Raw genomic sequence first — 144,179 nt, forward strand, 5'->3', positions numbered from 1 at the left:
AATATTAAAACTTTCAGCAAGCGCAGGAAAAAAAAAAAAAGTTGAGGACATGATAAAAAAGTATGTGCATATGTGTCCAAAACAAGCACAGGGTATAAAATATGTGAACTACTCTTTCTACAAAGTAGAGTAAGTTTAACAGGTGCTGCAATACCCACAACAGGACTACTTTTTCTTTCCTCATGAATCCGAAACTCACCTCTGGAAAAAAAAAAAAAAAGAAAAAAAAAAAGAAAATAAGAAGACACAAAGACTAGAAAACTCAAGGAGGAAGAGGGATTAAGATGAAGAAAGGACGGGCCGTGGGGAAGGAGAGAGTGAGGGAAAAAAGGGATAGAGGGAGCGAGAGAGTGGGAGGGAAACAGGAAGAGGGAGATCATAGCAAGGGAAAAGAAGAAGACCGAAAGATCATACGAGATGCATCTGCATTTGCACACGAGAGAGAGAGAGAGAGAGAGAGAGAGAGAGAGAGAGAGAGAGAGAGAGAGAGAGAGAGAGAGAGAGAGAAAAGAGGGGGAGAGGGAGCAGGAGACCGTAGGGGACTGTCCCCATTCCTGCACCCCACGCTGAGAGCTCCTCTCCTCGACCGTGCCACTTCCGATCAGCCACGCAGACGAGCCTCAGCCCCCATGACAGAGCTGCTGAGACTGGCGGTGCCAGCTAAAGGCTGGATCCCCACTGAATATACTGACGGGAGAGCAAGAAGTTTGGGCTCTCAGTAGGCATGTTCCTCCCCCTCTTATTCATTTCAATTATAAGGGGCTTGTATTCCTGCAGGGCAAGGCCGTGTCGTGTGATCCACTGTAATGCAGCGAGGGCGACATGGAGAAGACACACTGATGCACCATTATCTGCATATTATATGGAGCTGGTTACATCCGTGGCTACAGCGTGAGGGGGAAACGGGCTGCTGAGAGGTGACAGAGGCTGAAGTGATGTAAACACATAAACAGCAGATAAAAAATAAAAAAAAAGAATTTGTTTAATACATCTTGAGCACTGATGGGGGGAAAAGAAATGCCTCATTTATGTTTTGCTGCAATCGATACACCTTGTTCTGGATTCAAGCACTGCCCAGTCCACCTACTTGAAATATAATGGGAAAGTGGTCTCAGACTTTATGTATGAGATCAACAAACATTTTCATTTAATTATATCACGGTCGTGAACCGCTTGAGATGCAAATTCTTTGGAAAAATCACACACATGCATGAACTTGTGCGCGCGCGCACACACGCACACGCACACGCACACACACACACACACACACACACACACACACTGCCATCAGAGTGAAGAATTGTTGAACTTCTATTGTTCACGTGCAAAAAAATAAAAAATAAACACAGAAACTGTGTCTTTATGAATCATATATTATACTGATTAATCACCAACTCAGACATGCTGTGGAGGAGAAAAATATATTCAAACAGTCTTCTACCTGAAGTCTTTTGCTTCCTATAATCTTTAGTTAAATTTCAGAGGAATATGGGTATTTTGTAGTACGACTTCCTTTTCAGTAAAGGCTCTCTTTGTGCAGGCAGAGAATGTGTTTTATTTGTATTTATGCATATGAATAGCATACGCTGAATGCCAATGATTAGATGGCTTAAGTTCCCCTTCAGAGTTCATATCCTCCATAAAACTGTCCAATTATCTGTTCATGAGCTGAGGGGAGGATATGTATGCACGTGTCTGAAAGCATGCCCAACAGTGCCACCTAGCCCTTGAGAGCAGGGTGGGAAACAGTCTTTTAATATCTTCCTCCGTTTCTCCATTTCATTTTTTATGATCCATGAGCAAATTGCCATGAAGTCAGCATTATTCTGTGCTTTCATTCAAACTCTTGCCCGAAATTTCATTTCTTCCACCTGGTAGTTGTTTTGGAAAATATGCTACGCAATTCAAAGTCATTACATTTTGGGTTTTTTAATGATCGGGGTGATACTAATAATTTCCTTTCCGTACAAAACAGGAAACCACAACAGTCTATTGTGAAAATTCTAGTGAAATTCCAACACAGCATATAATATGCATACCTTGTCAGTGGTGCAATATAATACCTCACTGTGAGCGAGTGAGTAATTTTTCGCTGTGTGAGTCTGAGTCTGAGCAGGGGAGTTATTCTCTGCCTGATAACTGCCAAAATAACAGCAGATAATTAGGCCCTTTAGAGCGCTGGGTGTCTCTTAACAAAGGCACCTGCGTTTCCTGTGGTGATTGCCGTGCACCCCGAGTGATTGTCATTTTTAATCTAGCACTCCCGCTGAGACTTCTTCGGCAGCAGCCTAGTCTGCAGGGTGCCAAAAGGTACCTGCATGGGAAGCATGCGGGTGTTCGTGTGGATGTGCACGCTGCATGCATGTGTATCCGGTTAGCCAAGCATGTGTCAGTGCATGCACATGAAAGCAGACATGCGTTAAGAAACACCCCGGTGCAAGACACATTCATACCTTTGTGGATGCATGTGTGCACCTGCGTGTGTTTGCATGTGTATAAAGGTGTTTATGTATATGCAATGTATATACTGTTGTAGGGTGTTCTGCCATTCTCCTCATGACTACGCCATGATTCATGACTGCCAAAAGTTCAGATGGTTGACATTAAAATTGACATCACACCAGAGGTGAATGTTATCAGTCAGCCTCTGCAAAAGGAAATTAGTTTCTCTACACTCAGGTTTGTGTGTTCATAAATGTGGCTTATACTACTGGCAACCAGCAAATGTTTGCAAATGTACAGGAATGATTTTCAGTTCATCTGAATGAAATAATTTGTTCTGAACATCCTCCCTCATCTGACTGCTCTGACAAGAAACAGACACCCTCCTCCTCTCCCCTCCCTCCCTCTCTCTCTCTCTCTCTCCTCCCAATAAAGAAACAAACAGAGAGCCAAATAAACCCGTTGCAATTCCTCTCCAGTGCAGCCATCCACATCCTGGACTGTGCCAGGTTGGGGAAATCATTGGAATTGTTTACCCCCCCCCCCCACCACACCCACCCAACCAACCACCCACCACCACCACCCTCACTCCACCCCCCCAATACCACTACCACCACACACATGCACACCTCCCATCTTCATCTCCCTCTCCTCCTCCTCCTCCTCCAACCCCCCACCCCCACCACCACCCCTCCTTCCCCTTCTCCTCTACAAAATGAGATGCCCGTGTCTGATCGCCTGAGCCAATTTGCAGACCCATGTGGCACCCTTCCCTTCAGACCTGGGCATTGTGCCTCTCGCTCCCTGGCAAAGAGGCGAGGAATTATTTTTATCCCCCAAACACGCGGATATGCACCGATGATTTCAAATGCCTGCCTCGCACATTGTCAGGGATGATTTTGGCCAGGTGCCAAACCTATTATATTGATCTCTCTTTCTCTGTATTTCAATAGCCACAGACAATGCAGATTTACTGCAGAACATATTAGGGAAATAAAAATCAGTCTCAGGCACTAAACTCGCTGAAACTGATGGTATGCGTGTGAGTGTTTGTGTGTGTGTGTGTGTGTGTGTGTGTGTGTGTGTGTGGTGTGTGTGTGTGTGTGTGTGTGTATCTGTGCGTGATTGTGCTAAAGGCTTTTCCCTAAATTTTCTTAACAATATTCTCAGGTTTGGGTCTATCACCATGGTAGCCTAAGATCCTGTGTTTTCACTATTCAAATTGATATGCAGCGCCTGCTAATCAAATGTCTAATTATATTCTGACATATTCTCATCATATCATTTAGTATCATAACATTTGAGCCATTATTTTTTTCTACCTCAGCTTATTGCTTTGGCATCTAGATCTTTCTCCTTGGAGTGCGTTGCTGGCATGTCGACTCTGGCTTTGGTTGGAAACGATGAGACCTCCGATGTTTGCCGAGGTACACACGGGAATATTCAAATGTTGAAACTGGCAGGGAACGGTGCTGTCAGCTAATGAGCGTGTCTATGAGAAAATGATTTGGTTGTTTCCTGAGAGGGAAATCACAGAGAATGGCTAAATGGGAGCTCTCCGAAGAGACTCTGCAGAGGCTCGGTGTACGGCGATGAGACCGTGTTGGGAGGCCGGCGGATTGGATGAACACTGTCTGTCTGCTTCAGTGCCAATGTCATTAGTGCTGAGGACTGAGAACGACCACCATGTCCCCTTTGATTGCCATTAGAGCCTGGAGCCAAACAAAGAACCAAACAAAAGGCCCTGAATAGACTTGGAGTGGAGGTCATGCCAGCCACAGAGAGACTTCAATAGCAGAGCTTTTGGTGTCCTTTAGACCAGCAATTTTCAGCTTGTTTGGCACTGTGGCACACTTTAACAAGACAAAACATACTGTATCAATCATGCACAGTAAATGGATTGATCACACACGGTTCAGCATCTCATATAAAACCCCTCTGGCTGATCCTATAAAGAGAGAATATCAAATGTAAACAGCTACTAAACAAAGCTCTTTTATGTGGAGAAGCAATGTGTGATCATGACATAATTTCACTCCTACAGGGATAATATTTTTTCATTTGTTCAACCCTTCAGCCAAATTTTCCATTAGCATGTTAAAGGTATCCTGCACCGATTTTGACCACTGGGGGTGCTGTAGAGCTGTGATGTTGTCATGAGCAGGTGCCCATATTATTATTATCTCATGCACAGACTCACAGAAGTGAGGAGAAACCCCAGCTGCAGAAAACAATTCATGGTTGGTGTTGGTTCCTAAGACGGTTAGGAAAATGTATTGAAAATGTTTGTCACGATACACAAAATGATTCATTTATTTAGAGAAATGTTAAATTAAACAAAACTCCTCAAGGTACCTTTAAAGACCCCGACAATGTATTTTCTTTTTTTTCATCAGCTTCATATTAGGAGCAATGCTTTACATGATCACTTTATTGTCTGTTAAAGTTATAACTGTGTTGCTCATTTCACATGAGACATTGTGTTATTTGTGTCATTGTCTTTGCTTTTTTAATTGATTTAAAGTTGGCAGGTCTCGGGTGGAAAAAGGAGATGCCACAAAATCTGATGACAGTTGTGGGGTTTGTGCTTATGCTGCCAGCCACTGTCAATCAGATGTGATCAAACCACTTCCACATAGTCCTGATGAAGCAGATCATTTGACTTTTTGACTGTTAGACCCCTAATAAATAATCACTCAGGATGTTTTTTTCTGCAACTTTGATAGTTGCTTATTCAGTCATGTATATTTAATGCTCAGATTTGATACCAAGTTTTCAGAGGCTTTAAAATAATTATGCACAGACTTAACAGCATGCAAGAAATGCAGCATTTTGAAGCACCACCCCAACGTCAGAATCCAAATCAATTGCGACTCTGTACGTATCCCACTAACCTGACACACTAGCCATGCATGGTCAGCCATGACGTTAAACAAATGTCTACATTATTGCCGTTGGTTTCACCTAATTTGCTGTGTAAATGTACTCTACTGCCGCTGTGAAGTAAATTACAAAAACTCAATGAGCTACAAGTTGACAGCTTCAGCAAACTCTAATGGAGTAAAATAACCGTCCCCTAAGCAAAACTGTACAATTCATTACAGAGATGAAAGCAGAGGATTTTGCAGTCGAATGCAGCATCCTCTACTTCAAGTATAAACTAAGTATTCAGAATGTATGTTGTTTTATTTTCTTGCCAAATCCTCTGTATTTAAATATTGTACGTATTGAACATATATTTAAATACATTACATAATTAGCTATTTGGTCATTTTGAGGTGGGCTTTTCTTTCTTTCTTTGCTTTGTGTGTGTGTGTGTGTGTGTGTGTGTGTGCGTGTTTATTTAGCGCCTCCTCTATGTGACACAGAGTTTCACTGCTACAGTTAGATTAGAGGGGTCATCTTCATCTCGTTGCTGCAATGTTTTAAATGAAAAACATTTACAGCCCAGAATAAAGAAACAGTTAATGAGGGTTTTTAGTGACCTCTGAGCCTCTTTGACAAGAGTAGCACCTCATTGTTTGGCCTTGAGTTTTCCCTCGCTTGTTTAGACAGACATCCTGTTGTAATTGAGGTCAAAATGTCTCCGCAACGATAGACGACGCACAATGCAATGATTTTGTGTTGATATTTCCTTCTCTCTTAAAGATGACCAGGTGCAATAATAGCCTTTTAGAGTGGGAACGTAATTTGTAAGAGGTTGTTTTTGCTTTTGCCCGGGTCCTGCCCAGGCATTCCTAGAATGAAAGTGGCTGCCATACACTGATACAGCATCGAAAAACCTCTCTGTTTAGTTAGTTATAGTTCAATGACAAGAGGAAGATGAAGTAAAAGTTTTGTTGCCATATTAATTTTGTCCTAAACACCATGGAGTACTTACAACTATACTAAGAGAGGGTACGGTGACAACATCCTGAGCTACATGGCATTTAAAGATCTTTACATTTTTGATTATTATCAATCAAATACACTGTTCGATATGTTGATTTTCGGGACTGTAAAATATTTGTGTTTGTGTGCGATTCCTTGCATCTGCTCTCGTGCAGGATCTCCTTGCAGATCCCATAAGACTCCTTTGGCTGGCGTCCCATCAGAACTCGTCTCTTGAATGAGAGACGGCTCGATGGTGCTCAGATGGAGAGAGAATTGTCAGAGGAGCGGCATGTGACTAATCAGGACTGCGCTCGGCTCCCTGCCTCCCAAACCATATTCTGCTGATTCAAAAGACCACTGAGACTCCATTGTAATGGAAAAGCATGATGGGGCCATCAGAGAAAGTCAAGAAAATATTGTGCTTGATATTGCTTTGGTTGATGTCCAACACAATATGTGGTAATGTATCAGCAGAGCTGTTGAAATGGGATTCATTACATGATGTGGATAAACAACTGATTGACCCACCCTGGTGCCAATAATCAGCAACAAACCAAGTTGTGGATCAAACATATGGGTAACTCATATCTAACCAGCGGTCTGTGTTGCTGTTGTTTATGCCCTCTGCCTTATGCCACCCATCTACCCTGTCTCTATCTTTTTTCCCACTCCCTTTTTATCTCTTCCTTTCTCTCTCTGGTCATTCTCCGGCTTGCTCCGTGCCTCCACACACATAAAATGGAGAGCAGCGGTGAGGTTCCAATTCAGAACAAATTTGTGGTGCTGCCGGCCCCCTACCCGCTCAGCAGTTGCCGAGGGGACCCAGGGGAGCCCTATCACAGCTCTATATGCAAATGTCCCCGCACCTGGGCAACAGCGTGGGCATGCTGGGACTGGGAGCTTATTTATGCAAATCTCAGGGAGACAGTCACAGCACAACACAGAGCCGGCCACAGACACTGGTGGCCATATCTCCCCGCCAGCACAACAACTAGTTGGAAAAACGTGGAAAACATGAAAGATGTGGACCGAGTGGCAAAAGGAGAGAGGAGTGACAGAGTATGAGGAGATTGGGGAAATGTAGAGCTCATGGTAAATAAAATGTATGGATGTTGCAGATGGATGTACGGTATGCAGGGATTTGGCTGTTTTTCCCTGTATTTCAAGGACATTCAGCATTAGAATTATTGACTGAATATGTAGAAGTGACTGCGCAGGTATGTGCGATATGACGATCAATGAGTAAGACAATTAATGATGAAAAGCTTGATTTTCACTCCGTTTTCATATAAGACAGCACAGACGCAAAATGTGCACACGCATGCACAAGTACCACAAAGGTGTTTGTTTACCATCACAACACCACTGACAAGAGGCAATAACGCTGAATGTGTTAAAGCGCTCCGTGGCGAAAGGAGAACAAAACCAATCTTTGTGTCTCAGCTGGCCCTGCCTCCCGACTGGGCCGCACCACTGTGTGAGACATCACACAGGAAAACGCTCCCTCTCCGGCACACAACAGGCCACATTAATGTGCAAATGTATGCAAGAAAATTTCAGAAAAGCCGAAATTACTGAGCCAAATGAGGTAGCTGCACTCAAATTGTTGGGATTATGAATAATTACCGCACGATTTTCTGGAACTTTCCTCAGTTTCCTGGGAAACAATGACTTCAGTGGTTTAATTGAAGAAAATCCAAATGCGGGGTGAAGTTATTGTTTTCCAGTGGCTGGAGGTAGGAGCTACCGTTCTCATGCGCCGAATCAGTGGACGTGGAAAAAGTAGAAAGTAGCAATCATCCCCCCTTGATTCTCTCCAAACTTTGTGCATGAGCTATCATCTCAATATCTGCCAGCTCAAAAGAAGTCAGTAGAGCGGCTTGTACATTTTGTTTGGCGCAGGTGACAATGTGTCTTAGAACTAATTTTTCCTAACAATCTGCACCTCCATACTTAGTTAAACGAACAATGCTGGGCCATTTACTCAATAGCAAATTACAGAAATGTTTGGAGTAACAAGTAGCACAAGGGATAACAATCCAGTTACTAATCCCTTATAGCTGTGGACATGCAGGAAGGGGGTCTCATAGCGCTGTATTTCACCCGGAGAATGATGCACCAGCCTGGGGACTGACTGGCAGCTTTGATGCTCTGATCACCAAAATGCTGCCTCTCACCTTCTAGTTCAAAACCAGGAGAGGAGGAAAAAAAACGAGATGAGACGAGAGACAAGGTGGTTAAGAATGATGGCTTGTGAATCTTTGTGGTTTGATTGAGAGCAGCAATAAACTTGGATATGACGTAAAGTGCTTTAAAAATGTAGATGAGTCCATCATGAAAAGCAGATGAAAGGAGTCTTTGGTGATGTGGACCAAGAAAGAAAAATGTCGGAGAAGAAAATGACTTAAAGAAAGAGGTAGAAAAGGGAGGGGAGGGGATGAAGGTGGGCTAGGACGGCTGTTGTTATTGTGTTTGATGTAGTGCTTGACAAGAGAGAGAGTTTAGAAATCCTTGTGTAGTACGAGGCAGAGGAAGAGAGGGTTCATTTAAATGCATGCTCACTCAGGGCCCATACGGAGTGGGTGTCTGCTGAGAATTCATCATGGCCTCGCTGATAAAGCCTCAGCCTCTTAGCGAGGGGAAAGGAGAGACAGATCACTCTCTTGAGGTGAGATTGCCTCGTGGATGGACACTTGTTATGTAGAAATACACAACACTGACGGATATTACTGTGGCACTTTTGGACCAGTTAGTCATCCCTCCATCCTCCATCCATCCTTCCATCCATTTCCCCAGGTTGAAGTTGAAGTACTCTCTGGGGACAATAAGCTGCAGACTGCATCAGTGATTAAAGCTTCACAACAATTAGGAGGAAAGTTTTCACAGAAATGTATCCATCTTTTCTTTACAAAGCTTTCAAGTAGTGATTTTTCATTTTCAGACATAAGGATTATTTAAATCTACATCAACTAATTATTTGGCCATTTGGGGGCAGCACAACAAACTGTAAAGAAAATATTATTGCATTATTTCCTTATAATGTTAATATGGGTTAAAGGTGGGCAAAAGTGTTAGCAAGCAGTTGCTTTTTACACATACAGCAGACACACAGCAACATCAGCATGAAGTCTGGAGTTGCATCTCTGGTCACTAGTTCCAACCTCTTTTTTGGTCTCCACAAACTCCTCAAGGAAATATCTGTCTATTTAGCTGCTAAAAGATTCACTGTGTTCAGAAACTAGTCACTAACTTTGTCTGTCTGTGGTTTGGTGCTGGACAGGTAGTGTACAAGCACCAACCTCCGGGGCAGAAAAATGAAGCCAACACAGAAGTGACAACAAATGCAGTTCCTTGAATGACCACTTGATGCTAGCTCCAAAACCAAGCGTGTGCTTGCCACAAAGCAGCATGGAGCAAAGTCTTGGCCCTACACACGGCTCACCTCTTTGCCCATTTATGGATTAGTCAGAAGATAGGTGGAGTCAGGCACTGCCAAGATGGCAACAGGAGAGCAGCCCACTCTGAGCTTCAAAACTGTCTGGCAGAAACCTATCACACATCCATCTTTGTATAGTCTATGGTAGTGTATGATTAATTTTTAGAGGTTTTGTTAAAAGCACCTGCAGGATTGACAAAAATGGTGAATTTGAACCAAAACAGTAAAGTTGTGGGGCATAACACCAAAACAATGAGCTAAAAGACGCTAAAGTGGAGAACTGGGATGATTTTTCTTTGTGGGTTCATCACTGTGACCCACATTTCATTGCACATGGTAATTTGATCCATTGTTTATATGATATAAAAGTGAAAACAGCTTTAAACAAACTAAACTATTAGCAAGAAGACTAGCATAATCTATTGTCTTTAATTGACACAATGTTTTATAATGTGTGCCAACAGCTTTTGTGGGAAATGTTTTATTACTTTAATGCACAAAAGGAGATCGGTTTATGGCACCAAACAGATGTTTGCCAGCTCAGCTGGGGCGATATTTGTAGAGCTTCTGACAATATCAGATGCAAATGTTAGAGCAAAGAAAGGATGAAGGATAGGATAAAACTAAATAATAATAAAGATTTCTCATCACAGTGTTTTATTCTTGACAATAATCATATCAAGTTTATTTGACAGTGATGAAGTGATGATGTATATAGATTAACAGGCATATTTAAAGAAGCTCTTTTGTTATACTGGATTGTGTTCACAATGTTGCACATAACATATGTACATAAACATACGTATGTAGACACAGAGAGTTATCTGTTCTCAATTTAACTCAGGGAACATTCATGTGGACCAACATAATTTAATGACACGTCATTCAGCTTTGAGGAGCAATTAGCACAGATCTGCAAATACAGACAGGAGAACAATGGCCTTAGGTGGTAAGTGCTGAGTATGTGTGTGTATGTGTGTGTGTGTGTATGTATATGTGTATGTGTGTGTGTGTGTGTGTGTGTGTGTGTGTGTGTGTGTGTCAGTTTTTCATTTGCATGCTTCAGGAGGACTGTACAGTAGTTAAACAATGATTTGAAATTCCAGTTTTGAATTTTAAATGTCCAACGTTTTTTTTCTGATGACATCTCTTCAACATTTTAACGCATGGCATGCTACAAAATACAGAAAAAATAACAATTTATATTCAAATTTAGGTTGCAGCATCAGAGACACATAAATTATCTACCTGAATTACATTGTTGGTTCTAACCACACCAATTCATTTTCTATTGCGGCTATTTACTTTACACAGGTTCCTATGTGTGGATTTTCTTTTGCTGTTTTTTATTCTTTGTGCACATAATTCTAAGTAAATATACTTAATATTTGGCTCTGGTGGTTGCAGTTTGAGAGTACAAGTCTTTGCAAGACTGGACTGAAGTACAAATATGCCTGTGACACAGTGGTTACATAACACAGGTGCAGGTGAGGTTGTGTTTAAGCTGAATCAGCAAGCACGCTGTGTTTTTTCCTGTTTGCTTGTTCTGGCAATTAGCTTTTGAACCTGCATCATGTCCTTGGACAGAACTGTCCTACCTACACGCATCTGCCCCTCTGCAGAGGGCTTCTATTGCTCATCACAGTGAAACTTCACAAGCAAAACAGGTTTCTCTCTCTCTTTCCTGTTTCTCTCTCCCTCCACACAATCTTCCATCTGCTTCCTCTCCAATCTCCTGAAAAAGTTAAAGATTTTTATGCTTATTTTCATCTCAAATGTGACAGACGGGAAAACTTTTTGGGAGTGCAGGGGGGTTTCGGGGGGCTGGCATGGCTGCGGTGGTGGTGGTGGTGGTGAAGTAGGCAGCAATTAGCGTGGCGCTAATGAACTCCCTCTCATTATCAGTGAATCAACAGGCCTGTGCTAATTACGGTTAGCAGGACAGACTCCTCTCTCCCACTGCGACGGGCTTCAAGGTCCCTCCGGAGCTGCAACACACGGGATGGTCTGCCAGCAGCCACAGGTGCAAAGAACTCACTGCCAATGTTAAAAACAGAACATAACACATGCGCACACAGACACACGCACACACACGCACGTGCACATACACAAACATGGGGCCCAGCAAACACACACATGCGGACACCACTGCTCTCTGTCATGTTGTGGTCATCTCATGCAGATGGCCCCACTGCACAGCCGTTTCTGACATATTTGTTAGAAATTAAATTCCTGTTAGCCCTTTATCATCAAGCACATGAGAGAGAGGTATGATGCAAACACTTGGCTGGTGGTTTCACCTGTGCTTTGTTACATGCACACATTTTTCAGTATGCAGCATTTCTTTCAATGTTAAAGTTTATTACAGTTCATTTTCATAATTTTAGCTGTCATTCCAATGGTAATATTAACATTTATTCACCAATTTAAAGCTGAGATACGGCAAGCCAAATATGACAAGATCATTCAAGAAGTTGTACAGCTACATTAATCAATATCATTTGTTGTATGAAATCTGTCACCTTAATCCTGACCTTATCACATTACTCTGCACTTTCCCCCCTCAGCGCTTTTTGACCAACACATTTACGATTTAGTTTCCCTTTCACCTCTCTCATTAACCAGGTTTTAAGCAAAAAGCTCAGATAAACCAACTGTGCGTTACCAGGCCAGAAACAAACAGCAAACAGAGAAAGTTAAGGACAAGATGGTGAATGTGGTGAAGTGTTATGCAACTGAAGAGCCAGATTTGTCATTCAGGAGGTGGTGAAGACCAAAACAGAGTTAGACGAAGACTGTAAATGTGACTTATGTATGTCACGACTCAAAATGATTTCTCTTTCTTCATGTCTTCTGGATGAGACAACTGTTTGCTAACACTTTTGCCATACCTTGCTTAAGGTGATAATATGTCAGTGCTGTGTTTGCACCATCAGTGTCGACCAGTCGGCAACCAAAAAAAACGTTTAATACTGCTTTAAAAAAAACTCCAGCTTAGCCTAAGGTGAAAGGTAAAATTTCATTCACAACAGTTTACAGACCAACCTCTTGGTTCATCGTGACCTACCACATTCGTTGGTAGCTGAGTGAGTACATAGTCTCCCTGTGCGACATTTCATGTGAGCCCACTTTCGGTACAACAGCAAAAAAATACAATCTATCTTAACTAGTTTGTTCACAACCTGTGCTACAGTCTGATTGCTTGAGTTTTTTGCCCTGTTACACATCTCTATAGGGATGCTGCCATGTCACTAGATCTCAACAATTGCTTGGGCATGTGCTGTGTAATCATAACTGATCGAAATTATGTCCAAAACTACAAAAATAAGATTCAAGTCTTGATAAACTGGCTGTGCGGGTCCCGCTCTGAGTTGTGTACCTTTTAACTGGCATGTTACCACAAAACCTGTCATCTATCTCACAGCAACATTCCCCTGCTCTGCAAACAAGTGTTTTACAATAGACACAGCAAGTTCCATTAATCAAATCCCACTTGTTAACCAGCAGTGGCCCTCACCCTATCAAACACTCTAAATACTTATTGAAAAGCACAAGTTCTAACTCCATTGATAAAGGGACTAAAGGCTTTTCAGTGAGTCACTGAGGCGAGCAAACACCAAAAAGATTCTCCATGTCAGCCCACAGCATGAGCCATAAGATGGGACCTGGGCATGTAAAATAGACCCCCCCTTTCCTCCTTTTCCATCCATAACTTAAGCAGAGATCAGTGGCTAACACTCTTAATCCCAAGGGGGTGCTTTCTGAGCTGTAATTTAAAAATAGCGTTTTAATAACACACCACTGCTACAGTACATTAATCTCAGAATTAATTATCTACCCCACCCCCAGCCTATTTGCTTGAAAGAGGCTCTTTGCTGCATTTCTTGTGTTTTAGTTCTATTTATTCCATGAGTGAGCAGATAAAGAGATGCATGTGGAGTGTCTTGTGTCGAGTGCAGTAATTATGCAGTTGCTAGTATATTAGCACTATGTATATGAAAACCCAGCGAATGAATTAGAGCTGCGGGGTGTCATCGGCATAAGCGGTCAGTAAGGTGAGATGTTCGTAAACGGCGCACGCAATCTAACGCAGGCTGTGCAATATAAACAAGAAACAATTCAATTAAGGAGTGCACTGAATAAAAATACTGCATGAGCGTAATCTAAAGATATTGTAGCAAACAGCTGCAGTGTGGAGAATAACTTCAGGTTCGTTTACATTTTTATGCAAGAAAATGTTTTTAATCAAACGTCACTCCTAGCAATGGAGAATCAATTCCGAAGAGAAATTAAAGAGCATAACGTGACTGGAAGCCAGGCCTAAAGGTACCGCAAATATTCAAAAACAATATTAAACTGCGATAAATAAAATATGAACCTTCTTTGGTAATATAGCATTCAAGCGTCAAGGGACGTGGGCACTTAATGCAAGTTAATGAAACACAAGAATCATGTTTAAAGGCACGGCAATCACTGAGTATTTGTCGAAAGGTGATGATCGTGTTGCTGAGCCCTCTGGCAGAAGTTGCAGGCTGACAAGAGATCAAGTTGAACACTGACAGTGATTATTAGTATATGAGCCCGGGATGTTAGTAAAAAAAAAAAAAGAAGACAAATCCTCCTTGTTCTCTTTCCCCCTCGCTTCCTGTTTCCCTGATTGACTGACTGACTGACCTCTATTGTCATAGCTCCACAGCTGACAGTGATCTCCATACATACATCACTTTGTATGTTCTCGGCTGAACAGCGGCAACGTGCGTGAACTCTGCATGAGGCAGGTGCCCCCGGGTCTGTGTATCACAGATAACCTTTACAAGGAGGTGTAGTTCACGCCTCCCGGCCCCCGCACCTTCCCGCTATCACATCAAAGGATCTGGATGTGGTTAAATTCAGGCTGGGGAGACAGTCGGGGCTTGGCATGCATGACTGATGTCGAGTTTGTAACATTAGGTATCATAAGGTGTAATATAGGAGATAGCATGAAGTGTAAGATTGCATTTGAGCGTGTTGAAGGAAATAGGAAACTGTTTGATAGCGCTTGGTATTTTATGGTTTACTGCTGGTCTTTTTCTGCTCTGGATATCTGACCATGGCTACAAAAACAAAGACCTGCTATTAATTTGTGTTATGCAATGTGTTAACTCAGTCCTCCACTGTATTTCTGCCTTACTTTTTGTCTGTGCTTCGTCTTTGCTGCACTTTAAGTTATCCTCTCTGTCACACACACACACACTCACTCACACACACAGAATCCCTCGCAGACTTTCATGTTTCAATTGAGGTTTGATTGAGTTATTAAATATACAAGTCTTGGAACCAAACCATGACAAAATGACATACATTTCTGTTGTTTGTGACATGACTCTACTCAAATTTCTGTGTCTCCTACATGACATCCTATTAATTTTGTTTATATCAAGGCAGGTGGTTGTCAGTAAAAGTCATTTCGTCAATCAGTTTTTTTCGGACTGACTATTTTTCAAATGAAAAAATAAGTTGCTAATTTTGTCAGTGCTCTTTCTAGACACTGCAGGTTTAATTGCTAATTGTTAACTGGGAATGAATGCATTTGCATATTAATTAGTTAGCCCATTTGCATTTTTAATTTGCTGCCTTCAAAGGGGGTGAGATAAAAGGTCGCACAATTCTGAATAATTTAAATAATTTATGCTCCATTGGTGAAAAGAAGCTGAACAGAAGTGTTCTGCGGATATTAACCCCTGAGAGCTTTTACCGAATAAAGCACTCCAAAAATTGTTTTAACAAATCTAATTAAACGGAAAAAGGTCTGAACACACAACCACCCAGAGCACTAGGAGCTAGAGTGTGTCCTCGGGAACAAAAAACGCTCAGGAGAGAGTGATGGAGGGTATATGGATATGGAGGACGAGACTTCCAGCCCTCCATCCGGATATGAAGGCCTCTCGTAGTCTTTTCATCATTCAGATTGATCAAATACCCCTACAGGAATGCTGATGGAGTCAGTGCTTGGTAATAGTAATTCTCTCTGAAGTTAAGCTGCTTTTTGCAATGTGTCGTACTCCATAAGCAATCAAACAGATACATGTACTGTGCTGGATCCTTGAAAGTTAGCTGTAACTAATTTCAACTGCGTGTCCAAGTTGTCATTTTAATGAATGGACATTAGCAGCGCAAGTAATTTCATCAGATCATCACAAGGAAGGAATGAGAGAGTCTTTATTTGTATTTGTAACCATGTGTTCTTCACTTTAACTTTCTCCTTCTCTTCTAACAACTCAAGTGTCCATTTAAAAAAATAAAAAATAACTTTCCATTTTTGGGTGCAAGGAGCTGATATTTTTGCTCCCTCTTCTTCAACCAGGTCCCGATTGCATTGTGAGACTGTCTCATCGCCTTTGTCCCAGTGATCTTAATTACAGGCCCTGGGCCCTGAGCAGAGAAGCCCATTTAAATCAGAACACATCCAGCTTCCATTATGGGCTTGGCATTTGGTCTTTGTGCCCATGCTCTTAAATTACATGCTGCCAATCCTAGTGGGCACAGGCAAGATGAGGAGCGGAGGATGGGTGAGAGATGAGGTGAAAGCGGGATGAGAGAAAAGAGAGAGGGGGCCAAGAGTAAGAGTGGAGGGGGGCCACAGGCTGCACTTGTCGACAGAAGCCCCCCCCCATCTCTCTCTTCTTCTGCCCTCTTTATCACCAGATAACTTATGTAAAGTAGCAGATGAAACCCATTCCCATTCACGTCGGCCTGATTGTCAGAATAAGCTTGCATTCCTTTGAAAAGTGATTGACCGCCTGAAAGGGTACAAATTAGGGGCCTGTTCGTCTTTTCTTCTCCGGTCGTGGGGTTTATTTGCGGCAGATTCACCCAGGCCCAAAATTAAGTGAACTCAGGCAGGGATGAATGGGAAAGCTCTGATTGAATAATTGATTTCCTTTGTGCGGCCTGTGTTTAAGAGGGATAACTAGACATCCTTTGGAGTGTAATGATTGTAATTACTGCGATGACTGGTCATGTCAAATATGACACAGGAAAGGACTGTTATTAACCTTTATTCTCCGCATAGGAAAAAAAAAAAATAACCCAATATCCTCTTGTCTCTCTCGTCTGCATATGGGTTTCACCTCTGGTGGAGGCATGGCTGCCGTAGGTTGAATGCATGGATGAACTCATTCCCTGTCTTCTACACCTGGCCCATGAAAGGTAGATGGGTAATTGACTGTGCAGTCGGAGTCACTGGTGTGCCAATGACTCACACGGCTAGTGAGCCTTGGGGTAACTCTCAAAGTACAATGCATTATGGCTGCAGAATTGAAGTGTAAAAGATAGGAGTTATAGCCGTGTTCATGATATCTGTCAGATTCCCATATGCCTTGACCTCTCAAGCAGCGCAGCCCGAATTGGGCTTTAATGCACTTGACGCATTGAGGGCCTCAGTGAAACAGACATTCATCACATTGTGATCAGACACAGTCTGCTGAAGTTACTGGACATGTGGTCCATATGAATCACAGACCCCGCCACTGATCTACTGATCTACTGACTTGTCCAAACAGTGAGGTCTAAAGCCACAGCTTTTAAGCTGCATATGCAGACACGACTCTTTGTATGACAGTTCTCAGCTCCAAGCTAACCCCAAACACTCTCTGCATTTGTCCCCTGCAAAGTTCAAAGTTGTATACCGAGGCTGTTTTCATAATTTTCAAGAAAATTTGACTGAGCACACCTGCGAATTTAAAGCAGAACTAATTGATGTTTTTGGCCGCTTGCAGACCGAGGAACAAGCTATAAACATGAAACTGACATATTATCACCTTATTAAGTGGATCCATCTAATGTGCTAGCAAACTGTTTACCTATTTCCCCAATCAGCAGACATGGAACAGTATTTCAGCTGGAGTCAGTTGGAGATGTTTCTGGCAACCTAACAAATTCCCGAATTAACTCTTCTTTTAGCTCCTCTGTTTTTCCTCCACCAACCCCCAATAAAAGAAAATATCTGCCTTTATACCTCCTAAATGCTGAACTACATCCACCAGCTAATTGCTAACTTTGTCAGCCTGCCATTTGGTGCTGAGCAGTTTGCATACAGCAGGTTTATCAGTGCTTTTTTTGCTGAAAAACAGCTGCTTCCTGAATCTGGAAACAAGATAAATGAGCTGAAAGACACGAAAACGCTCCATAGACCTAAAGAGTAGGATGATAATTTTCTGTGGATTCATCACTACAAGCAACCCCTTTCACATTACAAATAGTTCCTTGATCCACTGTTAATATAAAAAATATTGACTAGTGCAGCTTTAAATAGTTTCTCTGCTGATAGAGTGGGGAGTTAAAGGGAAACCCCACTTAAAAATATGAATTGCATGTGCTATTTCAATAATATGGTCCAGCTCAGGATTCATTTGTAAATATAAACACGTCTCTCCTTAAGAACAGAACAGTAAAAAGTAGAGGCGTCAGTTATGATGTCAAACTGGGGCCAATCCTGGAGCTGCTCCATCGACGGTGAATCATTGAACAACTGCAAGGCCACAGTGACATCCCCAAGGTGGTTTCACTTGGATATGTAGACATTTGATGATTCACAGCTGTAAGGCCTACAGTCAAATAAAACTAATTTGGATGTGAAATCTCAAACATCAGTCCTTAATACAGTGTCAGAGGACCAACCCCTTGAAGTCTCGTACAATTTTCAATTCAACACTTGATTTCCAGTAGTTTTTGCCCTTTTCTTCTTCAATTCCCTGAAACAATGTGCACTTATTTATCCCATCCACCACACCATTAACAGAGCCATCCAGCTCCAGGCATAAATTTTAGAGACATTAGAAACTCGTCTTCCTAACCTGTCACCGTAAAGCCCAGGCCTTGTTGCCCTTCAGTTGAACCTCTGGAGTCAGGGCTGCCAGCCTTGCCAGCTGTGGAGACAACTGAAAAACTTCATTTGCAACTCCATTTGAAGGCTTTAATTAGGTACCACAAGCTCTTGTGCAGGGGGAGTGTGACCAGTGAGCACCAGACAGATGGCACCAGGGAAACAGTAGTACATTTTCCACATGACCCGAGCGAGGCATATGTCAATATCTATTTCAGATAGTTCATTTCAAAGTCCTGGAAGCATTATTTTTTTCTAGGGACGGCAATGTCAGGGTGACCATCTGTCAGTCTGTCGGTTCAGACCAGAGGTTTTCAAACCACAAGGAGCATGGGAGAGCTGAAGGCAGGGCATGGAGGGACAGGCATGGGCCAAAGATTCTATGTGGCATGAAAGAGATAGACATATACTGGTGTCCTGAAAACAACGGGAAGTCAGATGTTGTAGTTTGTTTTTGTAGTCTGCTGATTGTGCAGTAGCAGCAGAAGTGTCTCACAGAGGCAATTAATGTACTTAAAGTAGCAAGATAAAGCGGATTTTTTGAAAGCAAAAGCAGCGCGTCCTCGAACAACAGGAGCTAAACCAAAACATCAGAAATGTGATGAACTGGGTTTACTTAAACTGGCTCAAGTGACTCAAGTGCAGGGTGGAGAGAGAGTGTCAGAATCTGAGGGTCCAAGGCATCATACTGACATGCACTGTGCAGTTCGAAGGCAGGAAAGACCCATACCACTGTGGTAACCTCCACGCAGACATTCATGGAGTACTACTTAAGATATAGTAAAGATGGTAACAGTACAGTGGAAGTAGTGTGTGTTTGTGTGCGTGTGTGTGTGTGTGTGTGTGTGTATCTACAGCTATTGGACTGATGGCCACGACATGTAGTTCTGACATTCATGTTCCCTACAGCAGTGGTTCTCAAGGTTGGGTCCCCCAGGGGTCCTTGAGGGGGTCCCCAGTAAAAAGGGGAATCATTTATTTTCACTACAATTCCATCCATAAGTAATGGAATGACAGAAGATATAAATATTTTGGTCATGGGTTTCAAACACTTTCTGTAATAAAACATCTAAAAGCTAAATCTTATTGGATAGGGCTCCATGGTCTCATTTGTGTCAGTTTAGGGGTCCACGGACCTACAGGATAACTAGCAATCACTTTGGTCCTCCACTGACTTTTCATCTCATGCTAAAATTTCAATTTGTCCAGTATTTTGGTTAATGACTAAATACTTACAACCCAAATTCATTAGGCTACTATCAGCCTCAGCTGTACTTTGTGTTCAGCGCTAATAGGCAAAGATGCCAGACTAAACAAAAAGGTGAACATGGTACAGATTGTCATTGTAAGCATGTTGGTACTGACATTAGCATTTAGCTCTAAGCAGTGCTTCACAGAGCTGTATGGGTCCAGACTGTCTATCTTGCTGCGTGCGTCAAGCTGAAACTCTTTTCAAGCAGCTATCTGTTAACATGTTATTTTGCAAACCAGTAGGCACAGGAGAATCATTCTGTCGTGAAAATTTTTTCTTGGCATCTGTTGTAATCAGCATGAATCCAAGCTGACTTTTTAATGAACAAACAAAACAAAAACTAAATTTGATTTTAACTTCTTCTTTTTATCATTATTTGCACTGAAGAGAATAATCTCAAAGGTGAAATTTAATGACAGAAAATACTAACCTAAAGAGAAAATCAAAATTAGAAATGTAAATATAATCATAAATGAGGTTTTTAAAAATTACGTTTTTTTCCCCATGAGTCTATAAATGAAGACACAAATTTAGTCTGGAGTTGGTTGCGACTGTGCCATCCTGCTATTTGTGTTCCTTAATGACTTTCTAATTCCTCATCAGTGGGTAGCTAGCCTCCGCAGCAGGCAGACAGAGAGCAGTGGCAGGGTGCCATCCAGGAGCAGGTGCTCTCCCATGTTGGGCTTATGGTGTCCGTAGGCCTCAATTACATCCTTTAGGTTGCTCTTAAATTGGGAGCATTTCAGTGGGTTCAGCGCTTCACTCTGAGCTTAACTTTTTCTGCTCACACACTTGAGTGATAGATACGGAGTCAATTGCTCCTTACTTGGCTGGGCTTGTTTTTAGTGTGCTGGCAAAATGTAGCTGGTTGCAACAAAAAGAGCAGGAAAGAAACAGACTATAGACCAGTTGATGGAGATGTTATATTTGACTTTTACCTTTGGCCAAGATCAGGTTTGAAATTTCATGAAGACTTTCTAGATATTTTCTTGCTTTCACAAGATACACTTGTTTTGCTGGGCCAGTTATTAAAACTACATTACATCATCTACATTACATCTCACCTAGTTACAGGTGACAACATCACCTCATGTTGCTGGGTGTTTTATTGTGTGAGCTGTGATAGAGTAAAGCACAGAATTTTAAATAGGTTGTTAAAGGCCCACATGATAGCGTTAAGGTTAAATGAAGTAATATTCTACATGTGTTTGTGTTTTGTGTCAGAAAACACAAACGACAAACAATGACAGTGATGGCAATCAAAACAACATTTAAAAGTCTTATCAAGTTCTAGAAATTCACATCTGACTATCAGCCCACGCTGTTTTGTTAGGGAGGAAATATAAAATATTTTTACCATGCAAATAAACAATAATTAAAAATGTATTTGAATGGAGCTTTGCAGTAGAATACACATCAGTAACTGTACTGTTTTCATTTTTAAATGTATGCATTTTTCTGGCTATTTGTTGATTTTGAATGTTGATTGACTGAGGCTACTTTGGGAAATCTTCACTGATCCAGACACCTGCACATCAGCACACCAGCGCACTGTGCTGTACAACAGACATCACATTCATAAAACTGATTTCAAGGAGGTTTGGAAAATTCCTTAAATAGAGTTGTACATATTTTGTATAAGTTTGTATTACCATAAAACTATTTGTTTGGACAACTTACTCCACCACAACTGTTAATGTACAGTACCTCCATTTTGGGCTATTACTACCACCCTTGTCTTGATTTGTGATCTTAAAACATGAAGCATGAAAACAGATGAATGTATGTTTTTAAGTCATACTATATAGTAGTAGTATTTCTATGACAGTAACAACCAACTGTCAAAATCGCTAAGCTAATATTTTACTGTTATGCTCATTAACTTAGAAAAAACACTAAGCTTTTAGAAATCTTCTACTCTCCAATAATCTTGTGTTTCTATGTTTTTTCCATCACTCTTCTTTGATGCTTCACATTCATCAATATTGACAGATTGGCAAGAGAGACACTGTGGTTAAAACCTGTACTGCTGGTAAGATACTAATCATGTTTGCATACAAGATTAACTTGAGAAAAAAAAGTATTTGTTTACCAAGATCACGTGTTGGAGATGCAGATTTAGTCCAAACTACCTTTTTCTTTTTGTATTTATACTGTTTTTGTTTTTTGTTTTTTGTTTTGCCTTGCTGTCATAAAGTGTCCTGAGGTTATTGACTGAATATCACATGCAGTGCTGATGTGGCATTGAAAGTACCAATGTTTTGTTGAATGACACCAAAATAACTGACAAGATTACCAAGGTTCCATCAAATATGCGGCATCTGGTTTTACCTTAATGTAAATCTGGCAACACTTATTCAAAACTGCCAGGATGAAGTATCATGTTTTTTAAGCTATATTTTAAAATGAGAAACTTTGTCAAGTTTTCTATCAGAGATGATAACACCCCTCTCAAATATTGCAACACAAGGACCAGGAAGTCCAAGAAGTTCACGGAAAAGCATGTAACACCACTTCGCTCATTAAAACAGCTTGTAAACAGGGATCAGCTACCGCATAGTCATTTCCAGTAAAATTGATTAAGAGACACATACTTTACTTATGGCATTTTCAGTCTGTTATGTACATAAATGAACCTGTTTGATTGAAAATTCAAGTACAGACAAAAAAAAAACCCTTGCAGTTTTGCATTATACCAAATTCCTGCACGAGAGAACTGACACAGACACACATCCCAGAAAGTCTGTCCGCCATGACACTTCTCCTGCACCACACTGGTCAGACCACTCAGAGCTACATAACAGTACACATCTACCAGGCCTCCTCTGATCTCAGCCGGGAAGGAGACAACACTTTCATATCAATACCCTGTCATCTCACAATGTGGCATCTTCCCCTTTGAAGGTACAGTAGCATTGTTGCAGTTGCTCAGATGTGAAACTCTAGCTTTTATCATCCTGTTTTAGGCAAGGAGGAGAGGAGTGGGAGATGAAGGAAGCGATTTCTTTTTAACTTGGACCCACCAAAGTGGAAAGAAACAGCGTGTTGACAGGTGTGTGAAAGGAGCACTGCTGGGGCAACTGGGGAACATCAGAGACCAGTTTAGAAGGCTTCATAAAGTCTCTCCGAAGAGAGGGTGCAATAGGCTCACTGGCAGCAAAGCAACTATAAACTCACGTGCAAATCAGAAGTTAGCAATGAAGGTTAGTTTCTATGGATGCCTGCACATGCTTTTACCATAGATTATTGTTCTTTCACATACTTTAAGGCTTGCTAACGTGCACCGGTGCAGTTCTCCACAAAAGAGTCTTAAGACACCAACCAGAGAGACTTGATCCTTGTCCTGAATTACCAGCCAGCTGTAAACTACAAGTCCCATTCCACAGCAGGAGCATCACTCCTCCCATTAGCCTTGGCATAGTGCCGACGACAAATGTGAGATCAGTGGTCGTCAGGAGGCCCAGTTGGGACGAGACCCTCTGTCACTCACGGCGACACATGTCATAAACTCATTGTCTTGCCATTAATCTGGGGACCTAACCACCTCAACAGCAGATGGAGGCCCAGCAGGAAGACAGGGGGCCATGCCCTGAGCCTTTGCCCCACACAGAGTGCATGCAGCGGGAGTAAGAGGGGCCACAACTATAGGGGAGCCTCACACCCTAGCTTGGACCTCCTGTGGATACACCTCTGGATGAAGTCCTAATGTTGTCCATGATTAATTAGAGACAAATGTAAGTATGCCATCATTGCTGTGTAGGAAAATAGGCTTGCTTTTGATATGAACATTTGTCCCATTAATAATTATTTCAAAAGTTTCAAATCCTGTAAATTTCAGCCTCTGTTTTATGTCAGCAATCACTTTTACATCACCACTGCATCTCTCAGTAAATATATAAAGGTCTAAAACCACAATGAGCATAAACATCCTGCCCAAATTTAGGAGTGAAAATAGCGATAAAGATGGTCTGCAAGGGATAAAGATGTCTTGCCACCCCTGAATGGGGACATGTAATGATATTCATAAAGAGACCACCTACTGGGGGCACAGGAAAAACGGTTCCTTAGCAACAACATACACGCTCTTACAAGCTATATCTTGGGAAATTTTGACCAGATTGGGATGCAAACAACAGAAAACCTTTAACTAGGCCATGTTATGAGTCTGCTCCCTATGGCTGAGTATCTGGGTGTCTCGTCTGGCGCAATACCCACCCCCCCACAAACTAATACATTCTGCACATCAACAAAACACAATAAAGAGAATACAAGCAAGTTTGTGGTATGTTTCTCAGCCAAATCTCAGCCCTTTTTAGTTCTGTTCAAAATGTTACATGAATGATCACAAGTCATATAATTAACATCTGAAAATCCATCAAGGCTAAAGGCCAAGTCTTACTTTTCACACAAAAGTACCTTTCAAGCTCTTTTTAAGAGAATTGACATGACTATCGTCCAAGTTACTGTACAGTGTACTTCAAAGGTCACAAAATGGTCAACCCTGTTATCTAACTCTTGTTCTCCCTACAGCACTCACACTATCAGTTGATGAGATATCTCTGATAGCTCAGGTGTATTAATAAAGTCTCATATCCATTTAATGTAATTAACTGGGGAGTCCTGTTCATGACTCTGTATCGTGGGATTACTGAGTGTCAGAAATGTTACGTTTAGTGAAGAAGAAAAAAAATCAAAAAGCGAACAAACAGTGAAGGTGGAAATATATTCAAAATGAAACTACCTTATAAGGAGATGTAGCATTTTCTTATACTTTCTTCTCAGGATGTTATTTACATCTGCTATGAGGGACTGTAGAATGCCAAACCACACTTTAATGCATGAGGTCCATCTTGCAGTCAGCACAATAGTGTGTGCAGTTAGTCAGTCTAATGGTGTTAGATGGAGTGTGATTTTTGTGGTACTCAAATCTTAAGCATACTTGCTATTATCCTCTTCATCCAAAAAAGCCTAAAAACAATTAGCGTTCAATAATGAGTTATGTTTGTTTCTCCCTGTCATTAATTACAGTTAAAGACAGCAGATGACTTAAAAGCATCCCTCTGCAAAGAGCTCACAGAGGTCAACTGACAAAACGTTATCTTCTGGTTACAGCACTTTCAGGGAAATGATCAACAACAACAAAATATATTTATATTTTAAAGTGCATCATAATAAATCATCCTCACAAATACATCAGAAAATTATTCACAGAACCTCACTGATATTATCTGCTCTCCAAATCAACACATTTAGGTGAAAAATGTAAGCATTCAAACTCCTTATTTTCTTCCGTTAAAGACTGAGACATTTGTAGAGATTACCGAAGGTAAAGATAACTCTAATCTGCAGCAGGGTTTGCTGTCACCAACTGACTGGTCTTTGAACAGTGTGTCTGTGTACTCATGGCTGTGCTGTGGTCTGTGGAGAGGCCAGCAGAAAGGCTTCACTGCCCTCTTGTGGTAAAAAGGTAAAACACTAATCCAGCTCTGTCAGTCTACCTTGCAAAAGGCCTGCTATGGATCTCAGCACGTGTGCTGTAAGCGTCATATGGAGTGCATGACAGGGTAGAAGAGAGTAGACTTAGCAGCCAGAGGGAACCAAGGGGAGGTTTCTATCCATAATTCTGTGTTGTACCTGATGAGTTGCAGTTTGATGGTAGTTTCATGAAAGTCACAGGCTTGGTGGGTCCAGGAAGCAGGTCAGGTAGCTCGACAGTGGGCTGATTCTGACAGCAAAAGAATGGACAGTGAGTTAAGTCGCAACAACATATGAATATCTGAGGTGAAATAGGTTTGCTGGGTCTGGACACGTGCACAAATGAACCCTTTGTCACAGACACTGCTTCCTGTAGAGAACAAGGATTTCATTATATTTATTTTATTGTAACATTCTCAGCAAGGCCTCAGTTATTGCAATTAGTGTAATATATACTACAGTACGTGCGGTGACTTTTACAGAAAGGCAAACAGAGCTAAGCGACCGATCCCCCCACCCCAAAAAAAAACACTTGGTGTGCAATTTAACTGTTAACTACACCAATGTCAAAAATATGGACCGGACTGAAACGTTCCTTTTCATAACAGTAGTAGCAGCAAATATCTCTTAAATTCTGGGACTGTTCTGTCTCATGATTTTGCGCTGCCTGTCTTTCCTGTGCTGAAAGTCTCTCACCTGCATCTTACTGCTCCCTGCCTATATCTTTACTTTCCTGGCTTGATTATTCTTCTGAACTGACGGTAAACATATCAAATATGCAGTATAGAGGAAAAATATCACTTATATGGTAATCTTCAAATTACTTACCATTACTTGAGAATGATACTCAAGTGACAATGTAAGATCCTGCATTTTCCTCCTCCTTGTTGACCTTTCCTGGCTCACATCATCAGGACTGTAGTTGGAAACCACAGGGGAGACGCGGGAACTTGGGTCTTGATGAGTCGTAGCATTTATTTACCAGCAAAAAGCCTGAAGTGCACATATATTCACTGCTACGTTCTGCTAACTGCTAACTAGCTAACGCTCTGTTCAGATCTCAAGGCTCTCTCTCTCTCTCTCTCTCTCGCCCGCTACGCAGACAAAATACGTACTGAGCTATTCCTGAAAGGAGCTGCGGTACTTGTGCAACAATATTATATCTCAAACTTTTCAAACTTACAGCACGGAGATGATAAATCAGTGTGATTTGCTCGTTTACTTGATACAACCGCCTCTCAATGCTTAAAGCGGAAGTGTAGTTCCCACGCACGTCTGCGCATGCCGATAATGCGTACAATATCTTAACTGATCTCAGAACGGTTGACGCCGACTCAAGGACAGCTTGACAAGCACACTTTGGCAATAGTACTGTCTCTGAGCAAGTCACCCGTCAGATCCTAGGACTATCCTCCATGCGCATGCGCAGACCTCCAAAAAAAGGCTGCTGTCCAATCTGTTTGACAAGGCCCAGCGTTTGTCAATGGGACACCGTCACGCCCACGAAAATGAGACGATAGATATAACGGCTGGACGTCAAGCTAGCTTGCAGGGACAAAACCTTCCTGCTGCCACAAGTGGGCAGTAAACTACATGACGAATGCAAATAAGCACACAACTGACATACTAATTATATGTCAGGTACTAAGAATGCTCAAGAATTATGCTTTCATTCCCCAAATTGAGAGTAAATATATAAGCTTACAAAAAATATATCAATAATATATAACTATAAAATAACATCCTTAGCCTATTTGTTATTGGCCTTCCTGGGTCCAGGGAACGGCTGTAGATGAACATGAGTCAGGGAAACGTGCACATTTCTCTCCAGAACTCCCACCAGGAGTCTGATTTTAGACTCAACCAGACCAACCCTCATGGAGTGAACAAAACATAATTTTCAGAAAGAGGAAAGAACCAGTAGCTGGAAATAAAATATTAACTATTAAAACAGTTTTCTCTCTCAAAGAGCAGCACAGACATGAATAAGAAGCGGTTTCACCCAAAAATATAAGATTGTCTGCAGAAATGTCTACATTCATTCCAGTTTTACTTAAACTCGCCTTCTCATTTTGTTTGTTGTGCTTACTCACCATTCAAAATGCTGCTTCTCTGTAGCACAATTTTTCAATGCCTTGAAACATAAGAGACAGAACAATGGCATCACAGCATTTATGTCTTTGTACACAGGCTGAGCTCTCACTACATGAATAATAATTTGTCTTTTACCAACAAATACAGTTGTGAGTTCATTTCTGATCAATATATTTAAAACAGGTCAAGTTACACTATACAAAGATCACATCACTATAAAAAGATGGATACTAATCTTCATTATATCCCTTATAAACTTTAAACATAACAAATCTAACTATTTTAAAGGATATTAAAAGTATTTAATGCCAAAACTCAACAACTTTAACAATTCTAAAAATTAAAAAAGTTACATTAATCAAAAGCTGTAAACAACTGGTCACTGTCCATGAGTTCTTCCACAAGATAATAACTTGAATCATTAGCCACATCAAGGCACGGCCTGTTCTGACCTTCCAGTTGCCAAATAATTGTGTAATCCAAGAAAAATAGATAATGAGGAGTTTCAAGTCAAGTAAAAAAGTGAGATCAAAACACAGGAGATTTATTTAAACAAGACATTATACTGACCGCAATGGAAAAGATACAAACGAAGTTCAGACACAACAGTAAAGTTAAGTCAGGCAGTGCATATTTAGAGCTTAAAAACCGATTCAAAACCCCAACAGTTCACGTAGCAATAAAGCCATGATCACATTTTTCAAATAATTTTTAACAGGCTTCAGTCCGTATTTTGAATTACAAACAGAAACCACCAAAACCAGGTCTGCAAATCCATCAAAACAAGTATTCAGTAAACAAGTATTGAACGATTAAAATTAAGTGCACATTTAAGTCTGAAACAGCACATTAAGAGCTTATAAATTACTTTTAAACTGTCATAAATCCACAGAGAAACAAACAGATGATCAACTTCCGCTGAAATGACTTGAACAGACTTCAGTCACCATTTTCAATTAATAACAGCAAGCAGCAAAAACTTGTCTGCATATTCATTAAAAAAACTGGCACAAATGTAAGGCTGTCGCAGTAACCAACAAAAGATGATGCACCTTTTAAATAACTTGAACAGGTTTCAGTCTGTATTTTCAGTTAATAAAACAAACAAAAAATTGTTCTGGAGACACACCCACGCACACTACAATGAGCCCACCTTAAGGACCTTAGTTTGAGAGAAAAAAAAATCACAAAATGCAAAACACAAGTACAACTTCAATTCAATGTCACACCCAATAAAGCAGAATGTGTAAAGCCAGCTCAGTCAGCAGAGCAGTAGAGTGCTGGGTCTGTGCTAAAGAAGGTTAAACAATGTGGTAATTTCATACGAACACACAAATCTATAATTCATGTGTGTGTCCTGTGTCTATGCTTCTGGTGTTTCTTTGAACGTACAAGTTGTTACACTGTTCATTATAAAGCCAGTCTGAGTTCTGGTCATTAGTGGAGATATTCCAAACATCAGACCTAAATGTCAAATGCTTCAGCTTTGCAAAAGACTTGTGAAGATGTCTGACCAGAGACTACAAAGATATTTAATTAGGACACTTCACACAGCCTTACCTGCGCTAATGAGTTAAAATCCTTATCTTATATGAAGGATTTGTCATTTATTTTTCATAACAGGTGACTCTGTGATATTCAGGAGACCAGGAGTAAAATGTTTCTCATGTTTAGAGAAAAATGGTCTGTTGATATATGGTCAAAACAAAAATTACGAATTTTATTGCCTCATGAAGAAAAGCTACAGTGCAGAACCTTGTGTGAAGTATAATTTAAACAAAAGACAAAGATCACTGTGCGCACAGTTACGTTCGGGAACACAAACATTAGCCCTGATGACCGGCAGGTTTAATGCCACTTCAGAGGAGGACAGACTTTGCTTGCTGCGTGCACTGCGTGAAATTGAGAATGAGGTTCATTTTTGTTCTTCTGTCCTGCCTGTGAGGACATAAGGGATGTCCATTTGAGTAAAATGTTGTGAAATGTTTAACCAAGGCTCAGATCTTACCACAGTGGCCTGGGTTCGAAATCCAGCCTGGGCCCTTTGCTGCATGTCATCCCCTCTCTCTCCCCCCATCTTTCCTGTCACTCTCTCACTGTTCCTATCAAATTAAAGGCAAAAAACTGACTTCAAAAAATCCTGCTGAGACCTGGGATCCCAAAAGGGAAGGTTGTAGCAGTCCTCTACTATCCCCAAGCAAATTGAGAATGACCACACCCTGACACATAACACAGTCAGGATTTTCAAATCAACTGATCCTGATCTACAACTTTTACACAACATTAACATGCAGCTATGCTTTCAGAGTGATACTCACAATTTATAAAGCTCTACACTACTCTTCTAGTTGCCTTTCAAAAACTTAGAAAGGCTCACTTTAGGCAAAAAGCACCAAGTGACCAATCACACAAAAGGTAAATGTTTCCAATACAAAAACAACAACAACAACAACAACAACAACAACAACAACAACAACAACAACAACAACAACAACAACAACACACAGAGCTTTAGAAATTGGTTAAGTGCTAAAGTTAAATAATATTGGCGTCTGTCCATAGAGAGCAAGACACAGGCTCTGATGGGCAGTTTGTTTTTAATAGAAACAAGACCAGATCCAATAATGGTCACCTACAGCGTTCCTGACTGCAGTTGATCTCAGTGTCTAAGTGACTTTTAGTAAACCCAGTTTGAGGTTTCATCAGCTCCAGACAGCTCACTACATGGAGTAGACCTTGAACAATGTGATCACCAGAGCAGACGCTGTAGCATTTGGGTAGAGCTGACAAATTCTGGCCACCAGTGTGGCACATGATCAGCCATCCAAAAAAGTCCAGCATGTTGGAGTACATGTTACCCCCTGAGGGAAAATAAGAAGATGAGAAAACGGATTAACACCTCTAGTGCACAGTTTAACCCAACAATGGCCTGCTCTAACTTGCTATGCATCCCTCAGCCAAGTTAAATATCAAATACCCCTGTATCCCTGCTTTATTTTACATTAGAATAACTTCCAACTGTTATTACAAAAAATTCAATTCTTTCTCTAAAATGATGTAAAATTGGATAAAAGATACAAATACTGTGACAGCTATATAGTGAATTGTTCATTGTTTATTTCTGCAGTATAGAGGTTGGGCTATGGTTGCCTGGTAGCAAATGTAGACATACCAAACAAAATATCAATGGCAACATGAGACAATGAAAAACATGAGCCCTGGTACAGAAAAGAAAACAATGACTTTGTCCAAAATGAATTCCTTGTACTGTAAGACTCAACATTTAACTTAATAGTGAACAACAAACTGAGACTGAAGTTATTATTTTGCACCACTGACTAGAAAATGATTTTTAAAACAGTCAATGATGTGTAATCCTGTTTTGAATGAAGGCCAACACAGGAGTTGTCCCATTATCATGTAAGGGGACAACCCCATCTATATTCACAGTCTCTTGAGGGACTAGCAAGCTTAACTAGTTCTGTGTGTTAAACTCACCTTTGACCCACAGCTTGCGGCTCTCAAAGTGATCCGAAGTTATAAATGTTAGGCACAAGAGTCAGGATTTCCTCTAAAACTATCTAGCCTATAGAAATAGAATGAAAACAAAGATTAATATAGAAACAATCACAGGGAAAAAAGGCAATCCACAAATAAACACACTGGCACAGTCGTACATCAAGGAAAGATAGCTACAGCTGTCAGGTAAAACTGCTGGGTTTCTGAGCAGTTGTTTACTTTAATCTGATGCTTATCATTGAGACACCTGATGCAGAGGTTATCTTTGTTTTGTGACATCTCGTCATCAAGAAGGTAAAACTTTAATTGAGGATACAGCAGACTGTAGAGTTTTTATTTATTTCTCTTGACAAATTACTTCATTTCCATCATAGAACAGTTTGATGACAGGGATAAATGCCTCTTCAATGGCCTAAGGAAAACTCTTACTAGGGAGAAAAATGTCCATTGACTTGTACACAATAAATCACTTATTACTAACCTGTATGTCTCTGACCTCCCCCTGAGCTTTCAGTCTCTCATAGAAGGAGGTGAAGAAGTCCTCTCTCTCGCGAAATCCAGGTACAATACAAAGAGCATCAATATCAGCACCTGTCAAAGTAACACAGTTTCATATGAGAGGAAAGTCTATATTTAAACAGACCATTATCTTCACCATCTACTCTCTAGGTGGTAACCTGCCACTGAAAGAACTGTGTTTCCCTGAATAGAAAGTCACTTGTGAAACTGTTCGCTGGAAGATTTATCACACAGCACCTTCACATATGTGTGAATCAATACTCACATTACATGAATCACATGAGCCAGTGTAAAATTCAAATTGCCACAGTTCTAACATGTTTCCAGTATCATATTTGGCGGTACCTTTGAAACATATAGATAAAAAAGATTTAACCAGCAATTTCTTACTGTTTCTTCACATATTGTTTTGAGCCACTCATTTTAGAGTGACTCAGTTTTTTCCCCCAATTTTCTCTCTGTAAATAAAACATAAAGTGCGCATGATCAAATATCATAATTTCTCTGAAGCAAAGGAAACTTGCAAACTTGCCATGATTAATCAAGATAAAGAATAACAATTAAAAACATTAGTCCACCTCATTTGAAAACTTAAGTTATATTGCTGCGTTAAAAGCCTGAGTAAACTTTACTTGAAATTGCAGTTGGTATATATATAGTTGAAGTTATTTTCCTTGAAATTTTGAGTTGAAATAGTGTTTGAATGGATAATGAAACAGTTTTTTGTTTTTTTGTTTTTAATTCAAGCAACAAATTAGCATTAGCCTAGTTAAACAACTTGTGTAACTTAACTTTCTGAGCGGAAATAAAGTGTATCTTCAAGTTGAGTTTACTCACATTTTCAATTGCTTGGAATTAGACTTCTATTCTCAAGAAAATAATGTTTCGTTTTCGTTTTCAAAATGATTAAGCCACAATGTTGTTCTGAGATGATGAGATTGTTTGTGATATGACACATGATTCAAAAAAGTAACCAACCATTTCAATATTGCAAGCAGAAAAAACTCTTTTACTATTAACTTTTTTCTCCCAGTGAATACATGAGCAAATTTGTGGAGGAAATAATACTGAATGAACAACATTATGTGGCCTTTCTCTGGATCAGCTGCACTAGATGGATCTTAAAGCTGCTCTGATCAATAATTGTATATGAACAATTGATCAGATGATTATATGTAATGTGAAAGGCACTGTTTGTGATGAACCTACAGAAAATTATCATCCGACTCTGCTGTTCCCCTCTGCTCTATAAAGAGTTTTAGCATCTTTCAGTTCATTATTTTGCTTTTACAGCGCGTTTTCACTTCTGCTGCTTTCACTATCACCGCTCTTATCAGTGTCACCTTCATTTTCGGCCACACAGAATGCAGCTCTAAGAGAAAAACTTCTAAAAAGCCACTCTATGCTACTTGCTCAGCACCAAATGACAGACAAAGCTAGATACTGGTTGGGAAACACTGTGGACCATTCAGCAGCCAAGGAGACAGATATTTTCCTCAGGGGAGGGTTGAAAACAAAACAGAACAAAAAGGAAAGTAAATATTAGATTTACGTTTGCCAAGTGACCAGAAAATCAATCATTACAGGTTTAAGTAAGGTTAAAGACTTAACCTTTTTAATTTATTAATTTCTAAGTTAACATCTAAGTGCCTATAATAGGTGTCACATCTGCCTTAGTTCATATTTCTATGATAGTTTCTATGATTTCTAGATAGTTAGTTCTTGGGATCATCTCCATTCAACCAATTAAGTTTTATTATGCAATACTATCACAAATTGGTTTTCTTAGACTTTGGAATAAATAATATCCTGAATAGTGTTCTTTACCAAAGTCTTTTCAGGTTTAGTACACTCTCTCAAACTCTTTTCTGGTTACTCTGAGTACATAACCCTGTCCTGACCACAGGATGAAATAGTATTGTTGGTGAGTTTAATATTTTGTTGCTGGAGTTTGTTTTTTGATTTTTAGTTTAACTTTTTTTTTTTACATTTATCTTTTCTTGCTCATGTACATTTTTTTCCGTAATATTTGTGTATTTAGCACTGAATAGCCACCATAAAGAGTCGTCGTATTGTTATAAGAACAATGTTGGTCAGTTGATTAGTATAAGATTGGAGTGTATGAATATATTTATAGTCCTTATTATCTCTGAATGCTAATATCGGATAATTACTTCTCCACTTTGTTCTAATACCACAATTATTGCCCTGTCGGTGCCCGTCCATAATAACAAACGTCCTACCACTTGTTACTGCTCGGATTAGAGACGAGGAAATTTCCAGGCATCTTTCATTTCTACAGGGAAACCTGAACGCAGCAGAGAGACCAATGAATTGAGGGTGAAGAAGGAAGGACGGTGAAAACAAAAATGGACATCGGTCGAAAATAACCTAGTAAGACTGAAAATTAATTGTCTCGTGTTAAAACATTGGTGCAGCTAAAATGCTGTGACAATGTTGCGACGAAAAAATGCACATTCAGTAAAAAAAAGACGTTTCGTTTTCACCGACTGCTAGTTCGGTAGCTAAGTTAGCCTCAGTAGCTTAGAAACGTATGCTAGCATTATTAGCTGTAACATTAACGGTACAGTATTGGCCGCTAAGTCTAGCATGGTAGTAACCGTTAGCTAGCATTTTCTCATTTAAATAGCGTTAAATGAGAGCATTTTGTGAACCGAGTGTAACGCTTGCAGCCGAGACTTCACACCCCCTTTATTGTGTGCTAGATGTCTCGGTCAGCTGTTGTTGTTATTACTCTGTTACTGAAACCAAACAGCAGCCATTATTGTATCCCTCTGAACAGAGGTGTAGTCATGTTCTCATAAGTGATGGACAACCATGCATCGGTTTATCTGCGCCAGTGGTACAGTGATTACGGGGGTCTAGCTAACACTGGAGTGCCAATGAAGATAATATTGCATATAGTTTGACCATGGTTGTAGTTTCTCTATGGTCCTCAGGTTGTCGCTGTTATGTGTTGACTTCATATGCTGTATATAAATGCTTGATTTGCATATAAGCGAGTAAAAATGTTTAATCGACATGATATCTCTAATTACAAGTAAGACTGAGTTACCGAGTTACTTTTGCTTGGTGCCTCCATTTAAAGATATATGAAGTTCAGTTTTGACTATCGAAATGTGAACTCCAGATATCTCCATAGTTATAAGTGAGTCATAATGTCAATTATAGATATATTTAATTTCCTCACTGGATTGTCTTTTAGGTAGACAAAACAAAGATATTACTACCAAGACTAAGCTGTTACAAGCAACTGCAATTTTTAAACATGTAGAATTAGTGTCATGGCTTGTCAGTACTAGAGTGGAGATATTTTGAATATGACTGAATGAGACCAGCCACTGTGCCTTTTAAGTGGCATGCATGCTGTTTGGGTGTCATAAAAGGTGAAAATGAATTAACTGTATGATGACACCTTTTTTTTTGGAGCTGACAGGTAAGCAGGAAATTTGTTGTTTGAGGTCAGGTATATAGTAAGCACTTTGGTCATTGCTGAGACAAACAGTCAGTAATTGTGTGTTTATAAGCACATCAGTTTACTTAGACATGTGTGAGTTGCAAAATGGGCCTAGAACTGAGAAATATTTTTTCCTATAGCCCAGAATACTGTAGCTGTGCCACTGTGTCATTCCAATACAGGTTGCTTCATGTAAGACTAAAGGGCTGTCTGAGTTTTTGGATCCATTTATCACTCTTGTTTCAACTCATTTTGCCAGAAATGACAGCACAAGCATCCCTACATTTTTTCTTTCTTTATATTTTTTGTGAGTGTAAATGTGTTTTTGTTTTTCTGATTTCATAACAGACTGTCTATGTCAGACCTCTGACTGGCTCATCACAAAGAACCTGAGGGGAGAAAAGTCAAAGAGGCCAGAGTTCAGAACCATGGAGGCTCGGTTTGGTAATATTGTGTTCAGCTCCAAGTTTGACTCAGGAAACCTCGCACGTGTGGAGAAGGTGGAGAAGGGCAGCTCCAGCCCTTCCTCTGATACAGCTTCCAGTGGGAGTGCCCCCTCAGGGTCTACTATTACCCCTGACTATGAGTTCAATGTGTGGACTCAGCCAGACTGTGCTGGTACTGAGCATGAGAACGGAAACAGGTAAAAAAAACTTCTGCTTTTGTAGAAGGTATTTTGTTGTTTACATGAGAGGACAAAAGGCACGAACAATGCTTCTTTGTAGATAAATATCTTTACTTTCTGCACTGTTTTTGTGTTTCAGATCATGGTTTTACTTCAGTGTGCGGGGTGCAGCACCTGGGAAGATACTTAAGATCAATGTGATGAACATGAATAACCAGAGGAAGCTGTATAGCCAGGGTATGGCTCCTCTTGTACGCACTTTACCTGGCAAGAACCGATGGGAAAGGATCCGAGACAGACCCACATCTGAGGTATATACACACACTCAGAGGCTGTCAGGCAGAGGATGTGGGCAACAGGAACCAATGAGGCAGAGTGCTGTCAGTCTGGCTTCCTGACAACTATAATTATCTTTCTAATAATATGTCTCTTCTTCCTTTATTCTATCGCTTTCCAGATTGTAGAAAACCAGTTCATTCTCTCATTCACTCACCGGCTGTTGGAGGTGCGGGGGGCTACCACCTACTTCTCCTTCTGCTACCCATTCTCATACAGTGAGTGCCAGGAGATGCTGCAGCAGTTGGATGAGAGCTACCCCAATGCTGCTAAACTCAGTCCAATCAGGTAAAACATACACAATACAACCCCCCACAACACATGCAATACATGTCAATTGACATGTATTTGTAAGTAAAATGCCTCTCTCTTTTCAACTCTCACTCTCTGAAATCTCTGTCCTCGCCTGTGCCCTCTGCCAGTGCACCGGGCAGTGTGTATTATCATCGCGAGTTGCTGTGCCACTCTCTGGATGGCAATAGGGTGGACCTGCTCACTGTGACCAACTGCAACGGGATGCACGAAGAGAGAGAACCCCGGCTGCCTAAGCTGTTTCCCGACAACAACACTCCAAGACCACATCGCTTTTCCAGCAAAAGGGTATGACTCAGTTGTGCATAAACACAATCAGTATTGTCGTTTGTAATGTTACACTTTTAGTGGCTTTTAATGACAACATTTAAGGCTGAGGCTGATGTGGAATTACCTAATAATCTCAAAGAGATGAAGCTGACCCTTGTTGGTGTGTCTGTTTGCAGGTGTTTTTCCTCAGCAGTCGGGTACACCCAGGGGAGACGCCCTCATCCTTTGTGTTTAATGGTTTCCTAAACTTTATCCTAAGAAGAGATGACCCACGTGCTCATGCACTTCGAAACATGTTTGTGTTCAAGCTCATTCCTATGCTCAATCCAGACGGGGTTGTACGTGGACATTACAGGTAAGAATTTCACATACATATATGGTTTGCATTAAACTCATCATTCATTACATTTCTCATAAATGTTTTGTGTTATTTATGTCATGATGTGACTTACCTTGTAAAAGGGTTAAATTACAGTTACAGGTAGTTACAACAGGTAACAGTGGCTCATATGAGTTACTTGGCAGGATTTTTGACTTGCAAATAGATCCCATAAAATGTATAACAGGAGTCTTGTTTACTAAACCAACAGTGAAATCGAGTAACACAGGAAACTGTTGAACATGTTTACATGCACTATAATAACCTGATTACTGTAAGTCTACATATAAACATGCCACAAGTCAGTAATCAGATTTCTCTCCTACCACAGACCTTATTTTGGAAGCATTATTTACTTATTTTAACCATATAACTAAATAGTGATATACTGGTAATTGTTCCTGGTGGTTTTTCTCTGTACAGCTCTGTGCATCACAAATCTGGAATGATGTGTACCTTAAAATAGCATCTGAACCATCTTCTCTTTAAACAAACACTGCTTGTAATTAGTATGCTAGAAAAAGCCCTTCGGTTATACAGAAGATTATTACAGTTTTTTAATTACTAGCAATCTGTCTCTGTTTTGAAGGACTGATTCCAGAGGAGTGAACTTGAACAGACAATACCTGAACCCCAGCCCCGAGCTGCACCCATCCATCTATGGAGCCAAAACACTGTTGCTCTACCACCACATGCACAACCGCTTGCACATTACACAATCCGGCACTCACTTTAACAGCCCTTCACACACGCAGACCACGCCCCTGAACATCAAACCCGCCAATCAGCATCAAGCCCCTCCCCTCACCGCCCTTGACGTCAGCGTGAACCAACAAACGGTAGAGAAGGAAGAAAATCCTGCACAGCCCGAAGTTCCCATGGTGATGGAAGAAAATGTCTGGGTTACCACAGAGACAGGGAAAGGAGACCAGAACAGTTCATCAATCTCTTCAGAGACTGTAGCCCCTGTTACTGTAGAGGTAACAGTCCCACAGGTGGAGGAACAGGAATCAATTCCACCCCAGGAGGGAGGCGTGGCATATTATGTGGACTTACATGGCCACGCCTCCAAACGTGGATGTTTCATGTATGGAAACAGCCTTCCCAATGAGAGCCAGCAGGTAAAAGATTGTCTGTGTATTCCAACCCTTACCTTGGTATATTTCTGGAACAATGTCAGATGATATTTTGTATTATTGTCAAAGTTTTTCTTAGCTTCACTCCACTCCCTTTCCTCTGTCTTCAGGTAGAAAACATGCTGTACCCAAGGCTGATCGCTGTGAACTCTGCCCACTTTGATTTCCTTGGCTGTAACTTCTCAGAGAAAAACATGTATGCACGAGACAAGAGAGATGGGCAGTCCAAAGAAGGCAGCGGGCGAGTGGCCATTCACAAGGCCATAGGGCTGCTTCACAGGTCAGATTTCAATGAATACACACCACTTCAATAGGTGATGTTCAGTGGTCAGTTCAAATAGCACATTGCAACTTTTTAATCTATTTTCAATACTCCTTTGGGTTTTGAATTGAGTCAATTGTAAGGTTATCAGAAATTCAAGGATGTGTAATTATCCCACTGTTAATCGTGCATCTTTAATGTTTGTTCATTTGATCAAAATACAGTTTACATAATAGTACGAATTAGGGCTGTCCCAAACGATTATTCTTTAAACGATTAATCTAGCGATTATTCTTTTCGATTATTCGACTAATCTAACGATTATTTTTTTTATTAACCTAACAGTAATTTTATTGCAATTATTTTCCAGTTAGTCATTTAATATAACAATTTGCCCCGTCCAACACACACACACACTGCACCAGGGTGTTTCCTCTTTATGTGCTCGTGCATGACTGTCGTGCTAGAGTGATATGCCAGATGCACTTTGCAGAGTCTGCAGACTACCGCACTGTTGGTGTCAAGATTAAAGTATTCCAAAACTTTGGAGGACCGTGTGCAAGCCTTTTTTGCCGTGTGTTGCTCCACACGCTCCGTCGTACTGCTGGTAGACGCCGCCATTTTGTTCAAATAGATTACACAGACGCAAATCATTCATGTAGTAAATGACTTCAATTACGTCACCGCGTTGTCCCAGCCCTTGCGCTGCGCTTGTATCCGGGTAAACCAAAGACGATGGATATAAACGGTCCCATTAGAAAGTTCCGGTTTTGTTCTATGAACATTTACCCTGTGTGGTTTTACACGACGCGTCGACACTAAAATTCCACATCGAATAATTTTTATAATCGACAACGTCGATTACGTCGGATAATCGTCCCAGCCCTAGTACGAAACAGTAGCTGTAGGAATAGTTGGTCATGTTTCTGTTATTCTCCCCGACAGCTACACTCTGGAGTGCAACTACAACACAGGAAAAAGCATGAACACCATTCCACCTGCCTGCCATGACAACGGACGGGCAACCCCTCCTCCACCTCCATCATTCCCTCCAAAATACACTCCAGAAATATTTGAACAGGTAGGAGGAAAAGAGTGGTTTGTTTTACAGGTATTTCATCTCATTCAATTCATTCAATTTATTTCACTGTGTCAGGATTGTAGTTTTTTGGGAACATGAATGAAATCCTTTCAACTCATATCATCCCAAGCTATTGACTCACTGTCAGCAGCTGATAATTCCAACTGGAACACATGTTTATTGAAATGTGGTGAAAATGTTTGTGAAATGAACTACAGAATCTATCTGCAAACAAAATTTACCTAACAAGACAAGGCAGTTCTGAAGTAAACTCAAGTGATGCTGTGCATCAGGTGGGGCGTGCCGTGGCTGTCTCAGCCCTGGATATGGCAGAGTGTAACCCCTGGCCAAGACTGGTTCTGTCGGAGCACAGCTGCCTGACAAATCTCCGAGCCTGGATCCTCAAACACGTACGCAACACTAAAGGCCTGAACACACACATCCACTCTCACCCTCCACCAAGAATACACCACAATGGCAGCAAGGCTTCACCGCCAAAGAATTTCAACAAGTGAGTTCAAACAAAGAAGCCAAACAACTTACACAAAAATGTGTACTAAAGTATGTTGAGTTTTCATGTGGAACAAACCGTTTGATTGGCTCTGTGTTGAGGTTTTTTTTTTTTTTTTTCTGTGATTTATTTTTTTTCCCATGCAGCTGTCTGTCTGGTTCAGCTTCGGAGAACACCCTCAGCCGCATTCGCTGCAACAGCCACAGTAGCAGCAGCCAGACACCCTCCCCAAAGATGCACAGCTCTCCGAGCTTTACTTTTGGCTGCCCCCCACCCAGAACTCACACGCAGCACAACAGCACACACACAAGTGGACGTGGAGGCAACAAGACACTCGGGCCAGTCAGGGGTAAGCTGACCTCTCAACAATCTGCCTGTCATACTGGTTGCTGGTTTCCTCTTCCTGGGTGTTTCTCCACTCTTCTCTTTTCCTCTCTCAACGTTACACGTTCTGTCTCTTAGTGGCTCTTGTGGCTGCCGTCCTCTGTTTTTACTGATGCTGATGAACGGTTGATGGCTGGTAGTGGGCTCTTTTAGGTAGTGTGGTTCTTTTAGGATGCCAGATTGGTGTGTCAATGTCTGTAATAGTCAGCTTCAGGTTTACTGTTACAGTGATGTGAACTGGGCCCCAGGCTTGGGAGGATTTCTATTTTACAGACATCAACAAATGGATTCTTGTCCTGGATGTCTCTGGCCTGTAATATGAGCATGACCCCTGCATGACCTGAGCATGACTCCACCCGCTGCTGTTGTCTGTGCATGCATTTTGTCACCTTCAACTGTAGTCCTGCTCAGAATGAGGATGAGACTGCATGACTTTTGTGTTTTAATGAGCCCTGTTCCTAGGCACCACAACCAAATTGATTGTTTGGGTGGAAAAATTAGCATATTTTTCCATTATTCAGATTGATTATGACTACAGGCCATCAATTAGCTTACCTGGAGGATTTTAACATCTGCTGTGCCTCAGTACATGGCTCTTGTGAACGGCAGTTTCCACAGGTACCCACTTTGTGTTGCACACAATCCCCGCATGTCTCTGAGTTGGTGTGCGTATGTGTCTTCCTCTCTGTAGACCCTAAGCCTCAGGAGAAGAGACGTCCCCCCCACCACCGCTCCATCCTACGGTCCCCCAGCAACAGCCACACACCCTTACGTCCCCCACTCTCACCCCCTTCCTCCTCCTCCTCCTCGTCTTCCTCAGTGTGTGCTGCGGGCTCCTGTCCCCTCCCGGCCTCCGTCAGTATGACAGGTCTGTACTCCCTCCAGCCCCCCAGCCTCTCCACCTTGCTCCCCTCCCTGCAGGCTCTGCCCCGCCCCGGGCTGCTCTCCAAACTGAGCCCCCTTCTCCTTCAGAGCCTACCACCGGCCACCAACACTCCAACTGGGCCCACCCAGGACTGAATCTAACCTAACCTGTGAGGGCCTCTGTGTGCGTGCGTGCGTGCGTGCGTGCGTGCGTGCGTGCGTGTGCGTGTGTGTGTGGGTGGACAGAGTGAGTGTAAGTGCAAATTGCTATCTGGTGTATGTCTGTGAGTGTGTGATTGAAACATTACTGGTGCTAGCTCTTCTAACTTTTCCTCAAATATTTGTTTTTGTTTTTCCTTCTGCACATATCTGCATAATTACATGTATCTACAGTATTAGCACCTTAGGATAAATGATACACTTGAGAGTGCAAATGTTCCTCAAATCTCAATTATGACTGAAATGTGTTGAGAAACGTTTTTCCTTTCATTACCAACGTTAAATCAAGCATTGTGTAACACACAACCTTCTGACATAGTTCTTGTGGATTCTCTTTACTAACCAAAGCAGACCAGTTAGTGTGTGAATGTGTTTAGCAATGTGCGGCAGTTGCTTAGCTACATAATCTCCATTGTGTCCTTGAACTTGCAGAATATACAGTAGATATTAGCAGTATACATTGATATTAGAAATATTATACGAATGGATTAAATTCAATTCAGTTTTATTTATATAAGTAGCGCCAAATCATAACATACATTATCTCAAGGCACTTTACAGGGTCACAACCTTATAATATTACAGAGAGAAACAGTTCTCACTATGAGCAGCACTTGGCAACAGTGAAGAGGAAAAACTCCCTTCTAACAGCAAGAAACCTCCCTCGACCGGTTGGGGTGAGAGGAGAAAGAGGGAGGTGAGTGGGAGAGAGAAGAAGTGCTCAGTGCGTCATGGAAGTTCCCCTAGCAGTCTAGGCCTATAGCAGTATAACTATGGGATGGTTCACCTGAGCCAGCCCTAACTATAATCTTTATGAAAGAGGGAAGTTTTAAGCCTTTATCTTAAATGTAGAGAAGTGTCTGCCTCCCAAACCCAAACTAGGTGCTGGTTCCACAGGAGAGGAGCCTGATAGCTGAAGTTTCTGCCTCACATTCTACTCTTGGTAACTCTAGGAACCACAAGTCGACCTGCATTTTGAGAGCGGAGAGCACTGTTGGGATAATGGAGTACTTTGAGCTCTTTAAGATTGGTGTAGTTCGGTCATTAAGGGCTTTATATGTAAGGAGGAGGATTTTACATTCTATTCTGGATTTTATAGGGAGTCAGTGCAGTGAAGCTAACACAGGAGAAATATGAGCTCTTTTTCTAGTTCCTGTCAGTACTCATTCTGCAGCATTTGAAGGCTTTTCACTGAGTTATTGGGACACCCTGATAATATGGAATTACAGTAGTCCAATCTGGAGGAAACAAATGCATGGATTAGTTTTTTAGCATCCTTTGAGACAGTATGTTAATTTTAATTTTCACAGTATTGGGCAGGTGGAAGAAGGCTGTCCTAGAGACGGGGTAAAGGTTCCTTACAGTAGAACTTGTAAGTGGCTTTTTCAGTCCGTATACAAGTAACAAATTAATAGAATTTCCATACTGTGTTGATATTTGGGAAATACTGTTACTCTTACTCTTAAGCTACAATGTGATTTACTTTTGCGATTTTGCACTTTAATTTTTGAAATATTTATTTTATTTAATTTTTGAGAGATTGGGTTTGCAGAATTAGACTGAACATGTGGCTTCTGTTTCTGTAAAATCTTTTAAAGCACTTTCTGATCTTTTGTTCCTTTCCCCAGTGTATTTGGATTTCACTTTGTAATGGTAATATGTAAAACAGTGCAGGTCGCAGACTGATCACACCGTCCCATTATAGTCATATATGGAGTTAGCTCGGTGTAGGACTTAGCGTTCTGTAGTCTACATTTAAATCCTTGTGATCAAAAATCACATGTAAAAGGTCTGTTGTTTAATTTTTGTGTGTAAGTCTGTGATAATAATGAAACCTGTATCATTCCAGTGTCAGTCCAGTCTTGGTGCTGACATTATGATATTCACAGAGTAGCCTATTGCCAGAAACCTCATGCGGACCATCACTGGCTTAAATCCTCAAGGATGATGGAGTTAAAAAAAAAAAGGGTTGTGTCATAGAGCTGCCAACAAGCAATATCATATAAAATTATTTGTTTTTCCAACAGTGTGACCAAGTCAAAGTTGGCAAGTGTTAATAATTTTCTAATGAGATTCCAGAATTGGTTTTGGTGTATATAAAGTGTGAGTTTTTTTTTAAATTAAATTATTTGTCATCAAGCCGGTGAAGAAATCATTGATCATTATTTATTCAAGCACATTTGTGTGTTTCGTTGTGTAAATTGAATTTGACAGGTGTGTAGTTGATGGTCAAAGTTTATATATTTTGTGATTTGCAGAGGTGAGAAATTATCTCATCGTCTTGGTCTATATGTATAAGCCTCATAGAGGAATTGTGGAATTATAGTAATTTGTCTGTAATTCAGTTTTGTGTGCTGTCATCCAAGTACTTGATGATGGTCTGAGTTTTAGACCAGCCATTTTAGACGGACTGAAGATGCTGAGGTTGAATGTCTATGATCTGGAAAGGTTTTATGAGCAGCCGATAAACCAGACCTTTGATCGATTGGATCAAAATAGCTTTCTGAATATCTGGCCTTGCTGTAACTATCGTCTGTTTAAGTGCTGTGCAACATTGTAGTTATGGTGTGCCTTGCTCTGTTGTAAGCAGTAGGTCTAGGTGGCTCTGCTCAACCTTTTTTATCAGAACACCTGGATTATATTGTGATCTGATAGGTCATCCATCTTGCCTCTACATCTGCATTGTCCTCTATTTGGAGAAACTTACCCTTGCAAGATGCAATGAAGAAGGAAAAATAGGAGAAATGTATTCATAATTTAGTGGCTTTTTTAATATACAGGCCTAAAACACTGTACCATTTAAAAAATATATATATAAATAACTACAGATGAGTTAAAGGGGCATATTTAAGACTTTTGTTGACCTTTTCATGAAAGGAAAAAGGAGTTAATTAGAGCAGATGTCAAACAAAATCCATCCTCTTTTACTTAGATGTAAAGTTTTCCAAAAAAGGAGCATAGACCTGATAGAGAAATCTTTCAAATTAATGTTAGTGTGTGTGAAACTGTCAACCTCTGAACATTTGATTGTCATTTTGTGTTACAGAGACATAAAAGTCTTACTAAATGCTCCTTTAATGTCACTATGATGATGAGTTTCATGTAGCCTATGCCCACTCCATTCAGGCCAGTGGGGAACGATGTATCATGAGCTTTCACTTTAGACCAGTGCCCTGAAAAAGAAAAACTGTAGTTTTATTCTGCTTTCTCACTGTGAACTTTGATGTCCTGTTTCCCAGTTGTTTCAACCCTAAAGCTTAAATATCTTCATCCAGAATAACAAAGAAAAAGCTTTAGGTGGAAACACACTGTATGCATAGTCACATTCTCATTAGGTCGTTCTGCTTTATCCTCCTTATGAGAATGTTTCCTTCAATGTGGTGCTAACCTTCTATACCAGACTACGGTTAAGTGTTTGTCTGTGTAACATCTTTAAGAATGTCACCTTCTTAAATGTGCTGCTGTCCTTTACCGCCTCTCTGTTTAACCTCTGGAATAAAAACTATCCTTTTGTGAAGCAACTTCTGTGTGTGAGTCCTCTGCTCTCTATTCACTCTGTTGCATGTAATCTTTATTTATCAGCGTCCATGTAGAGTGCAGTTGCTGCCAAACAGTTAAAGGTGCTTGAAAGTCAAACCTCAAGACAATCATTCAACCCAACATGTGAGATCTTGTGAAAACATGTCCTCTTGACCACTGATACATCAACATTCAGCAATTCATGTGTGTTACATTTGTAATTTTTTAAATACTTTAATTTCCTAATAGTTTTTTGTCCTGGAAAAGATCTCTGTCTTTGAATGTTGTGTTGCCGATTTGCCACCTGCTGTTCTCCTTCCCTCTGTTTTTTTTTTTTTTTTTTTTTTTTTTTTTTTTTTTTTTGTATTCATGTCCCTTCATCTGGTTAACAGGCCTCAGCTGTCCAGACTTTCAGGCTGGTGGACACAGTTCAGAGGGCTGGTCCAGAATGCCTTTCCCCACGCGTCCTGGACGTGTGGGGAGAGGGTGCCGAACTCATCACTCCACAGAGACCCGTACAGAGGTTAGCTGACTTTGCTGGCTCACTCACAGAGAGCAAATTCTCCTCATTTCTTGTATTACCCATTTTTTAATTATATATCTTATATATTTTATATACATTTGTTTAACAAAGTCTTGCTATAATATCTCCATCTGTCGCAGACTGCTAAAGGGTTGGCGCCTGAACACATCCTTTCCTCCATCAAATTTAGCAAGTGAGTCCAATCTTGTATACCGAAGAAGAAAATGAAAATACACATCTGCATTGCAACAGTGGGGCATTGTATATTATGGAGATTTGCCTTCTCCATGCTTTGATTTCTCCATGAATGGTGAAAATATTAACCTCTTCGTTGCCTGCCCAGGTGTGAACTACAGCCTCATATAAGCCGCATCCCCATCCGGAGGTTGGGATCAACTGACACCTCTTCCACACGCGACAGTAAAACGACCCCTGTTAGCAATAATCCAGAGGAGTCACCCTCCATGAAGGTGTGGAAGCTGCTCAAACCAGGCCTCCACAGACACCTGTCACTCTCAGGTATGTACTGTATATGCACACATACACACGTATTGCTGTTGTATTAGCTCTGTTTGGCCTAGAGGGAGTCACCTGACTAATAATGGGATCAATTAAGATAGGGCCAGGGCCAGTGACAGGGTTTTGCAGTGGGTCATCTCATAAAAGTTTGATTCCACATGACCTTAAAGCTGCACTAATCAATATTTATTTATTTAGAGTGATCCCACTCTGTAGTTCCCCTCAGTCATACATAGCATTCTATTGTCTTTAACCTCATTGCTTTGGTTTTATGGCCTGAAACTGTTTTGGTTCGTCCCCAGTGTAGGAATTTCTGAACTGCTACTATTTTTACCATTAAATTTGGCTTCAATATGTGTTGATTCAGCATTACGGAGGATATTTTCCCTTGTTCCATCATTTTCAAATGCTCCATGGCATTATTGTTTTGAGTTAACGTCTTTACCGTTTATGTCACTCTGCAGGTGTGTCGGGGAAAGACGGTGCCATGCAGCTGGCCTCTAAGGCACTAATGAAGAAGGGCACTGACAGGAGTTTACACTATAAAGGAAATGCTATCATAGAAACTTCACCAGAGATGGATGAAACACTGCAACAGGTGAAAATAGACACTTGTGTCAAGTGGAATTAACATTACAGTAAGACATAATAAATGACTTAACCAGGCTGTACCTTGTTGTCTTTAAAGGTTGAGGAAACTCCGGCGATGCCGCTGCCTGAGCCTGTGAACATGCGTGAGACAGTGACCCTGTGTGGAGAAGCTTAGGAACTGCACAGTAGAGGAGACACTTCGTATATCTGTATTTCTTAATGTGAGCCTAAATCACAATGTTGTGATCACAGCCAGGTAGATCTTGATAACAAGGAGGGCATTGTCATCACAGGAGGATTATTTGGGGCATCCTAATGTGCAATATATCATTTTTATCTTTATTTATTCAGTTTCCAGAGCATGCATGATGTATTCAACCATGCTGTTCGACATAGTTATAACTGCCCAGTACAAACATTGAGTAGCTTTACTGGAGCAGCTGGGGGTTCAGTGCCTTGCTCAATGACACCACAGCAGTGGTTGAGGTAGGGGAGAGGCACACACTTTCCCCATCCCAGTTTTACAACTCATCAAAATCCAGTGACTTGAAATATCTTTAAACATTTCAGCTTCTATCACTGTACCTCACATTTGTGTTTTTATAATTTTAGTTCTGTCTTCTGCCGCTTGTTCCCACAAAAAGGCAGTAGGTGCACTCTGACCAATACTGTTATGCACTGATAGATATACTATATGTTTTCAGTCAGCCACTTGTACTCTTACAGCAAAGGTTGACTTTTATTCCAGCTGACACGCACAACAGCACCTTTAGCGCCCCCTTTATTTCCTTTTGTGTGTTTAGAAACAAATGTGTGAGAAGTGTGTATTTAATGTAATTATTCCAGAAGTTGTTTGTGCTTTGCCTATAATGCCCATAAAAGGGAGTCAACCCCTGTTGGACCTTTTCATGGTTTGTTTTTACCACACTGCTCAACAGAAAAGAAACTCAAATGTGAAATTGTAAAATCATACTTATTTAAGTAAAAATGTAAAACATTAGTTAGTGTTGTGTATCTATAAGTTAGTAATTCATGTGTAGCAACTGATTTTAGGATAAATGCAGTTGTATCTGGAAAGCCCAAACAATTGTTGGGAGAGGACAATATCAAACTAATCCATGAAGTTAATGAAAAGTACCAAATAGGAGAAAGTAACAAAAAAATCAAAGCATAGCTGTAAATCTACCTTTACCAGGCCAGAATACAGAGAAATGCTAGAGGAAAACCTTCTGTATTCTGCAAAAGAACTGTAACTTGGGGAGTTTAATTTCCAAATATACATAAAGCCAAAGTTGCACAAGTGGCTTAAAAACAAGTTTGAGTCCAAAGTTGATACAGACCTAAACATATGACTAATGGATGTAAATTTTGTTACCTCACTTCACATTGAATTGGAAGGGGATGAATACTAATACATGATAAGGTCCAAACGGGGGGTTGATACCATTTATGGGTAATACATATTTGTATTGAATATACTTTTTCTGTCACATTCCTATAGAGCTTTTTGCTCCACAGCACACCAATATGGGAACAAATCATATATATAAATAAGACAATACTATGTTGGAATTGTGAAAAAAACTTGAAGTATAATTAAATTAACTTGAAATAAAGTTTGTGTACTTTAAATTTTGCACAATAACTTAATAACAATTTATTTAATGTATGTGTAGAAAACCTCGAGGAATTTACTGAAAAATCAATGCAGATGGACTTCACATATTTTTATTAGAAAAAAACACTACTGTGCAATCATAACAACATAGAAATTCTTCTCTAGGAATAAGGATGGGAAGACAGGGAATGTTGTTGGTGTTGGCTTAGATTCCCATCTCACCTGTGGGAAAAAGACAAACTGGGTTCACATGTGTTAAATGCTAGACAAAATAGTCCTGTTTGAAGTTGAATGTGCTACAGTTATTAAACCAGACTATAAATGAACATTTAAATATGGTTTCTCCACATTTTTACTGATAACCAATGATAAATTATAAACACGCCAGCCATGTACTGAACTGGTATGACTCAGGTACTTCTCCATGTGCCATGATGCCTTTAATTCTGTGCATTCTACACAAACACTACTTTTCTTGCTTTCAATCATTAGTATATCACACCTTTTTGTTAAAGGGACCTATTCAACAAATTCAGTGATGTAGTATGGTGTTAAACATGTGTTTTTTTGAGGGCACAATGGACCATGACTAACAGTTGTAACCATACACACAATAAAAAAAACAAGGTATGGGAGTGATGAACCATCTTAGGCAAACATAGATTACACTTACCTCTCCAATCATATTGGGAAACTCTATTCCTGCTTCTTGGGGTTATTGACAGCGACGTAGTGATATAACACCACCAGCAGGAACAATGACACGCCAAGCATGTTGGCAAATATAGCCAGCTGCACGTCTGTCACCATTCTGCCAAGGATAAAGAGACACAATGGAGCATTGGAAGAAAAAGATTGTTTGGCAAATGGATGATGGAGGTATAGATATTTTAGCAAGTCAATTTACTATAAACTCATGTTTAGTTTGTATCATCTTGATTTACTGACGTGTAATGCAGGTTTATCACCTTTTAGCCATTTGTACACGTTGATTTCATTATGGTGTGAAGTTAAGTTATAACTAACTAATGTTCACAATAATAAGAGGAATGATTTCCCCCTGATAAACTGCCTATATCCCTATGTTTAAGATCTCTGCAAGTCATTTTTAGTTGTTGTAATTCACCGAGAAAAGGAAAAAGAAAAGGTACTCCTTATATAATTAGTGGTTAGCGATATTATGTTAATTTGATAGTATAGTATTTATTTTTAATATAGTGATTTGAAGTAACTTTAGATTAAAGCATCCCAAACCACAGGCATACACCTGTATTTTTGAAAACATAATCATATATTTCATACCGGTAACTCAACATGCAGAGACAACAGTGCCTTCCTGACCACAATACGCCGACACTTACTTAATATTTGTAAATTTAATCAATTTATATACATGGTGGTTAATCACTCTGCCAAATCATGGTCAGTTTTCTGAGTGGACTATCAATCTGTGTAACGTCAACCCAGCTAGCTAGCTAGCTAACTGGTAGAACCAGCACCTACACTGGTAAAACTAACCGATACGATGGATGCTACATATGAAGCTTCGACATAATTACAAAAATAAACCCATTGCAACGCAGTTTAGCTACTGATACTACTTACGTTATCCCTTGGCTTAGGTTTTTACTGTCAGTTCGAGCGTTTCTTCAGCTGCTCAGCAGCAAACAAGCAAACGTATCTTACTTCCGGCTGGAGGGAAAGCCACGTCACTTTTAGGAGCACCATAGAAATACTTTTAATAGAGCAGACCTCAGTGATCAAAGAACGAAAATAAAACACTTCAGCAATCATAACCCTTATTCATTTTTTCAAGTGACACCATGAAAAATTGTAACGGTATAATTTGGAGCCAGTCGAGAGATTGTCATTATGTTTTTCGTCATTCTTTTATCATTGTCATCCAAGCCGGGGGCGGCGGTAGTAAGCTACGGTTAGCTTGAGTGTTTGCACTCTGTAGGAGTGGTCCAAATGTTTCGACATCACCTCACCCGGCGTGAACGAAAGCGGCTAAGATAGATGGTACTTCGACTCGGCAGCTAACGTTGGGAATTTGCACTTCCACAGGAAGAGATATTCATCTATACCACCATGGCTCTTTACGAATATGTCACTCAGGATCAACTTGCGGGCTTTGACAAATACAAGGTATGATTAATAGACTGTAATACCATGTTAGCAGTTAGCCATTGAGCCGTGTGTGTGTGTGTGTGTGTGTGTGTGTGTGTGTGTGTGTGTGTGTGTGTGTGTGTGTGTGTGTGTGTGTGTGTGTGTGTGTGTGTGTGTGTGTGTGTGTGTGTGTGTGTGAGTGAGTGAGTGTGAGCGCGCGCATGTGCGTGTGTGTGTTTCACAGCTAGCTGTCACGATCTGCAGGGTGCTCGCCTCCCAAAGAGTGTGTGAAGGTAGCCAGAATTAGCTAAAATCATACCGGATGCTGATAACGTTTACCCTAAAAAATAAAAGTGTTAATGGCCTGTCTTAGATGTTGTTAGTAACTGTAAATCTTCTATGCTGTTGTCACAATAATTTTGTTGTTCATGGGGTTAGTTTCAGTAACCATTGATTGAATAGTGTTCAAATTTGGGGTCAGCAATCTAAGAGAACCGTTAGAGTTGGAAAAGAGTTTTTGATCATCAGTTCAGCAGTCACGCGTGTGCCCGAACATATAAGCACTATACACACTACTTAAAGTCTGCTGAATAAACCAACCCTTTAGTATTTCACATATATGTGTGTAGTGTCCGTTTGAGAGGTCTGTGCGGGGGACAATGTTGATGAGTATTATTTATTTTGAAAGTGGTGGCCGGAAGTGTAATTGTTTACTTGGCTGTACTTGACATAGGCGCAGATGTGCTAATAGTTAGCTAACGGCTCCCTCTCTTTGCCTGTTTGACTATTAAATAAGGCTTTACCAAAATGTTTTAACACATTTCAAAGATCTACTGACTGTCTCCTTTTTGTGTAGAATGATAGGTCTTTAATGTGATATTGTTATGCTATTATCACAGCCACAAAAGAGTAAGAAGCTAAGTAGCTACTGTAATGGTGAAGTGAGGGGAAACCACTCAACATGAACCAGTGGACTGATGGGGAACAGAGACGGGGCCTGACAAGTGAAATCACTCTTAGAGGCAGTTCAGTGACCCTACAGTTGTGTTTTTAAAAGGTTTCTTTGAACAGTACCATCTTCCTCTGTTTGTCACACCAACATTTTAGTGTTAACTTAATTGCCATAAAGCTGAGCATCAGTGTGGTAATACACGAAGGCAATGCAGGACTGAAAGAGGAGTGACAGTTATTTAAAGGATCTCAAAAGACAATTCAGTATTGATAAGGGGACATAATTTGACATGGTAATTGTACATGTATTGGTTTATCAGTATCCCTGAAGTTTACAGACAAAGAATCCAAGTTATATGATATAAGCTATGTATTCTGATATACAAATGTTTTGATGTGTGATGTGTCTATATTTATTCATTTTCCTGGTCATGTTCTTTATCCTTAAACGACTCAAACAAAGGTCACTCAGTTTCTCTTTAACACCTTCTCCTTTGATTACTGTGGGAATCTAATCCCTTGGGTTTTTTATCATGAAAGGCCTTTTTCCAATAATTGCTTTTTAATTGGCTCAATCTAAGTGTTGGCTACTGTGCCCCAAGCATTAGTTCCTGGAGGAGAGCGGAGGATGACAAATGACAGTGAATGAAAGGATTGTGGCTCTCTATGACATGGTGCTTGTTTTTTTCAAACGGTGCACAAATGTGCCCTGACACAAGCATGCAAGTGGAAAGCACATGAGAGCAGAGGACTGTTCTACTGATTTTCTTGCTCTTTTTTTCATGCAATCATTCATCTTTCTGCTTCTCACTTACTTTGTCACACTTAACACTTAGTGCAGTGCCACCTTCCTTGGTGTGAGAGCAACTTGTGTCTCTGTCAATGTGCTTCTGTGCTTTTCATTTGTATAGTCATGTTTGTACTACACTGTCTGTCTTTGCGTATGCAGTGATGAGTGATCACATTGTTTATTTTTGTTGAGTTGTGGAAAACATTTTTTTGATATTACATAACATCATGACTTAATTCACAATGGACATTGTAAAGGAGGTGTTCTAGTTTTGTCAACTTTAAAGTAATCTGTGATTATTTATTGTGAAAATTAAAATCATCTGTACGCACCTCTTAAATTGTATGAACTCTAGTGCAGATAAATTACACTGTAGCACGCACACTTGTTCATCATGCCTGGATAAAGTTACAAAGACTGGCATCAGGTTAGTTTTGATCTGCATGAGGACAGGCTACTAAAATTATCCAGTGAACAAGTTACATGTGAGGCCATATGGTCTTTGTTTATAAACGCTGATTTATTTGCAATCAAATATAAAAAATGGGTGAATGATTATCATTGACAAATCATGTGTCTCTTTGCAGTACAGCGCAGTGGACTCCAATCCCCTGTCTATCTATGTCATGCACCCTTTCTGGAACTTTGTCGTGAAGGTAAGACAGACCTGTTCAACTCGATCTGTGTGTGTGTGTCTGTGTGTGTGTGTGTGTGTGTGTGTGTGTGCGCGCGCTGCATCATTAATGAGGTTTCAAACTGTCCACTGTGATACAGTAACAACACAGCCTTACACAACCCCTCCTTCTTCTTTGTGTCTGTGTCAGAACACATCAGTCTCTGATTGTAAAGGTCTGTTCTGGACTGTGGAGATAGTGTGTTGTTTTGAAACCAGTCTTGTACCTTGTAACACACACAAGCTGTTCGTCTTTTAGATAAATGGGCCCTTTTCTTTTTTAAACAGCTTGTTTAAGCACTGATATATTTATTTACTTATATGCACCAAGCCTTTATTATTTATTATTATATATTTACAAATCTGACACTCATTTTAAGAAATTCATGTTCCATAAAATCCTCACTGCCTAACAGATATGTAACTGCCCATAATGTGTGACAAAAATAATTACTGTCTCATTATGTAATCAGTGTTATTATTAGGGCGAGAAGACTGTATTTAAGAGCTGTGACATGTTAATTAAATGTTTTTCATTATCTTTTTGTCTTTGTCCAGTTTCTACCGACATGGTTGGCTCCAAACCTCATTACATTCACAGGTTTCATGTTCCTCGTGTTGAACTTCCTTATGTTGGCCTTCTACGACTTTGACTTCACTGCCTCTGGTAGGTCCTCTGTACCACTTGTCACTTGTCATTTCCTTCTTTCCTTTCCTTTTTCAGAGGCTTGTAACTTTGTTTATGAAAGGCAAAGTCCATCACTTACTGAAACATGAGCGCCTGTGATGGGGCAGGGTGATCACTAACCCATGACACCCTACGCAAACACACACACACTAAACTACCACTGTTGTGTATGTATGTACAACAGAATCTCTAGAACATCAACAAAGACTGACGCATAACTCTTAAAGATACTGTACTTTATCATGCCTTTGTCTCTACTTACGTTTTGCACAGATAGGTGAACATAAACACATAAAGTAAACACACACAGACATGACTCTACAGTCAATATGACCTCTGGTCAAAATGACACACAACATATTTGTGCAATATCACTGAAATGTTAACTCATTCAAAACTGTGTCATCTTACAGTAACTGTATTATTTCTAGGTTGAAGTGTAGTCTATTTTGTTATAATTAAAAACAAACGGGTTAGATGGACTGCATTGAAGACACAGACCCCAAAGTACAACCTTAACACAACAAAAGTCAGTTTACCTCTTATCACTGTAACAGAAGGGAGTTTTCCTGTGACTTCCAGTTGAGGCTAAGAGCATGAAAAAGGATATAAAATAATCAGTGAACACCACAGATTCCTCAGATTTGGTCTGGGTTGTGAGTCATGCAATATGGCTCCACAATGGAAGAAAATACCTGACAGAAACTTCACAAATATGCACGAGTAGGCGACTGAACACAAGCTGGAACACAGTTGTTGCAGTAGTTAGGAGGTACAGGAGGAGCCATACTGCCAATAAAAAAAGGCACTGTGGCACCACACACAATTTGATATTTATGAAACCTTGCATTGAACCACAAATGATAAGAGCGTCTGACTTGGCACAAGGCTTATCTCTAGAAACCGGTGCTTCAGTGGCTGATCAGACAGTGAGAAGGACACTGTATGAAGTCAACCTTCTATAGGTGGCGTTCAAAGAAGAAAACCACCAAAAGAGGCCTGATGACTTCTGGCGGCACTTTGTTTAGATCAGATGGAGTCCAGCGTGTTCAGCTGGAGTACCACAGTGACTGCATAGTGTCATGTTTCAGACTGTGAAACATGGAGGTGGGAATGTGCTGATATGGAGCTGCATTAGTGAAAGAGGAGATGACATTTATAAATGGCACAATGAATGCAAGTTTGTACCCAAATACTGAATGAAAGAATGACTCCCAGTCTCAAGAAGCTTGGAGATGAACTTTCCAAGATGACAGTATCCCAAACACAGTGCAAAAATCACACAAGAGTTTGTAAAGAAGGAAAAAAAGTGAGAACTAGTGGACTATTTTTAAGCAGAAGGTAGAGCAACAAAACCCCTCCAGCACAGAGCCGCTGAGAAGAATCATCCATGACAAAAGGCAGAACATCTCTCCGCAGATTTGTGCAAGACTGGTATCATCCATGCCCAGGAGGATTGGATCTGCCAACAAAAATAAAAGACAGACATACAAAACATTAAATGAACAACAGACTTCAATAATGAAGGGTGTATTGACTAGTTTATTCTTACATATGGACCTTTCATTATAGTTTAATTTAAAGTCAAACATTTCTGTTTTTCAAATTAATTGGCTTCCTTCTTCTTAACTGTATTAAATGGAGATGATTTGTGATTTCTACACATTTTAGCGATGACCAGTGACCAGAGGTGTACTCAGTTTTGTTTTGTGGTATACTGTGCCTTTCCATTTTCCTCTGTGTGGTATGATGAATATTTACATTATTTATGTCTCAGCTGCAGGACATGAACACGTGCCCAGTTGGGTCTGGGTCGCTGCAGGGATCTTCAACTTCTTGGCCTATACACTCGGTGAGTCCTAAACCCCCGTGACCCTCCATGTGTTAGTGTTTCTCTCTCTGACTTTTTGAGAGGCTCAAGGGGAATTCTTCCAGTGCAGTGGCTCTCAAGAGCATAAAGCTATCAAACTATATTCATAACTGGTAAAAGGGGGAGGATATTGTGGTCTGCGTGTAACATCCTGGAGACATGGATATATTTCATTTGTTCAGTGATTATTTTTCCTCAGATAAACTAATGCCTGTTAAAATGTAGTTGCTGTGTTAATGAAGGAGATACGGTCATATAGTTCTTGCATCAGGTAAATCCAGATACCAATATCAACAGAATGCCACATTATCAGTCAGCAGAGTCATCATTGACAGTATGGGTGTGCATGGAGCTTTTGTTGTCAAGGTACTAAAATGAATACATGGGTGGAGAGTTTCCAAGTGGATAAATCTGCGAGTGTGGAATTTGATCTGCTTCATTCATACTGTAGCATCCTGAGACACCTTCAGCTGACTGTACACAATCAATATTAAGTTGAATGTTTTGCATTTAGTTTGATCAACCGAGCTTAAACGGAGCAATAAGCCTGATTTGGACGTCATCAGGAGGTTGTTGTTTTTAGCAGGACTTCACAAAGACTGAAGTTTTTAAGCTTGTTGTAATTACATTGGAAGTGCAATGCATACACATAACACGCTCACTGACAGAGCCAAATTCACCTAGTTCATAGACTGTTAGTCAGTGAATCTAACTACAGTCATATCCATACAGATTTATTTGACTGCGAAATTCCGTCTCTGTTTGTTTGTGTGTAGACGTGTACTCTGTGAACCGGACTGAGGTCCGTTTAAAATCCCGCCGAACATTTTATGATCCATTGAAATAAAACAACTTTCCATACAGTGGTTTTTTATTTATTTATTTTATTTTATTTTTTTTTATGAGGATGTGTTTTCAGAACACTTCTATGTGTGGATGAAATGAGTGCGGCTCAGATCAGAGGTTGTGACAGAGACTTCAGTGGTGGGAAGAAGGAATGTGGCTCTTTTCAAAGACTTTGTGCAGTTATGTGAGTGTGGGCAGCAGCTTTGGCTCAAGTGTGAAACATGTAAAAAAAGAAAGCAAAAGAACATCTTTAGCACTTTGTATGTTTGTGTCTTTGTATAAATACTCACATAAACATGTTGTGTATGTAATGATCAGTGCCTCTTTGTTGCGTTTAGATGGTGTTGATGGTAAACAGGCGCGTCGCACCAACTCCTCCACACCACTGGGGGAGCTTTTTGACCACGGCCTGGACAGCTGGGCCTGCATCTTCTTCGTGGCCACCGTATACTCCATATTTGGGCGTGGCGAGAGCGGTGTGGGTGTGGCCACGTTGTATTACATCCTGTGGGTGGTGCTGTTCTCCTTCATCCTGTCTCACTGGGAGAAATATAACACTGGCATCTTGTTTCTGCCCTGGGGATACGACATCAGCCAAGTGGTAATGATGTACACAAACACTTACATTCATTCACATTAACATAAACATACCAGCCTTCTAATGACTGGACGTCTGCTGTCTCATCTCCTTCCAGACCATCTCCCTTGTTTACTTGGTCACTGCTGTGGTCGGTGTGGAAACTTGGTACCAGCCGATCCTGTTTCACTTCCTCTATAGAGACCTTTTCACTTTCATGATCATCGGTGAGCTGTGATTGGTCAATCTGAAAACGCTCTTTCACTTTGCTGAAGCAGCTGCATTAATTCATGTTTGTTGCTTTCCAGCTTGTTCCTTCACTGTGACCTTACCCATGAGCCTCTACAACGTCCTGAAGTAAGTTCCATTTTCATCAGCGTTTTATTTATAGTCGTCGTATTATTTTCGCCCAGTGCGCTGAACTTTTCTCTCCGTGTGGTATGGCAGGGCTTACCGCGGCAACACTCTGAAACACAGCAGCCTGTACGAAGCTTTCCTGCCCTTCCTCTCTCCCGTCCTCCTCTTCGTCTTGTCCACCATTTGGGTGGTGTACTCTCCATCTAACATCATCGAGCTGCAGCCCAGGATCTTCTACCTCATGGTGGGGACAGCATTCGCTAATGTCACGGTGAGAGTCTGCTGATTGTTTACACACACACACACACACACACACACACACACACACACACACACACACACACACACACACACACACACACACACACACACACACACACACACACACACACACACACACACACACACACACACACACACACACACACACACACACACACACACACACACACAAACCGCAACTTGTTGCCATAACATATTTATGTTTGTGTTTATCCTGCAGTGTAAACTGATCGTGTGTCAGATGAGTAACACACGATGCCAGGCGCTGAGCTGGTTGTTGCTCCCCATGTTGGTGGTGGTGTTGGTAGCGGTCACAGGGGTGGCCGGCAACGAGACGCTGCTGCTGTATCTGTGGACAGCCGCTGTCATACTAGCACACATACACTACGGCGTATCAGTGGTAAGGTCACACATGCGGATTATTAACTTTTTGGATTTCCCTTATAAGTGTTTTTAATGAGCCTGGAGTCCAGAACGAAAGGCAGAATTCCTTGTTTTAGTTTGGTGCTGATAAATGTTTGAAATTACAATGAGATATAAAATAATGTTGTGCTTTTCCATTGGTAGGTACAACAGCTCAGCAGCCACTTCAACATCTTCGCCTTCTCCCTGAAGAAGCCCAACAGTGACTGACAGGAGGAGGAACGAATCGGCTTGAAAGGAGCGGAGGTTTAAGCTCCTCCCCTCCTCTACTCTACCGACACTTCACTCTCATCACGACGGAAACTTCATCCCCTCCCCTCCATCCATGAGGATGCCGCAAATGGAATGGACTATGGCCCTCTTTTCCACTGTCTCCAAACACACAAAAGATACAACACGCACACCCATCCCTAAACCAACCAACCAAACTCCGGTCTCGGCGATGGGGCGGGCCCAGGGGCTCTGGCTTCCGTCATTGGTGATTGGCTAACTTGGTTGAGCCAATGAGGTGCAATTGTTTCCTACGGAAATGTGCTTCAGTCGTGAGGACAGGAGCCCAGACGAGCCATGCAAACATACACACACACATGAACACACATATTCTGCTTCCTGCAGATAATTTATATCTTGTGGCAAGTACAATAGAAACAGAGCCACACACACACACAGTTGCACTCACATAGTATTATGAATGTATAATATGCCTTGGGGAAGCGCCATTTCAGTTTATTGCATTAACAGGAATGCCTAAAGTAGTGCTGTTTCAACTTAACCAAACCTCTGAACTCTGGCCACATGTGGCTAAAACATCCACAGCTGTGTCCAAAGTTTAAAGGTTCATTCACCTGTTTGTCATCGGATGATTTTCAGTTGGAAATCTCAGTGATATATGTTAATAACTATATATATACTGTATATGTTAAGGGGTTTGGGGCATTTTATTTTCAAGGAAATGAAACTTAAAAAAAAACAAAACAATGATTGGTCCTGTAAAACATTGTATAAACTTCCCTCTAATTAATTCCACATTCAGCTCTGTAATGACCGAGCTGAATATTGACCAACTAGGGCAAGAATTGACCAGGGTAACCTCTGACTTTTTGAACTCTACTAACCTTTGACCTCTGTCTGAGCACTGGCCTCCCAGCTCTCCCTACCCTCTGAGGTGTCGTGTCTTCATGCTGATTCGCTCTGTTTTTGTTTTGTTTTTTTACATTTCTTTTTTATATACATTCAGTGGAATTATTTGTTGGTCTGTTGCCATGGCAATGGTGTGTGTGGTTTAGTTGCGCAGCGCTTGAATGAAGAGTGTGTCCAAAAACCATAAATGGAGCGGACTCACTCTGAAGGAACAAGCTGTTGCACAGGACACCGCAAACGCCACAACACCACCTGGTGTCAAACCCTCCTGCTATCTCACACACACACACACACACACACACACACATACACACACATACATATACACATATACACACACACACATACATTTATACACACACACACATACACATATACACACACACACACACACACATACGGTTTTCACACCTTTGATACTGTCTGTAGAAAAAACTTGTGTATTATTGTTTGTTTTTTCAATCTGTTAAACACTGTTACTCTGTGTGATTCATGTTTCCATGGTGAGGATGGATAGTCAGTAGTGACTGCAACCGTGACTTGGCTTCTCATCAAGCTGGTTTTCACTGCACAGCCAAATAAGATGAGAAATTCTGTTTTTGTTTTTTGTTTTTTTCATATTACAACATAGACAGTTTGTCAGTGTTCTTGCAGTTTGGGGAAATGCGCTTAAGTGGTTCTGGCCTTGTTGTTGAAAAGTCAAGAGTCATGTCTATCTGTCAGGACATTTACCAAGAAAAGATAAGAAAAGTCCCAGCTCCACTCAAGAGTTTGACAATTCAAGCTTGGCCTGATTGAAACCTAAATGAGCAATGTGGAGGGGACACTTGGGTTTCCAGTTACATTTTCAAACCCTGATGCTCAACCAAACTGGAGAAACTAGTCCACAGAGGCTGGTGGGGCTCTGGTTTACATGTCTCGCCTCACTTTCACTGGAAAAAAAAAAACAAAACAGGTGGATCAGATGTACTGCGGTTTCACTGTTCATAAAGTAAACATCTTAAAATAAACCTGAATAACAACTGTTAGTAAAACCTTGTGCTTGCCTTGTGAATGGCAAGTTCATTTTTGAGTTAACTGACTGAACATGAAGTCTGAATGTGAATGTTCAGTCACAGAAAAAAAAAAAAGGTTCAAAGGAAACATCAGATACACTGGGGCAAAATGTAAAAATATCTTTAATTTTAGATTTGCTTATGCGTTTTTTTTATCACATGCAGAACTTTTGTACATAAACTGTTATTGAGCAACAGTGAACATGTCTGGGAGGAACAAAAAAAAAAAAATCCAACTCTACTGCCATAATACCCAGCAAAGTAGTCCATGTTGATTTCCAGTATCTCTGCACTGCAACTGGGTAAAGCTTGTACGCAGCCATAAGCACATTATTATAGTTGAGATTTGATTTGATTTGATTTGATTTGATGAGCCCTTTTTAGGGAACCCCCCCCCCACATATGTGACTGTGGAGACCATAGATTGTAGTGACGTGACAACAACTGACTGTGAGATTTTACCACCAAAACTTGTTTTTCTGGTGGGTAAATGCACTGTCTGGGTATGTGCAGACATTGTGTACTGTTAATGTATGGATGTATACTCTGTATGTGTGGATATCTGTGTAAATACATACATTATTTCTTCATTTTTATTTTATTATGGTTTTTTGTTTTTGTTTTTGTTTTTTTTTTAAATGGGGTTTTGTTATTCTGGTAGGCCGATTTCTCCAAACACTTAACAGGTGAACTGGTGGACCAGGAGACGATGCCCATCAGCAGTGCTCTTACTGTCAGATCCAAACCCTGTGAGGCTGCAAAACTGTCCAGGTAGCACTTCCTACATCTGACAACGGTTTTTTGAACAATTTTCGTCTCTGCTGCTCTGCTTGCTGATTGGATCGTCCTTCAGGTCGAAACTCTGGGATAGTTTGGAGGCTGTCAACACTACAAACAATGCTAAATGCAACGAGGCATTTCATATCATTATTAGAAAAATAATCTGTCAGCAGGGTGAGACAAACTGTGCCATTTAAAGAAACAAGCTCTAGGCAGAACATTGAGAAAAAACGTTAAAAGAAACAAGTCTCTCTTCTCTTCCAGCTGGCAGATAAAGTCCTTAGTTCCTTTTTAAAATCAGACTTTCATTTTCACAGCTACTTTTCTGGGCATTTTTTGTAGTGTGCTCCTCAGCGTTACTCACCACTTTCTAGAACAAACTTTCTTAATTCTCCCCCTGGATCAATGAACCAAGCTGTTGAAATTGTGACTAAGTTGTTGTATAATGCTGCTCTGGCAAACACTCCAGGGCTTCAGTGTGGCTACTTGTGATGTTGTATTTAACCAGTGAAAGAAAGGACTGTCCAGAAAAAAAATAAAAGTGAATTTTTCGTTAACCACGTTACTGTGTCAGAAGCAGAAACTTCTGTGATAGTTTTTAAAAGGTGGAATAAAGCTTAAGTTCCTTTAATATCCACTAGGAGCCAGCACAGAGCAGCTATGAGCTTTACGTACTCTGTGTTTTGACCGCTTGAGTCATTTATTTCTTCACTGTAAACATCACCTGTGCCATGGTAAGAGTGTTCTTCAATCGGGTACCATGAAGTTTCTAACACACGCCTTATAAAAAGCCTTAAGCTTGCAGCTACATTAACATTAACTACCACACACCTATCCAACAAAACCTCACACTTTCCCACCAAAATGAGGCGCTGGTATCAACACACACCTCCCACAAACTTAAAGTGCTCATTCCAAAATCAAAAGCATCTATCTCACCTCCGGTTTGAAGCATATGTAGCAACACATGCTCCAACAGCATAAAAACTCAATAATTCACAAATATGTATGTGAATACCCATTCAAAGTACAAATGGAAGCATAATAGAAACCTGTAAAAAAAAAAGCAAACATTTCAATACTTATCAAACTGTTAAAAACTGAAAGATGGTGTGTATTTACTCAGTTGGCAGATTTCATCAAGTGAGGGACAGCACTTCAGTTTCGGTGCAGTAGGAGACCTAGGTGTTATTACGAAGTACATCTATTCAATAAGTTCAAGGAGTCGCTATCATATAAGCACTTACTGTGTTCTTAAGCTTCAGGGAGGGAAAGGTGTTTCAATGTCAAAATTGAATTGAGTTGAGTTTGGAGAAATAATTTGGTTTTATAGGTAAAAACAAACCACTATGCTTACATCAAACCAGCTGTCCAGTCATGTAGAAGTATGAGGACAATTCAACAAATTAACATGCACTACATATAGCCTCCAGCAGATGGAGCTGTAGATCAATACATGTTGTAGCCTGCGTGGTTTTCTACTGGTTGCTATAGCTGAGGACTACAGGGTGGAGAATCACTAACATAGTGTATCTGCACACATTTCCCTCTGAAGTGACGTTCCCAGGTAACACCACAGTTGCCATTTCATAGTCTTCTCCACAGTGTAAACAACAAACTGTATGTGCTGAACTCAACACCTCTGACTCATGTGGCTCTGCTCTCTGTTACAGACTTCATTAGTAATTGATTGTCTCCTCGCCTGCAAGTTTGTCTGGCAGGAAAAGCTTGTGTGTGTCTGTGTGCGCGTGTGTTTGTTTTTATCATCTTTGCACTCACAGCAACTCTTAAAACCTTCTGGGCATCATATGCGAGACATTTGGGATGGAGTGTTGACTCAGAGTGAGTGAAAACTTTCAAACAGAGAAAAATCTGAAATCCTTGAATAGTCGTTAAGAGAAAGTGCCAGAAAACATCAAAGGCGGACGCTGTATGGTGGGTTTGTCTTTAATAACGGCTTGTATATCACGGAGTCAGTATGTTGAGAGTGGAGGCCCAGCATGTCTGTCTTGGATCGGCCTTCTATTGTGAATGTGTAGGTGGTGAGTTCTGCCTGTCAAAACAGCTGGCAGCACGTCATGACGGCCGCTTATCTTGACGGGATCTTTTTCATCCAGAAATATGACTCTCATCGAGCAATGATTCATCCAAACAATGTCCTGTGAGCAAGCCAGAGGGTTGCTCGTCCATTAAATATGTGATCCACCTCTTTGTCTGGGAACAGCCTAATGCAGCTTTGGAGTGGTGTAAAATGTTTGTGTGACTTAAGGCCCGCTGTGCAATTATTCGGCAGCACTTTGGGGGATAAATGTCAATGGATATTCTGTACATTTCAGTTTCACTGTTTTTTGTCTAATTCACATGTCCTCTATATATCCACACTAGGGAAATTTTATTTGTTTTGAGTCCAAAATTTTTTTGTCCTTAATGGAGTAAACCACCAAAACTCTGTATTCTGTATTAAACAGTTATAGTCTTCAGCTTTGAAATACCTCTAAAAAGTCTGAAACTTTCACTGAGGACGACAGCTGTAGTGGATTCACAAAAGTTACAATGGATTCAAACAGTGACCAAGTTTAACTGTGAAAAGAAGAAAAGAAAAGAAAAGAAAAGAAAAGAAAAGAAAAGAAAAGAAAAGAAAAAGAAATTAACCTCTTTGAAGGATTTATAAATTGCACTAGGTTATTAAATCATTTACTAAGTTATTAGTTTTTTCTTATAAACTCTCCTTTATAAGAAAGTATTACATCATACATAGAAAAAACTTCCAAATTATCTACCTCTTGGCTAACTGGACTAAGATTTGTTCTTAAAAGACATATTTGTAAGTTTTGCTATTGCTATGTAGCCAAAAGTAGCATTAAAAGCTGTTTCAGGTCAGCATCTTCAGCATCAAACTTCATTCCCTTACTCACCAAGAGCTGTCTCCAGCACTGGAAAGCAACACCAGTGTTAACTCTTGTCTCTATCACGTCTTTTCTTCTTCTGAAGTTAGCGCGCTAACCAGCTAGCCCTGGCCCACACATGACATAACATGTGACATGACGCTGCTCAGAGAACATATTATTATCTCTTGTCTGTAAATGCAACGATGTCTGAAGCTTTTGTCAAGTGACAATCACCACCACCCGCTCCCAGCAAGAAACCACATTCGATGGTAGAGAAAATGTACAAATAGCCCCTTTAAAGCCACACTACAACATGAAAATGTCTGACTTTGGTGGCCTCAGTGGTAAAAATCAAAATATAATATCTATTTTTAATATTTTGTCTCAGCAGTTAGGGCACACCCACTAAACTGACATTTTATGCAAAACATCATGAATAAACTTGGCAGAGTTTGACAGGAAAACCAGATCTAACTACCAAGATAAAGGTCCCTGTTTTGTAATAACCTGACTTCTTTTTACATGTCAGCCTGCTGTGAAGGTTAAGCTCCTATGTGTTGATGTTAAAGTGACACAGTGTCCCTCTGGTCAAGGCGTCTTTTAGTGAATTGGCTGGTGTTGATCTTGAACTGACAGTTAATCAGATGTGGCATCAATTAAACAGTGTTCGGCTCGGGTTGCTGCCCTGCGGTACTGGACGTTTTGTGCGCTGCTGACCCCCGTGACTCGTATACAGACACACACTGGGATGGCGAGCAGCCGGAGACGAGTTAACCACCGCGCCACCCTGGACCGATCCCCCTGCGAGATGATGCTCAATTATGAATGACCATCATTAGAAACCAGACACGCCAGAACACAGACTTGCCCAGACTGACAAACACACACACACACACACACACACACACACACACACACACACACACACACACACACACACACACACACACACACACACACACACACACACACACACACACAGTGATGGACACAGCGATTATTCTCAGAGACACCCAAGACTATTGAAGTGCTAATGGGGTAACACCATCCATTTCAATCCATAACCAGTGCACCTGTAACCCCTGTGGCCTCAGGGTGACCATCAGTATACATTTTCCATATCAGTGTGATTATTATCAAATTAAAATCAGTGTCAAATTATGATATTAATCCAAACTTATTATGTTTCATGGCAAAATCATTTAATTTGAGGAAACTGAATTGTGGTTTATCAGACAGTAACAATATGGCATTCCTGTGTACTGTGTCTGGAAGTTGATGTTGGGGTCAGGTGCACATTCATTCCTTTGTCTCGGCTCTTGATCCTGCATTTGTTCTATGAAAGCACAAACACAAAGGACATATCTCTCATCAGTCATTAGAATAGGGATTAAGCGACTATACATCAAAATGATGGCATAGACAGTCATTCATCCACAAGCAGCGTTTCAGCTTTCAGAGTGGAATCTGGGTATGTCAGTTTTCAGTGTGTTTCACTTCTGCCACATCTCTATTGTCTCTGTTCACTTTCTCTTCCCTTTTTTTTTAAACATGATAGCAGCACCTGGCTCTATGACAATGTGTCATGGTAATGTTTGGTCTGCGACTTTGGTCCAGACTTGAAATATCTTGAAATCTATTGGATTGATGGTACAAACATATGTCTCCCTCAGAATTAACCATCATCAAGTCAAACTCTCAATCTGTCCTATACCTAGTTTGGATTGTAGAATACTCACAAAACTAGCTGTACTTTGTATATAGTGCTAACTGGCAAATGCTAGCATGCTAACATGCTAAACTACAATAATGGACATGATTGGCTTTTGTACCGATTTAGCATCAGTATATTGGTATTGTCTGAACTAAATACCAACACACAGACACACTCCCATAGACACGGTTGGTGCATCTCTTGGTAGTAAGCTTACAGCTAACATCCGTACAGTCATTACATAAACACAACACAAAGGGTCCCGTGGTCAAATTCAAACGACTGAAAACTCTGGAGTGGTTCAGCTTAAAATTTTTTTTTTTGAGGCTTTACAAACTCACAGGCCTCTAGCAAGGTGAAATATGACAATGACAAAGATCCTTTAGGACCTGGTTTAAATCTTCTTCTGTCCTGAGGCTTCTCTAATAAGTAACTAGCTCAACCCTAAAATAACAACCGTCAGAAAGCATCAACTGACTTGACCAAGTCCAGGCATGTTGTGTCTTTAGTAATGCTAACACACCCACATGAACACACAGATGACTAACTCCCAGTGACCATCAGTGAACGTCTCTATAGCATCTTACCTAATGGTGTGTGACAGCGTCTGAATCTTTAAGGCAACTTAACCTACACTCTGCTGTAGAGTACAAATACAGTATAATGAGGGAAACCAGTACAGTGCAGGTGCATGCTTTAGTGAACTAAAGTGTCTTTACAGTATCTGGCTTGTTTAACCAAAGATGTCAAATAAATGTAGTGGAGTAGAAAGTACAATATTTACCTCTGAAATGTAGGAGTGGAAGTATAAAGTACCATAAAATAGAAATACTCAAGTGAAGTACAAGTACCTCAAAACTGTACTTGTACAGACTGAGCTGCTGATATTAGAGAACACTGCTGTTCCATTTGCAAATAGTCCTCCTGTCCTCAGGAATCTGAACTTCTGAGTTGAACGTGTGAAGTTTGAACTAGCAAGTAATGAACTCCAAACTTTGCGCACTCTTTATTGAGAGGCGGTTCTGGTCTCTGCTATCTAAAAGGTCACAATGTCTTATTGGGAAAAAATAAGTCTTAAGCTTTCACCTCTGAACTCCTCTCTGCTCTAACCCTGCTGGGGAAGTATATTTCTTCCTCTTTGTAAAAGAACAGCTTCCATGAACTGCTGCACACTATTGCAAGACTGACGCAGGTACTCACACGTCAGCTTTGAGCTGACTTCCATTTTGCTTTTGTTTTGATTTTGTCATGGCTGTCATTGGTCAAGACACTGAGTGAAACAGCACAACAGTGAATGCGTCACCAGTTGTGATCACATGAAACACGTCTTAAGTCACCCTTTGATTCAGACAGAACAATGTTCACTGTAGAATGCATATTTACGCAATGTTCCAATGCCCTGGATACATCCTTTCGTGCAACATGCATTATTAATCTGTTTTCCGTTCCTGGTTTGTCCACTTCTTACGTACATGCACCATTCAGATTCAGTCCTATCAAGTTCAGACCAACAAACATGTCTGGCATCCAAAGCAAGTTTTCTTATTTTATTGATTGGATAACAATGTGATTTTTAGCTGAAAAATTGTTTTCACGGATGCACAACAACACACGTCTGTATTACTTTCACTTGGAGCGCTCTTTTCATCCACTTAAATGGCGGAAACCAAAACAAAAGTGCGTTATTGTGCACCCTTCAAAACAAATTCTTCAGCTATGTGTTGCTGCTCACACTGGTGTTGTTTTCTGGTCTATATCTAAATTTGTTCATTTCCGAGGCAGTTGCCTACACTCCCAATGAAGCTCTTGTTCGGCTCATGACAGGGAGGGAGTTAATGGACCAAATTTGGTGGATGTATTGCGCTAGAATGGACCAGCAAATACCACCATAAAACTGAATCATAAATTAACATTCAAAATTCAACAGCATAAGTAACTGACATGGCTATTAATGGTTTTATAGCATGAAAACATATCCTACTGGCCAATATTCAACAAACATCCATATGCCTTTAATAAACTAGCATTTAGTTTAGTATCAATCTGCATGAACTCTGATAAATGATGAATGAAGCTGAATATTTTTTTGTTTGGTGAGTTGGAACGTATTCATCTATCAACAGGAAACGTGTCCTCATGGCTTCAACTGTATTGTACCTAAGGTGGTTGATATTGCTCAAGAGAAATCCCCACTGTCCCAGCTCTACCTGAGAATCTACCAGGCACTGATTCAATGTTATTGCCCACACCACAGTGTTTCCAGGTCCTAAGTCTTTAAATGTCTTCCATCCATACTGCACTTCAATTGACAAGGTGTTAATATCAGCAAAATCACCTTACCAATTAAATTCAGCATTAATTATTCAAGTTTTGTACCAGATTCAGAATCAAGTGAACCCAATAAGAGCCTTTCTGCAAACATGGGCGATAACAGCCTAAACATTCATAACAAAAAATGGCAAGAGCCTTAACGACTATTTCTGTCCATGTCCCCAATTAGGCTTGATTTTACTCTGAAAGATGCAATTAACACTCACACAACATGCACAGCACCTGCAGGACCAGTCAGTGAGACGTCCTATGTCAACACCCTACTAACCCTCTTGAGGTATGTTTGAGGAATCCATATTTTAACAACGACCTCAAGAACCACTGCTTCTCCACCTCAATGATGTTCCCATTTATTATCATATCATTGATCCTTATTATTAATCTGTTATACATTTGTATGAATATATTTTATATTTTTTGTCTTTTTAAATTAAAGTTGGGGGGGGGGGTCAGTTTTATGTAATTGAATTCAATTTCCAACTTTGTATTTTTCATTCTTTATATGGAAGTGTTGTTCTCTGTGACATGGACCAGACAGAGAGAGATTTTTCCATTTATTTGTCGGCTGCCGTAAGTGATGGTGTCACATACCCTTGTAGTTCTTTAGGCTTACTTAACTTGGGAAGTTGACTGTGCTGCTCTTGTTTAGTGGATTGCCATTGTGCAGTGTGAATGTGTGTTTGTCTGATACAATATCAGAGCTTACTGGTACATATCACTGTTAAGTAGCCAGAAAGGTAACTGGAGTGGGGGATGTATCCACCTCAGTGGGTTCAATCTGTCTTCATTGGGCACACGCAGAACATGCACGCCACCAATCGACACACACACACACACACACACACAAACACACACACACACACAAATGCAAACAGAGTATCAGGTAACAAGCCCTGAATTATTTAGCAGCCACGAAGCAGCAACCAGATTCTTCCACATCTTTGCAGCACACCTGAATATTAATGATCCAGAGACGGTGGCATGAAGAAAGAAGAATGCAGAGACAGAGGGAGAATGAGGGAGAAGACACTTGACAGAGATTTGGGAGTAAGATTGTTGAAGCTTGAAGTACAACCACACCCATGTAAAAAAAAAAAATATGTCAAAATGGGTTTTTTTTTCTCCTAATTTTCATTTTTTCAAGTTTAGGTCAATGCCATGGTTTTACCACAGCCATTTGATGCTTGTCTATTCCACCAAACATTACAAATTGTAACTTGGGAAGAGTCAGCCCATCTGAACAAACAAATTAGATGTAGATGTATTTAGATCTCTGTTAGCCACTGTATTGTAAAAAACAAAATTGTTGTGGTAGCACTGACAAAATCCTGTGTAGTTACCAAACTAGTAAGGAACAAACAATAAACTAATTTGTAATTAATGAATACGTACCCAGCTCTAAAGACCATAACTTGAAGTTACAGAGAGAGAAGTGTCAGCTAGTTACCAGTATTTAATGATCTTACGGTCACAATGAATCATTCCTGTTTAAACTCAGCTGTTTATCAGTTTATTATGGTCATATTATTAACTATTGGTTTGTTGCTTTTTAGTGAAGTTGCGTCCAGGGGCAAACTGAAACAATAATTCAGGCTGGGAGTTTGACTTGATCCCAGGCCACCCTGTACATGCAAACCACCAGACCGCTAATTTTGTAAGCTAACCCTGTTTGTTGATGTAACAGGCTACCAGACTAGTTATAAATTTGGCCACTATGTTGATCCAGGAGGAAAGTTATCCAGATTACAAAATAAAAAAATAACTATTATTTCTTAACAATTTTAGCAATTGCATGTTATTAAAGGATGGTTGAGGCTTCATGTGTACTATATAATCATCGCAGAAATGTCAATAAGTTGACAGAACATAACGTGAAGGGCAGTAGTTTTCTGGTGCTCTCTCGCTCTCTCTCTCTCTCTGTCACTGGTTGCATCTCATACTGAGTTGCTCAACTGTATCTAAGAGGACATACAGTAAAAACAACAGGTAAAGCCACAGCAGTCCTGAGGTACTTCTTAGTTAGCCAACAGCCTAATGTAGAAAAGTAGCCCATCCTAATGCGAGTTTCTTCTCACTATGTAAGCTAGTGAACACAATGGCCTTCAGCAGGTGCACTATTTGATTAAGTCATTGGTTGAAGAAAATCCTGCCACATGACAACAGTTAAAAGTTACCCAACAGGTTCACAGTGGCACATTTACAGATGTTGATTTATGTGCATTGTCCCTAGAAAAAACGTGTAAATTTGGTATTTGTGTGTGAAAGGAAATCTTATTTTGTAGTGAAACACTGATACAGTGGCATAACTTTACTGGGAAGCCCAGAGCATTTAGCGCGAGCAGCCGTTTGGCAGAAAATTCCTATTTGGCCGTAAGTGGCGATATCACAGCTGAGCATGATAGTCTGAGAGTCAACTTACGTAAACACATATTAAAACATACCCCTATTTAAATATATATTAACAAATTCTTAATTGAAGACCCATAACAAGAAGTTAAGGCAGAATTGAGACTTGTTTTTACTTTGACTTTCAACGTTAGTACAAAAACGTATTCAACAACAGTAAATACAAACACAACCATGAGTCAGTGTGCGTCTTGCACTTCACATTGTGATGGGTGGAAATAAACACGTTGAAATCCAAGAGGAAAATGGTCAACGGTAAAAATCTTGAAGGCCATATTTGAATTGATGAGCTTAGTGAGAATTTAAAAGTTTGGCACTGCAGCATATAAATACACAGTGTGTGGTGTTTGGGTTGGAGTCTGCATGAATGGAAGAGAAAAAGTAAAAGTATCTTTTTGTAGCTGCTTTCTCAAAATGTCTGTGCACAGTTCTAATATCTCAGTCCTCCATGTTTTGTAGCTAGAACTACTGTAACAGAAAGTGATCATTTATAAGCCTTTTCTGTCTGCCACCTTTATGTTGTCCCTACTTCTGTTTCTGAGTCAGTTGTCATCTGTGTCGCTAACTCATTCCTAACTCCTCTCCTTCTTCATCCTCCTCCCCTCGTCATATCACTGCTGCTCTATCACGTCCTCCTATCCCTGTGTCAGTAGTCCATGCTGTGCAGCTGGCTCTTCTTGTCAGTTTTCCCCTGCAGGGCTGCAGGTAGCAGCGGCAGATTCAGGTCTGCCACCCGACGCTGGAGAGATGACCGTAACTGAACTGAGTTCCTCTTTGCTCCACTCATCACTCCCCCTGCCATCCCTCTCTCCCCTCCTCCTGCTGCCGACAGATCTCTCCTCTTCCCTCTCTCCTGCCTGAGGCTCTTGATGACCAAGGTATGTTGTCTCTGTGAGGGGAAGGCGGGAGGTTTAGACCCGTTGACCAGGAGTCCTGGGGGCCCAGGTCGAGTCAACCCCACCCACGTCATCTTCCTGCCTCGTCCGTCTTTTAGCCCCACATTGCGCAAGCGTGGCAGGGGGGCAGAGGGTGATGTCTGGGTTGTTTCCATGGAACCCAGGTGGACTCTGTCTGAGGAGTGTGTGGTGTGTGTGTCGGCCTCCAGGAGCATCCTGGGAGAGATGCCGCTCTTCTCTGAGGAGTAAAACGTCTGCAGCTTTTCCAGACGCTCGTTGATGCTCAGGTGATGAGAGTGGTCATCCTGGTGGCGGCTGTCATGGAAACAGTCTGACCCGGGGTCTGCTGCCCCGTCCGACTGAGTTGTCCTGAGCAGGTGCGTGTGTCGGATCGGTCTCACTGTGCTGCTGTCTCTGATTGGCTCAACGGGGACTTGGCAAGGGGCGGAGTCACAGAGTTGAGATGCAGAGCTCTTAGGAGGAGAAAGATGGACGAGTTCCCTGTCTCTAAACACAGACACTGGAACATAAAGGTACACAGATACTGTATGTCACACACTGTACTGTGGATGTGTGCAGCTTTGTTTCTGTGCAGTAAATCCTTACCCTCAGGAAACAACGTCTCTCTGGTGTCCAAGGTGATGGCGATCTCTTCATCAGTTGCCCCATCCTCTGCAGAGAGAGGGGCAGGGGAGGGGGAGGGAAGGCGAGGAGGTATTGAGGGGGAGGCAGAGTGAGGAAGTTGGGGAAGGGAGGGGGAAGGGGGACGGTTCTCATCGTCCTCTCTGTTGTCCTTTCTGTGAAGGTCCTCGGTCCTCCTCCTGTTGCTCTGACATTCAGTTGTCTGCTGGGCCCTCAGAGGCCTGCTGGACTGCTTAGAGCTTTTCTCATTGGTCGGTTCATTCTAAAGATCAAGCAATGATTAGATTGGACGACTTGAAAGTTTCATCTGATGGTGGCACTAAATGAAAAGTCAGGAGATCACCAAAGTCAGTAGGATTCATCCCATGGACACCATAATGATGTCTGCACATCATGCCAATCTATCCAATGGGTGCTGAGGTACTTCAGTGTGGACCAAAGTGAAAGACTGAGAAACCGCCCGACACATCACTAGCATGCTAATAAACAAATACAGCGCCCAGCTGTTTCTGCACATTTTTTAGCTATTTTGAAGTAGACAGACTAACATGCACTATGATGACAGTAAAAAAATATAGATTGATGTCTGCATTATAATGTATTAGAGGAATATTACTTTAACATCTCTGAGTGATTATCGTATTAATGTTTATTATATTATAGACAATGTCTGCATTACCTGTTGCTGAGTCTTGGATTCAGTGTTATTCCTCTCTCTCCATGTATTCTTACTGGGAAGACTCCAGTCATTGGTTTCCAGCTTCTGCAACTCAATCATTCAAACTTCAGGCAAACCATACATGCTTTTCATCATTTTTGAGATGCCAACAACTGACCCACTTGTGTATTACGGGCATCAGAAAAGCTGCGTTTATTTCAGCATGTGCAGGCCTGCGTGTGTGTGAAAATGAGGTGCGAACCTTGCTGGCCTTGGCTCCTTTCTGGCTCCTGTTGAGTTTGTTGAGCAGCAGGTGATAGGAGGCCATGATGGCGGAGGGTCGGTGGGTGGTGAGCGTGTGAATAATTTCAGAGAGGGCGTAGCCCAGTGTCTCTGTCATATAGGCCAACACAGACGAGTTCAGATCCTCCGGACACAGTCTGGGAAATCACAACAGAGAGGTAGGGAAAAACCATAACAAAGATAAAGCGTGAAAAGTGAAGCAGAGAGAAATCTAATGGCTCGTTCAGGATCTGTCGGTAAGGAATGGGTAGAAACTGGTTTCTACTCAGGGTTTTGGTTGTGAGCTGTCCAGGGCTGGAACAGTTCTTGCTTTATTCATGTGGATTTCAGAAAACACGTTATTGCCAGGAGGAGCCATACATGATTACATTTCCACACTGCATAAAGTGATAAAAGCCTTTTAGTCACGCTATAATACACAAAGCTGTTACTCTACTGACCACAAAAATGTTCATTTTGTCAGAAAACTTGCTGTGATTTCCCTCTTGGTGCTTTTGCCCACATTGTAATGTTTGCTGCAGAACTTTCCCAGAGGGCTCTTTGTATCTCATGGTATAATACACACTTATGTTACAAATATACTAGTGTCATTTATTAAGAAATCACAAGTGAATATACTGAAGGTATTTACATATTTTTGCACACATCACCTATTTTTCTTATTTTAAGATGTATTTAGAAAACATTTAATAGAACTTTTTACAGTACATAAAACTGGTGAATTCCGCAATATTTCAGTCGCCTTTGGGTGTGTGTGTGTAGACGGCATGTTAAAGTGTAGTCACACAGTAGATCTCGACCTGTTTTTATGAGAGAGCGTGTGTAGTGGTTTCTTGGCATATCCCTCGTTGATCCATCTTTCCTCCATCGCGGCTCTGACACTGGGTCTCTTGGCTGGGTCTGGCTCCAGGAGAGACAACACAAACGACACCGCACCTGCAACAGGAGCACAGATGTAACATTTGAACTTTTAAAGCAGAATAATAGATAAATAAATTAATAAGCAGTTATAAACAATAATGTATTGCAGTGTATGATGTGAAAGGTGTTGCTCATAGGGACAAACCCACACAGAATTACCTGACTCTGCAGTTCAGCTCTGTGTTTTTGGGTCTTTCAGCTCATTGTTTTGGTTTCCTTTCCTGTAACTTCACAGTTTTGGCTGAGTGTCATTTCTCACTGGTTTGTTAACAGCAGGCAGCTGTTTTCGGAGAGAAAAGCTCAAAAAGCCCAAAAAGCCCACTGTAGGCTAATGTGCCCAGCACCAATTAGTGGATGGACAAAGTTAGCGATTAGCTGGTGAACATAGTGGAGCGTTTGGCAGCTAGAGAGCCAGATATTTTTCTTGAAAGTTGGTGGAGACTGCACTCCACCCTCACCACCACCCACAAGTTAAATGCTAGCATTCAGCTTTGGTTGCAGACATGAACATTAGTCAAGACCGCACAGTCATAGTTGGTATTCTAAATGCAAGCAACTGCTGGTCAACAACCATCTTGTTGGTTACTCAAATTTGCTTGGAAGGGGTTGTGGTAAATGTACTTCAAAATGCTTCATATTCAGCTACAGTCACACAGATGGCCATGCAAGACTCCAGCCTGCTCATGGAAGCAGTTTTGGGTCAGTGTCTTGGGCAGGTGAAGGGAACTTTGGCATGTAGTTGGGCAACGCCAAGGTTCAGACCACCGACCAAGAAAATTAATGACTTCTCTCACTACTCATGCCTGGCCAAATAGACCAAACTAAAAAGAACCAATGTTACACAACCACTTCAGGCTGCCAGGCTGCTGTCATTCATTGTGACTTCGCTGAAACCGTATCAGAGACGACAGCATGGAGAGAAGCAGGATTTCCCTTGACGAGAACCAATTTAGCCTGTCAGCCTACGACACCCAAGCGTGGTTGATAGTTTGACTCCAGATGAGGATTCCTGATAAGCACCGCAGTCTGGAGGAGAAGGTAGCTTCAAAGAGGATGGCTGCCGCATTCTCAGACATACGCCAAGACTGCTGAATTCAGTTTGCTGCTATCAGCTGCCTTGCTTTCAGTGGTGAGGCAGCAGCTTGTCTCAGCAGGGTCAACTCAGTTTGTTTGTGACCAATAGACTATTTGAGGATTTTAATTGATCACCATCTGGGAAAAAAAATATTTTTGTAGACACTCACAGTAAAAAAATGTGGCGGTGGTGGTTGGGGTCTGGGTAAGTTAAAGTTGTGTATTGTGTTTGTTGAGAGTTTAAAGGGTTGATGAACGAAACAACCCTTTGCAAAAGCGGGATAAAGTGTAAAAGTTAATGAGGATGTCTCAGATGCCGATCTGTGGCAGTGATACAGCCACTAATCTGATCTTGTCACAGTTTCAGAGCATCAGGGCCGTGCTGGTTTTCCCCACAGTAACAGGAGCCGTGTTTGTTTGTGGTGACATGGCGCCATGACAGACTGTAATGGAGTGACTATGTGCGAGAACGAGACCAAAATAAAGCAGAGATAAACAGAGACACTAAAGCCAATGTAGACATGGTGCAGAACAAGTAAGAACTGAGGGGAAACTTTTCCCTCAGTTCTTTGTCTCGTGACAGATCTGTGGTCGGTAGAAATCCTAGGTTTTGTCTTCAATTAGCTATTTGTAATGTGCTGACCTGAGACTGAGGAAAACTTTCCCAAATGGAAATTGGGAAATCATCATGTTGATCTTCTATGGTTTACTTTATTTTTTTTTGTATTTTAAATCTTGGCCATTTTGTCTGGAGCTGGATAGCCAAGCATATAAGTGATATTTGAAATGATTAATACGAAGTGTGAGAGCCGTCTTGGTGCATTTTTTAGCATTAGCATTCATAACAGTTTCATACTATGAGCCTGTAGGTGTGCCTTTATATATTTTTAGCTACTTCAACCCATAGAGCAGTCTTTACTTTTCTTATTATTTCAAAGTACTTTTGTTCTCGCCATGTCACCTCTAGCAAATACCCGTGAAACCCCATCAAGACTCAAAGCAAGCTCTCTCAACTCCAGCTCTATGGAGGCGAGTGACAGTACATAAGGGGGCACAGTCTTTGTTTCAGTGAGGGGGGTGGAAGGTGGCGTTACCTTTGCTGACATCACTGGGGATGCTGCTGATCTCTCCGTTGACCATCTTCTGGTGCAGCTGTTTGATGTTGAATGGTTCAACAGTAAAGGGCAGAGTCCCTGTCAACATGGCGAACATGCTCACACCTCTGCACGCACGCACGCACACAGACACACACACACACACACACACACACACACACACACACACACACACACACACACACGCGCGCGCACACAGACACACACACAGAGGGAAAATGTGTACAAACACAAACACATTGACATTATCCATACACAGCACCACAGAGGAAAGAAATATCCAGGCAAAGCTATGATCGAACAGGCCTCAACAGACACAATGAGACTTTATCACTTACATGGACCAGACGTCCACTTTGGGTCCATACTTCCTGTGAGCGAGCAGCTCAGGGGCGGCGTAGGCTGGACTTCCACACTGGGTGTTGAGAAGCTCCAGGGACAACGACTCGGTCTTCAGAGTGTTACTCAGGCCAAAGTCTGTGTGAAACATCATCATTTTTCCAATGGGTTCGTGTTGCTGCACATTTACAGATGCACTCGATGGCTACGGTTCTGCAATATCCTGATGTGTCCAACATTTTGCATTAATACACCGGCAGGCAAATGTCACTGGAAAAAGCAGAAATGTCAACATACCTACGATCTTTATGTTGTTATGTTCGTCCAGCAGGAAGTTTTCAATCTTCAAATCTCTACAGGGGAAAAGAAGAGAGACAAAAAAACAAAGTGTGGTTCACCATGAGCTTTGTCCTTAATCCTACAGGAATTTCTTAAATTGCTTTTTCCCTACACATGAGTGTTTTGGAGTAATTTACTTGACAGACACTCCTGCAATGCGTGTTTGGCCTTACTAAGCTTTCCTGTGTATTTATGGACAACCAGATGAGATGGGACCAGACTATACCCACAAAAGCAAAGGAAAACCCAAGTTAAATTTGGGTTTGGGTAGAGCTCAAGCATTAAAAATACTGCTGAAAAATATTTGGGGGTACATTTAGTAGTAGTCATTTTGGGAATTAGTTTGCTTTGGACTGCTAAAACCTTCCACCCATCAAGATTTTCAAGTCAACTCAAACTGCTCCTCTTGACTTGTGATCCTCTACCAGAATAATATCACCTGGAAAAGTTGCCTCACTTCCCTGAAAGTACCCCTGCCTCACCACCAGCCACACGGCCTGCTCTAAAACTACCAAGCTAAATGAAAATCTGCGGTTAGGGGGAGAGAGATCCCCTATAAACTACAGCCTGGGAATCAGCCATTTTCCTTTCATCTGCCTTCATCTAACCAACAGACACTCCAGGTCCCAAAAATCCAAAGGACACCGCTCACACAACCCGAGGAAAGTTCAAAGACAGACGGAGCGAGACGGAGCGAGAGCAGACATTGTCATAAAGGAGAAAATGTATGCGGTAAACCTACTGAATGTGGGTGGCAGGAGGTGCGTTTAAGTGCAAATTTTCCATTTATTTCCAGTTTAATCATCTCTGTGTGGGACTGTGGTGGAGAGAGTGTGTGTGTGAGCGCCAGTGAGTGTATGTATGTGTGTGAGGACGTGGGTGTGTGTGTGTGTGACACTGAGAGAGGTGCTATTGAATGGTTGAGCGCTACATCGTTGAGGGACTTCATTAGAGAGGAAGTCCATGATGTTGTGATGATGTGTGAATCATGGCGCCGGCGCAGGATGATGAGGTCATTGCCTGGTAATCACATTCCCACCTTCAGAGGAGCCAAGGTCTTAAACCAAAGCCCAGAGCTGTGCATGTTGTGTGTGGTGTGTGTGTGTGTGTGTGTGTGTGTGTGTGTGTATGAGCATTAGGTCTCTAACGCCTACACATACTAAAATGCCACTAAAATAACACTCTCGACTCCCACACTGCACTGTGCCTTTCTTGCAGTATTTCCTCCTCTGAAAACTGTTAATGCCCTGCAAACTACTCTGTGTGCTGTGTGCTAACAAGTGTGTTTATATGCATGAATCTACAAGTCTAACCATAACATCCAGCATGCAACAAATAGCTACTGCTTGTGGGTGTTTGAAGGCCTCAGTTGTTTTCACAAAATCTCTACCAGGGCCAAACAGAAAAAGCATGACAAGCACTTTATCACACGTTCCAGTATACAGTTTTTTGTAATATGCATGCCAGAAGATGTCCGGACATCAAGGTTAAAACTGTACTAAATGGTAAGTGAGGTTACCATAGTTTTAACAGGATGTCAGCGCCTATGAATGTGTCTCAACTCAGGGGCTGCATCATTCGAGGGCTGCATTTAAAGACTGATTGCGTCACAGTGGTGCAACATCCACTTCCATTTTGAAGGCTCCCTCAAATGCAGCCAAGAAATGCGTCCTTCATTTCCTGGGCAATGAAGGACTCAGCGGGGGGGGGGGGGGGGGGGGGGGTGTTAATTACTTTGCAAATGTATAACAGCGGCTGAGGATGAATATGGAAATCCACCGTAGACCTGACCGTCTCATTTCGGTTTGCCCTTCGCAGCCTACACACAGCCTTCAAAGGATGTGGCCCCTGTATTGAGACACAGCTTTTATGTCAGTTTGGGGTTTTAAAAGATTACAAACTCTTAAGAGCACATCTCCTCCTTCTCCCTCATTAAAAAATACACAAAAGTATCCAGAGAAATATGCAAATATTTTTCAGTTCGAATGTTTACGACTAAGATGTCTCCTCCAGGACTTAACTGAAAAACAGTTCATTTTCATTAACTCAGTATGAGGCAGATGTCTCTAATACATGTAGAAGTACTGCACATTGTGTCCATGCTCGTCCTGTGTGTGTGTGTGTGTGTGTGTGTGTAGTCTCACCTGTGTACGATGCCGTGTTTGTGCAGGTGCTCCACTGCAGACAGGATCTGTCGGGTGTAGCGCCGCACCTCCCTCTCCTCCAGCCTCTTCCTCTCACAGATCCTGTCCATCAGGTCTCCTCCAGCACAGAGCTCCATGGCCATGTAGTAGCTGTTCTCTGTCTCCAGAGTCTGACACAAACAGGCGTTCATGCGCATACTAATGGGACAAGCTTATTCTAACCTCATTTTTACAATCTACAATTAACGTACTGTTAATGGATTCAAATACGAACAAATGTAATGTTGTTACATTGATGATGGTTTTTTTCATACCTCCAACAGGACAACGATGTGAGGATGTCGGACCATCTGATGAATACGAGGCTCTCTCTTCATGTTCTTAAGTACGTACGAGTCTTGACGCGCTTTTTTCTTGTCAATCACCTTAATAGCCACCTAAACACACACACACACACACACACACACACACACACACACACACACACACACACAAAAACAAATATGCACATAAATATACAATAGCTTTAATGTGGTTTTTAGAAAGTTGAATCAGCACCCTTTGCTCTTCTGTTAAAATGTAAAAGTCTTTTGGCAGTCCTGAGCTACATGGATGGATGTGTACCCACAGTTCTCTACAAATGATAGATGTGTAAGTAGTTGTGGCTTCAGAGCCTTGCCCAAGGGTACTTCCACTTTAATTGTTAAGGAAGTATTCCTTAATCACTTTCTCCACCTATATGTTTTGCTGGATCGCAACAGCGGGGCCAGTCCTATAAACAGACTATTGGTCGGCAGGCTGAGTGTTTCCCTATTGCTCATTGTTCCTACCAGATGATTTGGAACGAACGAGCAGTGTTGCCAACTTAGCACTTTGTTGCTAGATTGTTCAGACTTTTCAGACGCCTTTAGTGACTTTTTTTTAGACAGACCTCAGCTACCTTCCCTAAAAGAGTCAGTACAGTACAGTACAGCCCCGCGAGTGTGAGGTCAGGCTTTCCCTCCACAGGCACACCTCTCTGTGCTGACCGCACGGCAGCTTATGCTACTGAGCTTCTAACTTTCTCTCAGAGTGATCATTTAGCTGAAAATCACAGAACAGTCTTTGTCTTTAACTTATGTGTTTGGTGATTTTGTCACATGACGTCGTGGTTATAAAATCAGGATTTTAGCAGCAGCTAAGAAATGGCTTGGAAGGGACTGCGGGTTGACATGTATTCTGAATGAGTTTTCAGTTCTTATTCAAACTTGTTCCATTGTCTGACAACAGAAACAGAAAAACCTGTAAATGAGAACAGCTTAATTGGGAATTCGGCTGTATCGAAGTACTGTACATGTGAGCACAGAGAGAAGAAGAGAAGCGAACAGATACAGGACTGAAACTAGATGACACTAGGAAGAGTGCCAACAGTTTACGATGCAGCAGAGCCATACACTGAGTTTTGACTTTGACTCATCCAGTGACCTTCAGTTATGAGACCTCACCCACCTCTAGATCTATGTTTAACTTGTATCACTCATCATGTGTGGTAGAAAATAAGACTGAATGAATTCAAACAACAACAACAACAAAAAAAAACCTTCCCTTGGTTACACAAAAGTTGATACGAGCTATTTATGTTCTTACAACCATTTTCCCCTGAAATTAATGATTGTGACAAAAAAAATTACTTGGCCCAGGAAATGAAATTCCTAAAAGTGACATTTATTGAAAATGATTCAGCTTATAACTGAGAACTACAGTTAACGTATAAGGTAAACATTCGGGTGTGAATGATGGTAAAGTGTAAAGTGTTGGTAGAATCTAGAAGGCTCAGTTTATTTACATTTTATATTCCATTAATATTTTCCATAAAAAAAAAAAAAAGTTTGTCATTAATATATGGTGTGATGTCACTGTCGTTTCATTTAAAATTTAAAAATAAGAAGGTCCTATAGTATAAAACAGTGTGTGTGTGTGTGTCTGTGCGCACATTTGTAGACTTCACCTCCACAGGTCTCGTACCTGCAGAGGGTAACAGGGGTTAAGAGGTGCAAACACCCTTGGAGGTGAGTTTGGTCACTGCTATGGCAACCAGGTCAGGTACATATGAGCCGGGGCGATGAAAGAAAGTTACACATACATTTACTTACACACACACACACACACACACCACACACACACACACACACACACACACACACACACACACACACACACACACACACACACACACACACAACACACACACACACACACACACACACACACACACACACACACACACACACACACACACACACACACACACACACACACACGGCTTCCACTACACAATGATGTATATCTATAATCCCAGTTTATAGCCACAGTATCAGAAATAGGCAAAATATTACACACTTTCATATATTAGTGTGGGTTTTGTTACGACTATTTGAAAGAATATCACATTAAAAAGAAAGGATACGTTCAAGGGAACACCGTGTATACTTCCTCTCAACATGTAGTAGACATGTTTATTTTCATAATGTACATAAATCATAAATTAAACTTATGCTGCATCAATTTGCAATAACAAAAAAATCCCTTTAAGAGTCATGGAGAGGTACCCATTAAATGCAGGTAGTTCTGACTATGATGTTGTACACATAACAAGAATAATAACAGGTCGCTGCCTTATTCAAACTCAAGTGAGTATAACTCCCAGTTGCAAGTGTACAGGGCACAAGTTGTAACCATGTAATCATAATCTGGTGTGTGATCTTTCCCTCTGCCAGTGCGCCGTCTCTCCAGTCTGAGGCAGGTCACGTCACGTCTCCTCTCTCTAATTCTCACATCAGGGAGAAAGCACTGACCTTTTCCCCCGTGCCGATGTGCAGCCCCTCCATCACTTTGGCAAATGAGCCCTTATTGATCATCTTCCCCACCAGGTAGGATCCCACCCGTTTGGAGTGTGGGAAGCTCCGCAGCAGCTCCCTGGGGACCTTGAGAGAGGGGAGAGGCAGCCTCTCCCGGTCCAGCGTCGAGGCATCCCACTGGGACACTTCTTCACCCCCTCCCTCCGCCACCATGTCCTCTGGACTGGGCTTCACTGCAGCGGCTGGCATCCCGGACAGGCTCCGGGCCCCATGTGGCTGCCTCTTTACACTCACAATCAAATCCAAAACCAGGTCTGACCTTGTGAAGCACACATACTAACGCACCCAGATGCACATGAACACAACACAGGATCCAGATCCTTCTTCAGGAGGAAGAAGTGTCCTCGCCCACAGATTTCTGTTGTCCTCTCACTGTCAGATAAGTAATTCCTTCATTCCAGACTGTCTGACAGGTGATTCCTCTTTTCTTCTTTGTTTATTTTACCTGGTAGCGAGTACAGGTGCATTAAGTGTCTCTTTTTCAATCTAACTGTGCTTCCTCCCTCCTTCTCTCCCTCTGTCTCTCTCTGCTGGGTAGTGGATGATTAACCGTTGTGTTCTTAGGTCAGCTCCAGTGATGAGGAGGACATTCTACACCGTAATTACCCCCCTCCCCTCTGCACACACTAAAGTACACACTGATACCCACAGTTACTCAGTAACCATCCAAACTCTCTTACTTCGTTTCCTTGGCTGCCGTTTGAATTTCTATTTTATATTTCTGTCTCTTTCAGTTTCTCCATGACACCATCAGGTAGGCTAATTTAATTCTCCATGAGGACAGATCAGAGTTATGACACGCAGATGAGGACAGGTAAGTGGATGAGAATGAGACTTTGACTTTGAAAACCTACACAGCTTCAATCACCAGGAAAAAGTTATCTATTCTTCAGAAAGATCCCTGTACTTTTTTGCAAACTTTATTGTGTTGTAGATTGAATTTTAGATGGATAAAACTGCCTTTGTTGCCCATCAATCTACACTCAGTTACCCATAATGATTTTTTAGAAGATTATGCAATTTTAGATTTATTAAAAATCTAAAAGCTGAAATCTCTAATTTACAAAGTATTCAGATCCTTGAGATGTGTCTAGAACCTGATTGGCTAATTGAATTGATTGGACATAGTTTAGAAAGGCACACACCTGAGTATATAAGATCCCACAATTCACAGTGCAGGTTACAACAAAAACAAAGCCATGAAATCTACATCAGTCCAAGCGCTGAGTGTTCTCAGGGGCACAGTGGCCTTAATAATTGTATTGGTTATTAACTGTGTGTTATCAACTGTCACTCTAGTCCTCCGCAGAGACGGCAGAACCTGTCGAGAGGACGACCATTTCAGCAGCACTCCATCAGTCAGGCCTTTATGACGGAGCGGCTGGATGGACTTTGGGTAAAAGGGTTGAGTTGAGTTGAGTTTACCAAACAGTATTTAAAAGGACCGGAGAATGTGTGACCCAGCCAAAACCCAAATTTCTAAAAACATGTTTTCATTTTGTTATTATGACAATTTTATCCATTTAAACTACAACACAGTAAAGACTGCAAAAAAAGTTAAGCGGTCTGAATACTCTCTGAAGCCACTGTATGTCAAGGGAGGAGTTTGTCTGTTGAGTTTAGTCTGACAGCTTAGTTTAGCATAAAAACTGGAAATGGTGAAACTGCTAGCCTGACTCTGTCCCGAGGCAAAATCCAACCGAACAAAGCTCATTAATTAAAGATATATCTTGTTTGTTTAATATGTAAAAACAACGAACAACCTGTGTCTGAAAATGACAAGCTGTTTTGTACAAATTGAACAAATTGAGCTTAACATGTGCCAGTAGTATGTATATTGTTATATTTGGACGGTGCTAGTCTAGCAGATTGTCTTGTTGCCAGTCTTTATGATAACCTTAAGATAACCGTCCACTCGCTGTAACTTAATATTTACTGTACAAACATGAGAGTGGTATTGATCTCATCTAATGCTCAGCAAAAAGTGAAGAAGTATATTCCAAAAAATGTTGAAATATTCCTTTAAATCACGTCCATGGCTTTTCTGCTTATCAAGAATCTAGTGAAAATACTTTCTGCCTTTTATCAATATTTACAAATGATTACAGAATTAGTTTTGAATTGTTTTTAAAGCTAAAAGTTCTCTAATGTGATTACGATTACAACTACGACCTTCATTGTTGACCCCTGAAAGTTAATTATCTTTTGTTAGGTCCAGACAGGTCAGTGGTCAGGGTCAACGACAGATCAGCACCCCTGCAGCTGGTGGGGATTCAGTATCTTCCCTAACAAGCCTTCAGCGGGGCGGATTTCTTCTGGCTTCAGACCATGGAAGCCAATTATGGTTTTAACATTTTTACCCGAATGATGAGTTTACATGATAACACTCATCATTTCAAGTAAAAACCAAACTGGAGTTAGAGTTATATTGACTTACTGATATAATGCTGGCAAGAGGTATCAGAGCCGCAGAGGCATGTGTTATAACAGTGGTGATCAGTGGAAAGCAGCAGTGAGGTTTTGCACTGATGAGCGACGGCCGGCACTGAAGTATGTCTGCTTTTCTGCTACTGTGTGTATCAAAGTGTGTGTGTGTGCACGTCAGGGTCGGATTGCAGTGTGTTGCTGCTCGATTCTTCCTCACTCAGCTGATGAAAGGAGGGATAGAGCCTTATATCCGCCATGTAACCCAACACGCTCACACACTCTCAAACACACGCACAAACCTTACACAACCTTTAACTGAGCGGCTGTAGTGGCCAAGTGAAGCTTCTCCAGTTACCTTATTTTGTTTTAAACATGTTGATACTGTATAATTTGATTTAGCATTCAGAGCAAACGCACAGCTGCAGCAGCCATGACAGTCCGCTTCCCTCTCTGACACATTCAGGCGCCGTTAAACTTTGTGTAATCGCAATCAAAACACTTAGTCAACCGTTTTTTTCTCCCTTTGGATGACCATGCCAACTCTTTATGAGATGTGATCAGCGACATTGACCAACTCAAGTCCAAACTGTCTTAGCCATAATTAAAAAAGACACATAAAAATACAGAAAACACCCTTTCTATACACTGGTGTCAACAGTTTTTCCAGAATATTCTGAAATGAGCCGCAAAACAGAGAACCAGTCTACAATTAGTGGTTTCACATCAGTAGAATCCAAAGTGCTGTGAAAACACCAAGCAAAAACCCTTTAAAAAAATCATTAATTTTCCTACACAAGTTAAATCGCACGTCTTAATCTCTCTCTTCTTCTTCATGTGTGTATGTGTGTTCATACGCCAGGAGGCCTACACTTCATAAACGGGTCTTAAGGCCCTGGCGTGTGTGTGGGAGGAGGTGTTAACACACCCTCCCTAATGCCGGGGAAGGGTGTCAAGCTGTATCTGGCTCTGCACTGGACAGACGCAGAGGAAGAAAGAAGTAAGGAAAGAGAGGAGGAAAGTGTGACTGTGTCGCACTCCAGTCACAGGAAGCGAGAGAGAAAGAGAGAAAAACTAACAACTACACGGAGAGACAGGATGAGTGAGAAGGAGAGAAACCGAGCTTCACAACTGCAAAACAAATGTGAATTAATAAGACCTCAGGAGGCTTTTTATATAACCTCGGCACTGCCGTACTTAAATGTTTTGCAGAGGCTCTTCTGTGTGTGTATGTGTGCATGTGTGTGTTAATGTGTGTGCTTTCATGGTTCAGAAAAGGTCAATCTCCCTGCCAGAGACCACAGTCTATTTGTGTGTGTGTGTGTGTGTGTCTGTGTTTATGCATACACACATTTTGCAAGCTCTTTCTGAAAGCACTGTGTTTCTGAGATGACCAGTCCTTTGCATCTACACATATAATCATATTTAAGCTTCATTTACATGCCTTAATTATCTAATGGAGATTGTGTGCGTATACATAGGTGAGTGTGAGTGTGTGTGTGTGTGTGTGTGTGTGTGTGTGTGTGTGTGTGTGTTGCGTTGGTGCACTGGAATGCTGGCTTGCCTGTAGGACTTGGCGAGCTTCTCGGCGGTCACATTAAATGAGAAGAGAAACCCCCTTCTGCTTCCTGCCTGTAATAAATGGATCCCCAGCAACCATTAAGGCATATTTTAACACCAAATAACTCCCCAAAACCACACTAGAACAGACACAGTCGACCCCCACCCTCTCACCATCTCTCACTCTCTCTGTCTCCTGCTCTTTTCCTTTTATTTCTCCATCCACTCTCTTGCTTTTATACCCCCCCCCCCCCCCCCAAAAAAAAAAGAGCACGAAGCTAAATCTTAAAATAAGATCTTTGGTGCCACAGCATGATGTACCTCCCAGTCATACTCTGTAGTCTGTTAGAAAGTTTAATGGGAGTTGTAACTCTTGAGCAACACTGACCCTCTAAAGTTGGCTTTTTCTTCACCCTCATTTAAATGTTTTAATGTATACATCTGGGGTTTGTCATAAGAAAAATGGTAATACATATTTTCAAAATATGTATCCAACTAACTACGTTTACAAGCAGACTCCTTTAACACAGGGCTTCCCCACTGTTTCCCAACCATTTCTATATTGACGGTGTCGTTCCAGGATTTGATCTGTGTTCCATTGTGGTTAATTATGGAATTTAAAAAAAGTGATAAAACGACTGGTTATATCCATAGCACTGATGACCTATTTCATTTAAAAATCAACATTATATAGTTGGGGGCATGACAAGGACTAATGATGAGTAGTGGACCAGGTTCAAGGTAACTCCTGCAAAAACAGTGTATAATAAATGTGTAAAGTTATTTAATCTTTACCCTTTTTTTTCATAGTTTTCTTGGGGTTTGTTAGCGTATGTTCAGTGACCCAGTATAACTCCATGGCCCAAGGAGTCAGGGACCCCTGCTTTAATGGGATTAACTGAATATCACTTTAGCCCCATTCAGACACACACCCCTTTATGTTAATCTGACAGCACTCTAACACATCGATGTCATGTCTGAATGAGCACCCTGCTCATGTTTATGTAAGAGTCATGATGGCTACGGGCTGGATCTGCTGACATTATGATGTACTGTGTGTATGAGTGAAGACACAAAACTGTTGCAAAGAATAAACCTGTTGACATCAAGTTACAGGACGGCCTCTTCTGTCTTAACGACATCCTGCCTGCAAACGAGGCAGTGAAGTGACATATATGTGTGCAATATGGCAAATTAGAAAACTGTTGCTATATTCACAGGAGGGGAATATGCAGTAGACATTTATTGAAAATATCAATTAAATGGTTGTATTTATAATTTAAATATTACAATATTTGGTCTTAAATTATTTTTCTGCAACAGTTTCACAATTATTATTTCAAACGACTTGTATGAAATTCGTCTGTGCATTTGTTTGTGTAATTTTCAAATGATTATGATGATGATTATGTAATTCTGATTCATATTCTGATTTCTTGATTACGTCTAAGAAGCTGCAAATGTGTTGGAAAGCATCAAACTTCACTATTCTATTTCAGTTCTTGCAGGTATTGTCTGGAAACCTCATGTTGAAAACCACTTTACATGTTAAAAAAAGCAGTCTTATGCAGTCTTATCAGATGTAGCAAGGAGTGTTTCTTACTGTTGTCCACCTCTGTTGGAGTTTTCCAGAGCTGCTGTCCGTGTCTGCCCTCCAGTGGACATAACAGACTGATGCAAGGACACCACTCTTCAATCCAACAGCTCGGCTAGAGGAAAGAATTTCTCAGCAGATGAATAGAGAAGTGGCAGACTTTTTCCTGCAGTTATACAGGAAAAACATGAAGTTTGCATTTACACTAGACACAGTTGACAAGAACACAATGTTTTTGCAAACTGTCAAGCTTTACAAGACCTCACCCTCACCACCTGCACATATAACCCACAGCTGAGCGAAACAAGTGTGTAACATGTTAGCACTCATTGTGTAAGAGCTGTTGTCAAAAAGGGATTTGGGGAAAAGTAGGAAATGATTAGTTGAAGTCAACATTGCAGCTTGAGTAAGTCACGTCATCACAAAGTAACTCCTGCGGTGGAGTAAACAGCACAGATCAATGTTGTGTAACAGCATGAGAGGATGCAGGGATGGACTAGCTCGTAGGAGAATTACGAAGTGGAGAAAACAACAGATAATGACAAAGAACACTGACAAAGGTCAGAGCAGCGGGAAAGAAGTGCTGGTGCTCAGCTCGTATGTGTTTAATTAACTGATAATAAAAAAGGATGTTGCTGGTTTGTCTTCCCTGGATTGGACCTTGTTGTGATGATGTCACTGTCTGTTCTTGCATTATCACTCGTCTAGCTTTGTTATGAAGAAAAAGGGGGGGGGGGGGGGGGGGGGGCGACTGGCTGTCATCTCTGATGGCTTCATCCGTGGTCATGGCCTCCTTGTCGTGTCATCATCTGTCAGTGAAACCCGCCGTCACTTCACTGTGTCATCATCCGTCAGTGCAGCGTAGCATGTTTAGCGTGTCATCAGTCAGCGCCTGCATGTTGCTGTGGTTGAAACCTTTCATGTTCTGCGGTCTCTGCTTCAGTGATGCTGATTAGACTTGGTTCTCCATGGTTTCTAAACAGACAAACAACGAGCTGCGTTCTGTCAGACTTTAAGTCGTGCGTCTTCCACATCATATGCCATGAAAGCAGATTACAGACCAAACTCTTACTGCCCACAGAAACGTTTCAATGAGATCAGGTTGCTTGAGTGCTGAATTTAACCAGAAATGGTGTTGAGTTACCTCTCTGAACAGGCAGGGGAAGTGTATTTTGCAAAAAGTGTATGTGCCAAGAAAAACTGAAATGAAGAAAGGGCAAAAAAATTAAATAACACTAGTAGCATGCTTTGATTTAAGGTCGCCTTGAATCCTTAACTCACATCTACACAAAGCGAGTGTGCAGATTTTTTTAAGTGTTGAAGTGTCAGATAAACTTATCTGCAGCATCACTTTTCCAACATATCAAATGCAAACGAGCTATGGTTGAAACATATAGTCCAAAAGACATTTTCATATTTCTGTGTATATATATCTTCAGACTGTTAAGTTTAATTTGCATCAGGAATAACAGTGAAACTGAACACCATAATGACACACTGTCCATCTTATCTAATGCTGCCTGTCAGTGCTGAGTTCTTGACTAAAAGTTGACTTTTTGTTCTAAGTTTTACTTGGTGTAAAGTCCTTTTGTGCTGCCTTGTGGCTTGCTGTGTGTAGAGTGTTGTAGTTTTAATACACACATACACACAGACACACAGACACACACACACACACACACACTCACATACACACACACACACACACACACACACACTACATATCCATAAAAAAATGTCTTTCCCAGAGCCTCAGTCCATCACACTCTGCTAATCCCACACAATCCTGACCAAGCCTGAAATGGGAGTTTGTGTCACGGGTGGTTTAGAGGTTTTCTACTGTCAACAAAACACTGACAGGAGAGAGAGACAAAGAGAAAGGGAGGGAGGGGGAGACAGAGTGAGGGAGGGAGAGGGAGAGGGAGAGAGAGAGAGAGAGAGAGAGAGGCCTGAAAAAATACAGAAAGAAAGGGATGAAAAGGGTCCACCCCTCTGAGCTGAGAGGCTGAAAACGGAGCGTTGCAGCAGCAAAAAGTGCACTCCCACTGTCACTAATGTGGACCGTGTGTGTCTGTGCCTGAGCGCATGTGTGCAGATGTGCATTAATGTGTGGTTGTGCGCGTGGTTGCGCGCGTGTGTGTGTGTGTGTGTGTGTGTGTGTGTGTGTGTGTGTGTGTGTGTGTGTGTGTGTGTGTGTGTGTGTGTGTGTGTGCTGGAACTGCCTGCCGCACTGCTCCCAAATTGAAACGTGAAAGAAACGTGTTGGAAGGTGATGACAAGAGTGAAGTGAACCAGTCGTTTCCTGAAGGCCCAGGCCAGATGTATCGCACACAGAGCCTCAGAAATCTGCAGCACATTTCTGTTTAATAACCAGGATATTTAACCAGGGGAGGCGGGAAGACGGGGGCAGGAACTGAGGGTGTGTGTGTGTTTTTGTGCATATGCACTTACCTGTGTGCACAAATGTGTGTGTCGTATGTTTGTGTTTGCCTGGGAAGTGTGTGTGTGTGTGTGTGTGTGTGTGTGTGTGTGTGTGTGTGTGTGTGTGTGTGTGTTTTGGGGCTGGCTGGGATATGTGGTTTATTACTTTAATTGGAGTTTTTGAGACTGCAGCGCTGAGGAAAGTGAAGGAAGGAGAGGAGGAGCGAGACGACAGAGAGAAAGAAGCCTGACAGACTGATAGCCACACCTCCCATCACCACTCAGGACACACAAACACACACACACTGGGTCTATTCCATACTGTACTCAACTACTGACCACAATGCCTGCCACTTCCTCAAGGAGCAAACCCTGGCGCCTAGAATAACAAAGAAAATATTCAGCTCCATACCATCTGATGTCTTAATATTTCCAACCCTTCTGTTCTCATATACGCATGATTCATGGATTATAACTTAGAAATACAATCAGATCCTTTTCCACTGATTCTTCTGCCAGTTAAATAAAGCATTTCGAGAGGTAAGTGCAAGAGGAAATCATGCAGAGGTGTTGTAGATTTTGCTAAGGCTAGTGTACTTTGTCGTTTAACTGTGAAGACGGTAAATATAGTGTTGGCCCAAAGTCAGGAGGGTGGGAATGCATTGGATTTTCTAACTGAATTTTAAAAATCTTACAAGCATAATGAAACAATTCATCTCTAAGGAGATGGAAAACACACATCCACATGATTATTTGCTGCTGTTATTGTTTTGTTTTCATTCCATCCTTTTATAACTGCATATATAAACCACAGCGCGATTGACAGCTGGTATTTGTGAAAATTTTTTATGACTTTCCACAGAGAGCGGGGATTAATAAAACAACATCTGTTGCAACAGGATTAGTTGTGTCTATGGGCAACACGCATGTGAGGAAATCTAATCTTGATTAGTTTTTTTTTTAAATCAGCTGATAAATGGATTCTCATTTAAAGGAATATTTCACACATTATTTGTTTTGTTTCCGTGAGATGAGAAGATCGTCATCATCATTATCATTCATTGTTAAGTCGCTAGCTACAGATCTGGAGCCATGAAGTGAGTGGACTAGCTTTGCATCTGGCTCTTTCTAAAAAGTGTGCACCCATAAAGCTTTCAATTAGCACCTTTGTTGTTCAATCCACACACAAACAGAAATGTAAAAACACAAGTTTGCCTTTATCCGTTTTGACTTCCTGGTGTACTTTTGTCAAAGTGAGGATGCAAGGAACCTGACTAAGAGTGATGTGGAGAGATAAATTGTTCAACAGGTGTCGGTAGGGAGATTTTCGAATTTTGTAGCATGCCAGGTTAGTTTCCTGTTTCCAGACATTACCTTAAGCTAGGCTAATTTAACAGACAGACATAAGTGTGGTATCCAGCATCACGCCTTAGTGGAAAACAAGACTGAAAACAGCACAGGGGGATGAGCTGGTGGGGGTTTGTCATTACATAGCCAGCGTTAGGATTAACAGCTGTTTGCTTGCAGTCTAGAAGAAATGTTGTGAGTTCAGCATCAAACTTCATTCCTTTACTCACGAAGAGCTTTCTCCAGCGACGGCAGCAACGGCAATATTATCTCTTGTTTTGCCTCTATTTCTATGACTTCTTTTCTTCTACAAAAGTAAGCATGCTAACCAGCTAGCCCCAGCGCCTCCTGTCTCAAAATACTACTTTGCTATAGTGAGTCACATAGGATCCAGTCTGCTCTCAGTTTAGCATGAAGGACGAAGAAGTAGCGCTGAGCGAGGACGTATTATAACCTCTTGTCGAGCAAGTATTTTATCTTTCATCACATCGATTGCAAGGTTAACAGCAGAAAATGCTGTATTTCTTTTTTTGGGGGGGCTTTCTTTGTGCCTTTATTGGACAGGAGGGGAGACAGGAAATGGGGAGGCAGAGAGAAGGGGAATGACATGCAGCAAAGGCCGTCCGATGCGGGACTCGAACCAGGGCCAACTGCAGCGAGGACTGTAGCCTCTACACATGGGGACCACTATACTACTACTTAGACCACTACGCCACACGACGCCCCGAAAATGTTGTATTTCTGTTAGAAAGTAATCTACCAGGAATGTGGCTTGCATGTATTTGATTAGCCAATGCATTGCCTTGCATTGCATTGCACCAAAAGTTGAGTCTTGGTGAACTTTTCTGCCGGACAACCCTGTGTTGTTTGACTGGAACCTCTACCCTGGCGCCCCTGCTGCGTTGATGGACTGGTTCTTCAAATGAATGAGAGGACTGCATTTTTGTTTTGCTTTTTTTCATGCTGGGCTACTGTCGGTCTGAACGCGCTTTAATTACGTGCACTATAGCAAATAACATATTGTATCTTCCAAAATGCTAAACTATTGTTTTAAATTATCTAAAATTTTAAATCATTACAGAATAAAATACACACATGAATTCCCAGGCTGCAAAAAAAAAAAAAAAGGCCTAAATCAGTAGTTAAAGGATAAAAGTAAGTACACTGGACCAATTACAAGTGGTGGTACTGAACCAAAGCTAGCCGGATTTCTGCTCACTGGAGCCAATTCTCAGCCCAAACCGGCAGCTCACAGCCCCAAAACCACGCTGATTCTGGCAGCTATATATGGGCTTCACATCTTGGTTCTTTTGGTGCCAGAACACAGCCACATATGCTGACACTTGGCCACAACGGGACCAACACAACTTGAGTTGGCTTGTGTTATCAGCTGCTGTCTGTGAATGTAATACTGTCTAACCCAGAAATCAGTTCCACAATCAGCTGAAGTAGGACAGTGTGAATGACCATATTGTGTGTGCTTGAGAGGAAGAGGTGCAGTTTGTTTGGGCAGGAGGAAGCTGTTATTTACAGGCTGGTCCAAAACATTAAAAGGTGTTGGACCAGCACACTTTTAATTGCTTTGGCTTGTGCATGTCTGTGTGAGTGTGTAATGAGAGAGCGTTTAGCTGTGTAAGCCTGTGTGTGTGAACATAATCGCCCATGATATACAACATTATGGCCATCTCTTAATAGCAGTGTTTTAAGAACAGCCATTAATGCAGCTTGTAAAATATTCCCAACACCACGCCAAACACTCACTTCAGTTTCACCTCCCTCTTTCTCTCTCACTCTCTAGCTCTCTCCATCTCGCCCTGCCCCTCTCTCTTTCCCTCACCTCATTTGTGGGAGAATTTATTTAACTCGTTAAAAACAATTCTCTGAATATTCCCAGCTGAGTGACCAGGCTTCCGTTTTTTTTTTCCTCCCTCATTCTTCCTCCCCGTTCCCTCTCTCTGGCTTTGTTTTTCTCCTCTCTTCTCTTAAACTAACCTGTATAATGTTGTCAGAAGTGCTTGAGAATGAAGTGCTAAGTGTTGCTTTTTATGGGGAGGAAACAGACTGGAACAGCGGGTGTGTGTTTTCTGATGCCTACTAGACACACACACACACACACACACACACACACTCACGAACACATATATATACGTATACCCACACACACTTAGAAAACCTCAGAGTGAATATGTTATAAATTACAACCTGTTCACTGATGAGATAGCCCTGAAGCTTTCGCTCAGTAGATCATTAGCGCTTGCGAGTGTGTTGCATTTTGGTGTGCGTGTGTGCGTGAGCATGCGTTTATGTGTGTTTGTATATTTTTAGGGTTGACAATGTCATTAAGGCACCTTGGTGAAAATCTGTTCTCAATTGTTGTGGTGATTTCTGCTGTTTTAATTTGGACAGTAAAGGCGCTGCCAGCTCTCCCCGCCGCGATGCCGTGACCACTTTGCAATGTTAACTCCATTCCCATGCACACAAACTAACGCTGTATGCTCCACACACACACACAAATTTTTTATGTCTCGTGTCCATAAAAGCTCAGCTCATAATTTGTTTTCTAAAATCATGATGTGTCATGAGTGAGGAGTCTTTGTTTAAAGTTACTATGTAAGAATGTGAAACAATTTACATGTGATAATCGCTTTTGCCAATGTGAACGGATTAAAATGGAACTTAAAAAGTGAAACTTAACTTTCTCTGTTGACTATAACAACCTGTGGACCGATTTCTATGTAAAAAAAAAAATCAAGACTACTTTTCCAGGAAAATCCAAAGGATGTGACGTTCATGCTCGCTCCTGAGAGCCTCGCCTTAATGCCTCGTTTCCACGCCCCACAGCCCCAACAATGTGCACACTAGATAACCTTAGCTTAGGAATGGAGCCTGCTAATGTCAACAAAACAACCGGCTCCCACACAAAATAAAACTTCTTCAGAACCTGTCGCTTGTAAATTTTTATGTGCATTACCCACTGCCAGACCCAATCAGTGCAGTAATGTTACTTGACAATATAAAAGGTCTATTTTTTTTATGCTAAAACGTTAGCACATTGATTTGCTAAATGAGTGTTGTTAATAAGTGAGGTGTGGCAAGACATCTTATTTACTCACATTCTGTCTAGCTCACTAGCTGTTAGCATTATCATCCAGCAAATTTAGCTATGCTGACATTGCTCAGCCACTTGAGAGACAAACAGCTAACTAGCTAATGCTGACGTACCATATAAATGCAGTCGGTATATCATGCAGTGAGAATTGATTAGTTCAACATCACTACCCTATATTGTACCGACCACATGGCTTTTAAGTTTGTAAATTCATGTGTTTTTTCTGCATCATCTGCACACACCTATTTTGAGTCATTAGAGTCATATGTTCAGATGACCTCTACTCTGTGAGGATTTTAATTCGATCAGTGCTGTTTTAGTGCCCCGACTTTCCCTCCATCCCTCCCCTCCAGGCCCTCTGCTGTCCCAGCTGACAGCTGGCTACAAGCACCTCTGACTCTGCCTGAGGATGAGATAAGCTAACACATGATTGGTTAGAACTAAAACAATTCCTGAAGGAAAAATGAGTCAGAAAAAGAAATAGAAAATGGCTAAGTGAAGATCAGAATTCAATTAGAATAGAAGAAATGGAGATTAGTTAAATCCACTTATTATTAAATGTATTAAAGCTGAAGCAAGTTTATTGTCATCAATAAACTGCACACAGCACACTCATGTTTGCCAGACCGGGGTTAAGGATGCAGGATGTTTCTTTTCCCTTTTGCTTTCCTTTTAAATTGATTTCCATGGTCTAAAAAGCTGCTCATACATCATGTTGGAACATTAGCGGGATGTAATGCTAGTAATGGCAGTGTTGCTAACGCTGGTGGAGCAGTGAGGGGTCCGGGGATTGAAACGGAAACCAGATGGACGCTTGGATGGCACCGAGTTCCTTCACCTCAACCAACAGGAAATGGAATTGTGGGCGATTATTCACGGTGCTCCCAGCTTCAAATCTCAGCTTACATGTCTATTATATCTTTGTTTTGACTTGTGAAAGAAAATGTGCATGCGTTTCTGTGTGTGTCTGTGTGAACGTGATTAGGTATGCGGGGTGTTGGCTGTTAAAGAGAGCTAATAAAGTCTGTTCCCTTTCATTAGTGTGTGTTAAAATGGCCTGGCAATGTGAGTTTGTGTGTGTTTAGGTGTAGGTGAGTTTGACTGTGTCTGTGTTAACTAGGTAATATTTTGTGTGTTGAGACAGCACACACTTGAGTGCCTGTGTGTGTTTGTGTGTATTCATTAAGCATGTGTTATGTTGTTAATAGCGCACCTTGTTGGCCAGGCAAAACTAGGTTGTTAAACTGGTGCACAACTGTGCTTGTGTACTCTGACTTAACAAAGACAGGCCTATATTTGTGAGTGTTGGAGCAGTGTGTGTTTGTGTGTGAGTATTGCTTCACCTCCTCACAGCTGTGTTAGCATGTGAAAAGCTCGTATGATATCATGACAGCTCTCTTAAAGAGATGCTACCCTGTTCTCCTCTTTGGGACTTTAATCATAGTAACCATGGTTACAAATTCTAGTCATTATGGGTAAGATTGGTAAGATTTTCAAGCAAATAAGGTTATGGGCTAGTTTATGATAGATGCACAGGTCAAACTAAATCATGAATATTGATTCTAGATAGTTTGAGGCGACTCTGTCTTCACAAGGATTTAAAGCTGCAATAGCTCATTTTTCAGCATAGTAAACATAACAAACACTGACATGTTATCTTCTGATAAAGTTGATATGGCAAATGTGTTAGCAAACAATCAGCCATTTACACATCCAGCAGACACAGAGCAACATTAGCATTTATTTGCAGTCGTGGTTTACTCTCTTTTTAGCTTTGCTTTCGTTTCCGCCAACTCCTGAAAAAAAATATCTATAAAATATAAATAATAAAAATAGCTGCTAAATTCTGCCTGATGTTCACCAGCTTTTTTCTGCCATTTGGTGATGTTAGGTATCGTTCAGTGACCGCCTTCTGCCTGCGGAAACGCCACTCGTGAGAGTAGAGAGACACTGAAGACACTGAAATGCTCCGTAGAACTGAGGGGAACAGCAGAGTTGGGTGATAACTCTCTTTGTCACTACAAGCGATCTCTTTCACATCACGCATCCGATTCATTGTCAATGTAAAATTTTCCTTAGAACAGCTTTAACTGTGTGTGACATGTACTAAACATGATGCCTGTAGTAGCAGGTATTTGAAGGGTGGGACTAGCTTCTCCAATCCTGCCTATCACCAGAAGCACAGATGATGATGTGTTCACACAGCTGCAATCTCAGATGTGGCTGTTTTAGCAGCTCCTAACTCCACTCCTCGCAACGGGATACACTTTATTACAAAATGCACACATGCATGTGCACACACACAGCACCCCTCCTCCCAGTCATGCCTGGCAACTTTGTAGTTTCTTACAGCTCAGGTTTGGCATCATAAAAACTGAAGCCAGAAAAAAATCTCACCTGGACACCTGTGACACGCTTCAATCCTTCTCCACCCTCTGAACTGGGGAAGAGGTGAAAACCCTCTAGTTACTTTGAGTTTAACCAGTTCTAATCAATCTGCTCTTTGACACCACATTATGCAGGCTAATTAAAAGGAAAACAGTTTTTAAAATCTAATTCAATACTTTCTAAGACCTAAACAATGAAATAGCAACAGCAGAACGAATGAACACAAACACAGAGCAGTGCTACACTCAAGACCACCTGAGTCTAATACATGTCTAAGATCAGCATAAGTGAGTTTGTTTTGTGTTCAGCAAATTCAAAGGTCTGAACTTTGCAGTTGCATTATTGCAGGTCTGTGCTGACAAGATATTAAATAGAGATATTATAGAGTCTTGTGTATTCCTGGAGGTTCCTGAGGAACTGTTCAAGGCACAATCCTGGAAAATAAGGACATACTGTTGAAAGCTACGTGAAAAACATACAATTAAAGACTGTAATAGCTGAGACCGACAAGTCATCTTCAGCAGCAAACACATGCTGACGCATTATATGTACTTTTTGGGATTATTTGAAAAGGCTTTGGCCAGTTGCTATTTTTTTAGTTAACCTATAATTCATACCTAACCATCATGCCAAAGTTCAGGGCCAATGTAGTGACCATAGCAAGGTGGAAAGTAGGCGTGTTTTTTCCATTTACCTTTCTGTCTAAACATTTTTGGAAGTCTTATTTTGGTAGAAAATTGTTCTTGACAAAAACTGAGTACAGTACCTAGGACATTGTTTTTCTAATATTTTTCAATTCCCACCACAAACCAAATCCACGTCACCTTGATTATCCTGTGGTGGTAGCAGAAGTCTCAGTGGTGAATATCCCAAAACCAGAACTGGCTAGATGGTGGTAAAATTGTTTCTTCCACAATGCATTTGCCAGTGCAAACTAGCCGTATAAACAGTTTAGTAACTTAGCAAAAGTTGCCCAATTGAAGGATGTATTTCCAAAAATCATCAGAGCAGACTAACCTCATCTTACTCCATCAAAACAAAGGCAATCTTTTTAGATGTGTGCTGCATTAAGATGTTTGTGGACCAAGTATAAAGCTGCAATCATGAGTCAAACTTTTACCATCTGTTAACGAAGGCGGATGGAGTTTGCCTTTAATTTAGTGCAACTTTTATGTCTGCCTTTAATGAGTCGTACACCATGTGCGCCAATGTCATATGTTGGGTCTTGGGTCTTTCCCGTGGTGCCTGCCTGCCCGTCTTCCAGTGCTAATGTGCTAATCTGCTGTTTAGTCCAACCAGATGGGTTTCTCCCCCCACAATGGGGGAAGATTGGGGAAAGGGAAGAGGGGGGAGGAAAGGAAGTTACCTGCAGAGATCTCCCCTCATTAAAAATCCCTCTGCCTAAATTACACACCCCCACACTCACACTCAGCCCCTCCCTTCCTCGTCTCTCCTTCTTCCATCCCCCTTTCCCAGGATCAGTGAGCCAACTTTTATTAAGCGACGACAGGCTCAGACACCCAAACTGTCCTCCATCCATCTCCCCTCCACTCCTCTCCTCTCTCCTTGGAGCAGTTTACTTCTTTTCAGTTATTCGTTTAAATCTGTCTAGAACTAATGTCTGACAGCTAGCCTGAAAAGAGTCGTCATTCTTTGGCATCCACATCACAGGCCTGTTGGCATATGAACTGATTTCACATAAAACTAACACATTCCTCGCTGTAGATGAGAATAAAGAGAGCTAGAGATGAAAGCGAGTGAGATCTGAGAGCTAGATTTATACACATATATATATATGTGTGTGTGTGTGTGGAGAAACACAATATGTAAAAGAAGAAGTGAAAAACACATATGAAACCCAATCAGGGAGACCACACATACTCTGTCCATCATTCACACACATGCATGCATGCACATGCTAACAGCTCTCTTGTCGATGCCCTCTGAACGTCTATCAAGTTCAGACCATCATGCATGAGCGCATTCAACAAGCAAAGGGAGGTAGAGCTGAGGGCAGGAGGAAAGAGGGATGGAGGGGGGAGGAGGGGGAGGAGGGGGAGGAGGAGGAGGGTGGTGTAAAACCTTCCTTGGAGGGCAAATAAGAGAGGACGGTTTAAAAGCCTGATTAAAATTCTTATGCTTTATTACTCTGCTCTTTAAGTGGGCTGTTGACAAAAAAAGACAAAAAATGGGAGAGGAAAAAGGCAAAGAAGTGCAAAGCCATGAGCCAGGGCTGATTCTGAGCAGACTGTTTAACAACGGAAACTCTGCTTGAAGAAAACTCCACCGAGTTTGTTGAGAAATCCCCTCGTATCATGACAGAAAAAGGCAGAGGAAGGAAAGAGCTGTTGAAAACTTTCATATCAAATTTAAACCCATGGACAAACATGTGACCAAGGTTAACAGTGGTCATCTCGAGCACACACACGCAGGCTCCATCTTTCATCACAAGACAATGATCTCTTTTCCTGGACTGTCTACACACTCACACACTCAAAACCAAAACCGCTGGACTAAAAATGGGTCCCTGTCATAGTCTATTAGGAGTAAATTTGCTGTGTCCACAGAGTTGTTTCTCTCTTTCCTATTTCAGCCCCTTTCACTGTGTTTTGATTGCTCACTGGATTTCATCTTCTCACTGCCTCATAGTATTCAGGAGGACTCAGCTGCTGCCATGAGCCACAGAACAGTCTGATCCGCCGATAACATCTGACCTCTTTTCCAAAGGTGCTAGTGGGTGTACTCCGACAGTCCATCTTCTCCTGATTATCAAGATATATACAACTACATTTCTCATGTAGCTTCTCCTTCTCCTCTCTCTTCTTTGCATCCTGCTACTCCCACTAAAACTAGCATTGTGTGCATTTACAGCAAATGTGTGAAATTTTGTAAATTGGTCCAGTCAACTGCCATATGGCACCATTACAGAGGGCGGTCTTTATCCAAGTGGCAAAAAGCTACTTTAAACAAAGAGAAAAAAGTAAGACTCAATCACTCTATGCAGCTTCCTTTGATTTCCTTCTGATAACATCTGCTGTTATAATAAATATTCTTTAATCACTTTACTTTTCTATATTTTCCAGTTTTAAGGATGAGTAGAGACATGCAACCTTATTGCCAGATATAACGTTGATATTGGATGATAATGGGAAACCCTGTGTTACTTTGAATGACAATATTTTCTAATGTCCAACGGCAACATTTTAAAGGAATACTATAACATTTTACCTATTAGTAGTCTTATCATCCTCATGAGGTAACCAGACACCCAGCAGAGCTCCAAGGAACGTCAACCTGCACCGCCATGACACAGTCACATAACTCCACATGAAACCACAACTCATCATTTCTACACTTAAACAAACAACAAACAAACAAATAATAATGTGCTAGTGAGTGAATTTTACAAGTTATTGTAGGTGGTTGTTGAACTATGGACAGAGCCAGTATCCAGTCTTCGTGCTAAGCTAACAGTGACAGTGGCACCAATGTTCTTATATAAATAAGCATTTCTCCCACAATGGCGAACCATTCCCTTAAAAGTCTTTTCCTTCTAAAGAACCGAGAAAGTTAGGAAAGATCATGGTTATGGCTTTTAAACTGTGATTATGGTATGGTTAAAGTTAGGCAACTAAAACACTTGAGGCATCTCTCTCATAATTTGTTCAATATGAATAATTGATATTCCACCACAATACAAACAAATGATTTTCTCACTCACCGGTTCATACAGTTTAACAATTGTTGCAGACTGACCCACAGAGGAAAACATCTTGACTGGTCTCTGTTGCTAAGTTTTGGAGTTGACTGCTTCATAAAGTCGAGGTTTCCAAAACATTTTCAAATCAGGACCCATATAAAAAAAAAAAAAAAAGTGGTTCATGCAGCTGAGCCAAAGCTGATGAAAACACATTAAAACTCACCAGAAGCACGACCCATTTAAGGTTGTAAACTACAGTTAAAAATCCAAGCTGTAAATCATAGGTTTTGCTATGGCCCCAACTTCAAAAGAAAGTTCAATACAATGTATTACATCAACGCAAAAAAAGTATACATCAGCCCTGCCTATCTGTCTCTCTATCTACGCACTGATCTCTTCAGCAGGCTAGGTTTTGACCCAGAGGCCTGTGGACAGCCACAGAAGGCATGAATACTCCTCCGCAGTATTTACAGGACTCCTCAGCAGACTATACACTTGATTTATGAAATAATTAAAGTATCTGTTTCCCTGCTGTCCACACAGTTTGAAATATTACGCAGCAAGCTGTTAAGGGACCAAAGATAAATTAATAAAGCTAACGCTGGAGAAAGGTGAGGGAGGAGACAGGGGAATAGAGATAGATGGAGGTAGATGAGGATAGAAAATGAAAAGACAGAGAGAAAAACAGTATAGTACAGTACAGTCACTAATATCCCAGATATTTTGAGGCTGTAACACTAAAATATGTGCCTTTTCCCAGGCTGGTAAACACACATTCATCCCTGTGTGCAGCCCAGGAGACTGCCTGTTGTAATTACCTGCTCTGTTCAGAGCCCATTATGAAAGGGAAACAAACTGTCACATACACCATTAACTGTTCCTATGACCCCCAGTAATACAGGGGTGTTTTTAATAAACCTATAAATGTTGTTTACACAGCCACAGAGTCAAAGGACATGGACACTGATGCTCCCTGACAGTAATGCCTGCTGCTAATCTGTGTATGTCTAACCAGAGGACTTTTTCTTGGCTCAGTGGCGCTACGAGCCTCTGAAACTGGGATTTCAGTACCACACAGTCAGGACAGATTTAAGCGAGGGACGTCTGATTCTGAGCCTTAATGCTGTGGCTTTATATAATGATTCATTTGAAAAAGATGCAGTGTGTGTGTGTGTGCGTGTGTGTGCGTTTGTACTTGTCACACTGGCACTGCTTAATCTTCTTATTCCGTACACCTTTTATACCTCATTTCGATAATCCTTGATTGATTTGTGAATAATAAACAGGAAATACTGGAGCTCTCATGCATCCAGCACTGTTGAGACCAATCTGTCATGGACTGGAGAAACATAGTATTTACACGGTATAATATATTGACATAGTGTACAATACATTTCATAAACTGTATATTTGGTAGGCATTTTGGAATTTACTGCTAAGCTGCAATTAAATAGTGTTACCATGTGTTTGTAATGTATACAGTCTGTGGATATGAGAAGAAATGTTGATACAATTTTACTACTACAGTATATGTGTAGAGTATGAGGATGTGCGAGTAAATCGATAACATTGTGAAGAAACTGCAGTTTTATAATTGGAATACATACGAGCGCTTGGCAGGCAGCAAAAAGCAAAAATAGCAACACCTAAGACCTCCAGTCTAATTTACAATGCATGTATAGCATTACTTAAAGCTGCTTTTCTTTGCCCTAAACACACCATTTGCTGTATACGGTTATGAGAAACATAATAGTAAACAGTTGCTAATTTACATATATAGCTGATATACAGCAACATTAGGATTAATTTAAAGGGCAAATAACAGATGTATGTCAGATATTCCCTCTTCATTTACCTCATTTTTGGTGTCAGTAATATCTCTGACTCTTTGGCTGCTAGATCATCCACTACATTGACCAGATAGTCTCTAGCTTTCTTTGCCTGCTGGTGCTGAGAAGGTGCAATAAACACAAACCGCATACGGGGTTAACGCAAAAGAAGAAGAACAGAGAGGTCAAAAGTCAAATCAGGTCAGTGCTTTTGGAGCTGGAAAGGGTTAAGAGTATATACGGTGGGGTCCTCAGATTGAAGGATGATCTTATTAACTAGCCACACTGTTGCCATGTGGTAAAAAATAATCTTCCAAACTGTTATCTCATTTCTACTAAATTAGACAACATGCAAACAAACAAGCATCACCTTGGTGTGCTGTCGTTATGTCAGCAGGTGTGGTCAGCGCCGTCCAGCTGCAGCCTCCTCTGCGGGGTGTGAGCAACATCCTCACTGCCTCATCAACAAATCATAAAATCTCACATGGATGTGTGTGTGTGTGTGTGTGTGTGTGTGTGTGTGTATGTGTGTGTGGGTGGGTGTGTGGGTGGGTGTGAGACAATGTTCAGATGGTCAGTTCATGTGAAAGATGAAAGCCTGGAGGACTTGGCCAGCTGATGGTGAGTATGGTTACACACACACACACACACACACACACACTAACAAGTCAACCGAGTCGAAATGTGTAGTTTCTGGCGTAATTAGAGGCTTTGAGTGAAGGACTGCCAGTGTTTCAGCTGGTGCACGGTTAGAATAAAGTCAACAACTCTTAATTTTCTAAACTACATGAATGATGAATGGGTGATGGATGCACAGATGGGCTAATAAATAGTTGAATGATGAATGGGTGGATCGATAAATGATGGAAGGATTGATGGGCAGAAGCCAAAACAAAGCTGAGTCTTGTACTCCGCTCAGTTTTATAATACTGCACCAGTATAGAATAGACTAGGAATGTAATAATAATATTCCACTCTATTAACATCAGTCCAAACCATATTCCCAGTAAATTCTTCAGCTTTAATATCATTTTTCTGTCGGTATATGTGAACCATTTATTTGCCGCCTTCTCCATCCACAATCTGTTAGAAGCAGTCAACATCTTTGGAGTTTATTTGGAGCCACAATGACACGTGGCAGTTTTGTAGGGATGAAAAATATCCCCCAGCCCTCAATATATGGTGAAACCCTATAGTTGTGAATTGAGAAACTGTATAAAATGCATACACACACACTTGCATGTGCGTGTGCGACGAGGCTATAATATGTTTGGACAGAGCAGGATGCCAGGCAGTGCCCGTTAAAGGCTCTAATGTGGCGGTGGTTTCATGGTGGTTGGCACAGATCAGCAGGAAGAGGGCAAAGAGAGGGATATAAAAAAAAGAGGGAGTGATGGGGGGAGAGGGAGGGAGAGAGAGAGAAAGGTCTGGAAGAGGGAGGGAGAGAGCAAGAGCAAGCTAAAGAAAGAGGGCTATAGTTACAGAGGCACACCACAGGCATCAAACAGTGGTAGATATGTGAATTCTCTGTCTTTCTCTCTCTCTCTCTGTGTCCTCACTTCATCCCTCTCTTTCCCCACCCGTCTCTCACTCTGGGTGAACGGCCCATTCACAGTATGGTCCTGGGGGTCAGAGTGGACCCTGCCCTCTCTCGCTCCACTTTCATTCTCTTTCATCCCGCCTTCTTTTTTCTTTTTCGTCGTGGAGAGAGGGGGGGAATCAAAACAGTCATACTTCCCCTAAACTCATCTTTTATTAATCAGACCTCAGCAGTGTGTCAGGGGGAAGAGTGACGCACACGCCTTTGTGAGTGTAAAATGTGCCTAGTGAACACACACACTCACACTCACATACACACACACACACACACAAGTCAAGAGCAAGAACATGCAACTGACCGCTGACAAATGCCTTAGGGTGTTTCATATTTCCTCCGCTGCAAAACAGGCCATCGCAAGAAACACCGCAGCGCTCAGTTTGTGTCTGAGTATGTGTCAGAGAGAGAGAGAAAGAGAGAAAGAAATTAGTGAGACAGATGACTTGACTGCACCACACGACCTCCTTCTCTCTGTCATTCATAAAGCCTCTCTCACTCTCTCCTCTTTTTCCTATCTCCCTTGCACACACACAAATACACACACACAGACACACACCAGCTCACAGGCAGAGCGGAGCGGATATTCTGGGTGGTGTTATTCCAGGTGTGGAGTCGTTGAGGTCTCCATGCTGTGACCCTGTTATCCTGGGAAGAAGGAGAGTATTAGAGGCATGCCGGGAGAGGAAGAGACTCTATATCAAAAACACATTTTGCCCCGAGGCTGTATCACTGCAGATATATGGCTACAAACAAAGGCATGTGCACATGCATACATACATTCATATGTACACAAGCACGCAAAGATGTTTATAGTTACGTGCAGACATGCACTTGTGCACAAATATGAATGCCATTGTGTGTGCGTACGTACAAAGACTTGATCCATCATTAACAGGAAAACGTTGACCCGTACATGAAGCCATAGGGCTGAATTAAAAAACCCAGCCTTCGTTTTGTTGCCAAGTGCAGACCAGTTTATAAAAGACATTCAAGTGAAAATCCTTCACTTCTACTTTCAAACTTAAGGTAATAAACCACTAAGAAAATTACTTTTAACTTTAAAATGCTCTTAAGACCTCTTATGTTGGTTAAGAGTAGATCCCAGATGACTACAGTACAAAGCAGAGGTGAGAACGCAGTCTGACACGTTTTAAAAATATTGCACAAATTATCATTGGGCATAATAACTACCACATTATCTGAGTCAGATGCAGAACTCAGAAAAGAGTTTTTGTTTACTGTTTGTGTTACTTGGATGTTACATCACTTTTTTAGCAGTGCAAACTAGAGCAAAACTGGCAATGATGGTTTCCATGAATCTACTGTGTACAAATAAAGTTTGATTGATTGAGTGAGTGACTTATACACTGCCTGCACTCTTTATATGATTTTTCTCTGATGATCCTTGACTAAGAACAGCAGCATTTTTGTAATGTTTCAGTTTGGTTTTCTTTTTGTTTCAGCCAATTTCCTATTACTTCATCCCTAAGGATTAATCCATATCTATACACACTGTTGCTCATAAAGTTGGAATAAAATATTTTTTTACCTCTTTCAATGAAATGATTGTGACAATGTGATTTATTCTTGACAGATAAAGTGTATATCTTCTCAAAACTTTAGTAGTCAATCTCTTGCAAAGTGATTACTGATGCATTTAAATAGGAATAAACAGAGGATTGTGTCTGAAAACAAGATTATTCCAAATTTATGGGCAACAGTATATTATAAATTATGAATTGTTGGTAAATTCGAATGTGCTAGTGGAACTATTCAGGATTTCTCATTGTGTGAATAAAATAAAATTTTTAAAAGTGTTTTTAAAAGTGTTTTTTTAGCACAATAACACTGTGTAATAAAGTGAAAAGTATATGTTTGAGCAGTCTGGCAGACGTAGGGTAAATCCTTGACTGTTTAGTTTTTCCTGCTCTGAGCAAACATGCGATTGACCATGTTGCTCTAAAAGGTCAATTTACTGTCCTGACAACTCATCACCATCTGCATGTGTACGAATACGGGTAACAGTGCTAACTAAGTGCCTTTTCACAGGTAACTCAAAAAAATAATGAACAGTTAAAGGCTTATGTCAGACCACTGACAAATGGCCCATGGTGTTTCATATTGTGGGTACATGGATGTCAGAGACGTTTTTTGAGTGTGTGTTATTTCAGTTAAAACTGTGTCATTAGGACCAATTAGATCCACAGAAAGGCTTAAAAATAGCAACTGACACTGGCGAGCAAACACGGAGAACACAGAAACTTTTTTGCAATAAGCTAATAAAATTTAATTTCCACATATGCATGTTTTGCGCACGCTTAGACATTCCTTAAATACAGTAATAAAAAAGCATTCCTTAAATCTGCGCTAAATGCTAGTTAGCACTGGGCTGGACGATGAATGCAGGCAGGGAGGAGAGACAGGCTTACCGGACGCCTTCGCCGCCAAATTCTAACGACTTAGTTATTTGATTAAAAAAACGCCTAAATGGTTCCAGTTGAGCCAGAGAAAGAGAAAAGAAATAAAACTCCAACATCTAAGAGATGAAAATAACCGTTGTTCTCCAGTTTTAAGAGGCACGTGTGCTGGGGTTGGCCTGAGACGTCAGTTACGAGCTGCAGATGTTTGTATGGTTTTTTATGATTGTTGTTATTTTCAAATTGTGGCGTTTCCGTGATGAGCTTTGCACTCGTTAGGAGAGTGTGTGTGTGTGCATGTGTGTGTGTGTGCGTTTGCATGTATACGTGAGTGAATGAGAGCGAAACATCCAAAGGAAAAGTCTAGAGCACTTTGAGCTTAATTAACCATAGTTCTAATCTGTGCGCTTTTTAGCAGCTCATCATGCAGTCTAATCACAGGAAACTACACACTATGATGGACTACCCAGACATGCACACTCACACACACAAACACCTATGAATCAAATAATTCCCTGGGAGTGAACAATAGGGCGTAATCAAAACCTCTGCATACACAATCCTCCCTCCTAATGACCTCATGCACACTCATACAAACACACACACACCGCTCACACCGACTCTTCATGTGGTTTCCAGGGTTATGAGAGGAGAAAATGTTTTCACCTCTTCTTCGCTAGATGGAGAAAGCCATAAAAACAGCACCTGCTTGCTTGTTCTTTCCCTACTGCGACTGCCCCGCCTCTCCGTCTGATTTTGAAGCAGTGAGGTAATGAGATGAGGTTTTATTTTTTTTTTCTAACAGCATAAAACACATTACACTTGCATTTTGGCTAGTTCTCATCCAATGTTTTTTAAAATGATGGGACAGGTAGGTGTTTGGTGCCTTGCTCAAGGGCGCAGGCTGGGGTCAATCCTGCCCAGTTCAAGCCACCAGTAGGCCGTCCAGGTGTAGTCTATGAGATGATGACATGAGCGGGTCATCGTGGCAGCAATGTGAGCAGATTGTCTCTTTGAAAACACTGGACCTGTTGTGCTGTGCATACAGTGCCAGCAAATGAATAGTTTACATCCGCAAATTATGACTCAGCTTTGTAATTAATAGAGCTTAGATCAGCCTGAGCAATACATGCAAGTGTGTCCCCTGCTGACTCGGGTAAATATGACTGGAGCCGGTCCTGCAGAGCATTTGGCTTCAGCTGACCTGGTTCAAGGTCAAAGTCAGTTATTTATTTGCTAGATAAAGCATTATACAGATTATCAGGAAGGACAAAGTTTTGAAACCCCTGGCCCATCCCTACATAATGTAGTTGTTTTCCATTCACAAATCATGCAGTACCCCTGGATGGTCTTTTTGTGGCCATTTTTTTTTACCCAGAACACCAAAATAATCTCTGTTGGTAATAAAAACACAAAAGCAGTTTCTGCTCCCCCCCCCCCAGCCATGAAGAAAACTGATTTCTCACTGTCTTAATAACTCTACAGGAAATCACTGCAACAAGTTTTTAAAAATACTAAATGTGGAACCTTTAATACTGCATGTATAATGAGCTGATAAAGCTTGTCAGTTGGATCCATTATTAGAGCGTCCTCAGACTCAGACTAACACTATTGCACAGAAATCATCTAATTTCAACTGTAGAGAACAGCCGAATGCCAAAAAGAAAGAAATGATGCCATTAAAAAATAACCGGTACTTCTGATGATAATCAATGTACTAGTGTTTCCAGACTTCAGACACAGTCACAAGTTATCAGATAAAGAGTTAAAGGCTCCGACTGCAGACCAAAACTAACAAGCTTCTCACCTCGAGTTTGATTCCATGTGATGGTTTTGACTCACCTCCTCCTTTTCACGAGTCTCATTGCCTCTCTGTATCTTTTGCTGTCTCATACACACACTGTGACCCTACATGCTCTTTCTGCCATTCAGAAAACCCCTCACACATACTGTATCACTAACCACACACCCCAACATACACCACAGTTTAAAAGCCTTTCCATTGCCTGTGAAGCTGAAGAACTATTGTACCCCCTTAGCTCTCGTCTCCTATAAACAAATGACTCTTATTAAGAGTTAACAATGACAATAAATATGAGAATCATCAAATTTATAAAGTAGGAAGAGGAAAAACAATTTCATTCTATTTAAATGTTCGTTTTGCCCCATAATGAAAAACGATAGTTAATGCTGAATAGTCTGTATGTACCTGTTTAGTGTCTTTTGAAATAACTTGGATGTTTTAAACCATCAGTGAGTTTGTGTCCAATATAGCTGCTGTATAAACAAATCACATTATATCACATACATATTTGATATTTGATATATTTGAAGCACACTTTGGCATGAATAACATTAAATCTGATGGATTAAAAAGTATTACATATGGGCTGCATGAAGACTAATTACAATTTCTCTCTTTATCTCTAGTTTTGATTTTGCTTAATGGAAAGAAGACATTTTGTTAAACCCATCATACCTTTGGCGTTGATAAGACTTATTCAGGAATCATAAATGTATTTCAGTTTGATCTCATTAAAATAATGATGTGACAGGCTGTGTAGTGACAGGCCACAACCTGGCTTAGCTCAGCGATGCACTTTTCATCTGTGAATAAGAGGATGAATCCAACGCCAGTGCAGCAGTTTCAGGCTGTAATTCAGAGTTGCACAGTGCTTGAGTCATCTGTGTCTCCCTCTTTCTGTGTGTGTGTGTGTGTGTGTGTGTGTGTGTGTGTGTGTGTGTGTGTGTGTGTGTGTGTCTGTGTGCATCTGCTTGTGTGTACGAGACAAGCTATGGCAGCCAGAGCAGGAGTTCAACTTGAATAACATCCGAGACGCACAGAGGCCTGAATAAACGGCGTCAAGACCAGAACCAGCTCGTAAAAAAATTCAATAAATGTCATAGATCCATCAATTTCTATCAAGCGCGTCAGTAAATACCACGTTTTCAATGGTAGGTTAACTTTATGAAAGGGAGCAGGGGTCACTTCACTTGGATGATGAGTGACTCTCGGCCAGCATAAGCAGGATATGCTTGCGGGGGCCCCAGTCGTTTGCTTTGCAGTGCTGGCACAACTGCAAAATAGGCATGGAGTTCAAGTTATGACTCTCCCAGCGGAGCCATACGGGGGATCCGGCAGTCCACGGCTGGGATTCGGCCTCCCAGGACGAGCTGCAGGGGTGATGAGGGACCCCTGAACCTGGAGGGAGGCAGATGTCTGAAGCTGGATGCTGCATTTCTCTCTGTATATATCATATATATCTGTCCTCAGTTTGACTACACTCTTTTCCCAGGTCAGCTGTAGCACTAAACCATCCTGTCCTCAGGAAAGATCAGAATGACACATTACAAAACTGTGGACAGACATCACTCCTGAAACCACTATATAACCAATGCTTGTATGTAGGTCTCTCTTTTCTTTCTCAGTCTCTTTCTCTCTGTCATTCATTCTCACGTTCTCTCTCTCACACACACACAAACACACACACATACACAAAAACCCACACTCCTTCATGCCACTTCCGCCATAAAAGCCCTGGCAGTGATCCACGTGCCCATTAGCACGCGCTAAATAACTGTTAACAATGTATTACCCAGACTCCCCTGCCCCGCCACTTCTACCCTACCCCGCGTCCCTTCAAAGCTCACAGGTAATTATGTCAAAGGTTTTTAATAAACAGCCTATTCAGTGCGCAGTGGGTTACGCCTACCTTCGGAGTTACAAAATGGATTTTTGAAACGACACTTGTATGAATGGGCTGGCTCCTGATTGGCTGAATTACGCCCACAGAAAAACCACCAGGTGAACGCGCACACGCACGTGACTGAGGCTAATTGCTCGTCTAAAACTAATGCTGGCCTTTTTTTTTTTTTTAATTGTGCAGTTATATAATATCCATAAAATGTTGTCTATTATTATTTTGATAATAAGCCTCATTAAAAAAAAAAAAAAAAAAAGATTTTTAGTTTTCAGTTAAATTCAGCTAATTCGTTAATTGTCCACGCGCACAAAATAATAAATCAAAGCAGCTCGAGACGGGTATAGTGGTGCAGCAGCACTCGCCCAGTTTCATGAATTGAAAAGGAAGCTAACGCGGGAAACCTATTTACTCCAGTTTAACAAAAATGGCCTCTCTTAAATTTTCCATACACGGATAAATGCTGCAGACTAACGCTCAGCTTAGCTTTATCCAGTCAAATTCAGGTGCTGACAAATTGAGGCACTAAACAGAAGCGACACAGTCTGTGTAAGAGGGTCTTACTCTCACAGTCTGAAAGAAATAAGAGAAAAAATAAAGAATAAAAATACATTCAATGCCAAAGAATTATTCGTGTGCAAAATACAGTTCAGGATGTATAGAGCTGCCAGACAAGCAAATCCTTATTAGATAGAATAGACAGACTCGGCGACAGAGAGCTTCCCACTATTTTTAGAGGCAGGAAGACTGTGAATCATGGCCTGGCCACAAAGAAAGAAAACTGGCCTGTATATTTTACAGATAAACTTCTTCCACAATCCCGTTGCCTCTAAACGCTCTGCGGTCATTTTGGCCAAAAGCCCATAAAAGTGACTTTGTTTCAAGATGTTAAACAACCTATAGGGAGTCGAAAATTAGTCTAAATGTGGAGAAAAGAGGCTTCCAGTGTTTCAGCGAGTGGGTTTTATTTTCTTCAGTCACTGTATTCTGCAGCGATATTCCCGGGTAGTTACGATGTTCTGTATTAATGTTCAATTCTTATAAAATCGATGTAAATTACTATTAAGTAATGAGATATTAAAGAGTCGCACACAGACGGCAGATGGCACAGTGATCTCTAAGGTGCAAGGACCAGTGCACCTGCTAACGAAAAACGGAAAAATTAAAAACTTAAAATATATCGGCCTATATTTACACAATGTGATTTTATTACAAATGCACATGTAGGCCTATCTGTAAAGCGACACCAAACATCGTTGCAACTAAAATGTTTTTCCAGGTGAGGATTGATTGATTATTAACTATTAACAGCTATGAGATTGAAGTGAAGCCTAATCACGACTAGAGTCCCAGGTGTTCAGGAGCCATTTATCCAAATTATTAAAAGGCCACGGTGTAGCTTGATATTTATCAAATATTAGATAATTACTGTATGTATTATAATATAAATAATAAGCCGTGAAATGTAAGTAGGCTAGCATTACTACTACTACTACTAGTATTTTTATTATTATTATTAGCCTATTGTTATTATTATTATTTATTTATTTACTTTTTATTAGATACCAGGTCGGATTTTGTCTTTTTTCCCACTAAAAGTTGAATATTTCCCCCACGATAAATATAGGAAGATGAGGGTTGTTCTAAAATTTTTTTGTATATTGTTAATAACATACATTTGCACAATGACATACATAATACATTATCTCCCGTTTTAAAACTGTAAAATGTAACGGAACACCAGTTAAAAATTCTGCTTATGCCTCAACCTTTGTCACATTTCTTTATATATTAAAAGAAATATAAGCTATGGGATATTATTTAAAGTGCTAAGCTTTTTCTTAATGTATAAACTGATTGTAAAACAGAAATAGTTCAAATTTCACAAAGTGGACACATAAATCGTTAACATCCTGCTATCACTAAACCTGTCTTTTGACTATCTATATAAGAAAAAACCTTTTAGTTCTAAAGGTTAGAGGATATTTATGCCAATGCAAATATTAGTCATGCGACTTTATGCTCATATTGAATCGAAACCAAACTATATTTCAAACAAAGCGTAACCTATTTTATTCTCATGGAGTTATAAAGAAATATGACATTTTTAAACACCCACGGGAAGTGAAACACAAGGCTTTTGATCTGATAACCCACACGGATATGGACACGGGCCTTCCGCTTGACGTCCAATCATATACACTGCATTTATGCCAATAACCGATGGCGACGTGTTGTTTATTTAACCAGCAAACCACGAGAGGCCTCGAGCTTTACACAGTGATTTTAGCGGACGAAACGTGACTGAAGCAACAAGGAAACTTCAAGAAATAATTCAATACTGATGTGGATAAAAGAGGTTGCTAAGTAACAAATTAGCGGGTTAATCAAGCTACCGGTTAGTGGTGCATTGTCATGTAGCATATTAAACTCTAAACTGAAACGCGCGCGCGCTCAAAAACACACACGCACACACACACACACACGACCACACTGCCCTGTTTATTTATAGCCAGGTTCTCCCTCTCCATATGTTAGAGCCTCCACACGCACCCACACCGACACATTCCCCACGTATTCGGCCTTGAAAGTGCGGAGGAAACGCGCGTGGAGAGAGAATCCAAGTCATCTCTCAATTCACTTCAGCTGGTTGCATGTTAAATCACTTTCATGACCCTCTGACTATCATGTAGTCTATTAATCATGACTATGTCCCAGTTTCCATTTATTTACTTAACTGGACATTGAATATGGTTGATACAGGTTACTTTATGTAGGCTGCTGCTTACATTTTCACACCAGAATAACACTGTACTGCAAGCCTATGATAATAATTTATTATCATACAATCAAGTGACATCTAATGTATTTATAGGCTGAGTCTATATTCTTTAGGCTTTTAAACTTTGCATTACGGTTTTCATTAATAAATTAGGCTATATTAACCTACACATTTATTTTAGTGAAATTAGTGAAATTGCAGCTTCTCATGTTGTGGTACGTTTGTGTTGCTGCAGTGAAACAAGGACTGGAATTTGTTTGAGCATTCAAGTCAAGCATGTTGTTATGCTAATATCAAACTGCATAATCTTTTTTATTATTTTGTTTATTAAGCACAGCTTGTTATAATTGCATGAAGGAGAGGTTTTGCTGTGTGTGAATGTTTCTGCTGTTTGCAACAGTGGGTTGTTCAACAGGAATAGGAGATGTCAGATGACTAATAATAGCATAAATATATTAATATAGATATTTTAGGATGTCTGTTAATGCACATAAGAAAAAAAATACACAAAAACTTAAATATATTTTCTTTCTACATGTACCAGTGAACATAGGGTACCAGCAGCCGACCCACATTTATTTTGTCGTCGGTATAGCCTAGGGGCCTAATGATTATCACATGCACAAACACATTTGGAGGTTCAGTCTAATTCTTATTTGAAACACGAACATGCTGTAAGAAATGCTTAGTGTCAGGTTGAGGGCCACAAGTGTCCACCGTGCAGAGGCTACTGATGGCCAGATATGCAAAGCATGTCGGACCGGTGTGTGAAAATGCGCGCAATGCCAGAGAGATGCTCCTCGCGCTCCTTCGCCTGAAGACATGATTCATTCTCCAGTTCTACTTTTACCACATAAGGCGGCACGAGCGGCCCCCTCAGCAGGCGGGACCAGGGAAAAGTTCCGGGGGGTTGTGACTGCTCGTGATTGGTTGCTCTATGTTGTGATTGACAGGTCCCCTTCTCCGGCTCTCCTCTAAGCTCCGGCTGTTGACACTCTCCAAAAGTCCGCACGGCTCTCACGGATAACGGAGACATTAGTACAGCTCCTCCCGGCTCCCCCCGCTTCCTCTGCTGTCCGGCTGGAGGACGGAGAACCCGTCGCCCCGAGAGCACTAGACTGTCATCGTGGATTCTCTTGTTTTTTTGAGACTGCCTGTGTTTTGAACTTTTTTTGCTCCTTGCAAGCTCGTGACGCCGTCTCCTTCCTCTCCTTCCTCTGTCCCGAGACCGAGAGAAATGGCAGAGAAGCGGCGGTCCCCGTGCGCGATGAGCGTCAAGGCTCATGCCTTCTCGGTAGAGGCGTTGATAGGAGCGGAGAAGAGACGCAAGACGGCCGGAGGAGATGCTGTGTCCCCCGGGTACGAGGACGGAACTGATGTATCTGATCTACCCGGGAGCCCGGGGCCGCGGGCCGACAGAGCGTGCACCAGCGACCGGGGCAGCGAGGCTGAATGTGCAAGTGACGGATCCCGTAAGTAAATAACAACAACAGATAAAGACAATAGCCTAACAATAACAATAATAATTAATAACAATAATAAAATTATTCGTGACATAGTTAGGCTACCTGCCTATAGGCCCTCGAAATGGCAGCATTGCCAAATTAGTAGTAGGCTACCCACGAAAAAAGGTGAAATTAATTTTAAATAATGCCCATGTCACATTAAACCATACTCTCTCAATGTAGGTTGTATTTGTTTTGAAAGCTTTGTACTGGTATACTGCACATTATCTAATGTTTCAGCCACAGGTCTTTCACATGTGTTATCCTGTTGCTATATTTTAATGGAAAAAATAAACTTGCTCCTCGCTACTCGCTGATATTTCTTTCATAATAAGAAGCAGCACAGATCTTTGCTTCAGGACTATTCACGCTCTCCTCTGCTTCTTGTCCAGGAAACTTCAGTAATCAGACGCAAAAGATGTGGGTTACAAAGTAAAACAATGATAGAGCGGGGTCAGAGCCAGACACTGGAAATGTGATATCATATCACGGCCCTGGCCTTGTAAATATGAGTGGTGTGAGTGTGACTAATGTGAGACGCTTTATGAGTTGTGTTGCAATCATAAACACGCCAATTAGCAGCGTATAAAGGCAGGGAAACTGCCACGGTAAGGATGCAAAGAGGTCTGCAGAAAGCATAAACCGACCGGCCCTGACAAATTAGGATTTAAATCTGCAGCAAGTTTAAAATGCCCTTGGCCGAGGATTTGTCTTTGTGTTAGTTTGGCTTGTTAGGCCCATGTCTAATGTGCATAAATTTCCACCACTTGGCGAGGCCTGTGCTGAACAGCGCAAATAACAACAGCGGTGAGACATATAAATACTACTGGTGTGTCCTCTCTGTATTAAAACTGATTTAAACTCAAGTACTCCATCATGAAAATCATTCTAGAGTCCATATTGCGACTTAAATTAAATTGGTAAAGTAATGAGTGTAAAGTAAACGTACCATTTTTCCACTGGATCATAATATACGAGGGTGGATATATTCAGTAATAAGTGCAGAGTGACCTTAGTTTAAACAGACATATATTACTATAATAATCTTACAGATTCCGAGCTTGTAATGCAGCACTATTCAACATGAACATAAACATCAGACTACTTAAAAGCATTTTTACCTTCTTGAAATAACAGCTATAAAATAACTTGTGCAGTAAAATTTGTGACATTTTCTTAGGCTGCTGAAAATAGTCATTGCAACTGGACGGTTGCAATAATATCCTTAATAAGTCATATTCATAAAGGCTATATGTGAAATGATGGTGTTTAAATCTTATCAGCGGACATTAGTCCTGCTGTATGTTTGTGTGTTTTTAAAATGTTCTGCAGTATTCAAAATGTTTTGAGTCACAGGCCTTAATGTCTTTAAGAGTGACACCTTGTAGGTGAACCATGCTCGGATTGGATGAGTGTGTTACTATTAAAACGTGTCAATCTCGGCTCTTTTCCGGTGCAGCGGAGAGCGAGGACGCGCTGCTGGAGAGCCCGCAGCCCGCAGCTCTGTGCCCAGCTCCGGTAAACGGTACCGGAGAGGAGGCCCGCGTGGACCTACAGGGATCAGACCTGTGGAAACGCTTCCACGAGATTGGCACGGAAATGATTATCACCAAGGCTGGACGGTAAGGGCGAGTGCATATTCAGATGGGTGGCCTAATGTTAAAAATGCCCAGAAGAGAGAATTAGTCTATACTGTACATCATACTATATCAAGGAAAACGAAAATAGCCTATGTCTAGGCCTATAATAAAAACAAACATAAAACACGAAATATTAAATATTAAATAATGGTACAAGTTAAGGGAATTTTGCTGAATTGATCATAAAAAATAATTACTCAAAGATCTAACATCCCTAATCAAGACGACAGTCTAAACAGCATTTTCTGTATTATATTATATTATACATTATATATTATTATATGTATACTATTATTATTTTTCTTGAGCTATTATTAGGTCATTATTAATACGACTATGATTATAATTATTAGTCTGTAGGTAAAATGATGTGTTGTAAATCCACGAGACTGTAGGCTAGTGTTGAGATCTCACATGTTATTTGGTTTCCCTCTCAGGCGGATGTTCCCCGCCATGCGAGTGAAGATCACGGGCTTGGACCCACACCAGCAGTATTACATTGCTATGGATATAATCCCCGTGGACAACAAACGATACAGGTAAGACGTGCAAAGCACGCGCGCACACGCGTGCGCAATGCAGGCCTATGCCAGTGCTAAAAGAGGCGACAGACACATTGTGATCCTTATTTTGAAATTCGAAGTCAAAATAAAATAACAAATTCGTGATATGAATATCAAAGAGATACCGGAGGTGCATGTAAATATCCTCGAGCATAATTATATCACCTCACACGCACATCCTATAGACACGGAAAGGTTACAGTCATTTTTGTCTTAATTTAGCCTCCACATTCATTGCTCCTGGGACAACCCGAGATTTTTCAATTGTGCAAACCCCAGCTCTCTGTCCACAAATGGCTCCTGGCACCGGTGTTTTGTCACGGCGGTTTTACCGTCCCTTTTGGAAAAGGCCTTTTGGATGCCTAACCTCTCCACCCTGGAAGGTCAAACCAACAAATGTCGTTATGATGCATAAGAAAACAGTGTGTTATTGCTGCGGCGTCAATGCAGCCAAGTCTTTGCATGCTACACACTGTGGCTCTGCCATTTCAAACTTTCAAGACCCGGTTACAGGCGATGCGAACACTTTCTCACCGGCGTGGCGGAGTGATGAGTGATATCGTAGACACCATGTTATTCAATCACTCACGAGATATTGCACATAATACAATAGATACCAATGTTTAGTGCAGTCGCAGTTCAGAGCTGCGGGCGACAGCGCGGGAGGAAGCGGAGTCTGCAGGTTTTTATTCCAACCAAACTGCTGAACAGCAGGTGATGAACACACCTTCAGCCAGATGAGGAACTAATTAGATGCTGTGTTTGTAGCTGAAGGCCATTAAACGTATATATACATCATTTAAGGTAATGGCATATTTAATGGCTAATCCCTTTAGCTATAGGTAAATGATTTGGACTAATTACAAGTCAAAGGAGTTGGCAGGCCCTTTGTTGAACATCTGAATATAAAATGTAGCACAGAGGAACAATGTGTTTCATCTGTGGTGTTTATTAAAACAACCTATAGGCTTTCCTTTAATCAGGTAGGTCATCTTTAGTCTTTAGTGAGAGCAGGACAGTTATATTACACATCTGAGTTGAATTATATTTACAACTTTGATGGAATTATTTAAAGCAGATTTCCGTGACTGATGTCCAGGGTTGTCTTTCTCCAGCTTTAAAAAAAAAAAAAAAAAAAAAAGATCTCATGGAGATTATTTGGGATTAATTCTGATCTTTGGTGATAAAATCGCGAAATCCATTTTTTCCTCGCCAAATCACGCCGTTGTGTGAAGTGAATAGTAGCTAAGGACGAAAACTAATGCGAACTTGGGATATTGTGCTCATTTGCCTCCCCCCGTGTCTCTGTGTGAATTATGAAGGTACGTGTACCACAGCTCCAAGTGGATGGTAGCGGGGAACGCGGACTCCCCTGTGCCGCCCAGAGTGTACATTCATCCGGACTCGCCGGCGTCAGGAGAGACGTGGATGCGTCAGGTGGTCAGCTTCGACAAACTGAAACTGACCAACAACGAGCTGGACGACCAGGGACATGTAAGTGCCACAACGAAAGCTGTACAAATATTTCTATATTATTATATGTTTGCAATAGGCCTACACATATTTACCGTACTATCGTCTATTTAATGTCATTTGATCGACATTATGATATTTCGATTTTATATTTTTTGGTGTGATAATTTTGTTAAAATCATTGTAAACCTTTTCATTAAAAATCTAATTTTACAAGACAGTAAATGTACTGCATTTTCTTAATAATCACAAGAAGTAGCCTACAATATTTTAAAGTCTCTGATGTAACATATTGGGTTTGTCTTTGTGTGTGCAGGTGCATGCATCTGTGCATCTGTGCCCACATTCATTATCCAACAATCATGTTTTACAGCATGGAATCATATGAAATTGTTGTTCCTGTAATTTAAGACTGAAAGAATAATTTTTCCCTCCCTGTTCAGATCATTCTGCACTCCATGCACAAGTACCAGCCTCGCGTCCATGTGATCCGGAAGGAGTGTGGAGAGGAGCTCTCCCCAGTGAGAGCCATCCCTGCTGGGGAAGGCACTCGTACCTTCTCCTTCCCCGAGACTGTGTTCACCACTGTCACAGCGTACCAGAATCAACAGGTAACACAGCTGACCTCCACACAAACACAACAACCCTTAAAACCAACACCACTGGATGAACCGCATACACTGAAATAGCCATCGTGGCCAAGAATCCCACAATGTGGTGCTGCACTGACGGCCCTGTTGCTGATAGATACTGTTGTTTATTTTGTAGCTTTGTACTGTTTGTAGTTACTAGTTAGTGATGACTGATAAATGTTTAAAACACACATTTCTTCAGGTCACACTCTTGTCTTTTCTTCAGCTATGAGTTTTATACAGAACAGGACTATGAGATTTTAAAAAGGAAAATAACCTTTTTCAATTTCTGCATGATAAGAGTTTTATGATTCTCATCTTGGTCGGGTTTGCATTTTAAGGACAGATTCCTCTTTGAGTCTGGGTCCACAGAGAGAGAGATAGAGAGAGAGAGAGAGAAAGGTCCAGCAGTTTTCCTAGAGAGTGTTAAACCAGTTCTACCAGGCTTATTGGACAGATTTTTATGATGGTGCTGCTCGTTTAAGCCGCATCACTTGACTGTTTCATATTTTCTGGATTTTGCACCACCAAATTTCAACATCAATGTCTTCAGCTTGGCGAAGCTGACGGTTTTTATGGACTTTTGCACTGGACCAGTCAGTGTGAGCTTTGAAGTAGGATGTTAGCCGGGATTGGCTGGCCCACAGTGCACGATGGCTGAAGTCAGAACACGGTGGCGATGCCTATAAAAGTCCCTTTGGATGTGGGTCACAGCGCTGGGTCTTAAACACCACCCACAGCCTGGGCAGCCCCGGGGACATTAACCAACATGCGCGCGTGCACGCACATACATATACACACACACACACATATATACACACACACACACACACACACACACACACACACACACACACACACACACACACACACACACACACACACACACACACACACACACACACACACACACACACACACGCGCGCGCGCAAATTCACATATAGGCTATGTGCAAGGAAACACACAAGCAAACAACTGGCACAATCGACGGCTAACGATGCACATGAATTTATTTTTTTCTAGACCTGATTGAAAGATTACAGACAAGGAAAATTATTTTGGCTGGAAGAGGATCTTCCATTATACATATGTTATCATGGGCTTTGTACTAACTAAAATTTTGGAAATAATTAGAGTCTTATTTTGCCTTTCAGATTACAAGGCTGAAAATTGACAGAAACCCATTTGCCAAAGGCTTCAGAGATTCTGGCAGAAACCGGTGAGTTCATTTCAACCACAGAGATTTTCACATTATCTAGTGCATTAGGGGTAATGTGGGATGCATGACTGCATTATATTCTGGCTTGGTTGTGGTTTTTGTCACGGCTATTTCAGTCTGATTTTATGGGGAGCAAAGCTATGTATTTATTTATTTTTTTCTAATGGAAAATGTGCAGCAGCCTCCCATTAAATCTGTCCTGAATGGCAGAAAAGAAATCGACTAAACTGAACAGACGTGGCACATATTATTATGGTTTCATCATATTAATCCGTGATGCATTTTCATTTAAATGTGCTAACTTTAAAGGCACATTAATTCCAACAATTGCATAGTTACGGGCACATGCCTTGAGAGGGAAAAATCTAACCTCAGCTGCAAACCTAAATGGAGCGTCAGATTCCAGCCAGCCTCGTAACATAAACATCAACAGCAAAATAATAAAAGTCAAGAGTGTCCTGAAGAAAATCTGTATAAACACATTTCTAAACATATATAAACACAGCATTAAAACAACACAGCAGTAAAACTCCAACAGTCTCCAAACAGCCACTCCCCTGAGGCCTCATAGAAATCGTTAGAGGGGAGGGGAGAGTGAGGGGGGAGAGCAGGCGAAAGGGGAGGAGAGGGAACGTGTGAGACAGAAAATTTGAGAGGGAGGAAGGTAGAGAACGGCAAACTGGATAACCGAGGGACCCTGACAGCTGACCCTATAAAAGTTAAACTCAGGAAGGCCGAAAAAAAGCCTCCCCTTAAATATTACAGGAAGAGTTAAGCAGTTTGCTAAATAAACTCCTGCTCTGATAGGCTGCTTTGGTGCACACAGAGCCGCTCCAGGCAGCTTGTCTAAATTATCACCGTGGCTACAACCCCGCGGGGGGGAGGACTTTTATCCTCACGCTAACGAGGGGTAACAGAGCACTTGCATTACCCTGCCACAGCAACCCTCTGCCCCACCTAGAGGAGGAGGGAAAAGCAGATTTTGGGGGGGGGGGGGGGGGGGAGAGAGAGAGTCCCACCTCATAAATCCTTGCTGCGGCTTCCTGCTCCTTCGTCCTGATTCGCCCGTAAAAGCCGTGTGAAAGCAATTACCTCAGAGCACCCGGCTGGCAGCAGCCAATCGCAACGCAGCGTTTATGCCCCTCATTACCTGCGGTCTCCATGGAGATGGCGAGTGAGGCCCCACCGGCGACTAAGATGGCCGCCAGGTGGTTGGCGTAATGTATGAGCCAGTGAGGCATGCTGGGAGAGAGCGGCTGCAGCTGCGTCAGTGACTAACAGAAAGTGCTTGGCTATGAAGTTCTGTTCCAAGTGATCTTGTGATGGTTCCTCTGTAACGCTGCTCTACGTGTGTTAACGTGTGTTTTTGTGTGTGTGTGTTCTACAGGATGGGTCTGGAGGCTTTGGTTGAGTCTTATGCATTCTGGCGTCCATCTCTGCGCACACTTACATTTGAGGACATCCCTGGCATGGCCAAGCAAGGTAGAGTTAACCAACAGTTAACTTAAAGGAGTGTTTCTAAAAGATGTTATTGTTACTGTTTTCTGATCTGCCACCGATATGGTTCAGGTATGGTGAGGTTCCCAAAGGTGCTTGGTAAAGGTTAGGGAGAGATTGTGGTCAAGGAGGAGTGTTGGTAGAGGTGAGAAAAGGTGGTTTCCCTTGTCAAAGTCAGAGTTTGTACCCAAACTGTCCACCCCACAACCTTCTCCAAAAATGTTTTTAGGGATACACCAATCCAACTTTTCCTCTCCCGATAAAGGTTGATACCAATTTACTGATTCTATACCAGTGCTCTCTCTTTTCCCAAATTTAAAATTTTACTACTGATACCTGAACCACTCAATAAGGTTAGTAAGTAAGGTTAGTAGTAAATACTGGCATGTAAGTGGATGATGTTAAGTGGATTTAAATTTTTAATGTTTTTCTGGCTGTTTCTGTAGGAGTCCCAGGAGCTCATGGAGGGGTCGGAGCATCATCTCACCTGCTCTCCACATCCCCGTGCTCCTCACCTTTCCAGGTTTGCCCTCTCAGCCCGCCTGACTACGCATGCAGTCGACCGACACACCCCCTTCATCGTTACAGCAACCCCCCAGAGCCATTCCCCCCTCCCAGAGGTCCATCGGCGTATGACGGTGAAGGATTCTGTTCCCTGCCTCTCCCTGCTTCTCAGCTTGGCTATCTATCCAACCCCACCCCGCAGGGTTACGCCGGTCTGCGCCTCCACACCCCGCCCTACAGCCTGTACGGTTACACATTCCCCCCCTCACCACGCCTCGCTGCCAGCCCTGATAAAATGGCCGCCGCTGCCACTGCCAATCATCAGAGTGCCTTCCTTGGCTCGTCTCCTAGTGGGACTCTAACGGACAGTCTGGGTGTGCTCAGCGGAGGACAGCAGGGCTTCTTGTTTGACTCTCGGACTTTGGGACTGGCAGGTACCCAGCCGGGAGGTGGGGCCTCACAGGTCACTGCCCACATGGGCTGAATTTGATTCTGGACGTCTAGGGTTGTCAAGAACACAAAATGACACCCTGGAATGGGTGTAAGTTGCTTTTGGTTCAGAAAGTTCTTCAAATTAATCATCAGCTGAACTGTGGACAAACAAAAGAGTGACAGATCAAGCCATTGCTTCTGTGAGCACAAGAACTTGTCAAAGCTCCTTTACCTGAAGGGAATACTTCTTGTCTTTTAAGCATGTTTTCTACAACATGCACGTGCAGCTGCAGCGGTCAATAAAGGGAGAAATGTCCTGCGGCTTTGATTAAGGAGTCCAAGCGACGCAGCCCAGTGACTGAACTGGAACTGAATATGGATTGGGCAGACACAGGGCTGGCCCAGGCACTCAAAGCAAGCACTTCAACCCCTGGCAGGAGGCCATGAAGCAGTAACTATTATACTCACACAGCATTCAGCATGGCCTCTATGATCTCGCCTACTTTGAATGGAGTTACCGAACACTACTTTTAAACTTTCTTTTTAAAAAGGGATATATTGACTAAATTCCTTTTGTCAATTAAATTCTTTCTCATTACATGCCTGGTGGTGTTCAAGTCTCGATCAAGTCTTTGGATTAAGAAATATGCAGCTAATGTCCACTTAGTACTCTGCACTACAGGCAGGGCCTTTTCACCGTCAGACTGAAAACAAAACAAAAGCTTTTGTACACAACAACAGGAGCCTGTAACATATTAACACGATGACATCATGGCCACAAGAAATGAAGGGAGATATCCTGGTGACAGCTGTGGACTGACGAGGTCAAAGCTGTGGGAGAGTGACGGATGATGGACTGATCTACATCCTCTATGTCTGGTTTGACAGATGTTTACTCGATGCTGTTTGAACGTCAAGACGAAAGAACGTCTTTCCTTGTGTGACACAGATGTAACTGCACATGATGGCTCTGTATATAGCGTGGGGGGAGGGAGGGGGGGTGGCAGGCGGGAGGAGAGACGTGTATATAAAGGGCTGTGTGACCCTTCGCACTTAAAAACCCCAACGCACCTGCTTCTGCTCTTTAGACTGGGTCAGGTACGGCAACAGCCAACCCTGAACTTGACTGAAAAGCTTTTCTTTGCAAAAACAAGCGCTATATCGGCACGCCCTTTGGCCGAGGACATGAACGTGTTCTTCGACCTTTTTGAGCCAAATGAAATATATCTATTCATGGCACAATGTTTATATGTAGCCTAATAAATATCTTACTAATTTAACTGAGTTCAGATGGTGGAGTAATGCAATTATGAGTGTATGTGTGTGAGTTTTCTTTACACATTTTTTTTTTTTTTTTACTAAAGCAAGTGCAAAACTATGTTTCCCTGTGAAAACAAAAACAATGCATTCATACTGTGAAAGTGTGTGTGTGTGAGTGTGTGAGTGTGTGTGTGTGTGATAAAGTATTCAAAGACTGGGGTTTTTCTAGAGGCTTTAGATGCCAGAGAAATGAAAAATACCACAGGAGACAGGACGAAGGAACAATTCCCAGGTACACACACACATGTGCGCGCACACACACACACGTACATGCACAAACAAATAACACATTCCATCATCTTTATTGTGTAGTGGCCATGCAAATGAATCTAATAACTACAAGTATAGTCTAGAAAGTCAAAGTGGATGTGGTTGTGTGGTGAGGGTGCAGATGTGTGTGTGTGTGTGTGTGTGGGTGTGTGTGTGTATGGGTGAGTGGCAACAGGTGGTTGAGTTGTCAGTGAGTGTGTGACCTCACAGTTTCAAAGTTCATGCAGATCCCTGAGAATTGACCCCCGCCCCCGCCTTCCTTTCACCATAGTCATACTGCTCTGCTGCTGAAAGCATAAGCCAAGATTTTTCAGAGAGGCGTTTGCTGTCACACACTTTGTAATTTTAACCTGTTTTAACACCTGAACAAGCACAAAGTCTCCAAGAAACCAAGACAAAACAGAGAGAAACCTCTGGATTACCCAGAACTATTTCTTCTGCACCTCGTACCCAAAATCAATTTTGAAAATGATAACACAAGCACTACACACTACAGCTCTTGTAATACCTGGTAGTTAAAGGGGCTTTGTCAGTGGTAAAGCTACAAAAACAAGAATGAAATATAACAGAAGAACCAGAGCAGCTGCACAAAAATACGAAACTTGGATCCTGCTGCACGCGTCTTTATATCATAACTATGCAATAAAAAGCTTTTCGAAATTACAACTGGAGTGTCGGCTGGGTCTAAGAATAGACTCCAAACACAGTTAGGAAAGTACTAAGGGGAAAACACTTCTAACCGCACTTTTATGGAGGCCATTTTAAATTTACACTATACACTCTGGGTCGGGGAAAAAAGGAGGAGCATGTACTGGTTGTATGAACTTACAATGAGCTCAGAACAAATCACAATAACAGTCCTGGGACCAACAAACACAGAAGCTAGTTTCATTAGTTAGTTTAGTGCTAACGTTACAGGAATAGACCTGATTCTGACACCTAGCTACCATGATCCAAATATACAAAGGCAGTATAAAACTCAATCCTCTGCGACTTTGAGATGCAAGTCATTTTTTTTCTGTGTGCAGTTCTGTAATTAAAATTCTCACAGTTGCATGACATGAATTTTGACCTGCAGTACTTGTTGTCAAATTCCCCTCGACTTGAAAGCAGATCTGCTTATCTAGTTTTGCTGCTCCTAACCGATTATTCACAACCTGATTTTTCACCTTCCCCAAATATTCATGTCAGAGTTTGCTGACTCTCTCCTGCTCTCACCCACTTCCTCCGCAGCTCCTCTGTGCCCCCCCACCCCCACCACCCACCCCCCCACCTCAGTTGTCTCCTGTCACTCTGAAGGTGAGAGGTGCTAAGGAGAGGAACACATGTGAGGGGGGGGGGGGGGGGGGAGGGGGAACAGAAAGGGGGGGAGGAGAGTTTATTTTAGAACCAAGGAATGATTGGCTTGTTGTTTCTGACTGACAGGGGACGGGACCCCTGCCTGGTGCATCCGTACCACACACACAGAAACACACACACATACCACAAATGCAGACAGAAACATATGCATTTATACACAGTGCTAACTCAGGCTCTTTCTCGCTGTTACTTCCTTTTAAAAACTTTGCAAGACATTCTGTCTCGGGGAGGATAGACAAAACATCTCCTGCACACACTCGTACATTCGCACAGACACACTCCCGCATGGTGTCAGTGGTCCGGTGATTCTCGGCTGAGGTGGAGACATTAACACTTGTGTACGACCAGGTGCCGACGTGACAGAACTGTCACGCTATCCGCCTGGAGGGGGAGGACAGGAGGAGGAGGAGGGAAGGGGAGGCAGCAGTGTGTTGTTGCTCTCCTTATCAGTGGCTCAGACCATTTCTAAGAAATTCTAATATCAAGGTGTTCACACTTTAATTAGAAATAAAAGGCGCACTAAGACGAGACGATCTAAACAGTCATTCTTAAGATTAACTACTAATCCAAACTGGCATTACCGTGTGATGTCAGTGCTGTAGGTGACATTTGCGTGAATTTCACGGCATTCTGCCCAGCTGATTTTTAAATTTATGTCCAGATGAAAACTTTGGTGTGAAGGTAGCGATAGAGAAAAGGTCGGCAGGTCACCACAGTCAGTGGGGTTCATCCTCTGGGAAAAACACATTTAATGCCAACCCTGTCATGACGTCACTATATCTTGTGAACAAAGTTTTCAACTTTGCCCAAGTGTGATACACGAGGGAAAACATGAATACCATAAAATACGTGGTCCAGCTCTGGACTAAAGTGGTGAATAGACAACAAGACCAACCACCAATATCGCCACCTTAAGGCTCCACTGTATGGACCAAAAAAGATATTATATCTGACACACAATAAGTGCCATCGGGCCAAACGGTTCTCATTTACAACTTTCTCGCATTGGAAAAAATAAATGTGTGCGAGATATAGCTAGTGACAATGAGATTACGTTTACTTTTTAAAATATCATAGTTAAGTTTAGAGAAACTAGGGATCTGGAATCAACAGTATGTTTTATGGTATGTTTAAGGTTAGGCTACTAAAAGACTTGGTTGAGCTAAACATGTTGATCATGGTTACTGACAGTCAACAGTCAACGCTAACTTCAAGTAAGAGACAAGGTGCAAACATGTATTTTCACTATTGAAATCTAACTCTTTATACGCCCATTCACCTCCCTGCCCTCCACCATGTTTCTTCCTGCATTGGAACTAGAACAAGCCCTTTTTCACTGCACGGTACCGGCCCGACTCGACTCAACTCTACTTGCCTTGTTAGTTTTCCATCGGGCAAAAGTTGTGGTTAGTACCTGACACCTGGTACATTCTTTTTGGTATGATCTCCGCTGACGTTCCAAGCGAGCTGAGGCGATACCAAAAGGTGATATGAAAACACTGCAGACTATTGATCGGTCAGAGAAAAGTCACCACTGTGTCATCATTGTGCGAGATGGGATGCTCTGAACAAACCCACTGTTTTTAGACAGCCAAGCACTGTACACTGCTCACTGTAGCCTTTTAACATCGCTGTTAGTTACTGTAATACATTTTTAGCTCGGCAACCCGCAAAACCACGTCATGGTCGACTGAGGCAAGACAGTCTGCCTGCAGAGCGCCAGTGTGGAGTCGCACCCGGTGCAGGCTCCGATCTCAGGCCAGCTCCAGTGTCAGGACAGGAAGTGCACGCAAGAAACTTCAAAATAAAACCGTCTAAACAGTTCCGGTGGAAGAGCTTTTGCCGTTGATTTATAGGCTATTCAATTCATCAACATTGTAACGTGAAAACCATTGATTTCTTAAATGTAGCATACATGTTGATTTTGGCTATACTGTCTACGTAGCACACAACATGAGTATCTATATCAGTGTAGCAACATAACGATACAATAAGTCTGCTAGCAACCGTATCTTATTTATACATGCATTACATTCATTCTGTCAACATAGGGCATAAACTCCGTCCTTGTAGCCTAGCAACATCAGTTTATAGAAAAACATGAAGCTTGTCGATTCCTCTCTTCCTGTCTGGTATCTCTGTTTGGTATCTCTTAGATATCCTCCATTGTTCGTGTGTATGTCGCATTGATGATGACGTCACGATAGCTTTGTGCGTCATCGCCATAGTGACAATGCCGCACTGAAGGACTATCCGCAGTGGAAAAAGCAGTACCTAAAGCAAGTTTGTACCATGCGGCGGAGAAATGCTATAAACGTTGTCAGTGGATGGAAACTGCTGGAACAAATGAGCTATTTTTAAAACAAATAGATTGTTTAACATGTTTTTGTTTATTTTAGGTGCATTTTATATTGAATGCACAATATGAAAATAATACACAAGACAAAATACTTGATGACAATACCTTACCTACACTGTGCGGTACAGAGGAAAGCTTTCAGAGAAGAGAGCTGGGTTTGGCTTGTAACCCCAGACGCCTTTGTGCTTTTTGAATGGTATTTTAATGTGCCATTACAGTGAATGTCACAGTAATACAAATCACTGTATTAAATGTATCATCTTTACATGTTATATCTATTATTACCTAAAGTAGACTGCTTTGATTTATAGTTAACATTAGCCGCACATAAATACACACTTAGCATTGCTGCTAAGGCATCTCATCATGACACTGAATATTCCCAAAGCTCTGAGGCATCAAATCAAAGCTGAGAGGTATCAGTCTTCACTCTAGAGTGTGTTTGCATGTGTGTATTCATGCCAGCTCAGACACACTAGGAGTCATACTCTATAAAAGTGGAACATGAATGAGAGAGAGCAAGTAAAAGAGACTATTCTGTGTCTCCTGCCTTGTTTTCAGCTTCCACATTATGCTCGCATGACAACACTCTCACAACTGCACACACATGCGTATACACACAAGTGCATTGCCCTCTTTCATTGTTAAAACATGAAGTCTTCCCAATTTCCACTTGTTGCTTGGTGCCGAATATTACAAGCAGAAGCGCTGTTGACCTTTTCCAACCTCAGTGTTTACACAAACAGTTGCAGTTTGGCACATGAACTCAACTAAACAACATCAACTCCAGTGCACTGCTCTTTAACATGATAATACTGTACAGAGGAGATTCTTCAAATAAAAAATGAAGTGTTCATCAGGAACGTCTTTTAATAAATAAATAAGTGTGTATTGCATTAAATATGAGCTCTAAGGAATGAAAGCAGAAGGAATAATGCTGGTAGGTTGGGGGAAACTGCGAATTTGCATTGCCTTAAAATGTTTCCCATGTACAGTATGATGGTCTGTGGCATTCTCAAACTGAGTCCTGTGAGTCTTGGCAAAAGTGGAATAAACCTATTTACCATATCTTTCCTCTTCACTCGCCCCCTTCCTTCCCTCGGGGAACTGGCAACTCTGAGCACTCATCACAGAAGTTAACATTTGCATAGAGGCCAGTTATGCGGTTTTAGCGTCCTGTGTGATTGAAGTGAGCATTAGCATACGGGCCGACGACGATACCACGTGGTTGAGTGCGCTCAGAGGGCACTTATGGCCCGCTGTACGTGACCAGGCATAAAAACGGGGGAGTCCACAGGTGAGGTCATGTTGGGCAGTGACGAGAAAGTTCCCTGGAGCACAGAATAAGGTTTGGCAAAGAAACCTGCAACCGTCAGAGGCAAAAAAAAAAAAAGAGGTCTGTTTGTATCTGATGAGCAGCATATTAGAATTACAAATGGCGGTTTAGAAGAACCTATCGTGAAAGCCTGAAGAACAGAAAAGAACATTCAATGGCTTCCCAAACTGGAATTTTATAACAAACTTTGTGTAAAAAAAACTTGAGGATTGTTTCTCATGTTAAGGATCAAATTTTACTGGGAGAGAGGAGAGGACTATATACTAAATACTGGGACAAAGAGGCTCTTCTGCCTCTGCTGCTGTTCCAGGAAGTGCACCTGTGCTCCAGGGGGGCTTCAGCTGGTGGGTTTTGCTGATGATGTTGCAGGCTCAGCTCAGCTACGCCTGCGTGACCTGTTAATGGCCCAGTGGGTATTTGATGACAGTTGCAAGAATCTGAGGCTCAGGGTGTCCTTTACAGCCCTTAAATCTTTGTCATCAAATCTGCCCACCCTAGGCTGATTTATGGTCCGCTCCGCAGGGCATGTTTCTCAGTACCCCCTATTAGACCCCCCGTGAACTCTGATCTATGAGGGGGGTGTTGAGAAATAATTATGACACAATATTTTCCTGTAATCTTTCCATGTCAACAAAGAGGACACAAGCACCTCCAATGACTCTCTCTTCACTTCTGCACATTTATACAGATACACAAAACACAAGCACACACACTAATGTGAATACACACGTATACTTCATAGCGAGTATGTAACACCGTGCGCTTCTGTCAGACACCGAGAAGATCCGATAGACTTAGTGTCGAGCCAAAAAGAAAGGAGAGGCTCTGCGGTGTCTTGTAAATGTCTATCAGGTCTTTAACCATGTGATCTGAGGCTTTGGCCTTCAAGAGCCCTCTGGCCAACACATAGCCAACTGCAGGACAGTTATTCACAGCTGCCTTAGGCGGACAGTTTTAAGGGCTGAGAGACTTTTTAGAAACTTAAATTAACACTTGACCTAAGCACCTGCTAAGCAGCGTTACCAAAGAAAAGACAGAAAAAAACAAACTGGAATGCACATATAATTTAGTACTTTTATAATAGTGTAAAGCTCAACTTTAATTTGTGAAATCTAACCACTGTGACCTTAAACTGTACAACAGAGGGACATACAGTGATGAAGAGAAATCCTGCTGCTACTGAACGTCTCAGACAAAGCATTATTACAGCAGGCACGGTGGCTTTACTGGAAAGAGTAAATTTTTATACGGAGAGCCAGAGTCAAGCCAAACTGGTTCTGTTCAGGATGTAAGTGGGAATAATGAAAATGACAAAAAATTCAGTCTTGGAAGATCAGCTTGTTCAACACTATGCCATGCAGTTCAATCAATTCATCTACACAGGGACATTAAATAAAGGAAAAATGTAAGGTGTGTAAAGGTGGTGGGTGGGTGTTAATAGCATCTGATCTTCATGCAGGAGATCATCTTTTAAATTTACTAAAACCACAATCTTTCCCTTTTTACTTTTAGAAAGCGAGAATTTTAAAAATGTACATTAAACATAAAAAAACATCGTTATTGAGTGTCATCCAGGGGTTTTGCAGAAACATCCTGTGTCAACGTTCTTGTCTAGTGACAGGGTTGGTCCGAGAGCCATGGTGCATTAAAATTTAATGGGATGATTACTTTTTTTTTTTTTTTTTTATGTTAACAAATGAATACTTTGTTAAAATCATGAAGAGTTCCACAAAAACATTTCACTCTGGACAGGCTAGACAGGTAGCGAATTTAGGGACATTAATATTTCAAACAAACAACAAAAATCTATGAGCCCGCAGAGGCTGTCACCAATTTAGTGGACCATCTGCATGTGTGTAGAGGTGTCACATGACGGTCATCAATTCAAGTCTTGATTTTTTATGGATTTTCTCTTTAAAGCCCATTACAAATCTAATGCACACTTCAGCATAATTGGACACAGTTAAAACACTGTTTTTGCTTGTGTTTTTTTACACAGACATTTGACACAGCAGATACTCTCTCTAAAACGTAAAAAGTATACAATTGAAGCATGAAGTTATAAATCCAGTATGAGTGTTTTTGCAATATCAGCAATTCAAGCTTGTATTGTTAAAATGTCTTTGATTTCAGTAGGAGATTTAAAACATTAGAGGCACTGGTCAGCAGAGTGCTGGTTCCTGATCCACAGCAGACACTGCTGGAGGTGACTGACAGGGTCATGCCTGCGTGTGTTTGTATGTGTATATCTTGTCCGTGTGTGTGTATGCTTCCATGTAACAAAAATAGTGCCCCTTCCTGGGCCCCAGCTCCCACATTCTGCTGCTAATAAGAGAGGTGTGTGTGTGCGTGTCCATATGTGTTTGTGTGGATGTAGCCCTTGCCTGACCGTGGCCCTGTCCAAGTCTTAGCATGCTCATTTATAGCCAAGCAGCCCATCAATCTTAATAGAGGAGAGAAGTGCAAAGAGCCGATGAAACGCCAGACATGATCACTATTCACTCAATGGGGGCGAGCGGAGAGGGCGGAGCGAGAGGAGGGAGTCGAAGGGAAAGATGAGAGGGAGGGGAGACGGAGGAGGCAGGGTGAGGGAGCACCGAGGGAGTGAAAGTGAGGAGGGAGGGAGTGGGGAAGAAGGATGGGGTGAGACAGAGTGAGGTAGCAAGTTGTTTATCCCTGTAGGTGATAATAATGATCTGATCCTCTCTCTCTTCTGTCGGTGTCTCGCTGTTTGAGTGATGTCTGGCAGAGCCACGAGAAAACTGCTCAACAGGCCGAGTTGAGGGGCACCTCAGAACATAATGTCGCTTTAATGTTTGTGATTTTTCTTCTAACTAAGGTCCTAAAGGTGTGGAACATTTTGGCGGACAGCGTGTTTGACCAGCTAATACTGTATAATGTTGCTGGACAGGTCACGTGCCAGGTGTTAGATAATACTGTGTACGTGGGTTGGCCATGGTGAGACCTGGTCTGGAATAGGCTGGTGTGTGTGTGTGTGTGTGTGTGTGTGTGTGTGTCAGTGGGGGTAGGAGGTCTGCTGAGAGGTGGGGAATGGCGAGAGGATATTTGGCAATGCACTGCGAGACTGCGCTGACACAGGACACTGCGTCTTCATACGACAACAGAGCTGTCACACTCCCGGGCACGAGGTGCAAGAGGGATTCAGTGAGTCAACATTAACAGACCGACAGCGGCCATGTTTTCCTGCTAACATTATAACACATCGAGGGAAATAATGCGAGTGAGGCAGAGCTCATAAATTCAATTACAACGCTCATTATAGCCATGGCATTATGCAGAGTCGAAGATGAAGCTACGTATGTGTATGCTTGAATATCATCTCCATTAACAGACTCCAAACTTGACACCTGCAGCCTGTTTCACACATGTTGAAGCAGTTCAAACAGTGTAATATTGGCAGGCAGACAGTTTTGGCAAGGCAAGTTTATATAGCAACTTTCAACAATAAGACAATTCAACAGAAAAGCCATAGAGACAAAATATAAAAGAAACACACAGTCCGTATAAAAAGACACATATGCACAGGTTTTAAGGAGCGAAATAAAATACAACTTAAAAATAAGTTAGTCTCGTCTTCACAATGAGGGTTGACACGCAACAAGTGGAGACCTCAGAGGAGGTTTTGTGTGGAAATATTTCATGACTGCTAGCAGAGACTTTCTAACACTGCAACTTCTCATTTTTACATTTTGATTTTACACAGATTAAACGCGAAACGAGATATAACGTGTTAATTATTGAGCTTTAGAGGTGCTCATGGGCAAATTCTATTACTTTGGGACAGAGCCAGGCTAGCTGTTTCTACCTCTTTCCACTCTTGGTGCTAAGCTAATGGGCTGCTGGCTGTAGCTTCATATCAGCCGTACAGACATGAGTATATCAATACACTCATCTAACTCTAAGCAAATGTGGAGCTATTCCTTCAAATGTGAAAATAATTAAAACACTGATTTAAGACGAGGGCCCAAGAAAACCATGAGATGTTGATTAAAATCAGAAACATTTGAGTCGGGAGGTCCTAATACCTTTATGAAACTGTAAGAAGGCAGCTCTCTGGTTTAAACATCAATTCAGTCTAGACCAGTGGTTCTCAAACTTTTTCACATCAAGGGCCCCTGAACTGATGAACGCAAATGCAACCGTGGACCCCCATCTAAGAAGGTTTTTGCTTTTAGATGTTTTATTACAGAAAGTGTTTGAAACCCATGACCAGAAAAGTCACACATTCTGTCATTGTGTTACTTATGGATGGAATTATAGTGAAACGAAATTATTCCTTCAAGGATCCCTGGGGGTCCCTGGATCCCACTTTGAGAACCACTGGTGTAAACTAATGAATTAAAGTATTATACATGTGTAAGCAGCATTGGCAGTGTGTCTACATAAATAACTTACCCTGACTTTAGCCTATCTCACCGCACTGACATGTATTGCATTACTGTGCACGTGTACACAACAATACTGCGTTGAAGAGAGATGAGGATTAGCTGTAATTTAAATGTTCCTTAAACCCAGTAGACGCCTCACCTGATTTAGCTTATTTTTGCATGAGATGTGCTCACTTGTTGGACTAATCGGCAAGATAAATCAAGCACACATCAAAGCAGTTCAAATATTTAAAAGCCTATTCATGTTTTGTATATTTTGCCTGCAGGTCTGAAAGCCAGGACCACAGAGGGCAGTGTGGTGAGGTGAACCTGGGAAAGCCTGCAACAGCTGTGAGAAACCATCAGATCTGCCATTCCTCACACTTCAACAGCCAACAAGAGAGCGATTTATGATGGCCAGAGAGGGAGAGAAAGAGACGGAGAGAAAGAAAGACAGAGAAAAAAAGGCGGGGCGGGGGGAGAAGGAGACATAAACAGAGAGAAAGAGGGAGAAAGAATGAAATAAACAGAGAAAGGAATAAGGACAGAGAAGTTGAAAGGAGATGCGATAAAGCAAGGAAAAGGACAGGAAAGAAAGATAAATAGACAGAAGGAGAAGGAGTGATGGAACAAGAGACAGGGAGATGACAAGATGACTGATCAGGAAAGAGAAATAAAGAGAGGTGATAGGAGCTAGAAAGCAGGACTACAATTTCAGAGATTTGGAAAATGAAAAATAAAAGAATAATACATAATGTACAATTACAATGTACTAAACACACTGAGGGAGAGACCACGCAATCGACACGGTCACATACTGTACATGAAGGGTAAAGGCACACAAAATGACACTCTAAAACACACATCAAATCCAAGGTCATGCCTTTTACAGAGAGTGGTGAGACGAGCCGGACAGCTGAGGGAAGAGCAGCACTGTGCTGCAGCCAAAAGGCCCGGCGGGCAGCCTAATGACAGGCTTAGATCCTCTATATATCAGTGTTTTTCAATATGCTTTGACGACTACTACTGTCTAATAGCAGGGTCAAAGGTCAGGTAAACTACAGGATGATGCTCTGTGAGTTGGTTAGGATTCAATGTCATTTCTCTGGCACAGGTGGGGTTGACCTCATGTCCTCCAGGCGAGGAAAAGTCACCCTAACTACTAAACCAACCTGCCGCCCCGACAAATGAAAGATATATCCTCCTACAGCTCCCCAATCCCCCCCCCCCCCCACCCCCCCCCCCCACCTCCGCACATGCACACATTTCCTCCTGTCGCGTTCTCCTTCTGTGTCTGCTTGTCTTGTCTGCGGTGGGTTGGGGGTGCGGAAATCTTCGTTTATTTGGATTTTTTAATACAAGCTGACCCCTTGTCCCCTGGTGTGTGTCTGTGTGTGAATGTGCGTGTGTTTCATGTATGTGTGTGTGTGTGTGTGCGTGTAGGTCTAGTGAGCACTCTCCCATGACAACCACGTCAACGACCCAGAGTCGGTGTCGAAAGAAGACCACACCGCACAAGGAGAACACACACATTAACTCAACACACATTAACACACACACACACACACACACACGCATACACGCACACACGCATACACGCACAAATAAACTTTGACACATATACATTCGTACGTCCAACAAAGCAGTATGGCACATAGAAGAATATATGTGTGTGTGTTTATGTGTGTTTTGGTCTTGAGGAAATCTTCAGCATGTGTTAGATGAATCCCCGGGGCTCTCACTCAACTCCGATTGGCTGGTCAACTTGCTGTGTTTGTTTCCACAGCGACAGAGCTGTCACTGCCTCCTACCACCCAGGTAGAGCTGTCAATCACACTGGATTCCAGCCAACCACACGCAAGGCCTCGCTGCAGCCAATCACAACACAGACCCTGTATTTAACTGATTACATATCAACCAGTAATAATACTCTTAATAATAAATGATAAAGGACAAAGTTAAATAAGGGGAAAATAAAAGAAAACATTTATAGAGCTTCTGCTTTACACTGGAGACGACACTGGATACGAACTGGATTTAGGGGAAAAAGAATAAAGGATCATTTTGAAAGATGATATATTTTAGTGCTTGAATTCAAAACAGCCATTGTTAAATCAGAACTTGGCCTTGGTCTAAAGAAAATTTGCCATATCCAGTTCTTTAATCACAACCTTCAGTTTGTTGCCGTTCATTCTGCATTTCGTCATACATTAAATCACATCATCACTTTCTTATTTCCCCCATTATTTAGGCCATAAATGCACCAGAGGGTGTGTTTCCAAACAATTATAATCCATCTTCAAAAGCTGACCTCACTTCACTTTAGTCTGATGTGTAATAATTTATCACTGTACACTTGGCACTGTTGTGAGACGACTCTATGTGACAGTGAAGAACATGCAACACTCTGTTACCGTGTGTTTCTATGAGACTCAACAGCTTGTTAATAGGAAGCCACAGCAACAACAACAACAACAACAACAACATATGCCTTCATTACTGTGTGCAGATTAGTTATGGTTGCGCTCACTGGGGTATGACAGCGCCAGGACTCTGGTATTGTTGGTATAATTACACCGGTGCTGTCTCTGCCATGACAAGTCACAGTCGTCATAGTGACAAAGGCCAATGACCCATTTTGGCACAACAAATGTGTTCATTGAAATCAGAAAACTGTGATCTGTGCTAGCGAGTGTGTGCCTGTAAAATGGTTATCAGATGAATCCTGTTTTTAATAATGACTTCTGACTTCACCAAATTAATTGTTTTTAAATAAAACCATTTATGTCTTCATTTTAACAAGTGACAATTTAAGAGTGTTTCTCTTACAGCATCAACCTTTAGTTTTTTCTGTTAGACCCCTTCACACTGGGCAGATATCAAACAAAGCCAATCCTGCTGGTGACACAAATAATGAGAAGAGTCATAAAAACTAAAAATAGAGCCTTTTCTATTTTGGAGTTGAGCCGTATCCATAGGCGATGAAAGGTAGATGTAACACAATATAGAAGTCAGGGTCTTGCACCGCAGTGTGAACCAGGACTGTCACATGTTCATAAAAATAGACAAGCATACACAAGACATCCAGAGAAGGAAGCAGAGCGACAGCCAGTCAGACAAATGTCACTATTACAAAAACCTTTCCAGGTCTCAGGACAGGTGTTTGTTTTTGTCTTATTTATATGTACAGGTGTATAATGTTGGTTTGTGTGTGAGCAGTGTGGTAGTTATGAACTGAGATTAAATTGCTTGCAAAGTTCCCTGATTACAGAAATAGAAGAATATGTTTTTAAATGAACCAAAGACCTGAGGACCCCAAAAAAACCTGGTATGTTTTTTTTTATCTTGTATTTGCAATACAACTGCTGTGATAACTATCAATGGTAAGAGTCATGTGGCAAGTTGTCTGATTCTCATAGATTTGTCAACTACCTGCAGAGGAAGGCCCCAGCTCCAGGCACAGAGAATAAAATATAAAGTAATATTTATGTGAAATATCGTTAAAAATGTGTCCCAGCACCTGCAGCCTGCCCCTGCCACCATCATGTCACCTGCCCCCCTCGACCTGGACTCCCTCAGCTGCTGCAACCCTACAGGCCCCCGTGCTGGAGGAGCAGGATATGGAGGAGTTGCCTGCACAAGCCTTCCTCCCTCCCTCCCCCACCACCTGCTGGCTGTGCTGAGGTGAGGCTGTCTGTCAAACAGTAAACATTGCTTATCAAAGGGCCCTGCAAACTCTGCCGCCCTCACCTCTGACATTAAATGTTGTGTACGTTCCTCTTGTTCTCTCTCCAGCTGCTTCCAGAGTCCTGGCGGGCAGCTCTCACAGTAGAGCAGCAGCAGTGGATCGGTCGGGTGCCGTTTACCAGGGACAGCTCGGGGAGGCCTCTGGTCATCAATGAGCTGAACCTCTGGTGGCACCCTCCCCAAACCCAGGCTGATCTACAATCAGCCTCCCGCGTCCCCCAACCCCTTCTTCGCATGTCGGCTGTTTTTATGGATGCCACACCGCATCCGGTGTCTGCAGCTGACATGCCCCCGGCCTTCGTGCACGAGGTCCATGGTGAAGGCTGGGCTGTACCGGACCGTCCGGAAGGTCCTGGACATTGACGGCTGGTATCTCATGGCCACTGAGTGCTTCGAGTGCCGTCGATGCAAGAAGAATGTTGGAGGGTGGTCACAGGGCATCATACAGCAGCTGTCCCCCACCTGCAGCTGCCAGTTTCCAGCTGTACTTACGTACAAGTAAGAGAACATTCAGCTCTATGTCTATCTCTGTTGTTTGCTTTGAACATAGTGTCTGAAGTGTTAACGTGGTGACACAGCTGAATATAATGTTGGTGCTGTGTTTCCGCATGTTGTCCTGTGACCTTAGGGTGGTTGAGCAGCTGAAGTCTCGCACTCTGGGCAACAGTGCTACTCGGCTGTACAACACCCTGCGGGAGGGCACACTCTGATTCCTGAATGCAAAGAGCGATCCAGTTCCTCGGCGTGTGAGAGCAGTTCCTGGCCTTAAGGGGTCACTTTTCACCACCACCCCAGATGCCCCCTGTGCCGCCACGCGTCTGGCTGCTGACGGTGTACGGCTATGTCGTCCTGACGCGGCTGGACGAGCACAAGGCCAGGATCACGTCCACCTTTGGATCCATCTTGAAGATGGCAAGTAAAAGGTTATCAGAGTTTATTATGTTCTTACAGCTGCTGTTACGTCACACATTAACGTTTGAAACCTCTTTCTCTCTCCGTCCAGGTGACGAAGAAGCTCGCTGGTGACGCCTCGGACACGGCCGCCTGGTTTACCATCGTCGATAACGAGTATGGGCAGGTCCTCATGACGTTCCTGGTTGATGGACTGATGAGGTGGAACGAGGACAGAGCAGCCGCAGCTTTAGGTCAATACAATAGAGAGTCAACACAAACATGTGACAGAACTCAGTTGACAATCAGCTGGTGTAAATTACATCTTTCAGTCCTCCTGTTAACGGAAGTCTCTGCATGATGCACACACTCGGCCGGAGCTCCTATAAGGCAGTGGATGTTTGATTTAGTGCCGTTATCAGATGTTTGACATATGTTGTATTAGCCTATGCTGGTAGGGATCAGTGACAACATATTATCCACACACTGCAGCCTCAGTCTGACAAGATAATGACAGCTGCATCAGCTGATCACTTGTGCATCATACACACAGCTTAGAACCATCAATGAACCGTGGAGTTCGCATGGTTTACACACTGTACACACATATACACACTGTGTGTTTTACATACACTACATTACATACTGTGTGTAGATAAAGGGTTAACCACCGGTGTTTGATCATGTGACCTTGACAGTCACATGATCTCAGTACAGTTTAACAACAACTTACAATATACATCTCTGAGAGGTTTTATTGTTCTACATTTATTAGGCTGCCACATTGTTTACAAGAACCTCAGGTTACAGCCACTAAAGCTTTTCTCCAGTTTTGTTACGACCAGGGATCGAACCGCTGACCTCCCGCTCCGCAGTGAAAACACAGGAGCGAAGCCCCCCTTCCCTCCTTTCTTCCCCGGGCCCCCATAAAGAAGAACGGCCAATATCCTCTTTGCGCAAACCATGTGAATATCTTCTCTGCTGTTGAAAATGTCACTTCCTTCGAGCCGGATTCGAACCAGCGACCTAAGGATTTCTATGTATAGCCACTCTACAGTCCTCCGCTCTACCAACTGAGCTATCGAAGGAGTGGTGCTGCTTTCACCATGAAAATGAGAATAGATATATTGTGAATTCTGCCATGCTGTGATGTATTGTTACTGCTACATTGTTGACCAAACGAGATTTTCTTCCCATTCCTACTGAACGAATACACCACTGTGAATACCCATCAAAATCTTTCACACATATATACAGCATTCTCAAATATAGCCTCAGTCTCTGAACCCTCATCACTCGATTGCTGGAGATTTCATGCATGTGGATGTGTTTGCTTTTCTGTGTGTGTGTGTGTGTGTTCGTGTGTGTGTGTGTGTGTGTGTGTGTGTGTGTGTGTGTGTGTGTGTGTGTGTGTGTGTCGTTAATCCCTGTCCTTGCTAAACAGTCACACACACTGCTGTACTCACACACAGCAGTTTGTCCCCTGTGGGCTACAGTAGCTCCTTCAGAGTGTTTGCAGTTGAATACAGTAAAGCCTTCACACTGTAATCACTGATCAATAATAGTGATCAGAGGCCAGTCATCAATACCGCTCCATCTGCTACCATTTGACCTGAGCAAATAACACACACTGAGGCTTGACAGCAGGCACCTAGAGCTGATCTGTGCAGCGTTTTAACAGCACGAAATGACTGATTTCAAGATATAAGCAGACTAACTACAGAACGAAGGAGAACCTTTAGAATACTAACACATAACAGACACGATCCCCTCCCTCCAACCGACACACACATAGGTCTACAGTATGAACCCATCATTAATGCGTTGAGCCGGATGTTGCTGTGACCTTTCTCTTTTTAGGCCTGACCCCAGCAGATGACCCTGGAGAGGGATTAGTCCCTGATACGCCTAATTAACCCCACAGCACACTGCTCAGCCTGGAGCAGCAGCTACTCACCCACACTACAACACCCGGTCCCTGCTATATTTATACTTTCTTTCCACCCTTCCTTCATTTGGTTGGGGTTCAGTGGAAGCCCCATTCGGTTTTTCATTTTCCTTCTCAAATAGAAAATGGCAAACACTGAGAATTTTCTGAGCTACAAGGTTTTTTGTCACAAACCTGCAAAATCCATCTTCATATTCAAAACCACCTCACCTTCCAAATCTTGCTTCTTAACCCCCCTCTCCAAAAAGTTTTGCAGACACCCCTCCACCTTGACCCATCCTCTTATAATCCTCTGGACCCAGCTAACCCCTGTGTAATCCCTTTGAAGCCCAAACAAGTGTATTTTGACGGGGTTTGCAGAAAGGAAGCAGAGGTTGGATTTCCACAGGATTTTGAAACCGATGAAAACATCAACACTGAAATCTGCGGAAATGAGCCACATGCACATGCAGACAGACAAAAAAAAAAAAAAAAGATGTGACCAATCAGCTTCCACTGTATACCCATTAGTAAAAGAATAATAAAAGATGTGAATTAATATTTAATGAGTCATTTAAAGTTTCATAATGGGGAAGTCCCATCTGATAATAATCCATTAAAATATACTTCCACAAAATATAATTCTACACTTTACCTCTCTTATACTTAACTTGGGGTTTACAACATAAATTACAGGGTGTCTTTATACACCTGCAAATTAAACCCAGGAATCACTTAACTAAACAGTTCACAGCATCCAGGCTATTAATCAGAGTTGGGGTGCACCTGTCAAATGTTGCTGAAATGCTGACACAAACCCACTTTTGAAGTCACAACAACTTGGCTGCGTGTGTTTGTCGGCGCATGCTGTTAACTTTGTCATCAGGTTTGGGTGAAAAAAGATCCATGTAGCCCGCTAACACCATGACTAAAGTTTCAGGTGTCCTCATTTCGAAATGCTCTTTCACACTTGGTGACGCTTCACCTAAGAATAACACACATACATATGTAAAGATACACACAGCTGTTAATAAACACAGCCGCACGCACACACATACAGTACAGTATGTAAAGTATCCTGGGCTGGGTTCAGACGACGCAACACGACACCAAACTACCAAACAGTTGCACGGAACCAGATATTCTATTTAGGAGGGCACCACGCAACACCTCTCCATGCTATGATTTTTAATAGGCTGTAGTAAATAGCACCAATATTCAGACTTTTTATTTATTCAACTAAAGTTACTGCGTTTATCTATAGATTTACGTGACATATGCTAACTCCCATCCTGTTCACACCTCTTCTGCTCCTGCGTGTGCGTGTGTGTGTGTGTGTCTGTGTGTGCTTGTTTACGTCTTTTAGAGTTGGTGTTTTCAGAAATTGCAGGATTTTTTAAAATCTGTGTTAGTCAGGTTTTAGGTGCAGCTGAATTAGGTAGTATTAGGTATTAGTGTAAAATATAATGCAAGCTAAAGACCAGTTAACCATCAAAGAGCAAGCATGCGCACGCGCACAAATCTGAGGTTCGAAGGACAAGGTTGGCTTCCTGTGTGCTGCTGTGGAGGCTTGCTCCCTTTTGAAATATTGCAAGTTCATGCGTGCGAGTGTGTGTGTGTGTGTGTGTACGTTGCCTTCAGAGATTATGGTACCTCCCTACAGCTGCAACTTTTCCCGGCTGTGTCATTTTGATAACTGCGTGGTTGCGAATGCCTGTCTTTGTCTTGTTACTGTATGGAGAGCATATGTAGTGTAGTATAAATATATTTGTGTGTGTGTTTTTGTGCAAACCATCTACTGAGGCCAGTGTCTGCCACGCAGGTGTGTGAAGGTGTGAAGTAAATGAAATAAACTGCCTCCAAACGCTTAAGTGTGTCTGACCTTGTGTACCTGTAAAAGTGTGAGTGTGTGTGTGTGTGTGTGTGTGTGTGTGTGTGTGTGTGTGTGTGTGTGTGTGTGTGTGAGAAACTGTACATATTCTACATGTGAGTGACTGTCTGATATTCAACCTCTCAATCGAAATCAAAAAATCTTTTCTTGCACATTTCTGCTGATGAAGTTTGAGTTTCTACTTTCCTTCAGGGATCACTCATGTGAGGACAGGGGAGAGGGTCTGACTGGGGGAGGGCAAAGGGGGGTAACTAGTTATTACAAGCATCCAGAGAGCAGGACAGATGGTTAGACACTGGTCAGGGTTATACAGCAAAAGGCTGTAAAACAGATATGGGAAAACCATGTGTGTGTGTCACTTAGGAACGCACACAGATGCACACATACACCTTCACACTTACACAGTCATGTGCACATATGCCATGCCTGTTGAGAGGAAAGGGTTTGAAACGGGGGGGGGGGGGGGGGGGGGCTGGACGCTATAATGTGGTTGTACCAGTGTCTCCTCGTTTTGTTCACATTCAGCACCAGAGCTGAAAGCGTCAGAGCAGGGAACAGAGACAGTCGCTCTGCCCTTTATCTCCATCACCCCTCGCGGTTGCCATCACAGCAAGAGTCATTTGGAGAGAAGACAAGGCCATGGTGTCCTCCTGCGTTGCTCTATGTAAAATGACGCACCTAAAGGAAACTGCGGTGATTCTATTGACGAAATGAGATTCCACTCAGGAGCTTCTCATCTGACTATTCCAATCATCCATATAGTTGGAGTATCAATAACACCACAGCTGTGTGCACTCATGGTTTTTCTGAGCAATCAGGGATTATTAGCAGCTTTGCAGAAACGCTCACTTTCAGTTTTACCTCCAAAATCAAAAACTGTCAGCTTGTTTACAGCCGGTACGATCGCATTGCCTTCGCTCGTCTGTTTCAAGACGTACAACTTGTGATGTGACTATGGCGTTATGATGACCAACAGAAACAATGGCAATAGTTACAAAAATGAAATTCAGCTCATGTTGTAATAAATAAGGTTTGTTTAATGGCAGATGAAGATTCTGTTTGTGTCGTTCACTATTTCATACACTTTCCCCCATAATTCAGCATGATAACTACATTTGGTGTCTTTGGAAATCATGGTAAGAAAGATTGAATGATATATGATATGTCCATATAATGTGTGTTTCTTATGATTTCTAGCACCAAAGACATGGAGTCGAACCCCATCTAAGGTGATATAAAGTGAAAAAAATGTCCACTCTAAGTTTAAAACTAGAGTGAAGACCACAGCTACACTTTCTCTGTCTTTTCCTGTGAGGACAAAACACAGACAAAGCTTCCCGGATCATAAAAAGAGCAAAATAACTCCAAGTAGCATCAACAACCTCTTTTCCCCAGCTCTGCTGTCAGCACCCTCAGGATCCGGGTGACACATCAGTTCCCTGGAACCACAGACAGGCGCCAAGGGCAGGTCTAATCTGCTCACATATCTCTCTCTCTTTCTCCACTTCGGTCGGCTCAGCTCTCTAGGTGTCTCTCTCAGCCTCTCTCTGGATTCTCGTCGGTCACACCCAAGCTTACACTTACACCTGCAGTGAGGCGAGACTATCCCGGTCGGGATCTTCACGGAGGCAGGGGGCTAGATGAGAGCGGCTGGGAGAGGAAGCTTCATCTGTTTCATCTGTAACCACTGGTCACTGTCGGTTTCTGCTTGTGCTCTGTTTAGACACGTACGCGGCCTGTGTTTGTGTGTGTGTGTGTGTTTGTTTACAGTTGTGGCTGTTGTGTTATGATCAGGGCATATTAAACTGCTGCTGACAACAACTTACCTCTCTGATGTAATGGGGGTTGTATGTGTGATCTGGGCAGCAGAGGTAACTGTCAGGTCAGGATTAACAGCTTTGTTCAATTATACTGCATGAAGCCTATATTTATCATTCTAAAACGTAAACTGAAATATGTATTTTAATGAGGATAGCGTGGTATGAAGTGAAAGGTGACTAAAAGTTTTTAGTATTTAGGTATTTAGAATTACACCCTTCCGTTTGTATTTCAAAGTTTGTAAATTGATTTAAATCCAGGGTTTTGTCACCAATATTGTTCATGTCTGGTGATGAGGCAGTTGTTTAGATATATGCCTTTAAAGAAGCTTAATGTAAGTTTTGCTATTGCTACACAGCCAACATTAGCATTAACAGCTGTTTCCTTAGCAGCATTAAAGTTCATTCCTTTACTTGCCAAGAGCTGTCTCCCGTGGTGGAAAGCAACGCTAATGTTAGCTCTTGTTTCTATGACGTATTTCTTTCTGCTGAAGTTAGCAAGCTAACCAGCTAGCCCTGGCTCGTATCAGCCTGTCTTGTCACTTTCCGATAGCGACTCACTGCAGCCGCTAATCTACCCTGATCAGAGGTTGTATTATATCATGTATTAACTTCCAAATAGCCCCTTTAAAATGTGCGTTATCATCTATGGCTGAACAATAAGAATTATGTTGCGATTATTCTGGCAGATATTGCAGTTGTGATATTTCTTTCTCTTACAAGGGGCAAAGAACAAGACAAGAGGGAACAAAAAGAGAAAAAAGAAATAAAAAGTCAAGAGCGCCTCGACAGGCATCAGTGAATTAAGTCTCCTGTCAGCGCCTGCCTGTCAGCTGCCTCGTATGATCGTGCTCTGTTCCCACGACCGACCCACTACAGGAGACGCTGCTGGGAAGGACGCGGCATTCGGACGCTAATGTAGCATGAGCTGCTCTCCCAGTAAAGACCATACTACTGATGGTCGCACATGCATGTGTGTGTATGTTCGTGATATCATCTCCCTGTGCTGCTGTTACCCACACCTTTCCATCCGGTTTAGACCCATGACCAAATAAACACCATTCACACTCCATCTCAGTCCGCACACACACACACACACACACACACACACACACACACACACACACACACATACATACATACATGTAGAGATATAGGGCCTTGTGTCTGTAATTGAAATAAAACGGTGTGAGCAGAGGTTATGACCTGGTGGTTCTGTTGATGCGTTATTAAC

General features: G+C 41.6%; 4 protein-coding genes, 1 long non-coding RNA gene and 1 other non-coding gene across 7 annotated transcripts; 3 read left to right on the forward strand and 3 right to left on the reverse strand.

Annotated features, from left to right (window-relative positions):
* The first annotated feature begins 33,728 nt into the window (after positions 1-33,728).
* agbl5 (AGBL carboxypeptidase 5) lies at positions 33,729-47,381 on the forward strand. Of its 2 annotated transcripts, XM_056404756.1 has the most exons (17): positions 33,729-33,867; positions 35,300-35,594; positions 35,716-35,887; positions 36,034-36,200; positions 36,335-36,512; positions 36,671-36,849; positions 37,463-37,994; positions 38,120-38,289; positions 39,217-39,352; positions 39,646-39,863; positions 40,010-40,212; positions 40,939-41,115; positions 45,242-45,372; positions 45,513-45,565; positions 45,716-45,891; positions 46,356-46,489; positions 46,580-47,381. In XM_056404756.1, exons 2-17 carry the CDS (start codon positions 35,380-35,382, stop codon positions 46,655-46,657), a joined length of 2,919 nt encoding a protein of 972 aa, XP_056260731.1. In that variant the 5' UTR covers positions 33,729-33,867; positions 35,300-35,379; the 3' UTR covers positions 46,658-47,381. The 2 variants fall into 2 exon arrangements, with proteins under 2 accessions (XP_056260731.1, XP_056260732.1); XM_056404757.1 differs by lacking the exon at positions 40,939-41,115.
* Positions 47,382-48,836: 1,455 nt separating this feature from the next.
* LOC130187301 (uncharacterized) lies at positions 48,837-49,861 on the reverse strand. Its single transcript, XR_008830441.1, has 2 exons — positions 49,706-49,861; positions 48,837-48,911 (listed from the first exon to the last, which is right to left on the reverse strand). It is a non-coding gene; the product is annotated as an uncharacterized LOC130187301 (long non-coding RNA).
* Positions 49,862-50,052: 191 nt separating this feature from the next.
* On the forward strand, positions 50,053-61,201 carry selenoi (selenoprotein I). Its single transcript, XM_056404758.1, has 10 exons — positions 50,053-50,248; positions 52,538-52,606; positions 53,182-53,290; positions 55,089-55,163; positions 56,366-56,628; positions 56,723-56,831; positions 56,913-56,961; positions 57,052-57,232; positions 57,464-57,643; positions 57,811-61,201. The coding sequence occupies exons 1-10, from the start codon at positions 50,192-50,194 to the stop codon at positions 57,916-57,918; spliced, it is 1,200 nt and encodes a 399-aa protein (XP_056260733.1). The 5' UTR covers positions 50,053-50,191; the 3' UTR covers positions 57,919-61,201.
* An 8,867-nt stretch (positions 61,202-70,068) lies between these two features.
* Positions 70,069-81,914, reverse strand: LOC130187246 (hormonally up-regulated neu tumor-associated kinase homolog). Its single transcript, XM_056404676.1, has 11 exons — positions 81,246-81,914; positions 78,726-78,848; positions 78,412-78,581; positions 76,226-76,281; positions 75,928-76,066; positions 75,569-75,696; positions 73,280-73,415; positions 72,439-72,616; positions 72,198-72,281; positions 71,483-71,780; positions 70,069-71,396 (listed from the first exon to the last, which is right to left on the reverse strand). Exons 1-11 carry the CDS (start codon positions 81,495-81,497, stop codon positions 70,627-70,629), a joined length of 2,334 nt encoding a protein of 777 aa, XP_056260651.1. The 5' UTR covers positions 81,498-81,914; the 3' UTR covers positions 70,069-70,626.
* Positions 81,915-113,157: 31,243 nt separating this feature from the next.
* On the forward strand, positions 113,158-122,925 carry tbx18 (T-box transcription factor 18). The gene is made up of 8 exons (XM_056404578.1): positions 113,158-113,646; positions 115,139-115,301; positions 115,757-115,858; positions 117,205-117,376; positions 117,799-117,966; positions 119,143-119,207; positions 120,595-120,689; positions 121,151-122,925. The coding sequence occupies exons 1-8, from the start codon at positions 113,412-113,414 to the stop codon at positions 121,690-121,692; spliced, it is 1,542 nt and encodes a 513-aa protein (XP_056260553.1). The 5' UTR covers positions 113,158-113,411; the 3' UTR covers positions 121,693-122,925.
* Positions 122,926-138,308: 15,383 nt separating this feature from the next.
* On the reverse strand, positions 138,309-138,398 carry trnay-gua (transfer RNA tyrosine (anticodon GUA)). Its single transcript is given in 2 exon segments — positions 138,309-138,344; positions 138,362-138,398. It is a non-coding gene; the product is annotated as a tRNA-Tyr (tRNA).
* Positions 138,399-144,179: the final 5,781 nt, after the last annotated feature.

The sequence above is a fragment of the Seriola aureovittata genome, chromosome 19 (genome assembly GCF_021018895.1).
Source record: "Seriola aureovittata isolate HTS-2021-v1 ecotype China chromosome 19, ASM2101889v1, whole genome shotgun sequence".
Taxonomy (NCBI): domain Eukaryota; kingdom Metazoa; phylum Chordata; class Actinopteri; order Carangiformes; family Carangidae; genus Seriola; species Seriola aureovittata.

What these genes read in the sequence shown, in the direction of transcription:
- agbl5 (XM_056404756.1), top strand. Translation starts at nt 35,380, where the DNA reads ATGGAGGCTCGGTTTGGTAATATTGTGTTCAGCTCCAAGTTTGACTCA. An exon ending in CCGCCAAAGAATTTCAACAA is followed by an intron (nt 39,864 to 40,009) that starts GTGAGTTCAAAC and finishes TTTCCCATGCAG; the next exon opens with CTGTCTGTCTGGTTCAGCTT. An exon ending in GACACTCGGGCCAGTCAGGG is followed by an intron (nt 40,213 to 40,938) that starts GTAAGCTGACCT and finishes TCCTCTCTGTAG; the next exon opens with ACCCTAAGCCTCAGGAGAAG.
- LOC130187246 (XM_056404676.1), bottom strand. Translation starts at nt 81,497, where the DNA reads ATGCCAGCCGCTGCAGTGAAGCCCAGTCCAGAGGACATGGTGGCGGAG. An exon ending in ACATCGTTGTCCTGTTGGAG is followed by an intron (nt 78,582 to 78,725) that starts GTATGAAAAAAA and finishes TGTTTGTGTCAG; the next exon opens with ACTCTGGAGACAGAGAACAG. An exon ending in AATCCAAGACTCAGCAACAG is followed by an intron (nt 71,781 to 72,197) that starts GTAATGCAGACA and finishes CTTGATCTTTAG; the next exon opens with AATGAACCGACCAATGAGAA.
- tbx18 (XM_056404578.1), top strand. Translation starts at nt 113,412, where the DNA reads ATGGCAGAGAAGCGGCGGTCCCCGTGCGCGATGAGCGTCAAGGCTCAT. An exon ending in AGCTGGACGACCAGGGACAT is followed by an intron (nt 117,377 to 117,798) that starts GTAAGTGCCACA and finishes CTCCCTGTTCAG; the next exon opens with ATCATTCTGCACTCCATGCA. An exon ending in CAGCGTACCAGAATCAACAG is followed by an intron (nt 117,967 to 119,142) that starts GTAACACAGCTG and finishes TTTGCCTTTCAG; the next exon opens with ATTACAAGGCTGAAAATTGA.